At 40.2% G+C, this 132,152-nt stretch overlaps 4 protein-coding genes across 13 annotated transcripts; 2 read left to right on the plus strand and 2 right to left on the minus strand.

The window, feature by feature from the left end:
* Positions 1 to 2,921: 2,921 nt before the first annotated feature.
* On the plus strand, positions 2,922 to 21,759 carry prtgb (protogenin homolog b (Gallus gallus)). 2 transcript variants are annotated; one of them, XM_072673762.1, is made up of 19 exons: positions 2,922 to 3,058; positions 3,837 to 4,136; positions 7,720 to 7,864; positions 8,063 to 8,196; positions 8,350 to 8,646; positions 8,893 to 9,052; positions 9,377 to 9,624; positions 11,886 to 12,050; positions 12,472 to 12,786; positions 14,696 to 14,881; positions 16,701 to 16,796; positions 17,404 to 17,590; positions 17,835 to 17,962; positions 18,314 to 18,484; positions 18,704 to 18,886; positions 19,157 to 19,280; positions 19,363 to 19,501; positions 19,954 to 20,070; positions 20,537 to 21,759. In XM_072673762.1, the coding sequence occupies exons 1-19, from the start codon at positions 2,989 to 2,991 to the stop codon at positions 20,882 to 20,884; spliced, it is 3,513 nt and encodes a 1,170-aa protein (XP_072529863.1). In that variant the 5' UTR covers positions 2,922 to 2,988; the 3' UTR covers positions 20,885 to 21,759. The 2 variants fall into 2 exon arrangements, with proteins under 2 accessions (XP_072529863.1, XP_072529865.1); XM_072673764.1 differs by having other exon boundaries at positions 19,366 to 19,501.
* A 3,861-nt stretch (positions 21,760 to 25,620) lies between these two features.
* On the plus strand, positions 25,621 to 28,997 carry rsl24d1 (ribosomal L24 domain containing 1). The gene is made up of 6 exons (XM_072672214.1): positions 25,621 to 25,780; positions 26,635 to 26,748; positions 26,864 to 26,936; positions 27,036 to 27,099; positions 27,212 to 27,297; positions 28,419 to 28,997. Exons 1-6 carry the CDS (start codon positions 25,700 to 25,702, stop codon positions 28,484 to 28,486), a joined length of 486 nt encoding a protein of 161 aa, XP_072528315.1. The 5' UTR covers positions 25,621 to 25,699; the 3' UTR covers positions 28,487 to 28,997.
* Positions 28,998 to 29,062: 65 nt separating this feature from the next.
* On the minus strand, positions 29,063 to 32,775 carry plex9.1 (PML-like exon 9.1). Its single transcript, XM_072672213.1, has 3 exons — positions 32,487 to 32,775; positions 32,009 to 32,068; positions 29,063 to 30,598 (listed from the first exon to the last, which is right to left on the minus strand). Exons 1-3 carry the CDS (start codon positions 32,554 to 32,556, stop codon positions 30,078 to 30,080), a joined length of 651 nt encoding a protein of 216 aa, XP_072528314.1. The 5' UTR covers positions 32,557 to 32,775; the 3' UTR covers positions 29,063 to 30,077.
* Positions 32,776 to 33,858: 1,083 nt separating this feature from the next.
* On the minus strand, positions 33,859 to 120,051 carry myo9ab (myosin IXAb). Of its 9 annotated transcripts, none has more exons than XM_072672216.1 (45): positions 119,416 to 120,051; positions 95,197 to 96,118; positions 72,451 to 72,545; positions 72,231 to 72,293; positions 70,987 to 71,086; positions 68,880 to 68,933; positions 66,613 to 66,710; positions 66,081 to 66,207; positions 64,834 to 64,923; positions 61,552 to 61,668; positions 60,286 to 60,420; positions 55,262 to 55,383; positions 54,746 to 54,887; positions 53,757 to 53,952; positions 53,087 to 53,206; positions 52,460 to 52,541; positions 52,023 to 52,160; positions 51,894 to 51,933; positions 51,571 to 51,693; positions 51,253 to 51,333; positions 51,027 to 51,137; positions 50,776 to 50,898; positions 49,946 to 50,095; positions 48,569 to 48,879; positions 47,333 to 48,451; positions 47,043 to 47,130; positions 45,901 to 46,122; positions 44,822 to 44,919; positions 44,632 to 44,735; positions 44,268 to 44,494; positions 44,014 to 44,130; positions 43,701 to 43,889; positions 43,562 to 43,609; positions 43,249 to 43,360; positions 42,367 to 42,428; positions 41,943 to 42,135; positions 41,429 to 41,557; positions 41,236 to 41,341; positions 39,350 to 39,481; positions 39,142 to 39,265; positions 38,859 to 38,912; positions 38,156 to 38,173; positions 37,435 to 37,628; positions 37,136 to 37,278; positions 33,859 to 36,345 (listed from the first exon to the last, which is right to left on the minus strand). In XM_072672216.1, the coding sequence occupies exons 2-45, from the start codon at positions 96,040 to 96,042 to the stop codon at positions 35,939 to 35,941; spliced, it is 7,350 nt and encodes a 2,449-aa protein (XP_072528317.1). In that variant the 5' UTR covers positions 96,043 to 96,118; positions 119,416 to 120,051; the 3' UTR covers positions 33,859 to 35,938. The 9 variants fall into 9 exon arrangements, with proteins under 9 accessions (XP_072528317.1, XP_072528316.1, XP_072528323.1 ...); XM_072672215.1 differs by having other exon boundaries at positions 44,632 to 44,738; XM_072672222.1 differs by having other exon boundaries at positions 44,632 to 44,738; positions 119,692 to 119,773.
* Positions 120,052 to 132,152: the final 12,101 nt, after the last annotated feature.

A 132,152-nucleotide genomic window follows, 5' to 3' on the forward strand; every position in this document is an offset into this window, starting at 1 on the left:
GGGTGTTTGAGTGTGTCTTTGGTGATGGTCAGGGGGGTGGGTTCACTCCTTCAATACATGCTCACTGGATCGATAGCAGTGTTTATTGAGCAGCTGACGTGTGGCCATCAATATCTCCTCCTAATTACCCAAAGTTCAATGTTTTAGGCAGCTGCTTTTGCAGTGGGGGAGAGATTATGGGTGCACCTGAAATACACTTGGCCTATACCACTCATATTGGCCTTGAGCAGGCACAGTCATGTGCAGATGTTAGAACACCCCATGAAAATCATTGTCTATCTAATATGGATATATAATCTTCATTTAAACAGTTTTAAATGAGATATAAGTAAGATAACTAAATCAATATAACTTACAACTTTACAAAACATTTGTAAAATGTAGTTAATAGAAATATATTAGAATATATTTGTTTTTTGGAATATTAGAAAAGAAATAGAATTTTCTTGTGAGGAAAAACACCCTATACCCTAATAGCTGGTATTCCCCCCTTTACTTAGATGTTTCCTATGTTTCCTGTATTCCTTTAAGTACTTTCGCAGACTCAACTGCATCTACAACCTTCTTTCTGGAAGCATCAGAAAGCTCTTTGGATCTCACCATGGTGATCCCACTCACTTTACAAATCAAGAGCAAACCAAACTAAATGTCTGAGGTTTAAATAAGACCGGCTCTTCCAAAATCCCAGCTGATGCTGCACCTGATTCTATATGTAGGCATTTGAAGTCGTTATAAATGGTGTCCTTACGGCTTGACCATGACCATGGTTCTTGACCATACAGAATGTAGACTCTCTTGAGGGCCTGTTTGGCCTCTGTCATTACTCAGTTTTAATGGTCCAGTGGTCATTCTTTATCAGGTGCTTTTAAGCATTTTTGTGCAGAGAGCTGAGAATCAGGCTTTACCTGCCAAGTGAGTTAGCACATACACAGAATTTTAATTTTAATACCCAATTTAGTAATGAAAAAAAAAACCAAAACACATAGACTGAAATAGAGTAAAACCAGCAAAAATGGCGAGTTTTTGTGACAGTGGTGATATTTTTGAATGAAGTTCTCAATTTGTGTGCATTAGATTTAAGTGCATCTCTGCTCATCAGTCAAAATCTGATAGCTTGTCCAATCTGCATTGCCTACAAACGTAAAGAATTAAAATATGACTGTGATATATAGTTCTTGGAAATTCACTGGAAGGTTTTTGGGGGAAATAAAAGTTGTTACTTCATGGTTATGCTCGCTTAACTTAAGGTATTAAGTATCAAATTATTAATCTGCTTGTTAGGGCAATGGCTTGTTCACAGTCATGGTTAGTAAAGGCCAGGTGATGTCAATTTCCAAGTTTTATAAATACTCTGATTTGTGACACCATTTCACATTAATCAGCAGCCATAACCTTCTCTAGGCAGCTGCCTAGCACTGTAAAAATTGAAAACATTGATGCCGCACATAGAGCAAAGGCTATAAGAAGAGAGCAAAGTGTTTTACATATAGCCATAGGAATTGCATTAACAGGAATGGTGGATGTCAGGTGGATGTCAAAACCGAGGCAATTTTAATAGAGAGGTCTGTTTGTAGGATTTCTATAAGGCAAATCAAAATCACTACTTGATTGCAAAAGACCTTCAGGAAGATTGAGCAAACTCGAGAATGTGTTGAACCTGCACAAATACACTGTCTGTTCAAATGTTCAAATGGACACGGCTTCTAACAAATGCATTCTTCTTTAATTCCCATGAGTGAGCACTTTCATGGAAGAGTCATCAGAAAAAAAACTTTCTGGTATACTTACCAAAGTTTAGTAACAGACATTTTCTAAACTAGTCCTAGTGCATTCTGGAAGTTCTGTGGAACTTGTGCCGTGGGCACAATATCTCATCTTACTAAGTTGTGGCCACAACTTAGGATCACATTCCCATGCCTTACTAAGTTGTGACCATGACTTAATTATCTCGCTCCCACACCTTACTAAGTCATGGCTACAACTTAATTATCTCATTCCCACTTCTTACTAAGTTGTGGCCATGACTTAATTAGCTTGTTCCCAAGTCTTACTAAATTGTGGCCAAGACTTAGGATCTCATTGCTATGCCTTACTAAGTCATGACTTAACTATCTCATTCCCACACATTACTAAGTTGTAGCCATGACTTAACTATCTCATTCCCACACATTACTAAGTTGTAGCCATGACTTAACTATCTAGTTCCCACACATTACTAAGTTGTGGTCATGACTTAACTATCTCATTCCCACACATTACTAAGTTGTAGCCATGACTTAACTATCTCATTCCCACACATTACTAAGTTGTGGCCATGACTTAACTATCTCGTTCCCATGCATTACTAAACTGTGGCTTAATTATCTTGTTCCCACATCTTACTAAGGCATGGCCACAACATTTGACCTAAATCTTTGGAAGCCACTGTATGTTGATGAGACAAGCGCAGTTAGAAGAACCCAGGTTTGGTTGGTGATTCTCTGAACTCTAGAAAAACTCTAGAAAACTGTAGAAATGGTTCAGTTCCACCTGCAGCTCATCTGATTTACTTTAATGAAGAGTTGATTAGATAAACCAGGTGTTGGAAGGAAACTTGAAATACTGGCACTTCCTTGAGAAGACCTTTGGAAATTGGTAAGCTAATATACTCACAAACACGTGGACTGTTAGTGGGGAAGAGACAGAATTCCCCCAAAACAGAAATAATAATAATTAAATAATGAAATAATAAAGGACAGTGTTATAACTCTACACCTCCATTGTGCTGTATCACTCTTCTCCAGTAATTTGGGGTGATGGTGGGAGTCTTCACAGGGCTCGTGCTGAATGACGTCACGGCGCGCTAGGGGAGGGCGCGTGCGGCGTTTGCGCCGCTGTGGAGGAGTTGGCAGTGAGGGTCTTTCATTAGGAAAGTAGCCTCGGTCCGGACAGGATATGTCGCACTCAAGACTCCGCTTCTGACAGAGCATGGCAGGACTGTTAGGATAAATGTCGGCGCGGGGGTGGAAGAGGAGCCAGCGGCTGCTGGTCCTCTGTGTTTGTGCTCTGTTCTTCCCAGGTAGGAGAAATTCACTCCTCTGTTTTCCGTTTACTGCGTTTGTGAACGGCTGAAGGGGGGCGACCACAGGATGCCTCCTTCGAGTGGTCGAAAATGGAGTTTTGGGGGTGGTGGGGGGGCAGTAAAGGGGAAGGAAATAAACAAAACGCAATAACTGTAAAAGCCCATCATTGACTGGGTGAAAAATGGTGCCGTTTACCTGGAAACTGAAGCGTTTTGTGGAAAGCTGCACGTGCTTAAGGTGACAAGGCGGAGCTGCCTCTGCCTCTGGGCTCTGACCTCACCTTTTGGAAGCTTTCTCCTGTCATATATGACTCCTATCAACGATGAAACGAGGCATTTAACAACGATATCGTTGAATCTTAGTCAGAACATTCAGTTTTAGCTAAGTTTCAGTGGCGAAAGTCACTCAGAGGACGACGTCTGGCGCTGCTTTAAGCAGAGATCGCCGTGCAAGCCCCCACCGGAGTCACCCCCTTTTAACTGACCGTGGCTAAACGGATTTAATCTTTTATAGGCTTTTCTCAGCATGTCAAAACTGAGCCTGTGTTCAGAAAACAAATCTTCATCAGAGATACTGTGACTCTTCTGGAGCCACTCGCATGTCTGAAGCCTGTTTGGTGTTTCACACCCAATGAGCTATGAACCTGAGCTGTCTGTTAACAACCTGCTAGCTGCAGTGCCTCACAATGATAAAGTAGCTGATGGTTTATCCCACATATCTAACTGTTCTTCCTCATTTCTTCTTCTCTTTCTCCTCTTCTCTCCTCTTCTGCAGCTGTTTTGTGTTTTAGTGAGTTGTCTTTTGTGACTGAACCCAGTGACAAGATGGTATCTCACAGCAATCATGTAGTGATGGACTGCTTGGCCCAAGGAGAGCCACCGGTGGACGTCAGATGGCAGAAAAATGGGGCCAGACTCTTAGAGAGCGACCGTGTCCGTTTCTTGCCAAATGGATCACTGTCTCTGTCGTTTGTAAGGAGAGGAGGAGGACAATCTGACGAAGGCTTCTATCAGTGCCTCGCTCACAACAAATATGGAGCCATCCTAAGCCAAAGAGCACACCTAACAATCTCAAGTGAGTATGAGAGGAAGAGACTCATGGTCAAGGGAACCAAGCCTGTTTCAGTACACTCCTGCAGTTCATACAGAGTTATGTGTGAAGTTGACACTGTCAGTAATCTTTATACGCTCATATGCTCTCATTGAGCATTAAGAGAGCTGTGTGTGTGTGTGTGTAGGCCTCTGGCTTCTGCCACTGGATTAATGTGCAAACTGTTATTAGGCAGTAAAAATGTATATATTTATGTGTTTATGTCTAAAATGTGTAGATTTACCTAAAAACAGGCTTCAGCAGTACCTGGTTTTATTACTTTAAAGACATGTATGGTTTTATGTAATCAGTTTTAAAGGCTGTTAAATCCTTGCAGTGTTTACTAGCTTGTTTTAAAGGACACTTAAGGCAGAGTGGAGAGTCTATCTGGAGCATCATAAAGATTTAAGTTACCTGAGAAAGAATGAGGAAGAGAGGCAGGTCTGGTTCTAAAAGCCTCTTGTCCACACACACACACACACACTAAAGCTCCATGCATTTGCATGCAGTTGTGTTAGGTTTCGGCAGTGGCATTGTGGAGGCCACTGCCTCCCATGCTGTTGTTTTCTGGTTGGCTACACATAGGAATCTGTAAAAGGCCATTCTCTCTGGCCTTCTTTGTCCTTGTGGCCCTGGCCATCCCCTGAAAGAAAAGAGTGCTGCTCTAGGGACGTTTGTTTGGCCGCAGATCTGCGGACAGAGGACAGCTGTGCCTATTCAGCCTGGCCAGCAATGGCCTTGACAAAGAGACAGCTCAGCCTAATTCGGAGAATATTACACATAAACAGTGTTACATAAATAGCATAACAATGCTTTACATTAACCAAATATGTAGAGATTGCATATATGAACCATGGTATCAAGAGCAGTGTATTATTATATGTTGACTACGTAGTTAATAGTGTTATTGACTTATGGCCCTATCTAGTTTGTATTCATCAGAAACACATCACATGAAAGCCTGACGTGGTCAGTATTTGTTATTTTTGTTAAGTCAGTGTAGTGTTTTTTTTAGTTCTGCAGTTTTGTCCTATCGTTTATTAATTGGAGACTTGCACACATCCCCAAACTGAAGAAACACAAGAACATTTTCAAGCTTCCAAAAAGTCCAACTTCTGCCTGTTATCTTTTCTTCAAGTGATGTGTTTAGATGAAAATTGGATAAAACAACAAGCCAACAAACATCAGTATAGCATCCAAAGGGTTAAAAACTTTGTAACCCAGGCAACCTCATGCCGGTCTGGTGTTTGGGGGAGGGGGCTGGCCTACTGGTCAGCTCTATTCTCAGTCTGTGCAAGGGCCCATGGGAGAGGCCTAGAGGTCAGCAGGGTTGTGGGACTGGCTTTGTCCCACCTCAGGGTGATAGCCAGTGGGTTGCCACTGTGACCTGACTTGCCTGCTGTTTAGGTCCAGTCTGATTGATGCACTAGTTTTCTTCACAAAGTCCTTTCTTTATTGAGTCTGTCAGTGTTCTCAATAGTGTGGCTTGGTAAATTGTAGTGTTGTGGTAGTGAGGGGCATTTGTAGCTTCTACAGTTGTTTTTCACAAAGCTGGCTATCAGCTTCCCTTATATTTGGTGTCTTACAAAGGTCAACTGCAGCCATTAGTCCACTAACCCACACATAGACATTTTTACATGCTAAATTGGTAAACTCCACTGTGTCTTTACTTACCCACTAGACCTCCCATTGACTGACTCAAACATTTGGCTACACACATCAGTGACGAAGATTGTCTTCTTCTATGCAGAAGTTCAATCTGTGTAGTAATAGTGCAACATCATGTCAGCTATGGTTTAACATCTAGTAAGGAGATTTTCTGCTTTGCAGGAGGGACATTCTAAAAGTAAGACATTGCTAAATAACTAAAAATCAAGTTACCAATTTGAATAATAGTTAACACTTGCTTAAAATCACCATAGTACTGGCTTCTTGACTATTCTGAATGCATTCGATTAGGGGGTCTTGCAGTTTTGGCTGAAATTGAGTGGACAGACGGGCTCAGGTGACCCCTGGCCTGTGGCAGGAAACCTTTGTCCTGTTTGACCCAGGCATTGATCCTCCCTTTATGACCAAGCCAACCTCACAGGATTGGCCAGCGAGAAACACAGAGAAACCTACTTAAGGAGGCCTGATTTAAGGTTGGGGGCTTTCTCTCATTATATCAAGCCTCTGTTTAGATTTGGAGTCATTGATTTTTATTGTGGTCTCTACATCGTATGCACCAGCAAAATAAGCATTTTGAGATTTGGATCCTAAGAGAGCTAGTTTATAGAATTGGTATAAGAACGAGAGCCTGCGTTGGCAGACCTGACCACACAAGTTCACATTTTGTAGTTACAATATTGTACCTGTAGTGTAATTGCATCCTGTGAATTTAAGGAACATCATTTCAGTGTCAGCTTACGCCCTGCTTCTAAGACTACGTTAAATGTGGTCTTCTAACCCGGATTTCAAGATTAGGCTTTGGTTCTTTCATACGTTTTTTTCCAGCCTTTGAAGATTTTGAGATGAAACTACTGCATTCTTCTCAGTGTTAGCAACAACAGCTGTGTAACTAGAGTGGCTAATCCTGAGCAAGGATAAAATCTCTTTTAGCACAATACTGAGAGCTCTTGTGGCTGTAGAATAACAAAAATGATCCCCCCAAGAATTTACACATCAAAGAAATCTAATCAAGATGGTTACATGAGGAGATGGTGCTGTGCAGACGTTTGACTCATTGAACCTAGCATAGGTCAAGTTAATGACCAAGGTAAAGACCAAGGCTCATTTCTGTGTGGAGCCCCATATGGAGAGAACTACTGGGTTATTTGAATGTCACTTAGCTGTAGTTAAGCTGCGCACATAAATAACGACTCTTTTAATTCTCTGCCTTCCTCTAATGTGATTTACATGCTGGGCTTTTTACCAGGAGATGAACATCCATTGATTTCCTTTAACACCTTTTACTGAGAGAGAGAAAGAGAGAGGGAGGGAGAGAGAGAGAGACAGAGATATAATTAAATGAAACAGAAGCCATGCATTTTAGGTAAAATTAGGATCTTATGTAGCCAACAGTGTATAATGAAGTGTGTGTTTTTTTTTTTTTTGGAAGCTTTACAAAATCTTTCAGCAATATTGCTTTAGGCAATGGGATCTTGTTACCTAATGCTGCTTTTAGGATGAATTGACTTTGCTACTGAATGCTATAATTAATTTCAGACAATATTTTGAATGAATTGACTCTGCTTGGGAATAGGACAATTATTGATTAGCAGATGATCTATGAATGACCGTCATTCATTGCAATTGCATAATTGATCCATTGATCAGGGCAGCTACTGTGTCAGTTTCCATACTCTTGAGGACCTTTTTTGATGTACATATTTGTATATTATGTCTAGATATTCGAAAAACAATTTTGTGTCATACTGTTGGAGTTGCTTTAAAAATATTACCTCAGTATTAAGTCAACTTAATCATAATAAAGTGGTCTTTCTCTCTACTTCTCTCTTTCTCCCTCTCTCTCTCTCTCTCTCTCTCTCTCTCTCTCTCATTCTATATCTCTCTTTCTGTTTTTTTTCAGGTATCTCGTCTTTTGTGACCCAGCCCTCTTCTGTGTTAGTTAGAGAGGGCTCTGTTGCTAGGTTTGCCTGCAGCGTCAATGCAAGCCCACCAGCCATTATCACCTGGGAATTTAACCAAAGAGCTCTACCTCTGGAGACAGAGAGGTAAGCACATCCAGTTGTGCAGTAATTTGGGGTCTTTAATTTGATAGACCCAAATAGTTAGATCCAAATAACACATGAATTTTAGAGTCAAACATTATGCCTATTGATAGCCAAAATGCTTCGGTAGAGTTTCTGTGTATATTAATGGAGATAAGTAAAACATGTGTTTTGAATATATTTATGTTGATAAATTTCCAGAATCACAGTGTTACCAAATGGAGTATTGCAGATTCATGAGGTAAGATCAGAAGATGCAGGGGTGTACCGCTGTGTGGCCACCAACATTGCCAATCGACTAAAAAGCAGGGAAGCCACGCTTAATGTCAACTCAGGTAGGTGTGTGTGCGTGTCATATGTGTATGTGGTAATGGGTATATGTGTGTTTCAATATATGCGTCTGACTAGATATACTGATAAATAGAAAATGAGAATAGGGGCATGGGGTGGAAGAAGTAATTTCATTAAACCAGTTCTCTTGTCTTTAGCATCTGGAGCCAAACCCCTCATGAAGCCTCAGATCATTGCAGGGCCTCAAAACATCACTGTCAGCCTGCACCAAACTGTTGTTCTGGAGTGTGTAGCAGAAGGCAACCCTCGGCCCCTGGTGTCCTGGAGTAGGGCTGACTCCAAGCCCATCGATGTGTTTGGTGCCAGAGTGCTGGGGAATGGAAATCTAGTCATCTCCAATGTAAAAGCCCAACATAGTGGAATATACTTATGCAGAGCAACAACACCACGCACAAGGAACTACACCATCGCTGCTGCCAATCTCACTGTGCTTGGTAAGGAGATTAAGTTTTTTACCAATATCACTTCTTCCAGAGCAGATTGACAGGATTAATATGTACTGTTTTTTTAATCCAGCTGGATAATTGTGAGTTATGTAGGATATAGTAGAAACCCTGGAGATTACTGTACTTACAACTGTTCTTGTGTAGTACATAGTTGCTTGATTAATCAATGGTATTAGGCCAGGACACCACTGGGATTGTTAATCTCACATTGAGTCTGTATATGTTCTCTCACAGTGCCCCCATCTCTGGTGGAGAAGCCAGAGAGTCAGACACGACCCAGAGCGGGCACAGCTCGCTTCAGCTGCCAGGCAGAGGGTGTGCCCTCTCCCCGGATTACCTGGCTGAAGAATGGGGAAGCCATTCACTCTAATGGCAGGATTAAGATGTACAACAGGTAGATATCTTTCATTAAGGTGTAAAGGTCCACTACCAAGGCCACACAGAGTACCACTTATATAGGTATTTCTCTGCCAAAGTCGAAGTAGTAGGAATGAGTTTACATAAACATGCTGTAATAACTTTATGGGGCATTTTAAAGTTGGGTAGGCATTAGACATAGCCCAGCTTTAGACTCAAATCATTCAGATTTGCTTGAGATAAATTGGTAAAATAAACAGTGAGAACAATTTGAGAACATTGGATGATGGGAATCCAAAAAAATCCTCAAAAATACAAAAACAGTTCCTGTTGAAAAACCTTTCCTCTTCATCTCCTTTAGTAAACTGGTGATCAACCAGATCATTCCTGAAGATGATGCTATTTACCAGTGCCAGGCTGAGAACTCTCAGGGCTCGGTCTTGTCCATGGCAAGACTGATCGTGGTCATGTCTGAGGATCGACCCAGCGCACCCCGAAATGTCCACGCTGAGACCATCTCCAGCTCAGCCATCTTACTGGCCTGGGAGAGACCTCAATACAACGCAGATAAAGTCATTGCATACTCAGTGCACTACATGAAAGCAGAAGGTGAGTGTTAGAAAGGAAAGGTTGGAAGAAGCAGAACAACAGAGAGACTTCCATTAATATATAACTAAGCTTAAGTGTGGTCTTGATTCTAGAAATCTGACACTACATAAACATATATGTCCACCTTAGGTTCTCTGTGGAACTAAGAAAATGCACTGAAAAAATGATGCTGTAATTTAATTTAAATGATTTAAATGTGTCATTTCACTTCTACATGAATACACATCTTACATCAACAGAATCACTGCCTTTCACATGACTTTACTTCTTTTGGGAGATATTGTGATGTTGTAACACATTTCATTCATATGCAACCAACTGGATTCATGTAAACTGAATTGAGTTTCAGTTGAGTTTTCAATTGTTGAGTGGAATTGATTGATTCAAACCATGTTCTTGAGCTGTGGGTTTTAAAACCACTGGGCTGACAGCATCAAAGTCCTTGCTGCTGTTTCACCAGCTGCAGTTTCAGACAGTCCCCTCCTAAACTCCCAGCAGTCTCCAAAGCTTATTACACACTAAGGTGTGTGTATTATTTAGTAACTACAGGGCTTTCTGTATAAACTGGTGGGGCTATTCTTTGGTAGTAGAAATGTGTAACTTCTACTACCAAAGGCTTTTTAAAGGATGAACTCTGGGTATGATTGTTGTGTTTGGTAATTTTCATTAGATGCCTAGTGAGCATGGTTTCAGTTTGATCTGACAATATGGAAATAATACTAGTGTTGCAGTTAAATTGCTCAATATTTCAATATGTAGTACATTATACTTCAAATTTAGTGGTTAATCAATGAGGTGACCTCACTGGCCTGCATTACTTTGACCAAAAGAATTTACTTTCATTAGATTACATGAATTCCCTGATTTATTAAATGCCTACAGAATTGCTTTTTTGCAACTGTGATGGGTTAGGATGCTCACAGCATGTACAAATGATGTCAGTATTGGTTCAATATCATCAAATAATTAATAAACAATATGTTGTGCAGCCCTAATCTATTTTTTTGCTTCTACAGCCAGATGGTTGAAAGTTGGCCTGAATGACAAAGAAATACTAGAACTGTTTTCAAACACCACAGGGCAGGGGATAACTATAGTTTGCAAATCCTAGTGAGGTAAAACCTAGTGTTGTGCAGTGTTAGCCATCTGTTGTTGCCATACAACAACAAGGTCAGGGCAAGAGAAGGGGGCAGAGCAGCTATTGTCCACTCTCAGAGAAACAGCTCCAGTTACCCTTAAAGGCACAGGACACACATTCAGCTTTGAGGATGTGTCTTCATTCCACCCCCCAAAGCTTCATACAGGAGTAATTTTTAAGTGATGTCATCATGATCTTATTTGCTGCTAAAAACGATAAAATGATGTGTTCTTGAGCAACCACAGTGATATCCCTGATTTCCACATCAGCACAAAATATGTAGCTGATTCTTGCTGAAAACTGAATAATGTTATCATTGCCTAATGCATTGACCTAGCCTTACTCCAAAAATACAGTTCCAAATGGATCAGTCCTCACAATGTCTTTGCATGTCTGATAATAGGTATTCAGACTTTACCATATTGCTTTGTGCCATGTTGTAGTCTGCCTGTGTCCTGTGGTATTTTATCAGTTTTCTCTGGAGAGGCCCTGGAGGCAAGAATGAGGGGCATTTTAAGTGGAATGTACTTCTGTTCTGTATTAGCAAAAATGTTACAGAGGAAAAGGAAAGTGGGGCTTAAGGCCTTCAGCAAACAGAAGATTGCAGTTCATATTTCTATCAACACGTTTTTGAAACAGGAACTGCATTGAAGCACCTGATGTGTGATGAGACTGTCAGAGACACTTTTAGATTTAAATCAACTACATGTGAGACTGTTATATTTAAATATTATGTTGTGGTTACTGACTAATTTGACTATAGACTTTAAACTGGTTTAAAGACATCTGTCACTGTAGTTTTGCCTTTTGTACTTAAATGTGGTGAATTTCATGGTAAAAGTATATTTATGTAGTAACTATACTTGTGTGTAGTTTCTAAAAGTAAAGTTATGTAGCCTTCAAACATTTGTTTATGTTCAGCTGGTATTATTACTGACGTGACATGAAAAGGCCCATTGCTTATTTAATAGTGCAATAATTTTAGCTTTTATAAAGCATCATACTTAAAATACTAAACATCATTAAATACTGCTTGTACTGTTTGTTCCTTTGGCATTCCTTTGAAATTGCATATAACACAAATTGGACAGAGTAAAATTTATCTGAATGTTTGTAAACCCAGGTCTAAACAACGAGGAGTACCAGGCAGTGATTGGAAACGACACAACTAGCCACATTGTGGATGATCTGGAGCCAGCACGCAACTACTCATTTTATATAGTGGCCTACATGCCCATGGGAGCCAGCCGCATGTCTGAGCAAGTTACTCAACACACACTGGAGGATGGTACGTGCAACACATGGGACTATCAGTGTAAACCTTTCCGTACATGTGTAAAAAATGCATACGACAGAAATGTATTCCTGTATGTAGTGCTGAGATGTGAACAGTGCACAGTTTGTTTCCTTCACTAACATTTTTGTGACTCATAAAAGGCTTGCTGAGATATTGATCAGGTGAATCAGGTGTTAATACATAATAAATTGTTGGGTGCATTGTTGGGTCACTGGAGTATTTAACACAGTTTTAGTCTCAGTGTCCTAAAACATATATGGTTTAGCAGACGCGTTAAACAACTTACTTAAACAACCGTAGTCTGTAAACATATCTGTTATGTTAACTGATTACAGTATTAGCTGGATTTGATGTAAGCAACTGAAACAGTTCAGTCCCATCATCATAATTACACTCTTTTTTTCTTTCTCAGTGCCCCTTCGTACCCCTGAGCTCAGCCTTACCAGCCGCAGCCCTACTGACATCTTGGTGTCCTGGCAACCTCTTCCTGCCAAGCTGAGCCGTGGGCGTGTCTCTGCCTATCGCCTATCCTTCCGCACAGCCACTGATGAACAGGTGAGCTCTGTGGAGCTGCCTGGAGATGGGGAAAACTCCACACAGCACCTGCTCCAAGGCCTGCAGCCGGACACCATCTACCTGCTGCGCTTAGCCGTCTCCACACGTGTAGGCTGGAGCCAACCCTCAGCCTGGAGCTCACATCGTACACCCAAAACGTCCAGTGCCAGTGGTGAGAGCACAAAACTCATACATTGAATAAATATTAAGGCAGTTAATGAACAGTATTAACAGAAGTGTGAATGAAAAGAGTTAACCTAAGAGGCTAGTTGTCATCCATCTTACAAGACTCTGTTTAGCAAAACAGTAATTCTGTAAAAGCTGGATTTAACCCTGACTGTTTTAGCCTTCTAATGAAACAGGAGGTTCACTCTGAACCATCAATGAATTTATCAATATACTATCTGATAAGTTCATATGTATTAGGATTTGACACCACAAGGATTTTAGCATGCTAGCTTTTCTTTTTTGTTTAATTTGTATTCATTAATGTTAATCAGATACCTGCTTCATCAATAACTAGTTGAGTTAGAGAGGGTGAATAAATAAACTAGTCAGCTCAAAGCCTAACAGCTGCTTGCAGATCCACATTGTTGAGGCATTGCGTTTGTTGCTTAGTGACCTCTGACCTGGTCTGCCAGGAGCTGAGGTTAGGAGCTGAGGGCAGGCTCAGTCATGGGTCATAAAGGAAAGGGCCTCAGGCTGCACAACTATGGAGAAGAATAGGGCAGAGGCAGCGAGGCAGGGGCGACGTGTGGGGAAGGTAAAGGGGCCCCAACTGCATTTATTTATCTCCCTTTAGATGCTGTTTGGCCAACCAAAAACTCACTGTTGTATTTATTCAGTGAAACACGGAGCAGCAGTGATGTATTGTTGGCTTTGGTTGTGGTGTTCAGGCTGCGGTCATGAACATGTCTTGTTCTGCGAAGGGCCTTTGAATACGGGTGGGGGCAATATTATGGGACACATTAATGTCATATTTGCCATTCTATAGTTACAAGATCTCTATCTACAGAATACAGAACACAATACACACATGAATATGAACTAACTATTATATATGATAAATATTTGTAAAAAAAAGTCAAAGAAGTGTATTTTGTCTAGAGGACTGACCATTATTTTCCTGTTGGGCATGTCACTAAAAAACCCATGATGCTTAAATAATTGAAAGCGATTGAATTAATGCTTGAAGGCTTGAGATGCTTCACTGACTGGTATATTTTGTCGAAACTCTTTATTTATGTACCATTGACTGCTTTGCCTTTAGCATTGTCTCTTATAGACAAATTCCTATTGATTGACCTTTTGGAGACTGTGCTCACAGGAAACAAAATCTGGTCTAATCCTCATCCATTCAATGACGCAGAACCTGTACAGTTACTATACTGACAACAAACCTCTATTGATTACATACTACTATGCAAATGGCATTAGAAGCAGCTTCTAAGATTGATGACTGTGTTCATAAGCAAGTAAGTGGAATGAACAGAGAATTTCTGCATTATCTGCAAATCATTGCTTGGCTGTCCCATTCACTGAGAAATACTACATCAATGATTAAAGTATTTTTCTTTGCTATCCATAAAATGGTAACCTTACAGGAGAAGATGAAAAACATTCTTAAATAAACATTGAACGTAAGTTCATGTAAAGAGATTTTATTTATTTCTGTAAATAATTGACATATTAGCCTTACCCTTGAAATGAATAACCTGCATTTTAGCTGCATCATCCAAATGGGCCTCTAACCCATACTTGTTTTCTGTGAACATACTGACCCATGAGTGTTCATATGGCTGTTTTGATCAAGTTTTTAATGTAAAACAACAAGGCTTGATAATTTTGGTCAGGTCAGTTATTAACTTAATTGAATTACCAATGCATTTTAATATATTACAAGGCATCACAGTATTTAGCAATATAATCACAATACTACAATAATACTACACAATACTATATTACGTACTGTAATTATGTATACATTAATGAAGCTCCCCAATTGTTGTTTCATCTACATTTGAGAAATTGTCTGCTTACTTTACAGTCCTCTCGCTCTCTTTCACTATTTCCATTTACAGTGGCCCCTGCCCCTAATCTGGAGCTGGAGCCCTTCAATTGCACCTCCATTAATGTACGATGGCACCCTGTACCCAGTGATGCTGTGGTCCAGGGTTACAAACTCTTCTATCACCTTGATGGCCAATCAGAGGGCTCTACTATCCAGTTCCGCCCTCAGGACTACCAGCACACCATTGCAGGACTTGGTGAGTGGGACAGTTGCTTTAAGATAAGGCTTACTCCATATAGTAGTTATAACTTTTAGTGTTGGATAAAAGTGGCAAAAAGTTCTGATATGACAACAAATGTATAAGTGTGTGTTGGGTTTAATAATATACAACTTTAACTTCTGATGTGTGATAAGTCACAATTTAAATCAGTCTTATTTTAGATTAGTAGCACATCATTTGTGGTGTGTGAGGTTTAACATAATTCAGTTTGAACAATTTCAGATTATGGTTTTCCATTTTCTTTCTGATCAATACTTGGTCATTGGTTAGTTCTGCCTTATGTGTAATCCCTCTGATTGGTCTGCTCCTGGCTTTGTGTGTGTCACCCACTGCTTCTCAGTGTCAAAGGTTACAGCCCAGATGTCTCTTCCTTAGTTTTTCCCATCCTTGTCCCATGCTCTGTCAAGGCCCTCTCTTTTGTGGGTCCAGCGGGCGAGCCAGAAGCCTGTCAGGCCCAATCTCCCCCTCCCTCCCCAGCTGGACACTATGGCTCAAACAAAGGCCTTGGGAATTGACCTGAGCTGGGTGATCAGAGCACAGAACCTGGAGAAATTGGCTAAAAATTTAAATCCATGGACATTTTGGATCAACATACTTTCAGGAAAAAGAAATTAAAGAGTAGTTGCCCCATAAACTGTCAAGTAAATTCGTACTGAAAAAAAAACCCTCACTTTTTGGTCACCAGTCGATCTTCTTCAATTAAAGCTTGTTTATTTTTAAAATGCTGCTACTTAAGTAGTAGTCAGAGATGTTGTATTGTTTTCAGAAGCCATGGTGTTAAGTGTTTTTTTCTGTTGCTTTCATCATATTTGTGTCATGTGAAAGGCATGTTGTTTTTTTAGAGCAAGGCAGTTAGCCTAACTCGATCTGTATGTCCGTGAACATGACGTTTTATCTGAGGCCGACCTTTAGACCTCAGGTCATAAGCTCTGTGTCCCAGGAGACCGACCATCCCAGCAGCTGAAAAGTGCCTGTGACGGTGCCCCACGACCTCTTTCACCTCTGCCTCCAAAATCTCTCGAACCCCCCCAAACCCTCACACTACCCTCACCCAACCAGGCCAAATTACTCACCCATCAATAATTGGCAAAAGGATATTCTTTCTGGAATAAATTAAATATCTGATTAAAATGGTGTAGCATTTACTGTGTAAATATGTAAAAAGGATGGCGTATCTGATCTTTGTGTTAATACTACTACTACTAATAATAACTTGTTTTTTAAAACTTGTTCTAAGGTCTAAATGGTTGTCTGTGGTAATATCTTTGAATTGTTGAAAGGAAGAAACAATGAGAGCTGGACCCTATTTGGTTTATGCATTTAGATATATTAAATTAGCTGTTTCTTTGATATTCTTCAGAACAGAAATGCTTAAACTCAAAACAGCAACATTATAATCTGATTGAACCTAATGCAAATCTCATTTGTAGTGCTGGTTGCATGTGGAACAGCTCTACCCTCTGGTGGCTGTGTTTTATATTGTGAGACTGTCCTAGTATTGCATTGACTGCTAATTATTGTCACATTGACTGATGACCACTGTTGAGAATGGACATGAACAAAAGAACAGAGCTGACCAGTGCAGAAACAAAACAATGACTGTCAGTTCAATATGCACCATTTTATTTTGGTTAGACATTTATCTAGAAGCTTTCTTATGCAACATTCAGGCTTAGAAAGAGCAATAATCTGTTTTGGACCATTCCTTATCATTTCTGGTCTTATTGGTCTTATTAGTGAGCAGAAATAAATACAAAACTACAATGAAGATGTTTGTGTTTCTGTCATTGCCCAGATCCAAGAAGGAAGTACCATGTGAAGTTGTTGGCTTTCAGTACTCATGGCGATGGCTATCAGTCACATCAGATTGTCAGCACTCCTGGCTGCCCTTGTAAGTTCATTTGGAAAATATTAATTGTTGAATTCACAGTGTTTTATCATTTAAGAAAAACAGGACAGATTAAAACATGTTTGAGTACAGTGAGTACAAGAAACTAGGGGTGGGCATTATGGTAAAAATATTAGATCTTGACATTTAAAGCCATTTTTCTGATACACAGAGTGTATTGACGTAATTTGCCAGACATAATGCACCAGTAGCTATCCAGAGACTTCAATGTTCTTTAAGCACTGATGATATCCAGCTTAGAAAAAGCATATTGTATATCACAAAAACAACATTTCACAATATGCTAAAATATTGTCATATTTCTGACCTCCACAGCAAAGGTTTTTTCTTTCTACTATAACGGGAGCAAGGCTTATAACATACTAAAGCAAGGCTTATTACACACTAAGGCATATTATTTAGTAACTACAGGGTCTCTGTACACTTCTGGTGGGGCTATTATTTGGTAATAGAAGTTTACCGGAATACCTCTTTAAGGTGTTAAATCTGTTTTTGAGTTCTATGTCAGTATTTTTAAACCAAACAACTACAGAATTCTTTGTTTCTGGCAAACAAATAGCATCTAGGTTAATGTATCTTTCTTTTCCAGCTGCTCCCAATCGGAGGTTGGCCACACTGCCTGCTCCAGACCATGTCCATGGCCAGACTAACAGCTCTTCAGTAGTGAGGCTCAGCTGGGGCCGTCCTGCTTTCAGTTCAGGAAAGCCAGTCAGCTATTCAATACGCTATGGCCCTGTGGCTCCATACAATGCATCTGCTGTACGCTACCTCCAAACGTAAGTGTGCTGCAAGAAAAAAGGAAGTGCACTGAGAGCATTTTCTGTTGCATATTGCAACATCATGTTGACACATTAAATAACATGTTGCAATATATTATTTACTAATAATACCTTATATCAACCTTATACTATCTTATTAAACAATCCTGCTTGTGCCAGTAGAGCACACTAACATTGTGCATGTCCTATAAGGTGGTGATATTGTTTCTTGAGTCTAATGTTCAGTGGGGCTTCTTTGCAGGACTGAACAGACAGTGATGGTGCAGGGACTGAGGCCTAACACACGCTACGAGTTTGCTGTGCGTTTACACATGGATCAGATGTCCAGCCCCTGGAGTTCTCCCATATATCAGAGAACTCTCTTGGAAGGTGATTAAATGGACCACCCCATGTGCTTTCAACTCTGTTTTCACACCGTGAATCAGTGAAGCATCACATAATTAGTGTAGCAGAGTTTTGGTTCGTTTTTAAAGATGCATCATTCAAAATTGACGTCATGCAAAATTTAACTCAGCTGCTCATTATCGAAAGATAATCACACTCTTTCAGTGTTGTAATGTTAGAACTAAATTATACTATAATTACTATTCATGTTATTGCTGTTATACATTCATGCTTACATAAAAGGAAATATGCAACACTATTTAACAATTAAATATTAAAACATTGTTGCAAACATCATTTTATCATAAGTAAATATCACCATTTACTGCATTTCAGCTCCATCCTCTCCACCGCTGGCGGTGCGAGTTACTTTGATAGAGGAGGACACAGCTCTGGTGTCCTGGAGGCAGCCAGAGCAGCCAAACCTGGCTGTGACTCACTACACTATCCTCTATGCTTCTCAGAGAGCATGGATAGCAGGAGAGTGGCAGGTTCTACAAAGAGAAGGTATGTAGGAGAAACCTGAACTCAGTCTTGTGTTCAGTCTTGTGTTGTTCTTGCATGCTGGTCATTTTTGCCCACAGCGAGTGTCTTAGAAAAAAGAAGACCTTGTACATAAGCAGTAAAGTGCTGTGCCATCCAGAAATCAGAAGCTTTAATGATGTAGCTAATACATCTCTGAACTGTCACCAAACTCATAAACATATCACTGTTTTAAACCCTCAGCGAGCAATACCATGGCCCTGCTGGAAAAGCTGGAGTCAGGTAATGTCTACATGGTGAAGATCTCAGCCTCAAATCAAGCTGGGGATGGGCCTTTCTCCAACATGGTGGAACTTCCTGTGCTCAAAGGGAAAACCAACCAGGGCAAAAACCCTCGCCATACCTACAGCCAGACTGACACAACAGGTAACACTGCAATAATCTTAGTCTTTGTTGTGAGTGCATATTTAAAAAAACAAAAAAACAAAAAAAACATAAAATAAATATTATGCCACATGGAAAAAAGTTTCCTTAATGCAAAACATCTACATGAGTCACATAATTATATCTTAATCACATTATAATATATTTACAAAGCTTTGATAAATAGCACTAGATTTTATTCACTGTTGTAACACACCAGCGCTGTGGCATATGATATGTAATTTCAACTTCTGTGTTTATATCTTGTCCCAGCTTTTACAGATGGCCTGTATCACTTTGATGAGAAGTCTATGTCTGGTATTATCATTGGTGTGTGTATAGCTCTGGCCTGCATCGTTATCTGTGTCTTCATCCTGATCACTAAAAGCAAGGCAGGGTATGTACAACTGTTGATGTTTCATAGACATTCAGTGTAGAAAGTATATAGCCTCTATATATTCATGTTATGGTTCTCCCAGTAGGAAATCCTCATCTTCAAAGATGATTGGACGGGTGAATGGGGAGGTTATGCATAATGGTTTACCACAAGCCAGTCAACACCAGGCAGAGAATGCTGTTCTGGTACCAATGATGGGAAACCATTTCATTGACACCAAGGTAAGATTATGAGAAATTATCAGTCCATTTTAGAATTAGATTAAAAAAAAAAAAAAAATATATATATATATATATATATATATATATATATATATATATATATATATATATATATATATATATATAGTCATTCCAGAGCATATTTTACATGAAACAGAAAAAATGAAGTAGTCAGGTCCTGTCCAGGTCCAGGTCCTATACTCTCCAAGTTATAAAGTTTGCTAATTGTACCTTATGCCTGGACCACACTACAGGATAATCAGGCTGATTTTGAGACGGATTCGCCCTCCCAACAAACTATTATCCTGTGATGTGGTGTGTGTCCAATCTACTCACAGTCCAATCATGGACTGTCATGTGAAGGGTGTCAACATCAACATCAGTAGGGAGCTGTAGTGTTAGCCAGGCTTTGCTTTGGTTTGACATGGCATTCACAAAATATTTCTGTTCAGGGTGGGACAGCTTTGATGATAAACCGTGATGGACCCATCAGCAGCAGCAGTCACAACAAGACGAGGAAGTGGAACATTTTCCGAAGTGCAGAAATGTGCATCTCAAAAAAGAACCAGGTAAGGTTCAGGAACAAAGTGTGAATATATGTTTTAAATAAATTAATTCTTCTCAGTGATTTTATCCCTGTGTATATATATCTGCTCTTATCGAGAACTGTTCACAGCAGTTATGGAGTGAAAAACAGATAGTACACTCTCATTTTTTTAGTTTTAAAAATGCACTAAGTGCTAAATTGTTGCCCAATAATGGACTGGTAATAACAATAACATTTTCCCTTCTATCAACAAATAATATATCAGTGTATACACCAATCAGCTATAACATTACTTTCACTGACAGGTAACATGAAAAATATTGATTATCTTGTTCTTGAAAAATGTGGTGCTTCAGTTATGGCTAATTGGTGTATATCATGCACCCAAATGAAACAGTGGTTCTGGCAGTATTAGTAATTGTAATTGAACTAAAACTCAGTGAAAGTTTTGCTGCAGATTTTACAAACAGTACATCTCTGTTCTGCAGGTTGTGGAGCGAGGGTGTTTTTATGAGGTGGGCAAGACAGCGTTGCAGTATGAGGAGGAGCAGGCAGTGGCATCCCTTCAGCCTTCCTCCCTACAGATGTTCTATCAACCACTAGGGGAGTCTGAAAGCTCTCAGACCAGCGAGGGCAGCAGGGAAACAGGAGATTCTGGAAACTTCTCTCAAGACGAGGCAGAAACCAGCAGCCCTCATATCTGTCAGCATCGGTTTGTCTATGAAGACCAAAGTGGTCCCTCTGAAGACGTTGCTACAGAGAAACATGGTGGAACATCTCGGAGGGGACAGACATCAAGCTGTGTCATGAACATTTGTCCTCATGCTTCAACGTGACCTTACCATTACTAATTCTTGTCAGCCCCACTTCATCCTTACTGCACTTCTCGAATACACAAATCAGCCAGTGATGGAGGCTGAAAAGAGTCCTCAGCCTGTCGCTCTCTCAGGATATGCTCACCCTCGTGGAACAGTGGTGAGAGCTCTTTTTGCCAAAGACCAGGATATTCAGCAGGGGTTCGACAAAGATGTCCAAATAGCTTTACCAAACATGTTCTCTAACTTATGACGAACTGTTGGCTCAAGGGATTAAGCACACCCTCAAACCTTTCCTCATCCCTTGTAAGCTTTCTGAGACCCGCTCTAAAGGAGCAGAGGGGTCGCAAGGGTTCAGAAATGTACAGCTTTTGGATCTGAGCCTTCCTCAGGATCTACTTACAAAGAATGTACTTCCTACTAGTTTTGTTTTCCTCTGCTTGTACAGAGGAAACATGTCTCACCAAATGATGAATGTCTTTATCGAACGTTTTAATGTTCTGTCCCTAGTTTTCGCACTAGAGGGGACTGTTAAATCCTCTCTTGCTGTCTGCCTACCTCAGTTTGACCCTTTTTTTCCCCCTATGCTTCCTGACAGAGTTGGAGTTTTCTGCATTATTTATAAGCCATGTTTTGTACGTGCCACGTTTTACACTTTATTACTCTTTATTGTTCTTGTGGGTAGGTTAAGGTGCCTCAGGTTCTCAGAGAAAAGACTTTTACTTATTTTTAATGGAAGCTGCTTAACAGTAAACTTGCAGGAAGGTCCTCTAGCATGTTTTGGCAGTATTTTTCCTTCCCCTATTTTCATATTGATTGCTTTTTCAGTACTACCTCCCCTGAACAGCATTTTGTTGTGTAAATAATTAGGAAGAATGATTTACTACGTTTATAATGTAACAGCTTTTCAGTTTTGCTCATGGATCACGTGGTCCATTTCACGTTTCGTTCCATTTTGCTGAGAATTATTTGAGATGTTGTTGAGCTCAGTTTGAGACTTAAGTTATATATGTATCTTCAGTGGAGGACTTCAGTTTCAGTATGATTTGGTTATCCTTATTTCTTTATTTCTTGTCTCTTGATTTCTCGGGTGTTAAAGTGAGAACCAAATATTTAAATGCTCTGGTGTTTTCAGTGCATCAAACCTTGAAAGCTTTAAAACACAATGGCCTTATGGTGGAAGGGTCATTTTCGCAATATATAAATATATGAAAGATACCTGATCCAAAGAATGAATGAATGAATGCTACAGAGATGTGGAATGATGCCAAAAAAGTACTGTTACCTCCAAAGATATATATATAAATATATTTCTGTAAATTGTAAGTGCCGCCAAGAATGCCGTTCCAGCTTTAACTCACTGGTCTGGCCAGTCAGCTTTAGCGTTTATCTTTTGGGTAAGCGCAGCGATTTACTTTATGACCTTATGAACTTTTTGTAGATTGTAGTGAAACAGCAGTGGTGACAGATGCTATTATCCAAAGAGTTGTTTACTTCTTTAACTGGGTTGGAGACAAACCTGCTGAGTAAGATGCGTGGCAGTTTGTGATATATGCCTCCCTCATGTCCAAGAACCTGAGATTACAGTGAGATTACGTGTGAATGACAGATGACTGTGCAATTTTAGAATGATGTATGGAGTGTGATTGTGCCACAGTTGTACACAAATGTAGCATTTGCAGCAATGCCTTTGAGATATTCAGTGAGATATTCGGTTCATTTCAAAGGTTAGGATGATGTTCAATCAGGCAGTTTGGCGACAACCCTTTTGAGTGAGGTGCAGCAAAATCAGTTTTCTACGCCTTTTAAATAGACAAATAATCTATACCAAAGATTGTTATGGTCACCCTAGTATACTGAGTAGACTGTGTTTTAAACTTCTCAAAAAGTTGCATGTTGTTTTGACTACTGCACCACATCCATAACAGAGAATGTCATTTCTACACACACACACTCACATGCTGTGCTGCATTTAGCACACTATGCCAAATGGAAACCTCTCAGAATGTGAAGATAATGCTGAATAGATAGACTCAACAGGAAAACCGAATGTGTCGCAGGGGGAGGATGATTGTGTTGGGTTAATAGTGTATGTGTTAGAATGATTATTATTTGTCCTTTTGTAAGTTATATTTCTTGGTCACTCACAGCAAACATGCAGAACTAAGGGGAATACTGTAGGACTGAAGTTCAGAAAGTGTTTTTACCTCTGAGTGGTCAGATTTTATCATTGTCTTGCCGTTTTCTTCTTTACTCCGGACTGATGTAGCCTCATGCGTCTGTCAGGTATTTGAGTACAGTATTCATTTGCTCTATATTTCTGTGTTTATGTTAATTTTATAAATATGTTTGCTTCCCCCAAAGTGATCACAGCACTCTTTAAGAAAACAATGTGATAGGCTGTTTTTACCAGTTTTATACAAAGCCAAAGGTGGTCAGAACAATGCAGTTTAATAAAAAAATCTGAAACTTAATGAGAGTGTCTTGTTGTCAGTTTTACGTCTTTATTTCTGCTGCCAGCCGAGGGTAACCCTAACCACACTTTTTCAAACTGTTCAGGAAATTATTATTTGGTTAAAATATCATTTTTTTATATCAACAGTCGTCATACATACACTTGAGAATTGCTCATCTGTACTTTTTCTGTTCCTTCTCACTTTTTACTGGAACCCAATAATGTTTTACACAGTTCTCACAGTTCTCTCCTCTGTGGCTCCTTTAAGTAGAGGTCTAGGAAGTGCTGCTGGGGATCTTCTTTGGCGACTGCTGTTACAGGTGTTTGGTGACCTTCATTACATGAGAAACAGGAGAACTGCATGTCTGAAAGCACTGGTGTAAATCACCACACAGTCTCAAACAGCATTAATATCTTTTCATTTCATTCAAACAAATTAGTGAAAGTGAAACATTGGCATACGCTTAGTCACCAGGCCTCTTCTCAGTTCCCTGTTCTTAAGCACTTCACTGACGGTCAGTTTCCAGGACCACTGTCAGCTTGACATCTTTAGTTGTTGGACTATTTTGAATTTGTTTGATTGACATGATGACTCAAAATGGTCTTTAGGGCAAGTAATACAGTAATACAGGCATAGGACATCCTATATTAGATCTATTGTCCTTATCAGAGACTCACTACAGAATGATCAGACCGCCTACTGCACAGCCTTACGTTGTTCAAAACACAGTGCAGCTTCATGAGAGAAAACGTTACCAACTTAAGGGAGATATAAACATGATTCTGCATAAGATGTAAAGATGTTTGAAGCTGTTTTTAGGTTTCAGAGAAACTGACTTGTCAGAACTGCTCACAGTGGGCATGAATGTAGGTCACTCTGGACACACGTGTCAGCCAAGTGCCATCAATGAACAAATATCTGAAGTGTCTCTAAAAGCTACTTCACACACAGTTTAACATCAAAAGGTTTCGAACACCCTGCCTCATGACTGAGACATTGTTATTTGATAGTGTTGAGAAGGTTTTTTTTTTTTTTGCCTAAAATGTATTTTTAAAGTACACTAAATGGACTAAAGTATTGGGACACCTGCTCCTTTATTGTTTCTTCCAAAATCAATGTTATTAGAAAAGAGTTTATCCTGCTTTTGTTGGAGTAACTGCCTTAACTGTTCAGGGAAGGGTTTCTACTAGATGTTGGAGGAATACTGCTGTGAGGATTTGCTTCATTATTTGATTATTATTCAGGAGGATGATACAGTACCCATTTGTGTGTTATACCATCATGTCATTATCAACAGAGTTCAGAAAGTAATAATCAAGGACAGTTAGTTCTCATTCATCTTCTCATATGCCTCATTCAGAGCGAACAGAAAACTGTACAGTAACATTTTCAGCTTGTTTGTCGTTTATAATGTAAAGTGTGATTCACAGAACATGCTCTTACAGTAGCTCCCCCTTCGTTTGTCCACGAAATCTGGTGTAGAGTTCAGTTATCAGGTTTTCCTCCATTTGGGGAGGTTAAACCGCGGTTCTTTTTCTTGTAACCTCTGTTTTAATGGTCTGTTATTTTGAGAATTATAATATTGGTGTGAGATCTGGTCGCCCGGATCCAGCAAATATGCTCAAAGGACCTACCACCCACCTCCCACCCACTATCTGTCTCTGCACGTCTCGATTTTGCGAATTGATTAAATACTGCCATCTAGTGGCGAAATCTTGCTATTGCGACGTTTTAAGCTGGACAGGAAGAAGCCAGACTCGTAAGTGAGCGGTCAGGATGTTGGATGATCACCACTGCACTTCATGACGATCTCACCCCTGAAGTATTACATGAAGCACCGCCATCATACCAGAGAACCCAGTTCTCCCACTGCTCCATACCCCTCTAGCCCACGCCTGGCATTAGACATGGTGCCAATAGGTTCCCGTTTATCTGCTCCAGAGAGTCCTCTTCTATTGACAGCGCTTCTCCATAGGCACTAGACAGGCTGTGTGTGTGCATTTCCACATCTGTGTCAGCACTGGGTACAGCTTAAAGTAGCAGAGTGCATTCATTAGAGGGCTGTCCACAAACATTTGGACAAATGCCATTGTACATTAATGGCAGAGGCATATAGTGCTACAGGCCCAAAGATTCCCCACTAGAGCCTCTTATTTAGGACGGTCATGCGAACAGCAGCAGGGCCCAGGTCAGCGCTGCGGCTCTGTGGAGCTCTGTGGAGCGGAGCTGCAGTTTGTACTCCGGCTCTGCAGGTGGCGGTAGGAGGCAGCAGAGCTGCTGCAGACTGATCTCAGCAAACGCGTGTGTGGTGTTTCTTTTCAGAGGCCACGCTGAGCCTCACACACACACGGACTAATAACAGAGGGGCCGAACTGAGACAATGCGCGTTGAAAAGTGTTTCTTTTGCTCCGGGCCTGTCTACCCCGGCCACGGGATGATGTTTGTCAGAAACGACTGCAAGGTAATCTGTCTGTGAGGGGTCTGGATCGGTGGAGTTATAGATAGCTAGTGTGGCGACTGCTGCGCCATCGACCGTGGATAGCTAGCTAATGCTAGCTATAGCTAGCTAATGCTAGCTAATGCTAGCTAACTAGCTTAGCGGCGTTAGACACGCTAGCCTAGTGGGCTAATGTTGTGCTAACAGGAGACTAGTTAACAGACGCGTTGAGACATGGTCTTTAGGTCGTGGTGGATTTAGTGTGGGCATGTACTGTCTCACACGGGGACATGTTTGCTGTCGGTTTAATTAGATACAGGACGCGCCGAAGACTAGCTAGTGCTAGCTAGCATGATGAGACCCACCCTGAAGAAGGAGATGTGTCCGATCGAGAGCCGCACAGCTCGGCTCAGTTCTGGATAAAAACAAATGCAGAATGTTGAGTAAAGTGTTTAAGTTTTAGTTAATGAACTAGTTTAACTATTAGTTTAACAGTTATTCTTCAGTTCTGCTCGACTGGACACGTACAGAGCCCCTGAGGTACCCAGCTAGAAAAACATTTAGACACAGCCTGTTTCCTCAGTTTAATACATAACTCAGAGAGATGATTTATTAAATTAAAGGAACCGATTCTTCTTAAGTCGAGGGAACGATCTACGTCTTAACGTGTTAATTTTTCCGTCCTGATACTGAAGGGGCTCCGTAGGGGCTCATGTCCAGCTGACACCCCTGAAACGCTTTAGCAAGGCCTCTGATCACACTGGAGGTTTCTGTTGCTGTGTATGACGTTCGTTGACGCAACGAGGATGATGATGATGATTAATCACAAAAATATAATTTCACTGTATGTAATGGTATTTGTTTTCCTCCTCACACAGATATTTCGATTTTGCAAATCAAAATGTCACAGGAACTTCAAGAAGAAGCGAAATCCAAGAAAGACCAGATGGACCAAAGCCTTTAGAAAATCTGCTGGCAAGGAATTGACAGTGGTAAGTGGCTTTAGGTGTTTATTTAATGACCCCATCAGCTAACCCAGTACAAACGCTGTCGTGCAATGGTTATTTTGAAGACGTCTCCTGATAGTATTTTTATCCCTCATCACAGGATAACTCGCTAGAGTTTGAAAAACGCAGAAATATGCCAGTCAAATACAACAGGGAGCTGTGGAGCAAGACAGGTACTTACCCCATAGTGCTGTAAAATACTGCTGCACAACGCTGGTGACATTGAATAAAGGAGAACTGTGGTGATGTTTACTTTTGTCTTCCTTTATTAGTGGAAGCCATGAGGAAGGTAGAGACCATCAAACAGAAACGAAGTGCCCGGTTTATCATGAACAGGTGAGACCCTGCTCAGCTTTCGAGTTTTAAAAATGTTATTATGCATATGTTCAGTGGGGGGCTTTTAGAAGTCAGTGTTTCAGGATTGGTTTGTTTTTCTTTTGCTGTAAAGACTGAAAAAGGGCAAAGAGTTGGAGAAGGCAGAAGCCATCAACGAAGTCAAGAAAAACATCCACCTCATCAAAGCACCACATGCGGGTAAGTGCTGTCTACTGGCCTTTCAAGTGTATACGCAGCGATCTGTTGAAAAGACATGCCTGTGGTCTCCTGAGCTATTTATGTCCAAAAAGGACTTATTATGCTGCTTATCTAAACTATTTCACCCCCGTTGCAAATTAGATGAACAAATGTATGAATTTTTAGCTGTTTGTAATAAACCAAACCGTCCCAGTATTATTTTGTCCCTTAATGGCAAGATTTTCTATGGGGTTAAGGTCAGGCAGCCACTCCAGAATCTTTCAGGGCTACTTCTGATAATAAGTATTCGAAGTATGGTTGGGATCATTGTCCTGCTGTTCAGTTTCCTCGCAGCATGACGTTTTCTTCTAGGATTTCCAGATACTTTATTGAATCCAGCTTGCAATCCGCACACTCGTCCTATACGTTTCTGTATTGGCTGTCTCTGCCACCTGACTTGAACCACAAAGAAAATCCTGCTATTATGGCACTGAATAATTCTGTGACTGCAGCCGTCATTAAAAAAATAAAAAGCATTTTTGTTGTATTTAGCTCTTGTTTTATTAAGCACTTCGTATTTTAAGTTGGTATTGAAAAAAGCGCATTATTGATTGACATTCGCATTTTACTATAGCCACTAGTTTGCTCTTTGGTTCATCTTGGTTACTTAGCTATTAATAAATTAATAAAGTAAGTGGTTAAGAATGTAAAATAAATACCTCAGGAAAAGAAGTGCCTGCATTTATTGTAAGTGCTCAGCAGAAATTCACTGTGGTTCATCTGACACACCCTGAGGAAGTCAGTGGTTCTTTACTCAAACTGTCGTCAGTGAAACCTCAGAAAACATAAGCGGTTATGAAGAAAATTGATTGTTCCACATTTGAGTTGCAGAGTTACATAGAGTGTAATGGCATTTCTTAGTCTATTATTTTAATGAACAGTTTGGAGGAAGATGCGGAAAAGGTATTTTACAAAGAGGCTTTATTACAAAGCTGGTGTAAAGGGCGTCTTTTTTTTTCTTTTTTTTTTTTTTTAGCTGTGCAGCTTAAATAATCTATAATATGAGAAATGTGTGACTTTTTGGATGTGGTTTGCAGAAACATCTCAGCCATGTATTATTCCCCACATGTCTTGTCATTCAGGAGCTGCCAAAAAGCTGGAGGAGAAGATGGTGCAGAAATTGGCCGAAGACGTGGAAATGGATGAGTAAATGTCGCTTCTTGGCCCTGATAAACCTTAATCTAATGGGACTCTTAAACAAACAAGTAGTTTTCAAGTTATTAAAAGCACCGACCTCCAGAGACCTGACTCCTCGACCTGTAGCTGTCGAGTACGCTCTGAAAACAGCACTACCAGCCGCTACAGTGCGTTGCTGTGGATATCCGTTGGAAAGGGTGTGATTTTTTGACCTGGATCCAACTTCATTGTTCAGATTGTGTTTAATAAAGCACTGCAAAAGTGGTCCACGCGGAACGCAGTCGATATTCTGATTTTACTTTCCCCCATTTTTGGCTTGATGACTTCATTAGGTCTCATTCACTGTTCTCCACATACATTGACTAAAGTCTCTTTTTTTTAACAGTGGAATTATCTCTATAAGAAAGTTTCCGCGCCTGACTTCTGTTGTATTAGTCTGTATGATAACTGCAGCTTATGTCAATAACAGTATAATGACATTACCAGTATGTAATAAAATACCATTGTGTGGTAAACCTGTTAAATGTGTCTCGAGTTTATGCTAACCCTGTAAATCTTACATAAATACTGACTACTAAAATGACACCATTGTTATAAATGCAAATGATCCGCATAAGCTTTTGAAGTACTTAATCATTCAGTGTATTTTAATACAGCAGTTCTTTACATCTTTTTACACTGAATCCCTTTCAAAAGCGTTTTGTGTGAAAGTCAGCACATCCTGTCAGTCGTTTGTGACTTTAGTTGTTTGTGACTTTAAATATGTGGACATTCGAGAGAAAGTGCTCAGTTCCTCAATGAGCAAAGAGTCACACCTGAATGTAATGTGAACTGGAAATAAAGCTTTCACATTAATTGTCACACAAGTTTTGCAACAAAAAAATGAAAGATGAGCATTACACACACACTTGTTGCTGTTGTATTTTTATCTAGATTCAATCGTGTCACACATCTGCAGTACAGTAGGTTATGGTGCATTGAGTAGAACCTGTTTGATTGCATAGCTGCATAAACGGGACTGAGAACTGCTGAAATACTTCATTAAAAGATGCTGAAAGCTTTGGATTCAATAGTACTAAATGATCAATATTAATACTAGTCTGTGATTTGTACGTCTTCACTTACAAACTACTTTACACCCCAGCTTTAATCAACTGTTTACAAGAGATGGTGTTGCCAAGTGTGTTATATGTACCTTTTTGCCAATTATAACGTAATTGTAAGAAGTATTTGTGGTATAGATCAGGACGAGTAGCTTTTCCTGATAGCTTGATTGAATGTTGAGTTAATAAGCAACATCAATATCAGTCTTTTACCAGCTGAAACAGCATACTTGCACAAGTAATTTAAGACTTCAAGTAATAGAGATATGTGTGACTCCATATCTGTTCTGGTTCCCAGATGAGTCCCAATAAACCTAGGCTTATTATTCAGTTCTTAATTATCAGGTGAATTATTCAGTAGCATCAATTAACACTAGCATTGTCTAATGTAAAAAACTAGGGTACAAAGGAATGTTGTTACAAGAATGAAGAAGCAAATCTGCTAGTGGTCTTGAAGTGTAAGGGGTTAAAATGACAAACCACCTCACTCCTGTGTTATCACTACCAGTTAAACCTGTGCCTATTGACCAGCTCTCTGTTTGGGTTCCACACTCTGTACAGATCCTGCAGTGTTCTTACGTCCTCAGCAGCATTGTGAGCTCCATAGGTCGTCTGAAGGAAATTCTGCACCAGGTAGGCCTGAGAGTATTTCGGCAGCACAAACATCTCTCTGCTCAGAAGCAGTGTGTCCAAAAAACCAGACACCACGTCCATAAACTCATCTAGCAGGTAGAACTCCTCCAGGATTCGCTGCAGAATCGGGCAGTCAAACCGTTTACTATTGTGACCCACCAGGAGAGGTCTGTTGAAGGTCTTCAAGAACGAGACGAACGATCTTAGAGCCTCCTTTAACGGGACGGTATCCACTGGCTGCTTATTCAGGAAAAGTTTTGGGCCTTTGGTGGTCAGGCCGGTAACTTTTGAGGCGCCTACAGTAATATTGCAGCGAGGGAGCATGTAGACGTTAAAAAGCCTGTCTCCACTGATGGCTGAGATTTGGATTATGTCACATCCATAGATGTCTGGAGAGAAACAAAGATATATGTAAGATATGACCCTCAGTGACACAGTCAACATACACATCACCCTGCATCCCTAATCAATACTGTAATCAATCACCACAGATAAGTCGTTTTTCCATCATCAGCTTCATCCCATCCATTCAAAAGGGAATCTACTGAAGTGCTCAGTGTTGCTGCCACATTACCCCACTCAGCACTGAATGCTGCACCAATCATCTACGATCAATGTGGTCACCACACTTACAGCTCTGTCATACAATACTCTGATCACATGACTGAGCTCCTATTTTAGGATGGGGTTTCTAACATGTCTCTGGTCTGGCATCAGTTACTGAATAATGTACATGTGAAATCTGGCCACATAGTGTTTTGAAGAAGTCCCCAGGTCCAAGTCATACTTCTAGGACTGTATTGCATACAGTTTGGGCAATGACACTTTTGATAAATCTGTTTCTGCACAACACTGTGATTGATTCTGGATCCTGATATGATTGAAATGAAGACTTTGAGCTGACTTTGAGAAAGTAATTGGACAAACTAACAAAAAACACAAAGCAAGTCTGGAACCCATGGACATCACCAAATGCTGAATATACTGCTGAATTAAGATGCTTTTCCAGGCCTTCAGTTGCTGCTGGTTTTGCTCGGGTCTTTCTGCCTACAATTTCCTCTTCAGTAAGTGAAAAGCTGATTAATAGAATGGAGGTCAGGCTATTTGTGTAAAAAAAGCCACCAGGGTAGAGGTGGGCAATTCAATGGTGTAAATTGTATTGCTATTGTAATAGAGGCTTTACTGAGTGTATTGTGGAGTGTATTGTGTCAGTACATAAACAACACTGACCAACTGTGTTTCACTACCAGTGGATTCTGTCTGTCAGGATACTGTGATACACACCATGTTTGATGCCAATGGTTCTAAAGTTTCACAATGCAATATTCTGCCGTATCACCCACCCTTACGCCAGGCTATGAACTGTGATTCTATACGTGTAGGATCTAAACAGATCTTCACAATCTGTGTGGTCATACTTTCAATTTAGGATTAAGTTCCACCTCTCCAGGAAGAGCCAACACAGGCTGTAAAAGAGCTGATGTGACCATGTTTTTCCCTCCATAAATATTATCACACCACTATCATAGTTCAAACTGAAGCACTGGACCTGTTACCTGGACCTCCACTTCACTGCTGGGCTTGACTCTAACACAGGGTCACTGCATTACGCTCTCTTACAGTTGATTAAAATCTGATTGCAAAGTAAAGTGACGGAAATCTAGAAATGAACCGGTTCTAGATCAGTTCTAGAGTGAGAACCAGCTAAAATGTTATGCGTGTGTGAAAATCCAGGTCCAGGTCATGTTTAAAGTCACTTCTAAAACTGCTGAAAGGGAACAGCCGTACAGTTTACTTACCCAGTCCCGTAGTCTCCAGGTCAAAAAACACCACTTCCTCTTGGCCATGTCCAGCAACACCTGTAAAAAGACACGGGCTTATTAGCACTGTCTCCATGTTCCTCAACCTGAGCAGAAGAGCCAGATGTGGAGATCGAGCTGAAGAGCCTGCAGTTTTATAGCTCCGCTCTGGAGGCAGAACAGAGTCCCCCCCCCCCCCCCCCCAACTCCAGTCCTGAACTCACCTGTGCGCTTTCACTTTGGCTCTCACCTGAGTGTAATCATAAAGAGAGGCCAGGGGCTTCACCTGCTGAGTGAGGGGTGGAGTTACTGAGCGATAAGGCTCTGGGCACAGTGGTGTCCTGCCTGCATGTTAATCTCCAGCCTGTGAGTAGATCACAGATAACCGGGCAGAAAAAGGAAGAGGGAGGAGAGCAGAGAGAAGAGCAGAGAGAAGAGCAGAGAGAAGAGCAAGAGAAGAGCAGAAAGAAGAGCCTACCCCGCGGCTGTGCAGTGAAGAGTCGCTGAAGCAGGGTCAGAGGAGACCACATCCACTGGAGGAAACACATTCTAGCAGCAGCTCCAGACACACCGATCAGCTAAAGGACACCGTGACTGCTCGCGCTGCACTTTCCTCTGCTGTCTGTGAGTTTCGTTTTCGGCTGAGAATCGCTCATGTGACTCATGCTCCTCAGGCAGATGACGCATCCAGGAGAAATGCAGCTGCTGCGCCCTGCCTGACAGCCGAGAGAGAGAGAGAGAGAGAGAGAGAGAGACGGACACAGCAGCTCTGATCCTACCCGAACAGCTGAGAGACTGACCCAGCAGCGGTCACGAGGACAACGACAGACAACACAAACAGCCGCGCTCCAGCTCTTTCTGCTGCAGGACACACCACACCACACCACACCACCTGCCTACAGGAGCCACTAACGCGGTCTGTAGAGTCTGTGTGAAGGTGGCACCGCCACTGGGACTATGAGCCCATTACATAAAGCAAGCAGGACGAGTCACAGCTTGCAGCTATTCTTCTTAACACCCAGTTTAATAACTGCCACTAAATGTTCCTAAATGTAGATGGAAAAATAAAGATGGTTCTTTAATTGATGGCATAGAAGAACCACCGTTGGTTCCATGAAGTACCATGTACTGTTTTTCTTTCACACTTTTTTAGACCCGCAGCTTCAGTTATTCCCCCTCCGAACCGCATTACTGTCAGAATTAACCTCAGTTTTTTATAGACCCCAAAGCAGAACCCTGTGGGGCTCCACAAAATATGATGAACAATAACGCATACCTTATAGCAGCTTCTGCATTAGGATTAATTACAGAGTAACAAATCTGAAACGAGGGGCAGCGAATAACACTGATGATCTCTTTTTACAATGCCACCTGTCAAGTGGTGGGATATATCAGGCAGCAAATAAAAAGAAACAGTCAGTTCTAGCCCTAGAATGGAAAACTATTTTCCTGGGCTTATCTGAATTATTATGAATTATGTTCGGTACATGGAAGTTACACACTGTGAACCTTAAACACTGCTGTGTTGCCTCTGTTACGGCATAACCAAAACAAACCAAAAGCTGTAAAACGGCCCCCAAAATTGACATACACCAAGCCCTCTAGCTAAAGCCCTGGTGACAGCTAAGGAAGTGATAAAACACAAATGTGGTGTTAAAACTGGACATTACTGGACTTTTTCATTGTGATGAACTTACTTTTATATCATATAGTCTTGTAAATAAAACATGCAGTCCATTTTAATCATCAGTGCTGTTCTCCCGCATTCAAAGTGATGTAAATCACAATAAATAATTGTAACTTAAAACACATAAAAATATTACAATGAAAAACACAAGAAATGCTCAAGATTTAAGAGTCAGTCAATGTACACATGACTGGTGTTCATTTTTTAATAAGAGGATGTTCATTATAATCTTTTTACATCCATAAACAGATCTGTAATTAAAGAAATATTACACATTTGCACCACAGGCATCTGTGCTCATGAGAGCACACAAATAATAATAATAATAACAGTTCAGAAAACAAACAATGCACAAGCTGGTTCCTTCAGACTGTATCTAATCTGTCAAAACACAAAATGAATCATTCAACATTTAGCATCACAAACAGGATAATATATCCTTTAAACAGTGTTTTTTGACCTACACTCTTCCTACATATGGTTTTTAATTCTACAGATGTCAAATAAAGAAGTGAAGAATAGAGTGAAGCATGCCTTCCAGTGATCAATACATTCACGTATGAGAGATATAACACATGATTCACATGGATGCCGATATCTTTTCGTTCTTGTTTTTGTGCTCTGATGTTGGAACAGGCAGAGTCACGTAAACAGACCCAGCCTTTAGATGAAGAACCACAGAAACACTGAATAACTGAGTAACTGCGTTTTGGTGAAAGGTTCTGTTCTGACCTGTCTACTCACTAAAAAGCTGCTTGAAAAGGAAGCAAAGGTTAGCAGGTTAGCATACCATGTTCAAGACACAGAAGAATGTAGCTGCATGTCGCTGGACATATTACACCATAGTGGACGTTTATAAGATATACCGACTGTCAAGATTATGTGAGTTAATTTGTTTAACAGCACAATATATGGAGTGGACAACATCATTTGTACTCTTTTCTGGGGGGGGGGGTGTAAACACTGTTATTAAACGCATTACAGTATATACGCTGAACTGACTGCCATAAAGTGTGTTTGTATATAAGTAAATGATTACTCTGTATAAATGAGGTTGTGGCATATATTTCCATTGAATGCGTGTTAGATTACTGGGAAATAACTGCTCTTTTTTAAAGAGGACTTTGAGTGAAATTCTGCAGTACAGAAACAAGCAATGATTGCAGATGGCCTGAATGAAAATGGCTCATGGAACAAAAAGGAATATATATTTATGTATTTATTTTTAAAAAATAGCGCAATAGGCACAGCGCACTAAAACAATATATTAGAAACAGTATTTAAAACAATCACATAAGATAGTCCATTTAAGATGGAACAAATATTTCAAGTTCTGATTTGGTCACTCAGACACCAATGTACGGCAATATTTATAAAAAAAAAAGAGCCAAATGAAGAAGGCATGATGTCAACCAGACATTAAAATGTAAATATGGCTATGAATGGAAATAGCTACATCATGGCTGTTCTGCATGTGTGTCATACCTTTCTGTTGCCTGTCCCTTTTGTCCTCTACATATTTTATTCTCTAAAAATGTCTCAAACTGAAAAACCAAACTTTGCAAACACGCTCACAAGACACAACACTGATGCAAAGACACATAAAAAACATACATACCATTGTAGTTAGCAAAAAATTCCAGACAAATAAACGCTTTTCACATGAACCATCCAGCAGCACTGCATTTTTTATATACACTGTTTGTTTTCCCTCATAATACAATATTATTTTACATATTTAGCACATTAGCGATGCCTGAAACACTGACATCTCAGTACTGTGAAGAAAAAAAAAGTGGTAGCAAAGCACTGTGCAGTCTGTTGAAGTCGAGTGACTTCTAATTGGCTCAGTTTTGTAAACATGAGTATGGACAGCTAAAAGTTAAGCAGTGAGAAGAGGACCAATCCAGCAGGTCCTCTCTACAGCAGGGTGGATCATGTAGATCACGTTGGGGTTTGCTTTGGCAGGCTTACCTCCAGCATACCTCATGTTCTTTCTGATCACTCTGTCCTGCTCTTCTTCTACTATTCAAACTTTTATCCTTCCTTAAGAGTCAGTCCGACAGCTGCTGTCTAAAGGCCTCAGGCTTTCTCAACCTGTCTTACATCTTCATCCAGTCCTCTTCCTCCACATGTGCCTCTCTCTTTTCTGCTCTGATAAGACTAATTTGACCGAAGAGAGGCGTTGACCGTAACAAGGCTTAGAATACCAGCTTCAGCCTGTAGGTTGTGCCTTCTCTTTTTTACACCATAAACTCATTACTACCATACAGCACAAGAGGTTGCACTGACCCAAATTCAGTATCTCTCCGTCGGCCCCCTCCCTCCCCGGACTCACGGGGCTTGGGAGGGCAGCTTCGGTTCCCTCTGCTCCTCGGCCGTGTCTTCTCTGAGCTGGAAGCGCATCGAGTGGTCAGCACAGGCCTCTCAGATGACTCTTGCTCAGGGACTAGGGGGTGGTCGCCCCCTGAGGGCGAGGAGAAGAGAGGGCCAGAGGAAGAAGAGCGGAAGCGGTAGTGAGGAGTGGATGAGGTGGAGGAGAGAGAGGCCACAGCAGAGTCGACTGAGTCCAGAGACTCAGGCTGCCGGCGTAAAGCACGTCTGCTTTTGGAATCCGACTTCCTAGAGCGCATGGTGGAACAGTTTTTCTCTGCAAAGAAGATAGAGAGTTTCGTGAAGAAGATTTTGTCCAGCCTAATTACTCTGCTTCCTCCTAAAAGCTATTCATAAAATGTTAAAACAATATACAATATGATTTTTGCAATCTCCAAATCTCTTTCATAAATGCATAACTAGAAGAAGTCTTGAAATATGATGAGATACATATATGTTTTGTTGCTATGGCAATGGTCCTTTCTCTAAATCATTGAGAGTTTTTGCAGCTTTTTCTAAATACGAGCAAAAATCACAATGTAATGAATACGTACCCCCCCTGTCATTATTCAGCAACAAGCATACACAAGCTAACATCATTATGCCAGCCTTTTCAAAAGGCTGAAAATACACAATAACACCGAAAAAACAGTTCACCCTGAGTCACCTAAAACACTGTGTTTGTGGGGTTTGGGAAACATGTGGACGAAGCCTAAGAAAACTCCACTGTTAATAAAAAGAATATTTAGTGATTTAGTGAGTGCTTTTTCACAAAAAACAGCTTCAGAACAAGACAGTACCACCCCATGTAGTTTGATTTCACTGCCATCTAGTGTCCAGTGCATGTACATGTACAAGGAGGCATCTTTGATCCTGGAGGGTATTTCACCGAGTAGGAGTTCTCATTAAGCTGGATAACCTAAGCCTGAATCGAAAACTCAAATACAAATCTCGCTATTTTTTTTTCCTTAAACATGGTCAATTTTGGACTTAACTTAACTGATTAACTGAAACGTTCCAATTTGTAAAATAGTGGTTATAGTTTGTCATGGTTGTATGCGTTTTACCCCAAGCCTCGGACGTTGCTCCATCCTGCTCTGCCATTAAGTTCTCTGAACTGTCTGCAGTTCCTATGGAAGCTTCAGACTCCAGCATCTCATCATCAGATGCACGTGGCTCTAGTGCCAACATTTCATATGTCAGCTCCTCCCTACAAACATCACAGACAGAGACATATTACAAACAAGTACAATACAAGCAAAAATTGTGTAATATAGGATGTTTACACCGATGGGCAAAATCTGACTATTGACAGCAGACACAATGGGAAATATGGTAAAAGTGAGGGACACAGAAAGATACTAACTTCTCTTTCTGTAGGCTTTCTATTTGCTGAGTCAGCACTTTCTCCTCTTGCTGCATTGCTGCCTGTTGCTGATCACTTAGGCTGGACTCCACCCCCTCATCATCTGGACCCTCAGCTTCAGTGACTACAGGTGACCGTGGACTCATGGGTGGAGAAGGGGTGTGGTGACTGCCTCGACATAAACGCCCTTTACCCTGTCAGACAAAGACAGAAGAAAAACTCAAAGTCATTATATGTACCTACAAACAGGAAGAAAGCGATATGAATGCTAAATGTCTCCTGTGGGGGAAAATGCACACAAAGAACAGACTCCATCAATCAGAATGACACTTACCATTGTAGAATTTACAACATGGAATTGGAAATGGAATAACACAGGACAGACAGTGGGCTTGGGCGATAGTGAGACTACATTGTCGACTGCTTTGACCAACTATAATCTTTTCGTAAGAGTATGAAAAAAAATACAACAGTTCAGTAGTTACTAATAGCCATTAATTACACAGGTTTTGAAGTTCACGCCTAGCCACATAATTAGTCAGTTGCTTTTAACAGCGTCTATTGATCCATCAACTACCTGTTGACTGATAAAAAATACAATCTCGCCCAATCCTACTTTAGTTCACTGATGAGGATTATATTTGAGACAAACACGTACTCAGACTGACCTGCAGAGGGAATAACACTGATCAAAAACAAACCTACACACACAGAGCTTTACCTTTTTAACTGTGCTTGGCTGCACATTATTGAGGCGAGAAGCAAAAGCAAGAAAAGAAATAAGAAAACAAACAAAATAATTAGTACGACGATTAGGGCTGCATGCAAACTAGTCCTACTGGGAGCACTACAAAGCTGGATTCAATATTTAGTAAGCTGAGTGGCTCAACTTTAGGTCAGAAGCTGGATTTTAGACTGCTTTCTTTTGCTAGAAAGTCAAAACAAGAGCACTGTGTTTGACTAAATTAAAAATCAATAATTCTTTATTTCTGATGTTGGCCTTCATCAGAATGACTGGCACCAGTTTTTGCTTTGCAATGTGTTACATTTACATTCAGTGGTAGCTGTCTTTGTAATGCTTTCTTATGTATCCATGCCCTTCGGGATACCATAAACTGAATACATATTTAAACCTGCCGACTCATGAATCCAGCTTTGTATTTAACCTCACTACAGCAAGACAAGTTACGGGACAAGGACAGCTTGCTCTGCAGCATTACGCCTGATGGACAAAAGACAGTCATTAGACCAGATATCACTTCATTTTACAACAGTTAATCCACTCTTTTAAACCTTCCCATCTTCTACAGACCAGACAGGTGACGAGACGAGGAATGACTGACAGGATTGGCAACAATGCTGCACTGACGTTGACTACAACGACTACACAGGGTCTAGATATCGCAGTGTTCTTGCATACATACCGGGGTGGCAGTTCGGGTCATGCTCATAAACCTAACAGCAATTAGTACTGGTTTCTGGGGGAAGGTGAGGAAAGGGGTGGGAGAGGGGAAAGAAGGGTTAGTGTGGTGGATCCTTCTTTACACGTGTGGAAAGTGTGAAGATATGTGGAGTATTCAGTAAGATATCCATAACCTCCATAATCTGATTGTTGCACAATTCTGGATATGCGATATAACAACAGATGATTGGAGCAGATTCTTAGATCGACACTCTTACTCTAAGATTTTCAATTAATGTTCTTACCATAGACCTCCTGATGTGTGTGAGGCGGTTCTTGGCCTTGCTCTCTGCAAACTCCAGAGTGCTAATGTCCTTTAGTCTGGCTTTGTACTTATTCATCTGCTGACAAATGATCATCTCCACACAGCTAAAAATCAAATCAACATGTTAAACTGCATGTTCAACACAGAACAAACATACAAACACAGACATATGGTTATGGCTATCTTACGCCGTAGTCTTGCTAATGTCCTGCACGCTCTGCAGAGGGTCTATGCTGTCAGGACATCGCAAGATGCAGGGTGCAAACACAATGGCCAAAGCATTAGCAGACATCCGGTTAGTCTCCTCCTGTAGAGAGATCCTGAAAAATACACAAATACAACAAGCCATGAAATTATTTATGTCATAGTTACAGTGGGGAAAAAAGTATTTAGTCAGTCACCAATTGTGCAAGTTCTCCCACTTAAAAAAATGAGAGGCCTGTAATTGACATCACAGTTAGACCTCAACTATGAGAGACAAAATGAGAAAAAAAATCTGAAAATCACATTTGATTTGAATCACGTCTGATTTTTAAAGAATTTATTTGCAAATAATGGTGAAAAATAAGTATTTGGTCGCCTGCAAACAAGCAAGATTTCTGGCTGTCACAGACCTGTAACTTCTTCTTTAAGAGGCTTCTCTGTCCTGTCTGTTCTCATTACCTGTATTAATGACACCTGTTTGAACTCGTTAACAGTATAAAAGACACCTGCCCACAACCTCAAACAGTCGCACTCCAAACTCCACTATGGTGAAGACCAAAGAGCTGTCGAAGGACACCAGAAACAAAATTGTAGACCTGTAGGCAAGCAGCTTGGTGTGAAGAAATCTACTGTGGGAGCAATAATCAGAAAATGGAAGACCTACAAGACCACTGCTAATCTCCCTCGATCAGGGGCTCCATGCAAGATCTCAGCCTGTGGGGTCAAAATGATCAGAAGAACGGTAAGCAAAAATCCCAGAACCACACGGGGGGACCTAGTGAATGACCTGCAGAAAGCTGGGACCAACGTTACAAAGGCTACCGTCAGTAACACACTACGCTGCCAGGGACTCAGATCTTGCAGTGCCAGATGTGTTCCCCTGCTTAAGCCAGTACATATCCGGGCACGTCTGAAGTTTGATAGAGAGCATTTGGATGTTCCGGAAGAGTATTGGGAGAATGTCTTATGGTCAGATGAAACCAAAGTAGAACTGTTTGGTACAAACACAACACGTGTTTGGAGGAGAGTGAATGCTGAGTTACATCCAAAGAACACCATACCAACTGTGAAGCATGGGGTTGGCAACATCATGCTTTTGGGCTGTTTCTCTGCAAAGGGACTAGGACGACTGGTCCGTGTACATGAAAGAATAAATGTGGCCATGTATTGTGAGATTTTGAGTGCAAACCTCCTTCAGCAAGGGCATTGAAGATGAAACGTGGCTGGGTCTTTCAGCATGACAATGATCCCAAGCACATTGCCAGGGCAACAAAGGAGTGGCTTTGTAAGAAGCATTTCAAGGTCCTGGAGTGGCCTAGCCAGTCTCCAGATCTCAACCCCATAGAAAACCTTTGGAGGGAGTTGAAAGTCTGTGTTGCCCGCCGACAGCCCCAAAACACCACTGCTCTAGAGGAGATCTGCATGGAGGAATGGGCCAACATACCAGCAAAGGTGTGTGCCAATCTTGTGAAGACTTACAGACAATGTTTGACCTCTGTCATTGCCAACAAAGGATATATAACAAAGTATTGAGATGAACGTTTGTTATTGACCAAATACTTATTTTCCACCATTATGTGCAAATAAATTCTTTAAAAATCAGACAATGTGATTTTCTGATTTTTTTTTCTCATTTTGTCTCTCATAGTATGATGCCAGTTACAGGCCTCTCTCATCTTTTTAAGTAGGAGAACTTGCACAATTGGTGACTAAATACTTTTTTTCCCCCACTGTATGTTCTCCTGTCCTACCTAATCACCATCATTGCTTCTGTCATGAAATAAAAGACCTACACTAAAAGAACACTACCAGTAAAAAAAAACAACAACATATCCTTACTATCTTTGTAATGAGGATTTCTCTGTCTTACCGGACCAGGTGGAAGATGAGTCTCTCCAGGGTGCAGAGGTGAGTCCTGCTGAGCTGATCAATTACTGTGTACACACTTCTCACCACTTCTTTCTTGTCCTGCAAACCTGCACCAATCACAGAGGTATAAATATACAGGAAATATGATTTTGTGTGACATGGTTCTACGTTACAGAGAAACACAGTTACTGTACCTGTTGCCCTGAGGAACTCATCATAAAGTTCAAAAGTCATGAGAGGGTTGGGCAGGTCCCGCAGCCACTGCTTCAACACACTGGCAATAACATGGATGTTATAGTCATCCAGATTTACGGTGTTCGCATCTGAAATACAAGACAGGATAGCAGGATAACTACAAGGTACGTTTCTTTGGTGAATATTTTATATTCTGCATATATGCATTCCACTCAATTGCCATGCTGACATGGTGAAACTAGCTAGCTTGCCATGCTGAGTGTGAAACTAGACAGAGATAGAGCTAACCAAAAACTTTTGTTATTTTGACATTACAACATATCACTTATACATGAATTAGGGCTACACTAGAATGTACAAACTCTAAAATTAACACTCAACATTACATCAGCGTTTGATTTCCAAAGTATCACTTTTCAGAAAAGACAAAAAGCATCAAACTGCATTCCATGTTACTGTCTTTCTGTGACATGGAAATACGTTTTGGCGTTATGCAAAACATGTATGGCTTACCTGTATCCAACCCCATTTTTAGCTCTTTAATTTTATTGGTGGATCCAGATTTCCTGTAGATGCCCTCTGTGTAGAGACCATGCATCTCTATGTAGTTGATCAGCTTCTCCACCACCAGAGGTACAGCTCTCTCATCACTGGTTAACCGAGACAGCTCCACACCAAACTGCCTTGAAGACTGTTCTGGGTCAAACTGCGGGTCCATACACACATAAAGCAACAATTTATATCAGTTTATTACTTGTGTGAAAAACATCTTTATATATTTCACAAGAATACATATATTAACATATTAATATATTAACAATACACTGATCATTAAAGACAATTAAGTAGCAACTAATCCAACAAATTCTACAGTGCAGTTCTCCACACACTGCACTCACAGTACTTACATACTCGCACTGCTGCACAATATTCGTACCTTTTTGCTACATTTAGTGGTCATCCTCAAACAGCATTTCCTGTGACATGCATAGCGACACACTAGGATAGAAAACAAAGCAACAACATTGAAAACTGAACTGAGAACAAAGAGAGATAGAAGGAGAGAGACTGAAAAAGTACAGAAACTGAGTAGGGAAAAAACACTAGAAAGCAGACACATATGAAGCTCCTTACCAGGAGAGAGACATTAAAAAAGCTTTTTAGTGTTTTTTTTTTACTTTTACTTTGCCATTCTAGAAAATATAGAATAAGTTAAAATAAGTACAACAGAGGCTTAATTCTTAAAGGTTTATTAAGGTCACTAACAACCCTCTTAATAAATTCATTGTGTCTTCGCAAAACACTGAGATGAAGCGCAAAGGAATGGTGGCACATCAGCTGTTCCAGTTTGCAGACAGCCAAAAAGGATTGAGGAAGAAATGCATATTACACCAATCAGCCATAACACCACCTAACATTGCCTAATATTGTTTAGGCACCCCCCATGCCACCAAAACAGTTCTCACCTGTTGATGATCTGCATGATCTGCCCTTCTGTGCGGTTTATGAACATTACTGCATGTTTATTTGTTACTGATATAGGGTGGCAGCTAATTTGACTGTTCGAATCATTCCTAGTTCCTGACTAAATCTGCTGCTCGTGCACTGTGTTTCCATGTTATAATGAGTGTGTTCTAACTGAACTCCTGATCTGAGTCTTCTAAGATGCATTCCACTCCACAGGATCCTCCATAACCAATGAGGCTCCTCTGATAAAAACCAAAGTTATTTCCAGCTACTGGAATGCCATATGAATCCTGCCGTGCCAGCAAGAGACCTATGGCTGAATCTAATCCAATATAATAAAGGATAAACTCACATTTGCAGACGCATGCCCTGTCCATCATCCAAATGAGAGAAGAACAGTACTCGCAGTATGTGGGGATGCTGTATTGAGTAGATTTGAAAATGTGGCCCATGTGTTCCTCCACCTGCAGGGGGCAGTAAACATTCAGGAACACTAGAGAAAACCAGATAAATACTGTACACTGTGTTCAGCTTCCAGTCTATGATCATTTGCTTAGAATGGCTTAAATTAAGCTGGTTGAAAAGCATTGTTAAAGCTGATTAAGCTGACCTAAAAACACTGTTAGAGATAATCTATGAGCAGAGCAGCAACTGAAAAAACTCACAATATCTGTCTCCTTTTTCCTCCTCTTTTTGCGTTCTGGTTTAGGAGCCTAAAATAAAAAAAGTATTGAACAAACAGAAACAGAGATAATGACAAGACAGAAGATATTGAAGGATAAGCACATAGGCTACAAAGTTTACCTTGCCGATGGTGTTATCCATTGGCTTGTACTCGGTCATAAACTCATCCAGGAAGACTTTGAAGGTGTTGACCCACACCTTAACAGGCGACTCAGACCAGTCTCTCTGTTCCAGTCGCATGCTCTTCTCCAGAATGTGCTCAAAAAGTGCATACAGGTCCTTATACCTGATACTCCTACCATCATCCATCTGATATACAAGAGTAAACAAGAGGAGTCAGAGGCAGAAAGACTGCACCAAATCTATTTCAGAACAGATTTCTGAAAGCCTGATTTGGTTGAGAGCAGACTGTGGATAACAGTGAGAGGCTCACCGCTAGAGCAGTGGAGTAGGAGTTGAAGATATTGAGGCGGAACTCTTTAAGAGCCTTCTTAAAGACCACATCCACAGGAGTGTCCTTCTTACTGTCCTCTGTCTCTAGATCATTTATCTGTCAAAACAAAAATGTATATCACAGTGACTAAGGGAAACAAGTGTGTCACTGCACTTTTGTCTATAAAATGATGAAATGATAACACTATACTAAATAGAATTTACAATGCAATGCTTGGAGAAACTAGAAGCTACCTTTTTCATGAGGAAGTCGTTCATACTGCGGTAGTCTGCTGTGCAAGTGAGGATAACGAGAGAATCATTCTGCCATGGTGTAGGTTCTTGGGCCACGCTGCTGATCTTCACACTGCGCCTCCTCCTCATTGTCATCATCATCATCCTAACTTCTGGCTCCCGGTTCTCCTTACAGTCTCGACCACGGTCCCGTGCTCCACTTCGTTCGGGACTGCCAGGGGGGGAGTCTGTGAGGAGAAAGCAATATATAGCAACAGGAAACATGCAGAAATTGTGGGAGTGTGACTGAAACAGAGGGACACAAAGAGGCTGTGCAAAGCACAGTAAAAAAACTGCTGCATCTAAAGTTTTTCTCTGTTCTTACCATTGCCTGCCTTTGTCAGATCGCCATCTGCAGAGCGTCCCCTGGTGGACATCTTCTTATCACTGTGCTTTCCCTTTCCCCAAAAACGCATCTTACCCCTGACCCTGCTGAGATTAAACAAAAAGGTCTATGACTATCTATGGAGAAGACATGTAAATCTGAAAAAGGAGAGGAAGAAACAGTCTCTGACCTGTCTGTGTGTGATGAGGATTTCCTCAATGAGTCCACCTTTCCCAGATCTCCTGAAGACATGGTCTTCTGAAGACGCTTCTGTTCTTTCTGAGAAGGCTATTAAATGGCGAGAAGGGGAGAAACAAAGGGCAAGAGACTCAAGAAGTAGAACATGATATCATAAAAAAATATATTACAACTGTCCACACATAACTGTTGCCACAACTGCTGCCAAACACAATTAAAACGGACATACAGTGCATCTAATTAACATGTTGGAATGAGTGGGGGAGGGGTAGTTTGTAAAAGAAATGAGTGAGGGCAAGAGAGGAAAGTAATTCTGGCTTTTAGAAGTGGCAAATTAAGGTCCAGTAAGTAAACCCCAGGATCTTGTTCAAAAGCCCGGTCTTGCTAGTTCAAATGAAGCAGCAAAGCTTTCCAGGCAGCTGGGAAAGACTTATTTTCTGTACCCAAATTTGCCACCTTTCCTGAATTTGAAGGAGAATTAATAAAAACACCATGCATGTTATCACCTTCTGAAATATCTATCTACTCGGAGCACTGAAAAGGAGAATAGAGAGGTTAGGTTTTCTATCTAAAGAGTCCTTTCTTCTTCCAAAAAATGCCAGAAGTGTATAATCACTGGAAGAAGCTTGGTGTTAAAAAAGTCAGCTGTAGGTTAGCCATATCTCTATGTTAATAGATCAGAAACACCCCCTATAGAGCAAGTAACCAGAGCAGGGGGAACAACCTGGAGGAGGCTACAAGAGGGCAAAACCAACATTCTCCAAAAAACACAGCCAACCAACATGTGGCCAAATTTAGAATGATCTCCCCTGGAAGATCATTTTTCACAAGAACTGGATTCTAATAATAACACGATTCCACCATGTAGATGTTTCATTTGGCCAGCCAAGTTTGTTTTATTAACCTTATCGGCATGTGTTAGAGAATGCTGAGTCAATGGCTAAGACCCCTTTTGCATTAACCACAAATCCAGGCGTAGCACCCATTTGTTAGAGCCAGCGCCTGGAGGAGGTGCACTGGGTGAGGAATGGTTAGGAGGGAGATTGGGGTCACCACTGTGGCTGAGTTTACCATCTCGGAGTCGCTGTGGAAGGCCTGGTCTGCAGTGGGAGAGCCTGGGGGCTCTGGAAGGGGTAGTGTGTGTGAGAGAACTGTACTCGTACTCGTAGGCCTGTACTCGTAATCATCATCATCCTCGTCATCAGAATCAGCCTCAGTGCTACAGGCGCGGGTCAGGAAGTCGGAGCGAGTCCGAGCCATGCGGGCTTTCTTTGGGCGGCCACCTCTGGCCACCTGATCATTTAAAGTGATTCACCACATTAAATCCCAACCAAAACATTAGAAGATAAAGCTGCAGCCATTTAAAGCCTCTTAAAAATGTCCTCTTTCACAATGTAGGGTGCAGCGGGACACAAACTAAAGCAGGGTAAACACATATTCAAGCTTATTAACAAGCTCATATTCTCATTAAAACATAATAAAGTTTGACAATATTCAGATAGATATTTATAAAGATTCGCCAATTTTTGTATTATAAAAGTAACTTTTTATTATAAACGTTTTTAGACTACTTTGAGGAATGGACAACACACAGTGAGACATGGTCAGGGTAAACTGCAGCCTCCACATGGTTCTAACACAGTGTACAACTAAGGTTCCCCAGAGAAACAATAGGTGAAGTTCATAACATTTATTGGTCATTTTACCACAGTTTTAGTGGTTGTCACAACTTCAATTAATCTCAGTTGCAGTTGCAATTGCCTTATAGCGAAGAGAGTAGATTGCTTGTATAACAATGATCAATCTTGCTTTAGATTTAAAATTATTTACTAAAAACCAAGTGCTAGTTTGTGTCCCACTCTCCCCTAGTTGTAGTGTAGGTTGGACAGTAGAATTTGCTTTGATTATATTCTCATTCAGACAAAAAAGCATTATTCGGTGTATTCCCAGAACAGTCTTCTCCTTCAGGCCACTTCTTTGAGCCAGCCGTTGCATCCATGAGCTATATATATAACAACACTCAAAATCTCACACACTGTAGAATAAGCAGCTCGCATTTACACACAGAAATCATGATTTTTCACTTTTAACATTTCCAAAGACTCCCAGCTTGAAAAAGATGTGATAATCAAATCTTGTGTAGGAAAGGGGTCATAATCATGCAAATTCTACTAAGAGTAGGAAATAATATGTATAAAAATGATAGTCCTCACCTCTCTGCTCTTTAGTGATCTGAATCCTGATGTTCTTTCCCTTTGCAAGGCCAAAGAGCGCTCCTGATTGGCCAAGTCTTTATCAGACCTAAGGGGGCAAACAACAGACATTTGTAAGTAACTAAAAAATATATCACTGATGAATGATGCAGGATCTAAAATCCTGAATCTGACAAGCAAAAAAAAATGCTAGTACCTACAGCTTTTTCAAAAAGGTTATTACTGGAGTTTTATGTGATATTCAATAGTGTCATGTTTACAGACAAGTGAGTACATTCGTTCTCACTCACTTGGAGAAGGTCAGCCTGCTGCGTTTGGGAGAGAAGGCCAGGTTAGTGGCTTTTTCCTTCATGCTGATACTGATACTATGCGTGACTGCCTTCTTCTGAGCTTGCATTACATCCATGCCCTCCTCCTTTCTGGACTCTGAGGGGGCCTCCTGTGTTGCACTTCCTGACGGTAGGGTGGCTGTACCAGATGAGAGCCCAAGATTGAGCTGCAGATCCAGTGGAGCCTGAGATGGCTGGATGGTTGGCTGATTTAAGGGAGTCTGTCCAAAACTAATGTCTGAGTAAATGCTTTCCTGCTGGTCTAAGTTTGGCCTGCACTCTGCCTCTTGCTCTAGTTTCTCCAGGGCTTCCAAGCTGCTCGGGTCAATAGGACTCTCTTTCTGCATGCTGATTAGGACCACCATAGACTCCTTTCGGTCTCGAACAGCTTTGGACCGAGATGGTGTCTGTGGCTCGGGACTGACAGGACTACTACCCTCATCTGATATGTAGAACAAAGCCTTTGAGGTCCTCTGGCCTGGTTGAACTGGACTGGATGGTTCTAGCCTCTTGATAGGAGTTGTCTCTGATTCAGACACAATTTTCAGGTCACTCTTATTGTCCTCTATTGGAATGGACTGATCGACAAGAGATAGGTCAGGATGATGGTGGTCAGGTTTCTCCAGCTTTGCATCATCCACAATAAGGAGCTCAAAGCTGCCATGGCTGTCTAGGGAGCTCTGAGGAGAGGAATGGATGGGACCAGTCTTCAAGGGCTCTGTGTTTGTCGTGGAGGCCACTGGTTGGTCAGAGAGAGGAACATTATTTGACCGTACCTTTAGCAGCTCCAGACTAAATGTAGCTTGTTCCAGCTCTCGTTTTCTTCTGCTCTCACGCTTGGCCCGGCTCTTGAGAGTGCTGTCATCCAGATTTTTGGAATGTTCTGATGGCAGACTCTCAGTAAACTCCATTATCTGCTCTTCCTGAGATGTCTCTAAGCTTTGCTGTGAAGCTTCTAAGTGTAGGTCAGTTATCTGGGCAGAAGTACAGCTCTGGAAGTTGGGTACATTTTCTGATGCAGTATTCTGTTCTTCATTGTCATTGTTAGTGGTCTCCTGTTCTTCCCTCAAGCGCCTACACCTAAAGTAAGTAAGGATAAGTTTCAATATTTCAAAAATGACATAACTAACAGTTCAAGGAACCCATTTCAACAACCCAAACAACCAATTCCACAATCTAATTCCATAAGTCTGTTACCTCTGGCGAGCCTGGTGTCCCCTACAGGCAGCCTGCAGCATTATAATGGCTCTGCACAGCTGCAGATATCTCTGCCTCTGTCTGTGTGCTCTCCATGATGCCTGGATAAGGCTTGCAGCTCTCTGTCTTCGCTGCACACACCGCCTCCAGCCTCTTTGGAGCAGCAGGACTGCATCTCTCTGTAGGAGATACAGTTTTCTCTCCCTGTAGCCTCGCCAAGCTGCCTGCAGGCACACAGCTGCACCATACTGGAGCTCAGAGACATCAGCTCTCTTTCTACTGTGGCACAGCATACACTTACGCCACCAATGCTGTGCAAAGAAGGAGACAGAGAGAGTGTGATAGATAGGGTAGGTAGAAGAGGATCATATTTGTATCTGGGTGTGTTTATAAACAAAACTAATTTCCAACAGTAAGATAATTCCTGCTGTTTTGTCTCTGTGTACAGGGACATTTAATTATAATGAGACAATAAACATGAGGTGGAAGTGCAGAATGTCACATGTATAGTGGGTTTACATTTATAGAAACTACTGCTCTTTTTATATGTAGTGCTTATAGTCAATGTGTTGGAATACTTAAACAAAACAACAAAACAATGTACTGTCCAGATGTGCAATGAATATGTATGTGAGTGTAGGTGTGTACGTGTGTGCTTGTTTTTTTTCTTTACATGCTTCTGAATGTATTAATACTAAGCGTGTGAAAACTCTTTGTTTTATGAAGACAGGTCAGAACATATATGACAGCTCAACTAAAAATAAGTAAAAATAAGTAAACTCAAAATAATAAAATAATACACTGGAGACTTAACAAAACGCTCTCAGATCAAAACAGATCTCCGCACTGCTGAGATTTAGAGCCTAAATTGCTTCTGGCGGTACAACACGGAAAGGCTCAGAAGAACAGAAGAGAAATAGGCTCCATCTCTTTCTGTCTGACTGAATCAAACAAACCAATCATAGTACATTAATATCAATGTAAAACATCTTTGAGGTCCATTGCACATTTAAGTCACTATTTCTCAGAGAACCATTTCAACAACCATTTCAGGAGTCAAATCTCAGCACACACAGGAAAAATTATTAAGCCATGGGAAAGGAAGTTACAGTTCAGAAAGAGTGAAACTGCCACTGATCCTAGCTGCCAAAGCCATCATGTTTTAAGTGTGACTAGGGATGTACAATGCCATTATATTCATGTCATTATAGTCAGATATTTGCATTACAAAACAAACACAAAAACATCTGCATCTGGATATATGTTTATATAGCAAATTCACCAATAAATGTACCAACAGGTCTTTTGTGGGTCATCTCTGCTTTTTCTGGACAAAAAGAGTTTTTTTTAATACTGTAATACAGAACTCTTTTGTACCTGTATGATGCAAGCAGCTTGTCTCTGGTTGGTGAAGAGGCGTCTCTCCAGTAGGGCTCTGAATTTCCTCTGCAGAGCCACAATCCTCCTCAGCACCTCTTGATGAAGTAGGTCTTGCAGCCTCTGTCTCTGTACCTCCCTTAAAAAGACCTTGGGAGAGAAGAAAATAAAGAGAGGAATAGACAGATATGTTTCAAATATTAACTTAATAATTACTCTGAAAGAAAAAGATATGAATTATAATATATCAAGCAACATTATGTAGCATTTTTATCTTAAAACAATAGCTTCAGAATCACTGTGATGCTCCATTGGCTTGTAAAAGAGAGAACATCTCTACCTTGGCTACTTCGGGTTCGCCAGCCTGCTAACTGTATTATGTGACTCTGGTGAAGTGGGCAGGCCAGCGCTCGTAAGAACTGTGTAATGCTGTGAAACCTGAATCATATTTGTGTAAATCCAGTAATATTACTCTACTGCAATGGTCCACATACTTCTTTTTCAGTGACCATTATGTATCTCTCAGGTTGTCCAGAAATGCAAGAAAAGGGTGACTGTGAAGGGTGGTTTAAAGCACAAATTACATGTCCAGGGAGTTCAGGAACAAGAAATGCCAATTCTCACATAATGCTGCTTTCAGTGTTCAAAAACCCACATATACTCACTCATTATAACTAATATTTTTCTAGTTTTTAAAATTTTGATTCAAGAAAAAAAATAACAGAAATGTATATTGTATTAAAAAACAGCACATTATGATCTGAGAATGCATGTCTTCTTTGAGTAAATGCATGTCAGTCTAAAACAGCAGAAACAATAATAGGCAGTACCATGGTTTTGCCCACTTGATACCCATCTGGGTCAAGGTCAGCTCTCTTCAGGAACTCTTGAATGCCAGCCTGACTGTCACCTGTGCCATCTGGCAGCAGCACATGGAAATGATGAGCAAAGTCCTACAGAGACAGGCAAAGAAATATTCAGCACAGTCAGTATTTTGGAGAACCTGTATGCCAGAAAATAAATGTTCACCTACAGGATAATACTGTCATGCTTCTTTTGTCAGCATTTGTGTGTTTCATACCTGAAAGGTATATTTAACACTGTATCCTGACTGTCGTATTCTCACTGTCTCCAGCATACCAGTGTACCGCAGCTGCCTTAGTACCAGCGCATCATTAAAGCGTAGTGGAAGCTGAGAGACAGAGAAACAGAGGGAGTAAGAAAGAGACCGACAGATATGTGCATAATGTCTTCCAAATTGTTACCGTAAGACATTTAGTCATAAGCTTAATAAAATCCTGCAGTACCTTCTCTGCATTTGAGCGGATACACTTCACAAAATAGGGCTCCGACTGCCCCAGGGTTTCCATCAGTTTGGTGAGGGAGGCCTGCAGCACAAAAGAGAAAAATAAGCAACACTACAACATCATTTGCAGAGTGACATATTTTTACATTTAATCCAAAACCAGTTCCAAAACCAGACTGCAGAAACTCAACTTGAATTTAACTGCCTAGACCCTCTGGTACTAGAAATACAGAGTGCTGATGTGGGATTACTATATTACTCCCCATAATTCTAATGCATTATGCAGAGAGGGAAGTCAGGTTAATGTGTATGGCCTGACCTGAAACTGTGCACTTATGCTGGGAGGCTTCTTCTTCTTGTGCAGGTGGAGGAGTGATTTAGTAATGCGATCATGAAGTGTTAAGCTGCTCAGGTACTTCAGGGACTTCACATCTAGCAGATGCTGCATACACAGAGAATGACAGTAAATAAACTAACAAACAAATGGATCAGTGGACAATCTCTGGATCTGGATCATCTCAGAAAATCACTTGATTACTAAGACTTAGACTGACTTAGACTGGTGTTAAACAAAATGAAAACACACAACTGGGAAATACCTAATAATGTGGTTAGGTGTGAATGCGTGCGCTAAGACATTACCTTAGGAAGTGAATGCTTGGCCTTATAGTTCTTGTTCCGCCTATAAAGATCAAGGTTAGACATCAATCACTAGAAAAACACATACATAAAGTTATGGTCTTATATAGTAAAAGTCATATTGTGACTCACATCAGAATGCCCTGCGCTCTCTCCAGGAGCTTGCTACTCATGGCATTGACAAATATACCGTCCTCTTCATGGGAGGAGCCAGTGGTGGCCAGACGCCCTGGCCTTGAGCTACGACCGTTACAACCAGAGAACCCATCTCTGAGAATAGGGGAGAAAAGGACAAGAATAAGAGGCCACTGGTTTTCTGTGCATTTTCCAGTTAATGCCTTGTTCCTTGTTGTTGGGAGAACTTCAAACATGTATTTACTTTAAGCGCCCCATGTATCCATGGAGGTATTTCCCAGATATAAAACATAAAATCTAAGGTCAAGAGGAAAAATCATCCAACTGTGCAAAATAGTTTTTATCAAGCACTTAGTAGCAGTTAAATGTTGCATGTAATCGATTTATGTAAAAAGCTTATGGGACAATATAGAGAGCTCTGCATACTGACTTACCGGGTTGATTTTTCATTGATAGTGTTGGTGCCCTGTAAGTCTGAGAGAGGGCTGCGCGGATTCTTCCGTGTGATGCAAGAATCTGTTTCAACAGAACCATCAAGAGCATGTTAGTGCCTTCTCAACTGGTTTACCTACATTCCCTACTTCAGCTGTCACTTACAACAACAACTGCAGAAGTCGAGGTCAATTTTATTTATGTAGCCACCAACCAGTAGCCTACTTATGATAAGAATGTACACTAATGAATCGAAAGCCTGAAATTCAAACACACAGTCCTTCTGTCTGGAGGAAATAGTTTCAGACAGTGCATGACCCTAGTGTTTCAGGGGGTGATCTGCATTGTGTCCATTGCCACATGACATGTAAGTCATTTCCTGTGAAAAATTCCTGCCTAGATTCAACAGCAGACACACAGCAGAAATTTGTTCTTTCTAACGCTTTGAAGCCACTGGCCAAGGCAGCGATACACTGCAGGTTCTACAAAAAATGGGCGTGGTTCACAGACCCACAGACCCAGACCCAGTTCACAACAACAATTTATACCAATAGCATGTTGGCAGGTTAACAATAGTTTATAATTAAATCCAGTCAGTGGATATAACACTGTATAATGTGTAGTCTTACTGTATTTGTCATCTTTGCATCTCTGTAGGATTTCAAGGCTTCTCTGATGAACGGGGTGATGCAGGAAACTAAAGCTATCCACACTTTTAATAACTGTACATTGCACTGCAGAGTCAGAACCTAGCAAGAGGTAGGAAGGAGAACAAAAAGGAAAAGAGAGAATCAATCATTAATAACTACACATTAGACACAATATATGGCCAAACAAATTAAATGCACCTCCACATAATGATAGATTTGCACTTTTAGGCAACAGTAAGTACAGCATGGACTGTGTATTCCCTCTGAATCAGTAGAGCAGGTGACGCAGCACATCCATAATTATCTTGCTTTGCTGTTCTTTACATTTTTAAACAGTTCAGAACGTCCTTGCCGTCTCTGTAGCCATGAATAATGGAACAGAATCGCGTCATGGTTCATGCAGCGATGCTCACGTAATCATGAAGAGCATTTGGGAAGACTTGTTACATGAAAGAATTGGTCTTTACTAACGCCATGGGGGCTAGAGCTGCATAAGGGCTTCTATTTTTGCCAGTCAGCATTGAGTATGTGTTGTAGTTCTGAGCGTGAAAATGCAAATGCGTGCTGCAGGCCTCATTTTACTGATCAGTGTGCATCTGTAACTACATGAGGAGTGCCTGTGAGTGTGCCTGTGCCTGTATGGACTCACCACTCTTCTTCTCCCCGTGCCGTTTGCCAGCTCCTCTAAATGCCACCACTGCTCTGAAGTATGCTCTGAGCACAGCCCAGCGGAAGGTGGCCACAGGGTCGATACCCATCAGGCCACAGATAAAGGCGCTTTTACTGCTCTTCAGCAGAGCCACAATGTCCGGACGCATGTGATCCGTGTTCTTCTCCCTGAAGTCCTGCACAGGAAGAGAATGACACAATAGAAAGACAGAGATTAGATTACGAGTTCTCAAATCACTCTCATTTTCACCTCTGTAATTGCACACATAGTGTTGCTCTCTAAAGATAAAAGCATTTGCTTGGATGAAATGTGAATGTGAACATCACTGATGTAACAGTATCACACACATTTATAATAGACAGATTCTGTCGATAGAGGCTGAACTGGATTAAGAGCTGTGTTTTAAACCTCTTTGTGTCTTTATATACAACATCTGTGTGCACTGCTATTACTGCATGCTTATGACACATCTGGCACACACCTCTCCATCAATGACAGGCAAACAAATCAAACAAACAAAAATACAAAAACAGGAATATTAATTAGTGCCAACATAAAGATATTAGTCACAGAAGATGAGCTCTGTGTCTTTGGGTGTGTGTTAGTGTGTGAGAATGTGTATGCATTATGCAGATGTGCAGTAGGTGTTGCTAAGAAAGGGGGGTAGACCATGAATTAGACCCCTTCCTCTGCCAAACATGTGCTTCAAATAAAATCGCAGCTAGTGGTAAATCCAACCAATCAGATTAGGAGACAGAATTAGGTCAGTGGATGTGGTATGTGCATGTGTGTGTGTTCCTGTTTTCTCTGTTTCCAACATACATATGCAAGCACACACACAGGTCTTCACTAGCTGGACTCTCAAACAATGTTCAAATCATAAACTATCCCACTACGACAATCCAGTTAACAGTAGTTCTGATTAGGATTACAGTGTGCAAACAGCTCATGGATCTACACAGTCTTACCTTCACACTGTATTTGACCTTGCCAGCGTAGTGATGTATGATGAAGGCTGGCTCCATGACTGCAGGAAACTCAATGTAGCTGTTCCCCTCATGCTGCCTTTTAAACTTATCCAACAGGGTCTGGTTAGACGCCTGCGGGAAGCTACAGAGACAAGGAAGAATTTATCAATACACAATACAAATTTAGCAATTTGTTGCAGTTTATGGTGTATTTCGGTGCTGATCTGATATCATTTCTAGGTGTTCATGTTGATATGATTATGTAAGAAAAAAACTGAGCTAGGCATGTTGGGAGAATGGCTCCAATTTTGCTCTTCCCTCTACTGTCACTGCCTGCTCAGAACAGCATAGCTATTAGTTAATGCCTTTTGAAATACAGCCCCAACTCTCACCACACTGTCACAGCAGAGATAAGTGAGCTGTGCTGTAATGTGATGGCCCATATGTTACAGTTGCTCTTATATGGTTCTAACACAGCATCTAATCGTAAGCTTTATGAAAAAGGCTCAGGCCTACTTGCACTCCTCGTCCAGCAGGTGGAGCAGTGCTGTGGGCTTCTTGCTGATGAGGTTGATGCAGCTTGTGTTATCAATGTAGTCAATCATGTGCCAACTGATGCTTTCCGCACGATACTCTTCCTGTACACACAGAATGAAGCACAGCCTAAAGAAGACTTTAAAAGAAAACTCTTTAGGCTGAAAGGGATTCTAGTTGGCCACAGCCTCTGGATACATGAGGATGGTATGACTGACCACTTTCTTCGTCCACCAACATAGACTCTGCAACCATGTGGGTTTTCTATATTATATCCATTCACCCACTATAAGTTATATTCTTTTTTCCACAATAAAAACATTTCACAGCTATAATCCAGTCTTCTATTCACAATAGATTTAGATGATACCATTTTGCAGTTAATGTCTTTTTACGTGATTAATTTCTAAAATCATCCAGCGTGTATATATTGCCTTTAAAAAAAAAAAACAAATAATAAACAGGGCATGATCAGCATTTTGTAAACCATCTTGTAAAACATATTGACCTGCCCATGTAGTGACTCTTTTGCTTTGAAGTTATAAAAACCAAATATTTCTCTAAAACAATTCCCTCAAAGTAGCTGACAGAGTGTTTTTAAATTGTAGTATGCAAATATTAACCCAATTAGGAATAGGATAATAGGAATATGAATGTCACTTTCATTCATGTGGATTTTCATCAATAACAGGTAAGGATTTAGTTGCAGTTTAGTTGCACACAAGATTTGATAATTTAATTCCCCCTAGTAAAAGTCTTACACAACATATTCTCATTAAAACAGAGTGTAACATAATACATTAGTTGGATGAATAGAATGCAGGCCTTATGAGACGGCTAATGAAAGGGTTCTACCTCTAAAGCACAGGCTTCCCAATCCTGGTCCTGCAGTACCACCTTGCCCAGCATATTTTGCATTTTCCTGCTCTAACCACTTTAGCTCTGGAAAGGCTTGTATATTGGATGGATCAGAAGTGTTGGGGACAGGGCAAACACTGAAAAATGCAGGGCAGGGGATAACTACTGCCTTAGAAATAAACATAGTGTTCATTAGTGTGCCTTTAAGACTAAAACATGACCCCTGTTCTCATAAGATGCCCTATATTGTACAGGTAAAAGATATCCTGTTTAATTGATCTCCTCACTATACATGCCCCATTCAAACTGGTAAGGGGCAGTAGACTAACTATAGAACTATAACTATAACTAACTATTAACTATAGACTAACTAACTAACTAACTGACTAAATATAGAACTATAACTATAACTAACTACTAACTATAGACTAACTAACTAACTAACTAACTAACTAACTGACTAAATATAGAACTATAACTAACACGAACAGGACCTGTAGTTATTTGAGTGAATGAGCAGAACGTAGGCTGCTGTGAAACTCTGCAGGTGATTCTCCTCACAGTCTAGCAGCTCTGCAGCCCCTGCCAATAAGACTTGTGAGACTGCTAGTAAAATAAAGCAAGGTGATTACAGTGACAGACAGTACACTAAGGACTTTATTTTACCTTAACTTATGACCAAACTCGACAACAACTTAAAATGGTCAATTAACTCAGTCATTTACATATAACAAAAAATAATCTCTCACTGAATTTTTTTTTGCCACAAACCCTGTCTTAAGAGTTATTTAGAGGTATTTCAGTTGAAGAGTGAAAAGGCACTGCTCTCTGCTTCGAATTGTAACTCTTAGAGTGTCAGTCTATTGGTAATGCTCTGCAGTGGAGCGTGGAAAAAAGACCAAATTAAGGAGCGATTGGCACAGGGAGTGTAAACACTGGACTAAGGCCCTGCAGCCTGCGGCAGTGAGTTCTGTGTATTTGCTTTGGCGACTGCTCAAAGGGTACACACCGCCTTAGATAAGAGAGTGTGTGTATGTGTGTGAGTAAGAGAGAAAGAGAGAGAGAAAGAAAGAAATAGAGAGAAGGAGAAAAAAACACTTGACATATGACTATAGAAAAATGACTTCTCTGTGTCCTGTCCATTGAAATGTTGGTAAACACCTTGTTGCATTCTTTGAGATACTATGTAGACCAGCAGATCTATCAAAAGAACCATTATGACAACAGATTTACATATAACACATAGATACGTAGAACTGTGTAGACATGTGTGCACAGACATACTCATATCAACACAGAAAGCAGTGGTTACGAAGAGTGTTGGGACAAACCACCCACAAACTTTCGATCTGCTATTTCCCACAAAAGGGAGGTTGTTTGCAGGGGGAGTCTTGAGTAGAATCAACTGTCCCTGTATTACTATAACATATTTCCAATGAAGCAAATGTCAGAACTAACATAATTCATTAGTTGGGTAGATGGAAAACAGGCCCTATGAAAATGTGTCAGCTTAAAGGGGCCATATGCCACATTTGGCTTGTGTTTTCTCATGGGGGCCACTTACAACTTTTGAGTGTGTTTATGTACCAAAAACAGCTATTCATTTCCATGTGTCCATTTTCTCTTTATTCCTAAAGCACAGGCTTCCTAATCCTGGTCAAATCAGGAAGGTATGTTAATTAGACGGATCAAAAGTGTTGGGAACAGGTCAAACACTAAACTATGCAATGCAGGGGGCAAAAACAGACTGTTAATTAGTGTAAAATTAAGACATATGTATATGTAACCTCTGTTCTGTAGACCTGCCCTGTATTGTGCACATTCCAGAACTCCACCAGCATTGCATTGATACATAAATTCTGGTGCTGATATATAAAATAAATAAATATAGAATAAATACATAAACCTGAAGTGATTAAGCAAGTTTCAGCAGTGAGATACACTGAAGAAACTTTAGGTGAGTCTTGTTTTCCTTTTTTAGGTGCGGTGGAGGCAGAAGAAGCTAAGTCAAGCTCAGAGCACAGGGGAAATAGTGCCATTTGTGGCTGGCAATAAAGCATCAATGCTTAATGGCAGCACAGCTGGCAGAGTGAGTGATCCAATTTGACAGTTAAACCACACATGTCACCCAAACACCCACACACCCCCACACACAAACACACACACACACTACTTTTAGGCTACAGCTCACAGCACAATGGAACACTATAGTGTCTTCAGCTCTATTAAGAAGGATTTGTGTGTATAGGGTATTGCAGCAGTGATCTGATTCCCTCACTTGTTTATATTTCATTTAACCAATGACGCTAATGCTAATTAAGTAAACACTAGAGTAACGAAGAAAATGCAAAAACAGGCAATGATAGAAAACGTGTCACTGAAACAAAATGAATCTAATTACATTGTGTATATTAAAGCTGCATGGTGTGGAGGAAATGTCATTTTGTGATCATCTACACTAAATTTAGAGGACTGTCAAATGGTTCTTTGAACGATGCCATAGAAGAACCACTGTTGGTTACATAAAGAACCATCTGAGGAAGAGCTGTGGGTGTAAAGAACCTTCAAATGGGTACAAAACTGTGAAGGTTAATGATGAATGATGCCTTAACTGTCTCTTTAACCCTAGCAGCTAAATATTTTTCCTGATCCTTTTTTTCCCTGCTAATTTGTTACCCAATTTTTCTCCCCAGTTTTAGATGAGCCAACTACCCCACCCACTCACTAGGACTCCCACTATCACTTGCAATGCTTCGACACTAGTAGGGTGAGAACAAGCACGTCTGTTTTGATAGGTCACCCACTGCCACCAGTGAGGTGTTTTCTGTGTAGGAAAGCAAAATCTTGCGAACGCATCAAGGTTAAAAGCGCAAATGGTATCCATCCAAAGTATTTTCATATCCAGCACAAATGAGGAGTCAGAGCCATGATAAGAAATATTTTTGAACAAAATAATTTGTTTGTTAGATTGTAAAATATTAATTAGTAAAAATACTACTAAAATACTGATTAACAGTATGAGATGCAGTGTTAGTGTAAACCCTCTAGAAATGAAAACAATAAAGTGTGGTGGTGACCTAACACTTCAATTGTAAATCAAGGACTGGTCCTCCTGGAACATGAAGCATTCTGACTTCATCGTGGAAAAACACACATATGCAAAATGTATTAGGTGTGGCTTTATATTTAATGTGCCATATAAAGAAAGTAGAGGACTTTATGGATAGACCGCAGCATTTATTTGGACAAAGCAGCAGATTCTCCCACCAAATGAATGAAGGCAAAAGTCTATGTCTAATGTACATAAAAGTTTATAGAAGAACTTATGCAGTAATAAAGCTTGAACTTAATCAATTGGTTGAGGCCTGTTTGTTCATGGCAGAAAGCTTTGTAATACAGAGAACTGAAAATGAAAGCCATCAGATCTAGCTGATCCAATGAACTGCATGTAAATGCATAGTGCCATTGGGTGGGTGCAGACAAAAGTACTGTTTACAAACTAGCCAGCACGAAGACAGGAAGAGAAACAGGGAAAACCTAACAATGTCATACGTGGCATATAATGCTTAAGCCCTGAGTACCAGAGACAGAAGCATAATGAAGATAAAATTCAAACATTAGAATCGTGAGGACCAAAGGAAGTAACACTGATAAGACTGGCATGATGGCATTCAGGTCCTAAAATGTTATATGAGATATAAAAAAGGTAAAACATAGTTTTGTTGCTGATTTGAGTTGAACCCAGAGACTGACTCATTCTAAGCAAGTTAATGTCAGGGAAAATTCTAGTGTAAGGTTGTAGCTGAAGGTGTGACACTGGCATCTATAAGATGACCACAAACTAAACTTTTGTAATCCCTCTGGTCATAGCTTTGCCTCTGGCCTTCTGCAGCTATTACATTGTTTAGGTCTTGTTCACTTGCAGCAGTGGGCTGCCTTAGAGAGAGTTTATATAGCTGTTCCTAGAATAATGTAAAGATTTTGTTAGCAAAACCAGCACGACACAGCCAGTAAACTGTTCCACTGAATCTGCTGTCCACTTATACAGATCTCAGCCTTCCAGCCATGATGATCAGTAAAGAGACAGAGAGAGAGAGAGAGAGAGAGAGAGAGAGAGAGAGAGAGAGAGAGAGAAAGAGGCCACACACCTGCTCTAGTTTGAAAATGTGTTGGTTGAAGTAGTGCTGTAGTCTTTCATTAGCGAAGTTAATGCAGAACTGCTCGAAGCTGTTGTTCTCATAGTCCTCAAAGCCAAAGATGTCCAGCACCCCAATGGAGAGAATCTGAAAGAGAATCCAAACAGGAAGTATATTAATGCAGCATTTTGGCAGAATAAATAAAAAACATATGAATATGAACATAATGAACTCAAATTATAAAGCAGACATAAAATGCGTGTACACAATCAAGCAACTAATGTCTTACAATACTTTTCTACTGTAGTAGACCAGCTTCAAGATCCAATTACATAACCCTTAAATCTTACACTAATCTCGTTATGACCATAAATTTTACTTAATCAGATTTTTTTTCCAATTTTTTTTCAATTATATATATATATATATATATATATATATATATATATATATATATAATTACACATGTTGATATTGTTTTTAATGTTGGATTTATAATGTTTCTTTCAATTATTTTTTTCTTTGGAAAAATGCAAACAATTGAATGTAATTACTTAAAAATCTCAATAAAGCAGCTTTAGACTGAATGATGCCGTGCACATTTTCCACAAACCATGCCCACGCCTTCCCTTGTAAAAGGGAAATCACACAAGAGAAATCATAAGGCTGAACTCTGTAGTGTAAATAAAGAAACAAAAGCGGGCATGATGCCCTCCCCACAGACAGACAGACAAACAACCACCACAAACACCACCCTTACAGGGGAGGAGCAATGGTCTAATCCAGTGGATACCCACTGGGCATAACTTGCCAGCTGCCACAGCACACACACACACACACACACAAAAACACACACACACAAGCATCTGTCTAGGATGAGCTCAAAATTCCCTATCGTGTGAAACAAAGAACGAGAATGAATGAGAAGAAGAGGCATTCGAAAACTGAAGGTAAAGTTAGAATTATAATCATAGAAGGAATGTAAAACAATTAAATCAAGCATTATTTATATTTATCATATTCATGATAATTCAGTCTCTTTGGGCTGAGGCCATGATGCTAAAAATTTTCTGAACACTGAGCAAGGCTCTAGTTAGCTACAGTGTGTAGATATCTTGTCATGAAATTGGGCCTTTCTGCATCTTGGTACATCATACTGCCCATTATATGATTTTTTCCCTTTTACCCAGGTCAATCACAAAATCACAAAAAGGACTGTGTTAATAATCAATTATCAAAAATCTATTAAGAATTAAGATGAACAGAAAAGCTTTGTACCTTGGCAGAGTCTTCCAGGTCTTTGTTGTTAAGAAGAGCATGGTTAGTGCGGAAGACTATCCAGTCAAACAGAGCACCGTAGAGAGATTTAGCCATGGAATCTCTCACTGTCCCAGCCTAGAAGAACAAAGAGACAAAATTGTGTCAAAATGGTCCAATCAAAAGGCTGATTACTACAACATCTGGCGTGTGTATAGTGTGTGTTGAGGACATGTAACAGGATAGAAAAACACAACAAAAAAAGGTTTTGATCAAATACATGTAGCACGTTTGAGTTTTTTGCAATGAAAGTTCTGTATCCTGGGTGTGTATACACACATGGTTAAAATGTTTGTTATAGTAAATCGGTGAGGCAGTAAAAGATGAGCTGATATCCAAAAGGAATTAAGTTAAAGATGAAACAGCAAGATTACTGTCTCCATTTTTTACATTTTCAAAATAACAAAATGAAAACGATTCAAAGCAAAAGTTTGGTCTCGCATGCACTGCTTTTTGAGGTCTATCCACAAACAGGGTCTAAGGGCCTTCAGCTTGTGCTTTTTGATGTAGGTGGATTGTGGATTTTGAGGTGTGTTTAGGATCACTGTCCTGCTTTAGAATCCTCTTTTTATTCAGCTTCAGCCAAAAGCATGGCTGTCTCATGCAGGTGCTTAACTTTTGGAGAGCTTTTTTCTTTCTTTCAATTCTGCATCCCTTTCTCCAAACATACATTTGCTCAATGCAGCCAATACGTTTTACTTCTATCTTCATCAGTCAACAGGACTTGTTTCCAAAATGCTTGGGCTTGTATACATGTCCCTTGTAAAATGTCTGACAGTAAATTGTGTGTAAAGTTGTGGTGAGGATTTTTAGTGAGGAACGACAGATTTTCTATCAGTTAAGCACTGAAAATAATATTTAAAAATGTTTTAACCATAAATATTTGTTTATGGGACAGCTATGATAACTAACTAGTAACAGAGTAAATAAAGAATCAGAATTTTTATTGGGCCTAATATAGTGTAGGTAAAGAAAAACACTGATAGCATGGACAACCTACACTATAGAGAAATGATGGGTATAAAATCTATATATATTATCTGTAACAATATCTATTAGCTCTCCAATCTTTTTCTTAGGATGTCACAGCAGGAAATTTGAATTAAGGTGTCAAAAGCCATCACACATCTCAGAGTTTCCACAGAAAGGTCAGGTTTCCGTGATCTAAATCACACCTCCTCTCTGCTCTGATCCCAGGTAATGCTGGAACCACAGATGATGCAAGACAACAAAAGTACAGAAATAGTTCCTAGCAGTCATCACAGAAACACCATGACCACATACTTGGCCAGCTAGTGTATCAGAAAGCACTTCATAACATGTTAAAATACAGCAGTGTTTTAGCATATTGGAAAGTAGCATTTAAGTTCTTCTTTTTAAATTTTTATTGTAATTCTAACACAACGTCCCTAGGATCAGGGCCAGAATTAACATCTGAACAGAAGTTTTCTGATAGCAAGTCTGAGTAAAGCATGTCTGCTGTTACAAAGCCAGATTCCCCACTAGCAGTGGGTTTGATGCCAGAAGCTTTAAGTGCATCCAGACACACAAATCCCTTTTCAGACTGCTGATCGATCCATAAAATACAACCCGCCAAGCAAGTCACTTAATGATTCGCAAGAAGCTAAAGTAAAATACACCCTTCCTTTTTGCAGAAGATGAAAGGAGTGCTAAAATAATGTAAGTAAGCTAAAATAAGATATTGGACACCAGCAGCTGTGCCTGGTTAATCATGGTAAAATAGGAATGAGCAGTCAAACCCAGTAGATCACCAAATATAAAAAACCTAAAGGCAGTGACCAGACCAAGAGCTGAGAGGATTTTCAAAAGGCAGCAGAGATCATCAGCAAAGTGTATATAAGTTTGGTATAAGTATGGATATGTGAGATGATTGTAAAGAAAATTGATACTATAAAGATTAATACTATTGATAGTAGCATCAATAGTAAACCACCAATGGGAATTCTTTTTGGTCCAGGCATAGGCTTAATCTGGGTCTTGGACACTGGATCATGCAGTGTAATGCTCTGCTTCCCAGATGTTCAGAATTAAGACTCCCTAAAGCTCAAACAGGGGTAAAAACATGTCTTCCCTCCCTCCTGCATTATTGATTTCTCTCTTATTTTCAGCTGAACTCTGGAAGGGAGATCTACCACATCCACCCACCAACATTACATAAAACACAATTCTTATGATTCATTATTTAAAGCTTTTTTTAACATGTAAATCAAGAAATAAAAACACTTCAATCAAAAGTTAAGGGCTCTGGATGAACTCCATAAGGCCAAAATTGTTCCCATTCAAACACAATGTTGCATGAAGCAAAACACCTTACACTAGTAAATGCATCTGACAGTTTAGAAAACAATTCAGAAATCATTTACGCTGAGAAATAGACCACCGAAGAAGCAAGTACAAGCCTAACAGCGACTTACCTAAGGCTTTTATAAACACCTACAACATGGTCTGTGCAGCAGGCTGGTTAATTGTAATGGTGCAAGTTGCTGTGTAGAGCCGAACACAGTCAGGATCTCATTAAGAGCTGAATCACAGGAGTTGTTACTGTGCACTTGCGCACTGCACTGCAACCTCTATTCATACTGTAAATCATATGTGAGTTCACAGTGTGTGTGTGTATATGAGTGTATTTACACAGTATTCAAAGAAATATATTGACGCTGTCTGAACAAAATCTCATATCTCCAAAATAGTCTCTTTACAGGAGATACAAAAATGTCTTAAAATGTTCCCATTGCCACAGCTGTATAAATTCAAGTACTTAGCCACGCAGTCTGCCTTCACAAACATTAGTGAAACAGCTTTTACCAATGTGCTTTATTTTGCAATTTAAAAAAAGATCTGTCTTTATGTATATCTGTGCACTGACTGGGTGATAGGACTGCAGCATGAAGACCACTCTACAACAAACAATGGAAAAACCTATTTCACTCTGACCACCCCAAACAAGCTGGACCAGACAGCTGGCCAGGAGCCGGACACACTGTCCGGGGAGAAGTACTTTCAGACAAATGCAACTGTTGCCAAACTTTTATTTTCTGCAAGTTGAAGAGCTAAAATTCTTTCATTCTTTGCTCTTTGACCAGACAGTATAAACCAGTCCAAAAAATCTAGACAGTCCCAGAAGACTGGGTTAATAATGGTCTTTGTGTACATGGTCAAAAATGACAGACAAAGTATGTTATAGGGCAGAACTGACAGAGAAGGAAATCTTTGATTTTGTACCTCAGCCAGTTTATATGGCACTATAAGTCGCTCTCCCACTGTCACCGTCTTCCGTGTAGTCAGGGCTTCAAAGAGCATTTCTTCTTTCACCTGTTCAGAAAGGGAAAAAAAGGACAGTAAAAAACTTAATAAGCTCAACAAGAGAAATATGCTGGTTGATATCTCATTACTTCACTGTGTAGTTTGATTAGGCTTCACTTGGGATTGGTTTTCAGTATTCAAACGCTTTATTTTACTCTATGTATTTAATACGGCATAGGACAACTGACATGTGAATGGAAAAAATGTCTCCTCTCAGTAAGCAAGTTAACATTAATAAAATCATGGTGGCTCTTTAGCATATCATGAGGTGACAAAGGAAAAGTAATGGCAAGTATTTTTGTGGCCTAGAAAGCAGTCTATCATTCAGAAAGATCTGTGGGAAAATGGCTCAGTGAATATCTGCAGTCAGAATGGCAGTGGCATCTAAAATAGCTACTAAGAAAACTGGCTCGACTAGATGAGAGCAACATGCTGTTTGAGTTCCAATAATGTTCCATTTATCTGAAAGGGTACACGCATTTAGGCCATAAATACCACACTGGTATGAACTGTCTACAGTAAAACAAACTCAACAGATGCCAAAACGCATTAGCCATTCAGCTTGTGGTGAATTTAGAAATGATGTGCTGTGTTAGAAATGTCTCCAAAGCATATTAATATTCATTCTGCTCCATTATGTTAAATGAATCCATACATTTTATTGCCATGACATTGCAAAACCTTGTCTAAACAGAATTCTTTACTAAAATTACTGACTGTAACCAAAATATCAGCATCAATAAGCAGAGATTGCTTCAAACCTCCAAAACCAGCGCCAACTGTATTATAAAATTACATGTTGCATGTAAAGCAGTCATTGCCTGTAAATTCAACTCCCTAACAAAAAGCTGAGTAAACAGAACCATAAGGAATAAATAAAATGGACCCACTCTGGAAATGTGCTAGTGTGAACAGAGAGGTGTCTCTTGTGGAATATGTCTTTTATCATCTATGAGCTGAATTTCTTGCTAAATTGTCATTCCACATAATCTCAGTAAAATATAGTGAATATAGTTTTACTTTGACTCTTACAGATGCTGTTATGAGTAGACATTACAAATATGAAAAAAATAAATATTTATAGACTATTTTTATGATCTGATGATTATTAGCTGAGCTGTATTATAAGCACATCTAGAATTAAGGATCGCAAGGACATATTTTACCTCCAACAGCTCAGAAATGGTTGGAAGCACCTCAGGGTTGCAGATATCAATGGAGTCATCCCTGTATGTCTTCTTCTTGTAGCGTATATTCCCAAGAAGCAGAATGGCTGAGAGCAGAGACAGGATTCTGACAGAAACAGTAATGATTCAGTGATTAAACAAAGTGATGTGCATGCATATGAGTACATGCAAACAGCCATGATTTCTTTTTCTATGATCAAAATCACTAAATTTATAGTCAAAACAAATTTACTTAATATATAGTCTAACACAAAGGACACATTTTGTATTCTGCATGAGTATTTTAGAGCACATTTAAGATTTGTTTTCTGAATTTAACGTAATGTATTTAATGAGCCACTATTTTTTGCACACTCCCCATGAATGTTTGTGATTAGCATTCATTACAGTAAGCAAAGAAACAGCAATTATCAAAAACATATGTAATGTGACCGGGGTGCCCAGACTTTTACATACAATTATATGTGAATAATTATAAATACTTTTACAGAGTTAGTTTAATTGTGCCTACTGTTTACGGGTGGCTGGCAGGAAGCCCACCATCTCCATTGCCAGTTGAAGTCTTTCAAAATCGTGCTTCAGATCCTCCCCTTCTACAGTGAAACAGTCCTAAAAAGGCAAAAGATAGTATGACAGAATGTCACATGTGCACGTTTAGTAACTCCTATATTAATAAACTTTGCAGTGATAAATGTGTAGTACTTCTCTTTGTAAGGCATTTAAGCTGCTAAATCAACTTCAATAAATATCAGTTAAGTCTCTGAAAACAGATCCAGTATAGGGGACCAACATGTCTATTGTAGGGCTCAATAATTTCTGCAATGCCAAGAACATGGACCAAAAAGTGGAACTGAGACACAAAATGGATTCAGGTATAACCACAGAAACATCTGGGTGATATTATTCTATACTTTCTGAACATACTAAACATTTTGTCTATTGTTTACTATGTTTGTATTTTCTGTTTACAAATGCGAATTTTACAGAAATCCTGTTGTGCTTCTGTGTACATTACTATGTCCAGCCCATCTAATAAGTAAATAACACATCTGTAAAGGCACATGGCGAAGCTAGCTGACTGTGTGGATTAACTCTTATCAATAAGACAAGAACATGCAGTGATGCCTTTTATTCCCATACCAATTCATTTTCTATTGTTTGTGTTTACTGTATTTTTGTGTTACTGTATTTTTCTTAAAAGTTAACCTGAGAAAACTAATAATGGGAAAAAAATAAAACATTTAAAGGGACCTATTGTTGACAGCAGTGATAGCAGCTGTGTTACACGTTTCAGCCTCATTCAGGATGTATGAGCACATGCACTGCATGTTTTCTTGCCTTACAGAACCTATGAGTGTGTGCTCCTCAGGCATCTTGTTCTACTGCCCAGCTTATCATTATCACATACCAGGGCTCCAGCTAAACCCTTTGGTTCACAGCGTGGAGGTCCAGGAACCTCTTTACACCTCATCTAGACCCACTCATTTCCTTCTCTCATGGCTCGACAGATTGCCACAGAGGAAAGCGGCAGTTCTGTAAGTTTACATACACTCTTGTTCCAATTAAAACAGCACTTTACACTTAAAAGAACCAGAGAAAAGAGTTAAATGCTGACTTGCTGCTTTTCACGAGCCAACTGACAATATCTGATACATTGAAAAACACTAGAAAAACAAAGCCTGCGCTGCTGGCAAAAGGAGCAGAAGCCACTGGCGAAACACCAAACCCCTAACACTAGAGTATCAAAAAAGAACCAGTGAGGTTCCTGCTTGCTAGTTATGCGTGGTACACTCTGTTCTTTCATTTTCCAAATGGTATTTTCTCAAAGAATCTGCCAGAAGCTGAAATTAATCTCATACAGTGAGAAGCGGCTTTGGAGGTGAACCCATGAGAAAGACATGGCTTAATAAAGAATATAACCAACGCATGCAGTAAAACCTGGGGCAGACCAATATTACTTACAGTACTGTGCAGATGTTTTGGGCACCTAATTTATTTATTTCAGATCTCTCACAAACAGATACAAGTAAATATAAATACAGTAAAAATAACAATAATTTATCATATTGAAGAAAGTAGCTGATATCTTGTGAGCTAGTTTGATGAACAAAGCATGGTTCCAGATTGGACACCCACAACCAGAAACCTGGATTTGTTCAATTCCACCACCAGCTCAAATGACCTAACACCATTATTCACTCAACTTGCCAAACCAGGTGCTCACTACTGTGCTACTGTATTCTAATATTAGTGTTTTACTGAGCTAATAAATAGCTGCCCTGATAAGAAGCTTTTAATTCTCAAAGGTTTTTTACAGCTCCCTAAAACTTTTGCACAGTACCGTAACTCTCTCACACAGACATCCCATTTAAGTAATCAGTGAGTGCAAAGCTATGCTAAGACACCAGTGTCCAAGGTCCTACCAGATGCACCCATTCAGAGCGTGGCCATTAAAGCAATGGTGACACAAACCCCACGGCAGAAATAACACAACACTGAAGCAGCTGTTGCATTAGTAAATGTGCTGATGAGCAGAAAAGATGCCAGGAGCCACAAAGGACTGCACAGACGGCTGCACAGACAGAGGCAGACCAGTGAGCGCAGCCAGTGCCTGGCACATGACACACACAGGACTGAACAAAGCGAATGATAAAAACAGACATATGAGTGGGGGAGATGGGTAAGCTTGACGTTTGGTATAGCAAGGAATTCTTTTCACACTTACATACCTGACACACAAGGTATACGCACACACACACACGTTCAGACAATACTAACCAGCTCGCTCTCATAGTAATTTTCCCAGTGTAGTCTGTGGGCTTTCTTTGTCATCTGGAAGCAAGTTAGAAGGGGTTAGGGCTTATTCTCGCTCACACAAGTGCACACAAACACACACACATACAAACGTGCACTCTCAAACAGATGGCAATAAAACACATGTGGTTAGACATGACATGATGATGATGATGATGCAGAAATGACAAACAAACATACACGCTCACTGACAAATGTTCATACTGGAAAAGAAGCATGTTGAGACTCTTTACCTATTCATATTTATTTGACTTATTATAGAAATGCCCTAAAATGAACAGAATGAATTTAATGCAGATCTTTTAGTACAGTAGCACAGCATCAAGAAATATGAAATTCAATAAATACATCATCAAATATCAGTTGGAAATTTTGCTAAAATCGAAACATTAATCCGATTACATTTTTTAAGCAATGTGCTGATATGACCTTGTGCCAGATTTACAAATGCTTTCCAAAGTAAAAATGTATCTTCCTAAAGGCAATTCTCCAAAAAACAAATGATGACGTTCTCCAATATATTCTTATAAGAAAGACTTAATTATTTTCTTAAGCCACTCTTCACTGCTTGTTGTGTAACTGTTTGTAACTTAGCCTTGTATTTTGTTTTACAACTCATTTTTTTTTACACAAGACATGTTTTTAATGTTCTATGAATCTGTTGTTATAAATCATATAATGAACCAAGACGTAACTTAAATGCCCTGAGCAAAAGAAAACAAGAATGATTCAAAACTAAACTAAAAGGATTAAGACAAGAATATACTACAGTATAATAAAAAACAACAACAAAAGGACAAGTAAAAACGGAGTGGGAACAGGGTTTAATTAGTTGGTCAATATAAGGAGATGGAGAAGAAACCGCAGGCTGTGTAGTAAGTGAGTGGTGTTCTGAGTTTGTTTCTGTAAAGTAGCAACAAGCTGCTTGTTAAGGAACTAACTTAAAGGAACTTGTAATTTGTCACAAGGGATTGCTAACATTACAAAATGAATAACTGCTATGTTCCCGCCTCAATTTATTTATTTTTTATTTAATTTATTGTTACAAACTGTTGAATAAAAGCAGAACACACGAAGGAGTGTTACCATGAGATAAAACAAAAACACATTATTCCACACACTTCATGTTGTGTTATTCTGCTATAACATATATTTTTTAAGAATACCAATCATAATTAACTTTTTCTTTAATATAAGATAAGAATAAAATGCACATTCAAATTTCTTTTTTAAGACACTTTACTGAAACTGGCCCCTGATTAATATCATCCCTATTAATATCAGTTTCCTTTTTAGTTTATTATAAAATGTAAATAACAAATACGCTGTCTTTATGGCCCACTGAGATATAGGTTGATGCTTCTCGCCCACAGAATCAGTCAAATGCTCAAAGAGACCTAACTACTCTCGCACCAGTGAAGAGCCAGCGGCCATATTCAGATTGGACACACTGTTGTCAGCCTAGGCTGGCAGAGTGAACATGACAGGCCGGCATATCAATGCTGTCTTCAGTGAAACAGTAGAAGGAGAAGGAGCACTATGAACAGCTTAACAGCTTGGATGGTGGTAGTGGCGGTGGGAGTGGTGGCGGGGTTTCACAAGTACGTAGACGTCAGTCAATGTAGGGCGGCCATTTGAAAAGGCAGCACGCGACCAACTGTCTGCCCCGAATGACGTTGGTTCTGCCCCCGCTGTCGACGATGACTATCACCATGGCAACTGCAGCACCCGGCAACAGGGAGCGTCATCCAGTTCTTTGTGTGAGAGGGATTATGGGGTGTGTGCTATAGGGACAAACATCTGAGGGGGAAAATGGGCTGTTTTTCTCCCGTCTTTTTTAGGTACAAGCCAAAAAAGGAGTGTATAAAAGAACAAAGGAGTTTAATCTACTTTGGGTTTTGCATTACAGTGGTGCACGCATGGTGTATATACAGGTTTCTGTGTGTGAAGTTCTTGTCTAGGGGGAGTTAATTTATTGGAGAGCACTGTAATATTGCATTTCCAAGTGCATTAACAATTCATTCTGTTCCACATTCAGCTATACTGTCCTGCAGTTCAATGAGAGGCTCACCTGATTGAGATAATGGTATTCCTCTGGTCTGAGCAGGTGAAAGGCTTTTCTCTCCTCGTCACTTGCTCCCGCCAAAAGGTAATAAAACACATGGTAGTTCCTATTGCGAGAGAGAGAAAGAGAGAGGAAAAAGAATGGGCAGAAATGTACAAATGGATATAATCATAAAATAGGATATGCACAGAAGCAATTCACAGTGAATTGGAGCACATATGCACTGTCACTGTTATATTAAAGCTAGAGCCAAATTATTAAAGATGCATAATTATTATCATGAACATGCTAATGTGATAGATAATAAGTATCCAGCTTTAACATTAACCAAACAGAATCCACACTTCAGGATGAAACTTGTGTAAGTTCTGATTCAGCAAGAGAATTCCCCCAACTCATTAATCCAGCAAACATTCAAATATTCATTACATACATTACATAAATTTTTATATACTTGGTAAAAGTTCTCTATGGTTCTCTTTATTCTATTTATAAAACAATATTGTTTTTGCTTAGTAAAACAATATTTGATATATACTTTAGTTAAACATGCTTATTTGTAGGGAAAGAAGCTGCCGTTAACCTACAATGATAGGCTTTAAGTTTGTTCCTTTTGGAAATAATGTCAATTCAGTTTGGACAAAATGGTCTAAAAGTTTAATTATACCATTATATACATTTTTGCCCATACTGCCTACCACTAATAGGGACCCTTTAATAATGGTAAATGAATAACAAACTATTTTTTTTATTATTATAGTGTATATTCTGGGAAGCACATAAAACAAATGAATGAATTGTACTTGAAGATCATTAACTGCATTAACTGCTACATATAAACTCTTTCTGCAAGTCAGCACAAACAAACAAACTCTGGGACTGATGTAAACAAGCCTTGCATGTTTGATTTCAGATCACAACAAAAATTCAAGATCATCCTTTAATGGGGAATAGCAAAGAATTGCTGTTTTAATAGATACCATGTCCTCATTTGGAGTATCATACAAATCCATGCACTCATGTGGATTTGGCTGCTGTGGGTGATCATAACTCCTTTCAGTTTCATGAGTCTGGTAGCATTTGATAAACATGAGACAAACAGCTCAAAGACTATTAAAGATTGTCTATGTTAGACAAGAGATGAAGAGAGTGTGTGTTTGAATGTTGATAAACAATAACAGATAATAAAAAGCACACATATCTCGCTCAGCATTTATTTTTTTTTACATAAAAGCATACAGAAGTCTCACCTCTCATTGTGCTCCTGGTAGACCAGTCTAGATTTCTCCAGTAGATACTTCTCGACATAAGCCCTGAAACACAGCAATTCTGATGTATTTAAACACTCTTTTTTTGTTTTTTGTTTTAAAAAAAAATGGTAAATGTGAATAACATTGGTGAATGAGCGGTGTAACGAGGACGGTATGAGGAGAGTAAAGAGATTATGACAAATATTGGATGCTGTCTTACCCTCTTACTGTGCCACTCTCTTGGTAGTTGACTTGGATGAACTTCCCGAAACGACTAGAGTTGTTGTTGTGGGCCGTTTTGGCATTCCCAAAAGCCTGAGGATGAAAAGTGAATAGGTATTTACAAAGACATAAAGAATGTTGGGAACTCTTTAATGGACATGGTAAGTGTGGCTGTGGAGAGGAAATCCTTTCAGAGAGGAATGTATACTCCACACAGAGAGCATACCAATATGAGAATAAGCCTTCAGTCAAGATATCCATAAAAAAGTACAATTAATTATAAAAATAGCTCCAGTGCAAAAAGTACAGGGCATCCAGGAATTCACAAGGGAAAGCACATAACCACATGGCCAGAGACACACACTCTCTCTCTCACACACAAACAGTATTTTATTATGGATGTTCTAGCTCATTTTACAAGACATTAAGAAAGGACAACAAAGATGTTGATGAAGAAATGATAGAATTAACACCTACTACAACAAATAGAGCCAGCACCGTGCCCACTCAGCCAGGAAAAACACACACTGGCTCCTTAGATGCGTAGTGTTCTGTATGCCCTGTCTTTTGGAAGGAAAAAATTCTCAAACCAACTTGGTTATTCTTTTTCTGTCCAGCCAGTGAGCTGCTCCACTCAGCTTCAGTAAGCCTATTTCAATTAACACTTTATGGTGCGGAACCATGGGTCCCTTGTACAGCTGAGGCCTGCTATAACACTCAGATCACTACTTCTCTATTTATTCATGTAGAGGCAAACATTTGCCTGCTTTTGGAGACATTCATTTGCCTTCTGGAGACATAAAAAGCTGACGAGAACTTTAATAAGCAGTCAAATCAGAAAGGGCCTATCTAATATTATATTTAAATCCCACCCCCTTCAAAAAAATCCTCTTTCATACTCTTCTCTGCAAGATTTACCTGGCTGCTTTTGTGCATATCGTTTAAAAGAACCACAAGAGGGTTAAAAGTCAAACATGGGGGTGAAAACATGTGGTAGAGGTAAATTTTGTGCACAGAACCTCACACAAGTTGATTAATAGTAGGGAATGTCTGAGTGTGATGGACCTGAACAGGGCTGTGAATTCTCCAGAACCTTCCAAAGGAGGCTGCTGGGACCCATCAGAATAGATTACAGAGTACAAGGTCAACAGCACCCCACTGCACAACACAGTACTGTACCATTGTTTAATGGTTTCCGGTATGTTAAACTGTCCACCTGGGACTAAAGAGGCCAGACATAGTCTAAAGGAGAGGATAACGCCCCCCCTTCACCAAATGTTGAACTCCAGGTACTAGGTGAAATTAGAGAAGCAAGATTGGAGCCTTAACAGGACGGTTCCCCAACAACCTAATAACGTCCTAGTATACATTAGGTTGCCAGTTTATTATGTATCTACTATATTTAATTAGGTATACATACCACAAGTTTTTAGGTTTGTAGGGTTAGGGTTAAGGTTGCAATTATTGACCGTGGCCCATCTGTTGCTCAAATTATCAGCATTCCTTTAACGTGGAACATCAACACAAACTACTCACCATAAGACCAGCATTGATGTTTGGCCAGTGGACCAATCTCAGCACAGCGGTGGCAACAACATTTTAATGCATGCTAGTGTGTTTGAGTGTGTAGTGCTGGCAGCAGTGCACACAGCAATGTGAATTTTTTCCATGACTTTTCTCATAAATGTCTTGCATTAGTCATCCTCTAGCCTTTCTGAGGTCCGTTTCTGATCAGTGGATCACTGTTGTTTTTGGGTGGTGGACTATTCCCAAGCCGCAAGCCACAATGAGGTGTTAAAAAATTCCAGAAATGCTACTGTGCCCGATACACTGGAAATTCAGTCCATATTCTACAGTGTTACAGAGTAGAGCTTACTATGTATCAAATGTTTTGCAATGTTATTCAAGTTAATGTGACGGCACATTTAGTGCCTATCCATAGCTTTAGAGCAGATACAGTAGATGCCTGGTCTGCCTCCATTAGTATGTGATAAATCCTGTCTGTAGTCGGCTCAGGCTGACCAGCTGATCCATGGGCCGGCGGGCATTTTACACACTGTCACTCGCTGTTAACATGTACACTAATGTAGAAAAGCACAATTTCACACCCTCATGGTCAGACAAAGCAAGCGCTGGTCTAAAGCTGGCTCAAGCAGGGTTTAGTGACAGCTCAGAGCAGCAGAGAGGATGGACACTGACTGGTTAATTAACATGGTGCATCTTTCTGGATGAGAGGTCAGGTCTCTGTGAGTCTCTCATGCTTTTTTGGCCTTTCTCTGCCTCTTCCTCTCTCTAACTCTCTTCCTATTGATTCCATGTCTGTCTGTATCATGAAGGAATTTCTTGTGTGAAGCTGCTTTTCCAGAGCAGTCAGCCACTACAACAGAAGTTCATATTTAGCGGCAGAGGGGATAATGCTAATCACGTTAGCCGCCTAATTTAACAACAACAACAGCTCTACATCATAGATTAGCTGCCTATTTAAAAAGATGAATGTTAGACCCCATGCTTCTGAAATCACTGAAACATGTCAGCTTTTTGAAGGTCCAAGAAAAAAAGACATTTCAAACTTCTACTCCTAACATCTAACCTGAAAGCAGTAAAGGACACCTTCTAGACAAACAGATATTACTAGAACATGTGAGGACGACGACTCGAGCCACAAGCACAGCAAAAAATAGGTCAGAGAGACAGAGAGTGAGTCACTCATTGACCCTGGCAGTCCAGAAATGATGGGCTGAGACTAATTCCAGCACTGGGCCGTAAGTTATTCGAAGGAGCAGAAATATGCATAGCAGGCCGTGCAGGCAGAGTCATTCTCTCCCAGCGGGCAAGAGACATTGGCGGAGTGTGAGGAGCTCAAGGACGTTTGGAGGAAGAGGGTGCTAGAAGCACTTGAGCAATGGCATGCATGAAAAAAGGATATTGGCGATGGAACAATGGATTAAAAACAGAGGTAAATAAACTGGTTCAGGAATAAGGAGAAGGGGACAAGAGGTTTTGAGAATATGGTGCTATGCTTAGTTTTTAATAGAGGAACCTCAAAAATGACTCAGAGATCTTTGCTAATTCTGTAGTGATGTTTCTTTAATGTGGTTTTCTGTCTCCAAACACAGAATTCTTTTAGCTAGACTTGCAGCAGCAGAGAAGAAACTGAATGGCATGCAAAAGTTTGGGCACCCTTGCTTGATGTTTTTGTTACAGTAAACAGTTAAGTATAACTGTTAAGTATAAAATCACTTGATCTCCAAAATGCATGAAGTCAAAGATTAAACATTCTTTTAAACATGTTAAGCAAGTGTAGTGAATTATTTTAATTATGTGAAAAAGTAAAGGGTGGCAAAAGTTTGAGCAAACCAAGAAAGATTTGCGGACTGTAGACTTTCACACAGGCATTAATATCTTTTGTTTCTTTTAAAACTGTAAAAGATGGAAATAAAAAAGTAAGCTTGGCTAAAATATTAAAGTTATGTACCATCATTAATCGCATGCCTTTTGAAAATCAGGTTATATATCGCCTAACTATTTATAGTAACAGATATCTTTACTGGGGTGCTCAAACTTTTTGAATGTCACTGTCCATAGTTGGTGACTCCCTAATCCATTATTATCAATTATGAGAAAGTACTGACTACTAGTCAGTATTTTCTACTAGTATATGGAAATAAAATACTAGACTACTAGTATATGGAAATAAACAAGAATCCTAAGTACCCTAGCCGAGCATTACTCTTGAGGCTTCTACCCATAAAACCTAACAAAGAGGTTCAATCCTAAAATACCACACATGGTCATGGATATTATTATAGTCCAACAGAGTGTCAGGCATTCAGAATAAGTGTAGAGTGAGTAAGATGTGGTTTGGTGTCATGGTGTGCTCAAACAGGTGCATGTGTAGGGCAAGTAGCAGCAGGCAGCAGGTTTGTGGAGCACAGCTCCTTACTTCTGCAGCCTAGATTGGCCAGATGCCCACACCACACTTTTGGGCTATGATACGGCGAGGATTAAAAAACAACCTACAGCACTAAGGTGCGTGCACACACACACATACACACACACACACACACACACACACACATACACACACACAAACCCTGTGGCAACTTTACTTTTATCTTAGCTGTGAATGTGCATGAGTGTCTTTGATCTTGGCTAGAGTAACAGCATTTATTAGTTGTGCAGTCTCTAATAGCAAACTGCAAATACTTAATCAGAATCAGAATCAGAAATACTTTATTGATCCCAGGAGGATCCATTTGTATAAGAATAAATGGGAGTATCCCTACAATATCTAAACCCCCAAACACCCTGCTTACAATAGTTTTCGGTCGCCTACATGTATCACCCATTAGAAATATTTGTGTTCATTTTGGCATTATTTTAAGTTTCTTTCTCCATTACTTTAGATTTTTAGTTTTTGATAAGGGGTAAAATACCACACAGCACTGCTGACTATTACGCTGAAGTTTTTGTTTAAACCTACAGTGTACTTTATGTAAACCTTTATTTACCGTTTTGTCAAAATTAAATAAAAAATGTAAAAGATTTTAATTTATCTTTTTGGAGGACAAAATAATCGTTAAAACAAGCAATACAAAAATAGCCATTAGTATTAGTCCCAGTGTGTTGCTGCAAAGTAGTTAGTTGTGTGGCCCAGAACTGAACTGGACAATTTAGTAGCCTCCTATCTTACATAAGCCTGTGTTTACTTGGAGGGGAGGTCAAGAGGAAGGAACTGATGCAATACTGAGGCCTCTTTCTCGCTCACGTTCTTGGGAGCTGCCCACAGTAACACATCTCAGATTACACCACTGTCTAAAATGCTTTAGGATTCATTTTTACCATAATTTAAACAAACAGCTTCCACAGAGTGATTGAGGAAACTTGTTGGCTTGTGATTGTGAGACTGTAAGGAGCAAAATGTCTCAGAACACTCCTTAAGCAGCCTTTCTCGCCGCATTCCTCCGGTCAACAATAGTTTTAGTGTTTCCTGATCAAGTACAGAGAGAGAGAGTGAGACAGACAGAGCGTGCCCAGGACACACACTCTTGCTTCAGTAGCTCACTACAAAGGCCAGAGATGAGTGCAGGCTTTTCTTCTCCTCTTCATTTCTTTCCTTAAAAGGGACACACAAATGGCTAAGCTGAAGTTGAGATGCTTGGCTGTGGGAGCAGGGGAGACAGTTGCCAAGCGGGGTGTTCTGAAGGTGTGCAGAGTTACGTAATAAAAAAAAATCTGGCTAAGCAGCAGGGCGCCTGATACAATGGCTGGCCAGTGCGGTGCGCTGCTCAGAAGCTCAGGGTTTGCAAGGATCAAACGTCTTAGACAGCTGATCTGGTATCAGCTTTCTTTAGGTTTTTAATGAGACTGATTATATGGATGATAAATCTGATCCCAGATCAGCGCGCTCTTACTCTGAGATGCCTGTATGTATTAAAACAGACCTCACTTACTAAGGCTAGAGTAAATACCATTCAACTTCTCCGAAAGTTTCCATGTAGAGCTTTTTGGAACACTATACCATGTAGAAATGACTGCAATATGTCTTGCAATATACACTATAAAAAAAGTTGTAGCAATAACCATAACCCTAACCCTAATTGGTTAATCAGAGGCACATTGAATGATGGCCTGCATTGTTGTTGACCAAAGTGAGTTATGTATGGTGGGTCCTTTGAATGCACTGACACATGTAAGCAGCCACAGAAACACCTGTGTTTATACAGGATCATCAAGGCACACAATAAAACCTTCACTGGTTTGTTAAACACTAATCCGTCAATTGCATCTTACTTCACTTTATTACATTTTGAACAAACTTGTAAAGCAAGTAGAGACAATATAGAAATTGATACACAGAGGACACTATGCTTGTATTTTGTCTGGTTTGCTTGCTCCTTTGCTCTTGTTTGTTTTTGTTGTAGCTTCCTTTGCTACCTCTGAACCTTTGAAGTACTGCCTGTTACTTCTGTTCTAAGTTGTATACATTTTGAAGGGACAAACAGGGCAGAAACAGTTGTCTGCATGTCATGAATTTGCTTGGGATTTCAGTAACACCTTGCAGGATCATTTTTCTGCGTGCATACATCACATTGGTTAATCAGCAGCCTCGCACTTAGCTCTCAGTTGCCTTCCTGTAGCCAGAATGAAGGGAAGTCACAGGAATGTCCAGGAAGTCACATGTTTACCGCCAGACACTGACCGGAACTAATAGCTGGTTGAAAGCACCTGTGCAACTAAGTTCTCCACCAGTATTACCACATATACAAGCATAGACCGGCTGCAAAACTACAAATCTTGCCTGTTAATAAATACAAGAATAAATACATAATTTAAAGCTTGGAAATGTTTTAAAGTGACTTCATGTGTGGCCTGTCACTTGTGCACTATGAGAGGCCTTGGAAGAGGAAACACTGCCTCCAGAAGTATGTCCACTCTTGTAATAAATGCATATATATAAAGCAGACATCAGTATAATTTGGTGGCATATAGATGAAGTCCACTGAAATGCCCAAAAAAGTCAGGCCACCCGGTAAAATGTAGTTAGACACAACAGGAAGGCTGAGATAAGGCTTTAAAAGGGCCCAGCAGCTCTGGTGATGAGAGACTAGAGTAAAACTAGGAAAACAACAAAGCTGTTTTTCAGTAAAGATGAATTACAGGCTGCATTGGAAAAATGGCTCATGGACAAGGGCTTCTAGACCATGACAAAAAATTGTCACAAACAAGTCATAAAATGACCATCAAACTTTCATTGAAGAAAATTTAAGAATAGAAGGGGAAAATAGATAAACAACAACAAATCACCATACAAATATTTTACCTGTAGCTGAGCAAACTAGTTTACTGCAAACCTTCATGGGGGTCCAGCACACATGCAGTGGCATGCAAAAGCTTTTTACTGTGAATAGGTAAGTGAGAGGAGGGTAAACTGATCATCAATAGGCATGAAGTTAAAAAAAGAACAATATTGTAAAAAAAGGAGCACTATGCAAGGGATTTGAGCTCTCAGATAACCAGATTTACCTGACTGGTAACCTGAAGTCTGATTTACCTGAAGTCTGACTGCAAATGCGAATGCATCAGTAAGATGTTTAACTTCATGCCATTTGGAAATCAGGTAATATTTTACACTCTTTTAAACTGTTCACAGTGACATAAATGTTGACTATGGGTGCATGCCACTGTATCACACGGAAAAACTGTACTCCATGTAGATTTAAAACCCCCAAATCTAAAGTACTACTAGGACAAGAATGCAGTATGCACACATGCTTATAACAAATGGCCGTTCCATGGAAGATCACGCTGACTTCTTTCCTTTCTCATCGTTCTAATAAACTCCACTGTTACCAGCAGTACTTTCACCCACACATGCAAACATCTGGTTCACATTGAACTCAGGAAGGCTTCACAGTAAAATGTTCGGATTTTGACGGCTTTTCAACATCTCCCACTCGCCTGTCAACGGGGGCTGAAGTAAATGAGAAACACACACAACTGCATATGCAAACACACAAAACACAGCAGCCGTAACACTGCAGCCTACATGATGTCCAGACCTGTGTTTAAGTTCACCTGATGAAAAGCCAATTACTAAAGCAGCTCTGACAGCCACTGCGGCTCTGGGGCCGGAGGGAGCTGGATGTGTGGTTGAAGTTTGTAAGCATTATCTGGTGAGTTAGCATTAGCACACAGAGTCAGGTGATGGCTAAGATGCGGGAAGGGCAGAGTGTTACAGAAGTGCTGAGCTTGCTGCTCTCAATCTGAAACTCAAGGAGCTCTCAGAGACCTGAGGCACCCAGCCAACACACATTCACACACACACACACACACACACACAAACAGATGTGCATGCACACGCACAGTAACGCACGCCCTGTGGAGAGAACAGTCAAAGTCAATGTATCACAGACACACACATGCACACTCCATTGAGCAATTTAGGTACATTATTTGTCCAAAAGTAATCAGTAAATTCGGCTACTTTACAGTGAACCCAATGCTGACACAGACATTCAACTGCACACACAAAGCTGAGAAGCTTTGCTGATAGATGTTGGCTATTGAATGATGCAGCTTCAACCAATACCTTTGGAATGAGCTGGAGTGACATTTGTGATCCAGAACTATCCTGATGTTGCCTCACTGGTGCCTCACTGATGCTCTTCTGGCAGAATGCAATCAAGTACTCACAACAATGTTCCAACATCTAGCCTTCTCTGAAGAGCAGAAGCTGTTACTGAAGCAAAACGTGGGGACAAACTGTTTCTTTGTGATTTCAGAAGAAACATAGAAACACTGCAGTGTCTTTCAGTATTTGACAGATATTCAATATCCAGCCGACTGGTTTCCATCCCCGATCCCGGAGAACGCCTTGTCTTGCCTTTTTTTCTTCTTCCTTAACATACCCACTTCAACAATTAAGAAAAGCTTAATTGGCTGATTAGTTGGATCAAGTCTGTTAGGTACAGGGTAAACACCGAGACAAGTTGGCCAGTGGAAACTCCTGGATCAGGGTTGGGAACCACAATGCTAGCCTGTAAAATAAAGTGTTCTGGATTTCTCAGCCACATAGTTCTTACTTGGTTAATCTTCCAAATTGCTCATTTAAACTCTAGCAGACTCATGGCTTTTATATATCTATTACATGCAAGTCTGGAAGGGCTGCCGATTGCTATGAGTTAGGAAGCTACTATGGAATAGGAACAGCTTTTTGCAAGTGGTCTGTCTGTTAGACAGACATGCACACATACAAACTGAACACTGAATGATGTACTGACCATATTTGATCTGCACTGCTACACTATAATTCCACCACGAGAAAAAATACATCATGATGGTCTATGTATGTCTTAACACTGAAGAAAAAAAATAGCCACACTGTGCCCTTTGCACCACACACACACACACCCTCACACAAGCACTTACTGCCAAGCAGAGAGCTGTGGGAGAAGGAATGATTTGATGAACTGAAGAATTTATGAACTGCTGACAGATTTCTAGGTGATACTCAAGTGAAGCACTGAAAGCTAGGGAAGAGTATGGGTGGGGTGTGAACTAGGCCATGTGAGTGTGTGTGTGTGCGCGCTCATGCAGAGACTGCTGGCAGCACGTGAAGCAGATTCACACCAGGCAAGAGAACAAATCAGCATCTAATTACAACAGCTAGTGCTGCAGTACAATGCCAGGCAATGCAACACCACCACACCAGGACAAAAGCCTCATGATGGTTTGGTGAGCGCTTATGTCCTAGACCCTAACACCTGCTCAGGCACACATGGGTGTTACTGCTCAATCCAGACATGTACGTCAGTTTTATGTTAATGTAACAAATACATCAGTATTCTAAAAAATGTTACAGATTCATTGTAGATATGGCCTGACTGGTGTAAGGCTATGATAACTGTGATACCAGAAAACCACCCTGTACAACTGTGAAAAGCACAGAAAAGCATATGCACAACATATCCAAGGGCAAAAGAAAGACCACTAGAAGACAGGGGAAGTATATAAATAATATGGTTTTGCAGGTCCATGCATTGTTTGTATGTTGTGTTTTTTTCAAACATTGTAACATAAAAAAGACATTGTTCATTTTATTTGAATACAGATATCTGCTGGTGTGAGACTCATGTGAGGTCCTCCCTTTCAGAACTAGGTACATTAGAGACACTTGTGTGAAGTGATTTTATTAAAATCTATGTTATCAGTGAAGTATAAGCTGCTATTCACAGCATCAGAGTGAGAAAGAGAAACCTCTCTAACAGAAACTGAGAAATCTCTCTGAAACTTTCCTCCCATAAATGAACTATGTTTGTTCTGGAGCATATTTGTCACTCAGTGGCCAGCCAATGGAGAACTGGACCTAAACATTTCAGGCCAAACTGACTGATTCCCCTTTCAGACAACAGCCCAGCAATCCCACAGGCCTGATCAGTTCCAGACCTAAAGTTTGAGATCAGTGAGTTTAGAACCTAGCTGGATCGTAAAGACACACACATAGCATTTATAAGCCAATTATTAAAGTGCAATCAATGCCTACAGACCTTAGATCATTATGGTGCCAGTCGAGTGCGATACATGGTCATAAATGTGATGTTTAAATACCCATAAAGTTTCTAAAAGGAGGAAAGGAATAGCATTACATAATAAAGAAGAGGGGGGAAAGCTGAGTTTAGATTTAAACCAGAGAATTCCAAAGGCTCATTTTGACCAAAGTTATGGCTTCCTCTTTTTGCTTCGACCCCACAGGGAAAGTAGCTTCAATTCCGCACTAGAGGAATTACTAGAGGAAGCAATAAAACTAGCCAAACGACAGTGAGGTCTCATTGAAAGGTTTAGAGAGAGAATGGGAGTCGAAGTCTTAAACAGCCAGCTTTCTGTCTGACAGTGTTCGGACACACAGACGCTGCAGACTAACCTCTTCCTCTATGCAAAGAGCTTAGCTTTGGGCTCTCATGTTATTAAGTCCCATTACAGCCTCAGATGGCATCTTTAAGTGCTGCCAACATGCACGTGTGTGTGTGTGGTCTGCTGCAGATGCCAGGGAGGGGTTTGAGGCCGAAGATGACATACAATCAGGGCCATTTATGAGCACATCTAAAATTCTGATCTAATTTACTGTATTTTGCTGCTGAAAGCGGATCTCTTTCTCTCCAGTTCCCTTGTGGCATTGCTCACAGTACAGAGAGAGATGAAAGAGAGAGGGAGAGAACTACATAAAGGAAAAAAAGAAACAAAAAGAAAAAAAGAGGGAGGTAAAAAAGACCCCATACTTGCACACATGCACACAGCCTGTGGAAAGAACAGTGTCTGTGTCTATGTTCCTTCATTAGTTCCCTCTTCTCTCTCTCTCTCGCCCTCACATTTCATGCTACATTACCACGCTATGTGCTATCCTCACTACTGTGGAGGATGGTGGCTTAGGGCTGTAAGCTACTGAAGATCTGGAACTACAGAGCTGCACACTCATACGAGTTCATGTGAGCTAAAGGCAAGATCATAACTTAGGGGGAAAAAGGCACTAAATCAAACGTGTTCGGTCTCGTCAATGTGCAACCATGGAGTAGAGGCTTCACCTGTAGTGAGCAAACAAACAGGAATGGCACATCTTGACAGCTCAGATCAGATTGTGTGGGGAAATCAGCCTTAAAACGACCCTGATGGTCTTGCTAAGTGAGTTGGTGGTAGAGCAGCCAAGGGTAAAGTGCACACAAATATCACAGACGGGAGACAAATGGGTTTTCTGATATGTGCGAAAGTCTGTTTTCTCCTGATGAAACATTGATAAGACACCTTAGAATGTGGTTTCACACATGGAGTCTTTCCCTTCAACTGTCCCAAGTTTCTTACCACCCCACTCAATGTATGAGTGGTATTTAAGGGCCACTCATACAACCAGCTATATGTACTTAAAGAGGGATGATCTTAAAGAGGTGATGATTTTTTCTAAATTTCTGCTTATGTCAATGGTTGAGATGCAAACAGAAATCATACAGAGTGGTCTCATGTGAAAAAACGTATAGAGTGGTGATAGGAACCAAATGTTGTGATCCCTACAAGACAAATATAGCCTTTTTATTCAATGTCCAAAACCACCATGAATCTACATCTGTCTTGTGTATGTACTGATAATAGTAAAATAATGATACATTAGAAATAAATAGTAGCTAGACTACTGTGCCTTAGGACAGCTTGCAGGTACCTCATGGTCATTATTAGATTTTAGGCCTTCATCAGACATTTTATTGGAAACCATTTATAACTCACTATATGCTGCATGCTTTTAAAGGGTGTCTGGCTCACCACTTCTGATTTACCACATCTGGTTCACCTCTGTTAACAATTCTTGAATCTCTATTTCACATCAAACTACTCCAAATGACTTTGGTTTGATGATAAACAAATTAGTGAAATTCCCCATAAAGGCAGTATTGGTGTTGAACCGTGACATGTTCTAAATGACAGCATATCTGTTTTACCCAACAGGTGTTGGACCTGCATAGATGACACATGCTCAAAAGCTGACTTGCTACTACAGAATGGTGTATGGTGAGCAATGTCAAAACAAAGGATTGTTTAGCAACCCACTGTGCACTACCTGGGCCTTCATGGCTAATGTAAAATAAGGGCGAAAAAAACAGTCGAAAAATGCACAATCCAATTTTTTCCTTTAAAGTAATCAGAGTAGCTGCCACTGTCCATATCAGCAAGACAAAAAACTAAATCCTATTGTTGAATCAGTTTGATATGTGAGACACGAGCAAAATAAAAGTAAGCTGAGTTTTCCGAGCATGACTATAAAGATAGAGTAGTCCATAAAATAAAGCCATCAGCAGCATATAACTTTATTTATCCTTCTTCTGTGAGAAAGCCCTGCACAGATCTCAATGTAGCCCACACAAACTGCAAGGCCAACACATTAGAGAGCTCACACACTCTTTCCATCTATCTGTGCGTCTTTGCCAAATGCCAAATGATGAAGGTAAATAGAGCTACGGTAAACAGAGATAGCTAGATGGTTAGTGACAGAGAATGTCCAAAAAACTCTCTGCCTTGTATACTGGTGCAAACACAATGTCTGTCCTGTCCATAATCATAGTTGATATATACTTATTCACCCAAAAGGTCACTGTGATCAGAAACAAAAACCGAGACTCCGTATCCTACAAGTGTTTTCCCTGCTGAATCAAAACCCCTTGAACTCAGGAAGAGCCTGTTAATTAGATCATTAGTTGGATCAGATGTGTTAGAGCAAGAACAAGTGTGTGTTAAAAATCTCACTTTACTTAAATGCCTTCAATGAACATTCTCTCTCTCACACACACACACAGACACACAATTATCATGCTCCATTATGATCTTAACGGCAAAAGGCTTCTGCGCTAAGAGAATGGACTAGATGTAACATGTTTGTTTAATAAGTGTCTGGGACTGTTGCAAGACTCTGTGTACTTTAACGTAATTACTCAACACTGCCAGAATAACAGCATACCTGGGGGTGCACAGAGTGACTTAATCACAACCTATGTGAAGTAGTTCAGCATGACGGTCTTTTGATCATCAGTGTAACATTCTAACTTGTCACTCTGGGGAAGGTCACGTGGAGGCTGAAGGATTTCAGCACAAATCTTCAAATGTTAATTAAACAGAGTTCAAACTGCATTTGCCACATTTGTTTATTGGGGAAGCTTTTGCATTAAATAGGAGGAGAATACCAACAGGGACAGCAGGCCCATATCTCCTACACTTTAACACATACATTTAAGCATAGTTTTCATAAGCATAGCATCCAAAGCTGCCATCGGCTGAATGAATGTGAAAGAATGTTGCACTCCTGAGCTCAGGTGACTGACAGTGTCAATTCTTCAGGTGTAAAGAAGTGATTCCTAGTAAAGAGATACTTACTGTAGACACTTTCCGTAGAACACCATGTACACATGACTAGGTGTGTTTTCTTGGTTTCTTAAAGGCCAGAGCACCCCAACCGGACAAACATGAACAAACACAAATGTTTATTTGGTGTGCCATGGCTGTTTGTGTTTGTTTTGCCTGTCCGTAATTGTTGGGTTGGATTGGGCACGTTCAATCCATGTTTGGGCAGTTGGCTATGACTTAGCCCTGGCATTTCCACACACAGCAGCAGCAGTATCCACAGAACCTAAACTTGCACTTCCTGGTTACCATAGCAACCAGTTCACCAATTCCACTGTTTTGCTAGGCAAAGACATTGAAAATGGCATTGTTTCGGATGGTGGAAAGAGAGACAATCTTGAGTTTATGTCAGATTGTTTGGTCGGTGTGTTCTGGCCTGTAGAGTGAGAGAGAGTCATAAGAGAGGGAGATGCAGAGAGGAGGAGAGGTGGGTGTATATAATACAGAGAGCAGATGTCACAGTGGAGCAGAAAGAGGACAATGTAGGCGAGCAGGGATTACCCAGCATGGTGGCCAGGAAACTCAGCAGTAGGCTAGGACGATTAGTTCATATGTAGACAAAAGATAATCGTTTGTAGACACTAAACCATGCCAAATTCAGTTACCAAGTACTACGTGAGCATCACAGAGTATAACCCTATTCGCTACATTTTCTCAGATGGTCATATAATTGCCATTTAATTATCAACTGGGCTAGATTTGCCTATTTGGAACCAAAATATTCATTGATTTAAAGATTTCTATGCATTTTCCAGTAAATTTCCTGTGGTGTGTGGAATGTACAATGTAAAGGCTCTTTCAAAGAACACTGCATTTTACTGGCCACAGTAGAAACCTCCTAAAGGTTACTGGAACACCGGAGGGTCTGATGCTAACACGTGTTGACAGGCTCTTATGCAGAGGTGAGCACCCACACACACATACACACACAGACCTGGACCCACTTCCACAGCTTTTCTCTCTCTAGACCGATGCCTCACTCAAACATGCACACACCTACCAACCCCCCACACACACACACAGACATCACAGTCAGCTATTACAATTTATAACCCTCAGAACAGCCAGCCCTTGTCATAAATGGACTCTCTATTTATTTATCTTTGAACACAGAGTCTCAAACTCCAGGCTTTTCATCTACAGCTGTGGCTAACAGCGCCCCACCCCCTCTCCTCCAGAAGGTTCAGAGTCTCAAGCTCATTCTGCCAGTGGAGGTGCTTGAAATGCTGAGCTATTCAGAGCATTAAGGAACGGCCTCTGATGACCTGCTTTAAAGAATGAAGGTAGAAATGGGGCACTGCTTATGTACATGCCTGTCATACAAATGCTCACAATTCTCAAGCTTTTACCACATGAGAACACATCTACAAACAGCAGTTGACAAATCAGATCACTGTGTACGCCCACATACACACACCTGAAGCTATCCATCTGAGCTCCAAGACACAGCCCTGTCCCTGAGGGCTCGGTTAACAGAGTGACATCTGGCTGACAAGCCCCATAGAGCCCCAGAGAGCCCCTACACAGCGTGGAAAAAAGGAAAAGGAGGGTGTGATGTGGATGATGTGTTTCCCCCCCCTTTTTATATATAGTTTTAGGCATATGCGTACATCTACACTAATTGTGTAGTCAACTCTAAATAAAAGCTTCTGGTAATGTATGTTCTGCATGACACAATGTATGTCAATCTGATACTATACTGGTCTGTTGTGATATTTGATCTATGTGATAAAACGGCAGAGGAAAATTTTGTTTGCATCTTAAAGGCAAAGTGTGAACGCGATTAAACACATAAATGCATCCAATGCTTTATTGTTCTAGGTTTAGAGGTTCTAGTGTATTAATGAACTTTATTATTTGTGCAAGCTCTGCGAAAACTTACAGATACAGACAGGACGAAGCAGTACCAGTGGAAATCATTGGGGCCATGTAGCCAAATAGGTCACTTGAGACAAGACCACTGCCATGTGGACATGATGAAGAGAAAACTGTGAGAAAAGAAACTTATGGTGTAAACATTTTACACTATTTACACCGCAGCCTCTTTATACCAATGTATTTGTTGTAGTAAATACATATCATTACCCCCTTCACCGCCGCCATGTTTCAACAATCCCTTTAATAGATGTATTGTTTAACATAAATGCCAACGTAAAGGACACATTGAAGTATGTGGGCAGTAACGGTTACAACTGACATAATGTACGTAAGTGAAGGGAGTATAAATGAGCTTTAAAGCTGAAATGCACTAAAATGTCAAAGGATTTGGTAATGTTGAGACCTTTTGTTTTAGTTTTCTGAGACAGTATTTGCCACGATTGTTCAACAGTAACACTGAAGAGCAGCACTCTAGATATCAAAAAATGTGTTGCTATGTGAATCAGGCCTTGTGACCGCTGCTTTGTCTGTGCCAGTTTCAGCAGAAAGGCAGCTCAAAAGCAATGTGCAACAATGCAAAAGCAGGGAAAGCGAGTAGATAGGCAACTAGTTTGACCATTTCTCCAGATAGCTACCACCACATCAATGTAACATGTACAGTAAATGTAAAATAAATGTAAATGTAAACAAAACATAATTACAATGTTCATGTTTTCCAGTGTTAAAAACAAAGTTATGCTATACTATACTATGCTATGCTACATGACATCTATGTGAGGCTCTGCAGTGCCATAATCCAGATCAGAGCAGAGCAGATCTCATCAAATCATTCATAAGCCCACCAAAGGAACTTCACTTCACTAAATAAATGCATTATATGGCACATGTAACAGAAAATATATGATAGGTTTGATGTGAGCAGTGTCACCTCACCAAAATTAAACAGTTCTAAAAATATGAACAATTGAATGAACAATACCATGCAATTACTAGGTAAATGATGCTCCTACCTATCCTTGTATGGTGATATTTCACACAATAAAAACTAGGTTGTTTTATTGTGACAGACAACAACCCATAAAATGAGATTAAAATGCTAAAATAAAGGATTTCTAATCAATTAAACAAGCACATCGTATCATGATAATACATGACCCACCAAGCAGTCTTATCAAAAACTATTAACTAGCCTTTAAATTATTCACATAAGACTAAGCCTCCTATGACGTGTGACTGTGGCTGTCTAGAACAGTGGTTTTCAAGTCCAGTCCAGTCCTTTAACTGAAGCAATGCTAAACAGTGGGCCCACAGGACTATAGTTGAACACCACAAAAAATTACAATGTTACAAACCACCCATATCAATATAAGATCTATGTCTCTGCATGAATCCACTACAATATTCGAGTTTTACTGGAATCAAATCAGTCTGCTCACACAGTAAGCTCTCTAAAACGCTCTTTCTTTTGCTCCTGGCTTGAGGTTACAGCCTGGAGAGCACTGGCCCACATTTTAGATCACAGAGTGCTACGTCCACCTTCAGCCAGCTGTACAGAGTACAGAAAATGAAGGCCAGGTCATTCAAGTCAAGCTTCTCCTCATAAAATTCATCACTGCTGATAAATTCTGAAGTCACATTGTTTGGCAAAAATGTTTTAATATGACAACCTGAACAAATAAAACAAACCAATACACAAAACACAGATTTGGCCTGTTGCTCTCAATTGTAAGAAGGCAAGAACAAGAATGCCAGGTCATAAAACCACCAAACCACTAGATAATAAAAGGGGTATTAGTTTAAAATGAATCACCTGGCAAAGACAGAAGTCCTAGATAAACCTCCTCTGTAATTCCTGTAAGGCACCTAATAGAGTATTCCACTCAGCTCTATAATACCCTCCACAGAAAGAGATATTTGACTGGTCCAGCAGCTAAGCTGAGATCAGATTACACATTAGAGTTATTACTGCCACCAAGCCCTGAATTAGAGGACTTTTATAGAAACTAATGATTACTGGAATTAAATCAGGCCTAAATTGCCAGTTAGATGATACAGCATGGATGATGTAATGTTGACGGTAGCAGAACTGTTGCACTGTGTGTACTTGTGCATGAGGGTGTGACAGTATTTATATAGACATTTTTAAAGCAATAGATGTGTGACAGTAAAAAAAAAAAGACCGAGCACGACAGTGAAAGACAATAGGGACGAACAGGCAGAATAACACAGAGGAATAGAATAAGAAAAAAGACCAGAAAGACACAGATAACTAAGACCTGGACAGCACTGGTCATAATAAATATGATGACACATGATGACAGTAATCTGAAGTGATCTACTAGAGTGAGAGAAAGCGAGAGAGTGAGACAGTGAGGGAGAGAACATCAGGACGATTGAACCACGGGCACATTGTTCTCTAAGGAGTGAAATGTCAGCGAATTTAAACCTCCACTGAGAAGCGCAAGAGTCAGGTCAGGCCAACATCAAACGCTGTGAGAGCCTGTGTGTGTGTGTGTGTGTGTGTGTGTGTGTGTGTGCAAATGTTTGCATGTGTTCATGTGTGTAGTGCAGGGCAGTAGATAAACAGGGCATTATTTGATCTCTTTTAATATGCCCAATAAAAAACAGTTCTTACATTTCTGACCAAATAAGTGCATTACGCTTCTTCATTCACTCAAGAAATGATTTCATTCAGATATCAAAATTTCTATCCCCCACAGATATCACACACATTCTTTAAGCACAAACAAATCTACAAGGCCCTTTTACATACATTAGCAAGAAATGAAGGAAAACTCTAGAGCACCAGTACTATAGTAACAAGCATAGAGGTTATTCAAGACGCCTGTCGTTTTGAAATGACGTAGTGCTGGAATACTGACCTTTATGTTCCTGTTTTGTCCTGCAAGGTAACCTACCCATTAAAAAGTACTCAATGAAATCACATTGGTGTCCAAGCATAGACCTTTCAGTTGATTCTAGATGGATAAAGTCCGGTCTGGTAATGTCCCGTATAAATAATTCATATATCTGTGTTGACACATACAGCTCCTCCAGGTAATGTTGGGAAAAACCTCTGGGCTACCGTGCTTGTCTGAAAGGGGGCTACCCAGAACTTTTAAAGTCTTGGCGACTGGGAATGAGCCTATGTGTGAACAGAGCAGGTAATTTTATGTATAATAGTCATGCCATACCTCATGCCCACGCTACACAGGCACTGCCCCTTGCCTAAACCACGCAGAACATTTCCTGTAGTGAGAACACGTCAGACACTAAACATCTCTGACTGTACAAGATGTGTATGGGAAACTGCGGATATGTCCGGACATGATTTTCCAGACATTTTCCAGAGTTCAAATTTGAAAACGGCCTTAATCTGGTACAGGGCTGCAACAACGAATCGATATTCTCGCTAGTATCAATACTAAAAAAGCAAGAATACAATACAGAAATACTTCAATACTTTTAATATAACTTAAAAAGGTTTGTTGTAAAAGTGTGTAAACGCCAGGCCGGTGTGACAGCATGACTGTTCTGCATGAGCATCTATAGAGAACCCCTACAACAGAAACACAATGAATCCCCAGCCTGAGGAGGAACTGCTAAAACCGCTGTTAGATTATATAAAAATAGCGTGTAAGCTTATCAGCTCTGTTTTAGTTTGGTTGGCTGAAGGAAGGAGCTGCATTTGGTCTAAACTGCACAGCTAAAAACTGCTTACCTGGGCTGCTAGTGCTAACTGAAACTGTTTTTTCTGACTTTTGATCTCCTGACCAATGTCACAAGGTTTTAATGTCACTTAAAACTGGGCTTTTGAAAGCTGCTCTTCAGGGTGGAGATTTTTAAGACTCATTTTCATGTGGATGTTGCTGTTTCTGAAAAAGCTGTTGTTGTTTGCCATGAGCTGCTTTAGGATTTTGCATGCCAAATGTGGCTCATGACCAGGTTTTTCTGTGCTTTGCAATGTCAGATTTGGTTTCATAATGCCACCAACCACAAAGAATATTGAATGTATCATTGTTTTATCATTAAAGGTAAAATAGTATAAATAGAAGACATCTTGTAGAATCAGGTGACCTCCAAAACAGTACAAGAGTGTAAAGCAAGAGTTGTATTTGTTAATTTCAGATTTTCAGTAGAGTAGCTTTTTTAGGAGCGATGCCAATCAGTTGCTATGCCCTTGATAATGGTCTTTTTTATATATTTCAAATATTTTCAAATATGATTTGAAAAAACTTAGCAACAAAAATATATTTTTGGAGGAGAAACAAGCCTGAAGCCCTTCCTCACAAATTTAACATCCCATAAATTCTATCTCTACCTTGTTAACCTGTCTACAAAGAAGCCTTCACAATCTCCACCACCTTTTAACCCTGTCATCTATAATTTTTGGCTCCACTTATCAGAGGTGTGAACTAGCTTTCTACCACAAAGCAGAAGACACCCAAAGGTCTCTGGGTTCTCCCCCCTTTCTTACAGTCTTCTCCCAAATTATCATAAACTGAAGGAATGGTCTAACTAGCAACTAGTCAAACTAGCAAAATGTTGTTGTTGTTTTTTAATGAAAATATTAGTGTGTAGTTGCAGCCTAGTCTGGCTATATTGTCTGTGATATGTAAAGCCCATCATCCTTAGTCAATTTTGAATGTGTAACAATTATACAGAGCTGCATTGCTCCCAGGGAGCAGCAGTGAAAGATGTGCTGTAAGCAATGTGAAAATTACCACTCAATAGAAATTTTAATTATTAAGTCACTGAAATTATTATATTTTGTTTTCTAACTTTTGAGATTTGGTTTCAGTACACTGATCCACTATTTGTGCTGTCAAGGTTTCAACATGCTGTAATAAAAAAAAATAAGCTAATATTGCCGTCTGAAGCAGCTATGTGAAATAGTTGATTAAAGCAGGCTGGGTTGGTCAGTGTTGTACACTGTATAGTAAGGATCAATGTGCTTTTAGATTAAAGAAAATTTATCAAACTTGGTCCCCATGATCTCCATGGTATACAACATCTTATCACAAATGTGTCAGCATTTTATATATCATGAATAATTTAAACCTTTAGGTCTTGTGAGTTTTGTGAATACTACTAGAGAATACCAACACCAACATAACAAAAGAGTGTTCAAGTTATGAACATGAAGCTATACTGTATGTCTATGCAGGAAGCAAAGCCAGTCTTCACTGCAAACAGCTGAAAGACTGAAAATGTAAAAAGTGGTTGGTTACTAACAATAACAATCTAAAATTAGTCATTATTCATTTTTCTCACACTTGTGAGAAGATTTGAAGGAGCACTAAATCAAGACCGACCCATGTCTTTCTTTGTCCTACAGGTCAGACAGCACTGACAGAAAGATCATTACCACAGTAGACCATATGTAACTAATGAATTCTAAATATGTCACTGTTAGAAACTAGAAAAAATGCCCACTTGATAACAAGCTGACCTCATAGTCACGAGTGTGTGGTTCTCGCACTGCAACTGAGCTTGTTGTTTCTGTCTGTCTGTCCCTGGTTCTAAATTATATGGTTTTAGAGCATCATCAGCATTCCTTCTTCCACGTACTACAAGATCAGACATCAGAACTAGTGCTTCATCAACTACTGTTCTGTACGACTGATCTGTGAGACTGTTTAAAACTTTTAAGGGGATGGGTTTGGGGGTGACAGTGGACAGACCATGCATGTCATGCAGTTGCGCTGAGAATCTTGAGATCCTTTCAGAATCTTCTCTGTGCCTGACACAGAACCAGTGACATCATTTGGTCAATTTTTTCACTTTAACCCCTTAAAGCAGGCTTATTACATACTATGGTGTATTATTCAGTTACTACAGGGACTTCTGTACAAACTGGTTGGGCTATTCTGTGGTAATGGATGTTTGTAATAATAATAATTCATCTGCTCTGTCACTCCAAGACGGGGTGGAATTCCTCTCTTGCAGCTCTTGTTCTCCATGCTGCCTAGCCTGATCTCTCCAGGTCTGTGAGGAAAACATGGCTGGCCATGGCCAACCACTGGCCAGCCAGCCTACTGAATACCTCCCGCTAGTGGCAAACCTCAAGCTCTAATTACTGCGCCTGTCTGGTATGTCTTAAATAATTTGCTGTTATCCACATACACCTGCATAAACAGGCTTAAGAGCTTATGGAATGAAATCACACAAAAAGAATGAAAGGAATTGCGTTGTGCACCATACAGACACATTGTTGTCATAGATGTCAGCAGTTATATGCTTTGATTAGTGCACCACAGGTTCTCAGGCAAAAAGATCTCTCGATAGATTTATCTTAGGACATGCACTTTGGCGTCACTGACAGCTCACAAGTGACAATATCTGTGGCATTTGTGAGAAACAAGAGCACATATGTAACATAACAAGGCCTGTGACCGTGTAATTCCATAACACTGACACACGCAACTAAGAACCCTTCATACTAGCAACAGATATTCTCAGCCAATGAGGCAAACACGGAGCCTGTGTAAACAGCCAATCATGTCTTGCCAAAATAGAGACTATCTGAGAATCAGGCTGCTTTTGGTTTGTTTGTTTTTTTCCTTCCCCAAAAACAGTGGGTTGTAGCTGTCTACAATCTCAGAGCAGCTGGATCTGAGGGTGTTTCCATTGGCCCACAGGCCATCATTAGCTGCCTCTGAAGACAGCTGTGAGTGAGCAGTGTGTTTGGAGCTTAGTATATGTACTTATATGGCCAAATCATGCTTAAGAGTCAGTAGTATGACAAAGCACCATAATCACAACAAAGCTGATAAATCTCTTTTATTGGGACTCTCGGGACATGACTGGCTGCCCTGATCTGTAAAGCCTGGAGAATGAGGCCCAAGATGAGGAGTGAAAACAACACAAAGATTCTGACTGACCAATCCACTTGAGCCAACTTTCAAGACTGTTACTCTACAGCATTGGACACGCTGATGTCTGGACATGGATTACTTTTCAATTGTGTAAATGATATCCACACACTGTATATCATTCACCAGTCCTAGTCTTCATTTACATTTAGTATTAATATGTCCACTAGCAGTAGCGGTATAACAATACACTCAGCCCACTACTAAATTTGTGATATTGGATTCACAATTCAAAATCTGAATAAAAAAAACAAAACAAAACATGACACCTCTGGTTATTTACTAATAAGAGGAGTGTGGTGCATGAATGTACTTCATGATACTAATGTCTAAACAATGTTTTATGTATACTTAATAGAATCCCTGTTGTCTATAATGCATTGATACATCCCCACAACGCACCCTGCCACCTTCTTGCAGTACAATATGTTTCAATGCATTGTTACACCCTTATCTAGCATTTTGCTTCACTCCATCCATCAGTTTGTTTGTCTCTTTAGATCAACTCACAGCTAGGCATTCGTCCAGCCAATCATTCATCCATTCAGTCTTACCTCTAGTACTGGTCCAGCCCCAAGAATGATCTGCTCCACACCACTGGCAAAGCCCTTTTGGCTGAGTGCAGTAAGGTGATGGATCAAGAAGTTGGTGCTCTGGGTCTTTCCTGATCCGCTCTCTCCAGATATCACAATACACTGATTCCTCCGTCTCTGCAGCATGGCATGGTATGCCACATCAGCCACAGCATAAATGTGCGGCTCCAGCTTTCCCAGCTGGTGGTTGTCGTACATTTTGACATATTTGGGATTATAGATTGGCAGGAACCTGAAGGGGTTGACAACTATTAGAATCCCACCCACATAAGTGTAGATCTTCTCTTGCCTGAAACGTCCGCGAAGGTTTTCGAGTAATGTTCGTTCGTTCAGGTCTGGCAGGGTACAGAGGTCTGCAGCATGCTGCCCGGCTGGGGGCTGTGGGAGGAGGCCACGCTCCACAAGCCGTCTCCTCTCCTCCGTCACACGCAGCCACATCTGCAGGCTGCCATAGTGGATGGAACCATCCAGGTTCTTCTCGCGCAAGAGGAAGCGGTAATCCTCGCCGCTGAGCCGGTTCTCCAAAGCCATTCGTGGCCACAGCATCATGCGCTGCACAGGGCAATCGCCCGGGTTCAGGATCCATTCCTCCCCACCAAACTCCTTCACTTCTGCAAGGACATAGAGTCGGGCGCGGTCCAGCCGCAAGCGCTCAATCACCTGTTCAATAACCTCGGCAGCAGAGGTGACCTTGCGGGCCGAGACCGGGCAGTAAATGGTGCCTTCGGACAGGACGCCCGGATAAATGTGCAGGGTAAACTCAGTGTCCTCAAAACGGCGACGCCCTCCAGCGTCATGGCAACTCATGATGGAGCAGCAGCTCCCATCAGCACTGGCTGTACCTCCGACACACGGCTCAAGGGTTGGACTCAAGACATTCCAGCTGCAGACAGAAAAAGAGACAGAGAGAAAGAGAGACAGATAGAGAGAGAGAGAGCATGAGTGGGAGAGAGAGAGAGAGAGAGAGAGAGAGAGAGAAAGAGACGTTAGAGTGTATCTAAAATAAGAGCCTGTAAATGACCATAAATACACATGAAAGCGGACACAAGTCAGACCAGCCGCCCAAACCACAGTGCCCTCGGCTCATGCATCCTGTGACATCACAAACCACCCTATCTGTCATTCAAAACAAACAGTTTGAGATGATGAACTGCTAATTAGGAGCAACTCATACTTGGGAAAGAGCTGAACAGGGATCGAGGGAGACAAACCAAAACAGACACATACACCACAAGTTGAGGCCTGTGGGCTGAGCTCTCTAAGCCAATGCAGCAGACATACACACTGGATCTAACCATTCTACTGCCAAGTTCACCAGCTGCCATAGTCTGCACAGAAGTCTCTTTTAGCAGGGCTATGCTTTACTTCAGATACTTCCTGTTAGTGTTAAGCCTCAAGATCACCATTCATAAACTGAAAACCAGTGAATACAACACAACAGCCGGGTCAGGCTTATCCTGACAATAGTCATATTCACACAAACACAATAATTATACAACACACCATAATTATTGCCAGTGAGCTCAAATTATACAGTAATCTGAGCCCTTAACAGTTGAAACTTGGAAAAGAACCATCAATACAGTATGTAATTCTGAGATCATCTGGCAGGTTTACAACAAGCAAACAACACTGTAACAAATTACAGTGAAACCCATCTTAATATCAGTTTGTGTGCATACATACAGCAGAGCCAACATTCCACTCCTTTTAGAGGCTGCAGCAGAAGTCAGGCAGAGTGCCACAGACACAGATACGACAGTACCTATTTCTCATGCAGGACACGCAAACCATGACTCTGAGGCTGGCTCTCTACTCTACGTAAATTAAACATTGATAAAACTGCAGCTGAGACTGTTGCTCCAACTTTGACTTTGCAGACTGTCACTATCTGCACAAAACTGATACAAAACTGACCTCACACTAGGAATACCTGGAGACAAGAACCTGGCAATACGATTCAATACATTGTGAGTAGGGTTGCAGCGGTATACTGGTTTTAGGTGTACCATGGTATGAAAATTGCTAGTTAAAAAATGCAAAAAAAATAAATAAAAAAAATTTCTTGCAAATTTCAGAGTTCTTAAAACCAAACAATGAATTGATTAATGGAGAAAATAATCAGCAGATTAAATTATAATGAAAATAATCCTTCTAGAAATACAATAGTTTAAAGGAGCCTGCAATAATAAAAATATTTTAAATATAGTAATAGTTTATCATCCAAAAAACTGTTTTCATTACATTCATTATATAAAGGATTCTGTATACAAATAATAAAAAGAAGAAAAAGAAAAACAAGAGGAAGACTTGGGAAATACTGTATTAAGATAGAGTAAAACTGTGATATTTTCTGAGACGGTTATCATATCACTTTCTTTATCTATATTATAGTATATATATTTTGAAAAAACATATGAATACGGAAGTGTCAGCTAAAAGCCATAAATACAAATGTAAACCATGCTAGGACATGACAGAACTGAATGGTCTATTGGCCAGAACTGCATTTTCTATGAAAACTGAAGGTACTAGACAAAACTGTTCTTCTCAACTTTTTACCTCAGACGTATTTTCTATGCTTCTATTTACATTATCCTGTTTAAGTGCCTCTCCTGTTAACTGGCTTAGGTCCAGCTCTCCAAGGTATAGAAACCAGACAGAAAGAAACCAGACAGACACAGACAAACAAATCCACCCTGCTCAATTGTCTTTGTGCCTGCTGGAGCACAGGTCCCTTCCTGTGCCCCAAATTCTATATCACAGGAGAGGAATGGCTTGTGTCAGTGCTCCTTATGTTATCTGCATGGCCTAACTGAAGACTAAGAGAGGATCAAAATAGTAGCTCTTCATAAACATACCAAAATAGTCTCTTCATAACCCAAGCTCTGCCAAAACTATCAGTGGCAGTGTCATGTCAACTGGCTCATTTGAAATGTAATAAAAAATGATAGATAAAACAAGATTGCACAGGAACATTAAATAGCCATGGATGACAGAAGCAAAAAAGAATGAGGATATTAGGTAGACAGTGGCATTACAACTAGCCTAGAGGCTTTTTGTCACTCTGTCACGCTGTTTATATCTATAAGTCACTTTGTAAGTGTGTCTGTTTTTCGCTTACTCTGACAGACCAATTCCCTTCATGTTTCTTGCTTCCTGACGAGCATTCTTGTCACAAGACTGCTTACAAGCTGCAATATTCCAGAGGGGCATCCCACAGTTCAGAACTAATCAGACTTGTGCTTCATTCAGACAGGATGAGGAAAATCTGATTATATTCCCAGAAAGTGGACACTAAGGAGTCACCCTGTCCATCTTTCAACCAGTCATGCATTCCCATTGTAAACAAGCAAGAAAAAGGGCTGAGCTCACTTTTCCAAGAAATACAATAGATGGTTTGCAACTATTAATCTCCTATACTGCTACTAACGCCATGCTGGAGAGTGACAGAACGGGGTAGTCAGCACTCTAACAGTTAGCAGGAACCGAGCAGGAAGGACTAATATTGGGAAGTTAGTGGGAAAGAGTCCTTCCGCTTTCAAAAAGCGAAATACGTTAAAACAGACTTATTAATACATACTGTGCCATACACAAAAAGTGAGGGGTCGGATAATTTTCTAAACTCCTTTGAAGGCTTTTCTAAGACATTGCAGACCTCTGCCCTTTGAACCAATAATGATGACTGACAGGAAATGACGAGGTATAGCATGCAGCATGTAGGAACAGTGTACATGGAATTTATTTTAAAAAATCCTAAAAAGTTTCAAAGAATTGCTGAAAAAACCTTCACATGAAAAAGCATATTAGTAGTAGTTGACTCTAGTTGGCCCTTGTCAGAGCTATTTTGGCAGAATGAGAATGAATTGGCACTGGTAGTCAGTTGATGAAAGGCAATCATCAGTCAGCCTTCAATTGTAAGTTTTCTGGGTGTGTTAGCATGGTTTATCAGACCAGAGGTGGTATCTGGAAGCCAGCGTTATCAAGAATCCTTTAAGGACACATAGTCCTCCAGCTCACTAGTGATGTGCACAAGTGCACTTGAGTAATCGGTTAAACCGTGTTACCGGAATTGTCAGTATTTGAAGTCACAATTTTATGTTTTATATTTTACTCCACAGAGCCACTTGGAACAAACAATCAGCTTGTCTTTAGTTAACACAGCACTGGAACTTCAATAAAGCACACATGCATTAACACACTAGTCCAACCCTACAGAAGATAAGCACTACCACCAAGCCTGTGAACAGTGACAGTGACCACACATTAAGGCTCATAAACTGAGTCTCAGATCACGTTTTAAAAGTACCTCAGCCAACAAACACAGGACAGCTGGTCAGGATGGGTGGAGGCGGGTGTTTTTGTTGGTTTGTTTGGTTACAAATGAGGTCACACAATCAAGAGCATGTAACAGCACTACAAATTCTTGAAGTCTTCTGTTGAAACAAGTATCAAAGCCACTGATGACAGAACATAAACAGGCTCCAGAAGGACACAGGCTTTGTTCATTGGAAAAAAATAGTTTCACCTCAAAGCTAAAAGGCCATTAAAATCATCAAGGGGTAAAAGCTCCATTTCCACAGTCGGTCTTAAGCCAGCATATAACAGTTGTAATCACTGTCCCACAGACATTTTCAAGCAATGGTGAGACTCATGTCAGTGTGTCACTGTGCTTTATGCTAATGATTCATCAAGGTGAGAAAATTCACCTTATTCACTATAGAGCTGCGTGTTAACAAGTAATGGTACACTGATAAGTGGATGAAAGATACTCTGGTTCATCTTGTTATTGATTTTCTAATTTTGCACTTTAGACCTAATAGAAAGGTCAAGGTCTCATTCCACATTTTAGTTACTTGCTTATTAAATGGGCTGACTCATCATGAGGTATTCTAGGTTATGTTTCATCTCATGAGGAATGAGGAACAGTAATGCTCAGCAGCAGAAACAAAGAAACTATGAGTTTAACTGATCAAGAATCACACGCATGCTTACTTAATGAATGTTACCATCATGTTAATGTCATGTTTGCAATTCTGGTAATGACCTCTCAAAACGGTGGCACACTCTTCAAAACCCGTTTGGTCAGTGTTCATTAAGCACTGACGATATCCATTATATGCTTATAAACCCCCACCCCTACTGTCACCAGAGTAGATGGTATGCATATTTGTCATATTGGGCAAAGCAGAATGGTTCAGGATGAAGAATTTGGGGTTTCTGTCAATATATAAAATCACAATATAAAATAAGCACTGCTGAATGCAGTGTACACTGAGCATTTCTATGATGTTGCATTAGTGATGTTGCATCAGATTTTGCACCTTACATGACCCAGAGGAAGTGCGTAATAGCCTTCACCATCCCTGCTTGATTAGAATCATGTTTAACAGAGAGATCAGGTTTTATACATCAAATGGAATGCAACAGCAGCTCTTTATAGATGAAGAGTAGAAGAGTGCCTTTTTGCCCTTAGCATTAAAGGATTATTTATTTATTACAGCTTCTACAACAAAAAGGCTTTCTTTGTTGTTGCTGACCAAAAGGAAGTGGTGTAAAAGTGCACATGACTGCATTGTATCTAGAAAGATTACACTTGTGTAAGATCAAGCCAGTTGGTCAAGTCCAGCTGAAAGGGTGAGGATGATACAACAGACATATGTGGGATTATGTTAAGGTCCACTGAAAACATGATGACTTAACATTCTCCTCATGCATAATTTGCCACTGTCCTCATCAATGGTAATCTTTGGTATGGTGGCTTCAGAAAGCTTTGGTGTTTAGAATAAATGTATGTCTCTAACAAGATAAACACAAAAGCGAAATGAGTACACTTCATGTACATCACACCTAATCACATACATTCACCATGGCTTAAAACACATCAGTAATGCAACTCTGTAAACATACACCCACTGTTTATAACACATACATAATACATTAATAATAACATGGCAAATCACAGTGTGATCTACTGAATCTCTCCTTTCTGTAATTTCAACAGATGGTCTCTGAATTGTGTTCTCGCCCCTCCAACAGCAATAAACACTCAGTCCCAGCATTCCACTGGCTCGCTCTGTGAGCTGTGTGTCAGAGGGTCTTCCCTCTGAGTTGCCATCTCCAGCAGCTGCTTTTCTTGACACAGAAAAATGTATCCCTACAATTTGTTTGGAACTAGCAGGCTTTTTTTCAAATGAAAGTTTTAGCCTTATTAGGATGTCAGAACAGCCTGGATAGCCTCACGTTGATCCCAACTGGAACAGAAATGTCTGTCACTCTTTCTTTTCAAAAACAGAATCACACTAAACTTTCAAGACCAAGCCATCTTGTTATCTGGCTATTAATCAGCTATTAGGCAAAGTTCAAAGTACACCGACTTACCCCTTGACCTGGAGGGTAACTACAGGCATGGATAAGAACTGCAACCAGTCTAAAATGCTCCAGAATTGGAAGAGAAAAAAAACAATTATCCGTGAAGGGAGCTTTGGTGAAGAAGGTATTCTGTTCTGAAGAAAAGGCTATGAAACTCCAACTTATCAGCTGAAGACTAACAGAGAGTGGCTGTAGCTTGACTGGATGGGGCCACTGGCTTCCTCTGCTCCAATGTACTGAAAGCTCTCAGCTCCAGCTTTCATCAGCTTTGAGAAACTGCACCCGGAGCAGCTAGACATTCCAGAACTCGAGAAAGACGCAAATGCGCAAATACCACAGAGCTCTTGTTTGGCTGTCAGCAGTCAGTATGATCCAGGGTCTAGTCTCGTCGCCAGAGGAAGCGTGACATCTTGGGTTTTGGGATCCAAACGAAGGAAGCCAAAAGACGGTCTGTCCAAAGATCCCACCATCACACAGCAGTTCACTGACACTGAGAGATGCTTATTCCTGTGTCATGCCATGCTGAAAAATGTCCAGTACTCTCCTTCTAAGTCCACAAGAAGAGCACAGAAAATCATTATAGGGAACGGTCATGCACAAGCTTCTAAGGTTTTCTGAACAACTCCCTCTCTTCTTCTGCCCCTCATCCTGTCCCTTAAAAATATAGCCCTTTAAACACTGGATGCAGATGCAGCAAGAGGCAAACGGAGGTTTGTGTATGTGGTCTGGCAGCTGGGACAGAGAGAGGGGGTGGAGAAAAGGGGGGGGGGATTGGGGGCTGTTGTTTCCTGAAATGTGATCACAGCTACAGAGAAAGAGAGAGCAGAAGAGAGGTCTATAGGAGCAGAGAGAAAGAGAGAGAGAGAGAGAGAGAGAGAGAGAGAGAGAGAGGCAGATGGGGCCAGCACAGCAAATGCAACAAGGGACAAAGAGCCAGAAAGACAAAGACAATTCGGACAGAAAAAAACATGCGGGAAGAACATGAATGGAACACTCTCTCCATATATTCCAGCCGAGAAACAATCAGACAATCCTACAGAACATGTTTTCATTTACCCAACATTTTCAGAGAAAGAAGATCAAGAGTGGGAGAGGAGCTCAAAGTATCAAGATTTTTAGTATCATGTAACATAAAAATTAATGGAGGCTATCTGGCAGCTCCCCACCACAAGGAACCAGTGGATCAATAAGTGCAGGACGTTGTGAGATCATCAATCAGCACTTACAGGAAAACCAGACGGTCAGACAGTCAGTCACAGGGAAAACCATTTTCAATCCACGGATGAGCTTGACTGCGGCTAGAACTAAATAGCACCTTGGCAGATTGTGACTGTCATCAGAGAGAGACTAGCTTACAGCCTTCAAGATCTTCAAGAATGATGTCAGCAGTCAAACGAATTGTAAGATCCTGAAACCGGAAGTCATTTAATACACCATTTCATTAGCAGAATCTTATGCTGATGTTAATGTAATCTTGAATCAATCAATCTTCAAATTATCTACATGTATTCTGATAATGTCAACAGTTACAGTATCTCAGGGCCTGTTTACACCTGACATTAACATGTGTTGTTAGTGATCAGATCACGTTCGGATTTCACTTGTCCAAAAGAAAAGCCAAGTGTAAACAGAATGTGTTTTCTGTGACTGGAATCAGTCAGACAAGCGAAAATATGTCTGTCTGGAAAAATGCTAATACGAGTCATAATTACAGTGGATCATGGTTTCTCTATCTCTCTGTGGTTTATATAGTCCATCACATTTTCTGATAGAGCTGTTACGGGAATGCAAGAGCCATCTATTGTTCCACAGCGTTTTAGAACCCCCACATTCCTCTGAATTGTTTACAGTCTCCCGGAGCAGGACAATTTTGCTGATAAACCGATGAGAAGCAAAACGGACACAATGTACGCGTTTGTGTGTCTCGTGTGGTCACGCTGGGGATGAATTTTAATGTCAAGTGTAAAGAGAATCAGGTCATAGTAGATCCACTTTCTATCTAGATACAAAATGCATGTTAATGTCAGGTGCAAACAGGCCTTCAGAGTGTCAGTCATTTCATATTAAGAGTGCTAATCTACAATTAAATTTAAACAAATTACAGTATTTATTTTAAAAGCTGTCTCCACATCAGAGATCTGAAATATGTGACATGGTGAATCAGATTATCATTTCAATTGCTGACATATTTTTATATATAATTTTTTTCAATGTACATTTCATTACACTGAACTTATTCTGTAGTAATATCCCATTAGGAATGTGATACATTAACAGCAATTTCATATTGCAAAGCCAATCTCTGAGACAGTGGAGAAGACAGAGAGTGAAAAGGCTATGTTACATATTTTCAGTTCTTTGGCTGCCAACAGTAACACCAGTATAGCAGGAGTAAGAATACCATAATCCTCAACTGAGAGTGGAGTTTAAACACCACATAATCTAACCTGTATATTCAAACACCAGTTCATTTCTACACCCTGCAAATGTGTCTTGTACAATTATCACAGTTTCACACACAGTCTATCATACAACTAGTTACAGATGGCAAGTTTCTGGATCCAAATCAGCCACTTGAAAGCATGACGTTTTCTGATTCTGACAGCAGAGGCATCTCCATGTTCATCAAAGTTTAACTAATGAACAGTTTGCATGGTGGCACAGCAGGTAGTGTGGGCTGCACAGCTCCAGGGGACTGCAGCTGTGGGTTTGATTGTCACTTCGGTCACTGTCTGTAAGGGGGTTTGGTGTGTTCTCTCCATGTCCATATGGCTTTCCTCAGAGTACTCTTGATTCCTTCCACCCGGTTGGTGGACTGTCTATGCTAAATTGCCCCTAGATGAGAATGTGTGTGTGTGTTCCCCTGTAAAGGACTGACACATTGTGAAGGGAATATTCCCACCCTGACACGATCAAGGTATAACAACAGACTGCTTCACTGAAACGTCAGTTCACAGACATAGCATCAAGATTTTTCAGCAATAAGCAAAGACCCCTAGTCTACGGATCAGTCAGTAAGATTCGTTACATTAATGGCTATTAAAAACAGACAAGCAGCACATGTACAGGTGGGGGGAAAAAAGCTTTATAGTCTGGTGCGGAGGAGTTTGCTATAACAACACATATCTAGTCTAACAGCTCCACATACATAAAGCTTGTAAAAGGTTTCTGAAGACCAAGTCATTTGAGGAGATCAAAGCAGAGAAAATCTAGCTCTAATAACAGGTCTGAGCTCACACGGTTTAGAAACAAATGCTAGAACCAGCAGAGCAGAACTAAGCACTGCGAAACGCGAAGTTATGACTGGGGGAAAATGGGCTCTTAATAAATAGTGCGGGTCCATTTGGGGTTTGGAGGGCTTCTGGCCTAAAGGAGAAAAGAATGCTGGAGATGGTGAGGATGTCATGAAGGGAGTCATGGGAAACTCACGCAGAACTCTTTTCATACAGTCGATAAGATAGAAGTCTGACTTCCCAAAACAAGAGACATCCTTGTTGGAATTCAGTTCTACCAATACTGTCATTCATTTTGGATTACTTGGTCACCTAAACCACATTTGTAAATATCATGGCAGCACTGGGTTTCGTCTGCAATACAGAAGTGGTCAGGGGCCACGGCTGCTTATTCATACAGTTCACACATAAGTATTCACCTGACATTTAGGTGTGAGAAGTGGTTACAACAAGGAGCAGGAACTGAGAAAAGTGACACATACTGTTTTCCAATGTGAATTACTCTTTACACAACTCTGCACAGAAAACTTCAGAGCAGATCAATTTAACCTAGAAACAGAACCTAGAAATAGGGGCACAATGTGAGATAAAATAGATGAACTGTACATCAAGAACATGTCTTAAAGTCATGCCTTTTTAAAGGCATAATCAAGCTGAAATTCCTAAAAATGCAAGTGGACAGCCAACAGATAAAATGTCCAGATGCGTTAAGTGTATGTTTATTATGTTCATGGTACCATCAAGCCTAAAGGCAGTCTATTCCACTTAAAGCCTACACTAAAATCCAAAGTGACATGTGAGCACTCAGGCAAGCCTATGCAGCTTTTTTGTCCGGATCAAAGCTGCTCTTGTGAGGTTGAGACTAAAAGGAAAAAGGAAGAAGGTACAGTCTATGTAAAGTCAACGATAAAACCTCTCCTCTTGTCTCAACGCCACAGCACAGCTGCCTTTAATCATTTGCACTCTTAGGATGACTCCAGTAACAATGCAAGTAGAAGTGACTGCTCACCTTGGACGTTAAGAGTTTCCCCGTGGTCAGCATAGATTAGGCCAGCGTTTAACAGTAAAAGTCCAACTCCAAATGCTGGAAGACGCTCCCAAGGCCATGTCACTACGGAAGTGCTTTAAATGCAACAGCAATTTTATTGTCCTGTACTTCCCAAACGATAAATTATTCCTCCTCAAAGAACTGTGGCTAGCAAAATACTTAAGTGTAAGCAATGTCACATGTCTAATGTCTAAGACTCTGCATGAGGATGAAACTTGTATATGGTGGAAGTAAGAAGAATGCAACCCAACCAGATTTCCAAACATTCCAACATTCTACAGTCCTGTACGCAGCATGACATCACCTGAAGAAAAATGTCTTGAACTTGAGCAAATACACCACCTCCACTGTGTGCCACTATTGTGGTTGGTGGGTGTGCTAATGTATGCACTTACTGCTTCAAGTCATGTCGAGTCAACTAGGCTCTGACTAGTAACTGTTGGTTTTAAATGTTTCAAAGGTGACATATTTTATCCATTTTCAAGTTAAAAGTTAAAAGTTTCCTGTGTCCTTTAATAAAATGCCTGTAACATGTTTACAGGCTCAATGTACCACCAGATTCAAGTACCACAGCAAACAGTGTCTCTTTCTTTAAAGGATAAGGAGCTCCCTCACCATTTTCCATAAATTCTCTTCTCAGCTACACAACTCCAGACTAGACTTTACTTGAAGTTTATTCAAAATTTAGTTAACACTTACTTCACCTTGAGTTCACATCTCTCTCACAATCTCTCTCTGTCTCGAATACACAAATCCGCAACCAGGTGGTATAATTCTAAATAAATGGCTTGAGATGCAGGAAGCCAAGCCAAACTGAACAGCACAACAACTTTTTTTTTATTTGTCTCTTTTAAGCATAGTCAGAAAACTTATAATAGCTCTACATTTACAACATATTTAAATAAACCTAAAATCTTTAGGGACAACATGAAAAAAAAACAAAGGCCTTAATAGTTTGGCCTGTGATGATCCTTTGAGCAACAACTCATGACTTAGACTTCAAAACTAATAGCTAAATCTGTAATTGACTAAGTAAGCCTCACACCCTACCTACACAGGATCCTTCCAAGAACATGAACAGTGGCCCTTACAGAGTGGGAAAAGTGACTCAAGTACAACAGTCATTCAGTACAATCATCGCTGCTACTCTCATTTCTGCTAATGCTTAGAAATAACAATATATACTGACGCCTTTGGAGAGTGCTCATTTGATTTCACAATAATCCCCCTCAAAGCCCTCTGGCAACAGGCTGCTGTAGCTATTAGACCCTTTCCACACATGGTCAGCATCTTCTATCATAAGAACAAAAGAACAAGACTGTATGAGCCAGCACATAATGATACATTTATAATACAGTACAACAGAATATCATCTATCATAGTTAAGAAACTACTCCTAAAATTTTGCTACATAGTCTGATTCTGTGTTTCACACAATGGTGCTATTCTAACTCCTTTTACAACCATTATAATATATTTTTCAACCATACTGTATACTGTGGTATAGACTTCATAATGTGATACTTGTGTTATGGTATCCCATCTCATTAAGCGGCCTATTCTGAGACAAAGCTGAGGGGTCGTATATCCAAGAATATGAAACCAGAGCGCTGAGTTTAAAGCAAACCATCCATCACAGTCCCACATGAGCCATTCTGCTGCCTCATCCTCCCTGGAGTCAAGGCTGAGGCCTGGGTGCCCAAAGACTCTCAGAGCAGGGGTGTTAATTCAGGATCAGGTTTCCGGCACCTCTGCTCATCTCCAGTCATTCAGATCTTTAAAGCAGACCCTGATCTGGGAACCGCAACCATGTAAACCCCCTGCTTTGTGAACAGATGAGACAAAACAACTCAGAATACTGCGGTGGTGCTCTTCCATGTACTGATGCTTGTGTGCCATTCGCAGAGGCTAAACCTGTTATTACAGAGTATAAACATCATCAGGCAGAAACTGCCAGAGAGACAAACAAATGTTATTCTACCAATCTTTCCTTCCAATTCCAAAAACAAAGAAAGGACGAGTGCTGTGAGCAGGTTAGATCAACTGTGGCCTAATTTCATAATACAGATCTAGTGCTGGAATGACAGACAGAAGGATCACTTGAATATGAACAAGATAGATTTGGCACACTCAACGCATCTGTGTGCAAATCCTGATCCTCAGAGTCAAACACATATGACAGTCAAATATCACCCCCATTGTGGTGGTGAAGCACTGCTGGGGAGCATATGCAGGAAGAATGTGCTTGCTGTGTTGAATGAGCACATTGTTCAAGATTGAGTAACAACAGATTGCAGACCTTAGTTGTAGCCCTATATTCCTCTTCTCTCTTTCTCTCGCGCAGCAGAGGATGATCTCTTACACTGTTTGGAGAAGGAGATGGTTTGGCGTAGCCACAAAGTAAACGCATAATGTGAGCTATGTTTAAAAGTCCCTAAACTCTGTGAGCTGGAAGGGAAGAGAGAACGTGTTTGTGTGTGTAGCATAATGCATTGGCCAGTACAAAAAAAACACACAAAGGTTTTTTAGACACACATCATATATTTAATTTGAAAAAAAAAAAAACACAACACATATTTTAAGCAAGCAAGCATGAAAGAGTTGCATTCAGTAGTGACTTTCCAATTCTATTACATGCTGCTATTTCCTTTCTTATTCTACATTTGGTCTTAAAAGATGACAAGCATGTACAGCGTCTGTGAGCACACTGTGAGATTTAGGCTTAAGGCAAAGCCATTTCATTTTCCCCACTTTGCAGTGCCCTCCACTGCCCTCAGTGTCACTCAGTTAAGTCTTGCTGTGATCAGCAAGCGCACACAAACATGCCTTGCCGCTTCCGTCCAATCTTTTAAGATTATATTCTGCCATGGAGGCATTTTAATCCACAGGGATTATATTCTATCAACTACTCATGAAAAAAGCTGATGATTGTGGCCCTTCCTGCCTTACAATTTCTGAAGATGTCCTTTCCCAAAACTATTACTTGTCAAGAACACTAAACAACAATGAAACAGGGAATGGTCAGCAGCCTTCTGATGACTCCAACACCTCTAAAATTGTCAAAACCAACTCACAACACCCACAGACTCATAACATCAGCCTTCATACAATATGAAGTAAACTGCTGGAACGCGTTTTTATTATAAAGCTATAAGCGTTGACTGAGAGGCAGCGGCATGAGACAGAATAAGAGCAAGAGAATGCTATGGATGAATGATCGAGAAATGAAGAGACAGGAGGAGAGGAGGAGGGGTGGAAGCATAACGCCTTGGAGGCGATCAGTGTCCCCGATTACACACACTCCATTTAGCCCTTAAGGACACAGCCATTAGGGTTAACACACACACATACAGGCACACACATTTGTGCCATTAGGGCAAGCGGCTGTGTTCCACAGAGACTTGCCTCAGGGCAAAATGTTCCAACAAAATGGGCGGAGACTGCAGTCATGGTCATAAATTATTATCATATTGACACGAATGTCCATGTGTGATCTGATTTACTCAGTTCTTTATTTCAGTGGCAGAGGAAAGCAAATGGCAACACAAAGCATCAAAATCCAATACACTGCAGTGTTCTGCAGTGGTTCTGCAAGCTGTTACAAAAATCCTTTTAACAGTCCCCTTCAACATAAAGTTTAAATAAATAATGATGATCAAACAGCACACACAGTTTCACATTTAGACTTCATTGTACTTTGGTTTTTTTGTGTCTTCATTTCTCTTTTTATGTACTCCTAACTATCTGGATAGTGTCTGGATATGCTCTGACCGGATTCTGTTTACACATCAACACATACATCGTTCCCTTCTTACTTCCTGTAAACAACGGTTTCTGATCCTGTCTAGCTCTGTGAGACAGGGTCAAAGAACCGTGGTGGTTCTACAATGTTGAGGAATAATTAATAGTTCTCACATTCCTGTAACAGTTCTATCAGAAAATGTGATGGGCTGTTCAAACCCCTTTGGAACAAACTCTGTACTGTTGTCATCTACAAACCCACACAGCACAAGGGAGATATAGAGATAAATGCGGACAACAAAGGTGGTTTAAGTGATCTGATCGTTACCCGATAACAATGCATCTTGAGGGTGTTTACACCTGGCTTTTTATGCAGCACATGTTAATGCCAGGTGTAAGCAGGCACAAAGGCACCCTACCCTACATTAGTAACACTGACACTCTAAGACACATTCACAGTGCTTGTAAGTTAGGGCCCAGGCACACAGGGGCCCTAAGTGTGTGCAGATAAACTTTCATCAGTGCACCGTTGTCTCCCATCTCCTGTGCAAGTCTGCACAAACACCATACAGACCATAGCTGTCACAGCTGTCAGACACACACTTAATGTGCCTGCACTAAAGAAAAAAATTCTCTGTTAAACCGCAACATGCAGCCTAAAGAATATACTCTATTATTAGAATGTTTCAGATGTTTTCAGATGCTAAAGCTGGAAAGTAGAAAGTGAAAGTAAGTTAGCTTGGTGCTGGGTGGGCAAAAAGTCTTTATAAAGATAAGGCTTGTTTATTAAACAGTGAAATAAAACATGCAGTTGGACAATGTTCAAAAGTAAACTATATGGACAAAAGTACTGGGACACCTGTACTTATTCAAGGGTATTAAAAAGAGTTTATCCTGCTTTTGTTGGGGTAACTGTCTCTACTGTCCAACAAAGGCTTTCTACTAGATTTTGGAGCATTGCTGTGAGGATTTGATTGCACCCAGTGACAAGAGTGTTAGTAAGGGATCATTCAATATCCTGACAGCCCCATATCTCATCCCAAATCCCCAACACATCCCACAAGAATTGGATAGAGCACCATCATTCCAGAGAACACAGTTCCACTGCTCCACAGCTCAATGCTGGATGGCTTTATACCCATCTTGCCCACACCTGGCATTAGGCATGATGCCAATAGGTTAATGTTTATCCGCTCCAAAGAGTCTGTTTTATCAGCAATAGTTCTCTACAGGGACTTGACAAGCTGTGTGTGTGTGTTTTCATCTCTGTCAGCAATGGGTGCAAATGTATTTCTTTCAACCGTATTGCTATTTGCACTGGTAAACTGAGGTTATCCATGTTGTGTGCACTCTTGTGAGTGCTGTTTTTCTTTTGTTTGTCTTTTGTTTCTCTGCTTGTGCACCAGTCTAATCCTCTCATGAACAACTGCTAATGCTCAATTAGCCAAAACAGCGCTGTCAAAGACCAAGGGTATGGACACACTGCACAGACTATGATCAGTCACCAGCGCTCCCCAAAAACAACTGTTGCCATCCTCCTGCTCACAGAAAGCTTAGTGTGTCAGGGGCTTTAAACTCCATTGTGAAGCTTTCTTTTCCCACTGCATTTCCCATTTTGTAAATAACACACATTTACTAACAAACTTTTTACTCCAGCAACTGAGCAATTTCAGCATGGATGCAGATTGTTATTCCATTTTCTTCCTGTTTGCAATACTGTGGGAGGGCTGGGTGATTTTTTTTTTAGTTTATTTTGTTAGATAAGTCCTTCTTTGTTATTTTAGCCAGGTCTTCCCTAGGGATGTAGTTCCTCCGTTCTTAAGAAATATCAAACACATGAAAGAAAATACAATTGTACATGCATATTTACTTCTGGGTTGTACAGCTTTGGTTTGACAGAGAACAGTACAAAGGCCCCAATTCTTTGTCAGCTCAAGTAAGCTCAATACCTTTTGTTCACTTCAGAAATCACAACAAAATCCACAACAGTGATGAGGTAATTATATCAGAATCAGACTATGTGACACACACTTAAAACTCATCTTATTATCTCAGCGACATCACCATGGCTCTCTATTTCATATAAGAAGGGCACTCAGTTTCCAATCTAATACAGATACCAGGGCCATACACACATGCAAGCACACAGACCATAAACACTAAAGCTATCCATGTGTCACCATCATCTGAAATCCACTTACATCATCACGCTTGTCCACAAGCTTTTCTCCAAGGCTCCAATCAACTGTCAGCCTGATGCAGCCGTGCAGCGTTAAATCTACCAGCCCGGTGCTATGACTGGCTGAATATGACAGCATGCACACATTCACACACAAACAAAGCAGGGCAAAATATTTGACACTCCAGAGGTCCATGACCTTGGCTATGCTTTCAGAGACTGTATGAAATAATACCACCTCTGTGTCTCATATCTCTGAATAACCAAATCATCTGCTGCACTCCAGCACAATGGCACTTTCTCCTTCCCTTCTTTGCACTTCAGATTACAGTCAAATATTCCTCTCTATCTCTTCACCTATTCAAACTCATCACAACAGTGGTGAGTTTATTTGCACAGGCAAGAGCTGGGATGACTGCCATCACTTCATTCCTTTTTAAATAAAGTATGTAAAGCGGACATTTTTTTTACCTTTTTTTATTTTACCACACAGTAGAAATGAGCAGAAGAAAAAAAAACTTCTACAGACTTAAAGAATGTAGTCATTTGACTATTTTAATGAATTATATAAAAAAAAAAATCAAAACAAGACTACAAGCAGAAGTTCTTTTTCTGCAAGCAGCTCCTGCAGTTGTTCATTATAGTGTACAGTACAGAGCTTTTCAGTATAGTCCTCATGGACCAAAAGGCGTTATCACTTTGCTGCAATAACAGTAATATAACTGCAATGCATGTTGCATGTTTACTTGACCATCAAGCATGATCCCCAAACCATGGTGAAGCACTCCTGCTCTTTTCCAAGGCCACTACGCTATAGGAAAACAGGTGTTCCATGTCCCAACACATCTGCAGGCCAGTAAAGAAGAGAGACAGATCTTCAAAAGAGCTCCTTCCCCATTATACACAAGCGGTGCAACAATTCATTGCAGCACCTCTTAATGATATGCTTGGTCTCAGTGCAGAGGTAGTGCATGTGTACATATGAATGATAGGGGGATGGGGAGAAAGAGCAAGAGAGAGAGAAAGAGAGAGAGAGAGAGAGAGAGAGAGAGAGAGAGAGAGATGGGTGGTGTACACAACATAATGAAGCATGTGTTAAAAGATTATAACAGCTATGTCACACATTTCCACTGCTCTGTTCAGCTGCAGGTATGACTGGTATATTTGAACAGATCAGAGAGAGAGAGAAAGAGAGAGAGAGACTGAAATAGGAGGCATACAGGCTTTGATGCATCTGCTTCTGATCTATAGAAAGTAAGACTCTCTATCTCTCTTCATTTGCATTTCAATTGTGCCGTCATCTTCGGGAGGACCTTTAAAAAGAACAAGGTGAGGTAAAACAAGACACATCAAGCTACAGAGAAATTTAGCAACTAGTGTCTGAATCAACTTTGCTGGAAAGGTACACTTTTGAAACAGCTTAGAGGCCCACTGTTACAGCTGACTAACACACAAGCAGTACACACACACACACTATTCAAGGTCAATACCCTCCTTCTATTCAGAGCTATAATCCTGCAGCAGAAAGAACAGTAAGTCACAAGCTGCATTTAACACAAAAAGGGAAACCCCAGGAAAAAAAGGTGATTGATATGTCAAAGAGAAAATTGATATGTCAAAAAGACAAATGGTGAAACATTGACATAAATGAACTTCTGAATGAGCACTATGCGACAACCAAACAACAGAACTCTGAAAAACAGAGTAATAATGTAATCTTGTTATATTGAGGTCTCTGTACCTGAAAGATGATGGAGGTGCTCTGACTTCGATCAGCATGATGACTTGGTCAGAGCGAAACACAGACTATTGATAAAATCATAAAGTCTGGTGAACACTAGACCAAAGGAAACCTCTTTTACTGAGATCACTGTTCTATATTGCATATGTCAAAGGTTGACTAATTGTGCAGTACAACTAAAGGCCTATCTCAATCATTATAAAATTGTAATAAGCAGCGTGATGTGAAAAATAGTATTTTTTTGCTCCTGGGTGGGAAATCAAATTAATTTTTACAGCCCTGTGGTAAATACAAACCAAGCTTTAAGCATCCCGTCATAGAATACATGCATTTGACAAGCGGAGAGGTACAGAACCAGCACTGAAAGTGAAAAAAGCATGTGAACTGACTTGGTTGGGTAAAAGTACATGATCTGATACATATGACTCGGGTTACGCAGCGTTACACAATTCTTGCGAGAGGTCTCATGCAGCTCACTAAAGTTACATAGTGCAGTAGCAACCGGAGAGTCCGAAGTGGTAATTATAGAGATGCTATTCTCTCTATTACAGGTCAATTGAAAGACTTGCAGTTGAAACTATGGTATAAACGTAGCAAACAAAAATCCATATTTGTTAGTCTGGACCACACCCTGAGGTGAAACAGGAGTTTCTTAACGTCCACACATATTCGCATATTTGGCTCTATCGTGTTTCAGTATTAGGTAAAGAACATAAAACTGCATTGTAACCTACATTACCCTGCGAAAAAAAACTCTTTTCTGAAAAAATCATTTTTGCCATTGCAAATCACTCTTAGACCCGAAGTGCCATAATGACCATAACACCGACCACAGAATGACGCATGACTTCTGTGGTCTATGACAAACAACAGCTAAAATTCAGGATTGTGATGGCCTGTCATACATGCCATATTGTAAACTATATTTTCTTAGTACTACAGATTTAACACACAACACATTATGTCCTGTGAGGATTGTCCTTTGTTTCCCACGTCACCACCCAATTTTTTAGATAGCAATATCCACATCCACACACATCCCGTTTTTGCATCCCCAGACCACCCCCACCCCCATAACACACCTACTTCAGGGAATCTAGCGTGATCAGTCAGTTAAACAGCAAGTCTAAACACTGCAACCATGCCAGAAACACGTCTGTGCTAGCACAGTCACACTGCAGCTGAACTGAACAGACAACCAAAATTGTGTTTAGTACAACAAACATAATCGCATGTTTTAGACTTCAGTGACAGCGCAGAATGGCAGGGCTTGTCTGGTCGACAGGCCACAGCTATGACCAGTCCTGAGTGTGTTGAAGGGAGGAGAGCAGAAGGGGCAGGGCAGGTCGAACAGCACTGCAGTAGTGGAGCAAAAGAGACAGCAACTCCACCCTGTCTGTCCCACTGTCGCTGTAATCACCCTCTCTGTCCAGGGTTTGTGTGTGTGTGTATGTGTGAGAACATGTGTACGTGTGTGTAATAAGATAGACTTAAAAGTCTATACAAAACTAATCAGAATCAAACTGCAACACCTGAACAAAATAAACCTATCTTATGATATTCCAACTAAATGAATTAGGCTTATCCTAATGCAAATCATACCAACATCTTTACCAAACCACTGCAAAGCACTGCATCATCAGCAGACACAAAACAACTATGGCTTGCCAAAGAAATAAATGGTGCCAGCACTGACGCAAAAATTAAACCGACAGCTCTTAATGGCTGAATGCATCAAAATCCAGTCACAATGACTATGGCTTTTCAGCACATTTTCACATATGTGGAGTATTCTCAACATGTTTATTAGAAAAATTAATGAAAGTATGGAGGAGGGAGAGAGTGGAGGAGACAAAGAGTAGAGAGAGAGAGGAAGAGAGAGAGAGAGAGAGAAAGAGAGAAAAAAACAAGCATTCAAATCTGTCACACTGAGGGTGAGAAGGAGAACAGAAAAAAGATCAGCAGACATACAGACCCATATTCAGACAGTCAGACACACACACCTGTGTGTCAATGATTCATTGTTTTAACAGCAAATTCGGTCTTAATCATTACTCATATAAGTTTGATGCAATACTGTAATTATAGGTTACATCTGATCTGGTGGCTAAACACAGATTTAGTAAATGAATCATTTAGGGATATTCTGATCCAGTTTTTTTTACCTCAATCCAATCTAAATAATGTTGAGTATCAGCCGATCTAGTGATCCAATATTAATTTTACCATTGAAAACACAGAGACATTATTAAGTAAGATATCTCGTCAGTTAAGTTACTTCATTTTCAGCATGTGCATAATTTGTAAAGTGACATGTTTACATTTTTAAGGTTACTTTTAAAAGTGACTATTTTATAGTGTGTTTAATAATGACTAAAGTGCAATAGAATCATGCTCACATACACCATGCATGTTTAAAACACTGTAGGGTTGAAATTTGTGGAACTAATTTTGCAAAAAAAAAGAAGACATTTACCACACAGAATCTGAAACATCTAATCTGGAAACCTCATAATAAAAAAAATGAATGATCAGAAATAATAATAAAAAAAAATCCACAGAGGGGGAGATTCTGAAAGTATTTTTATACAGCACTAGAAACTTTCTTTATTTTAGGGATTAACAGGGAAATATTTAAACTCATATTATTATTCAGGTATTTGAAATGTAAATAGTGGTCTCAGAGAGGACAAATCACAGGTTTTTAAACCAGAACCACAATCAACAGCACAGTGACTCAAACTTCTATGTGGGAGCAAACCAGCATCCTCAGAGACATTACTGTACATTGGTGCAGTACATCTCTAATGTCCACAGAAATCCTAGAAAAGCAAATTGCTTTATAATACATACCTATTTTCTCTTTGTGTGAAGCTTTAATTACAGAGAAAAGTGGATCATTGATCCAAAAGCAGACACTTGTGCGGTTTACAATCACTTTCCAATGTGTAAATTAAGCGAAAATAGCTGTTAGATGGACAGTAATGCACTCCACTGACAGCTTTTCAGCAATAGACTCTCATTCAAAACAGCTGTGTTAAAGAGTGAACAGCTCAGCTCAGCTGATGAAGACAGTGGGAAAGGATTTACTCCTTACTTCTCAGAAAGAACCACCCTGTTTTTGAGAAATTATTGGTTAAATCAGCAACCCCGAAAGACACGTTGCTAATTTGGAGTATTCTTCCACCAAACAGCTCACAATCTTTTTTATCAAGAGAGCATTTATCCTGCTGATGCTGCCCTGCTGTACTTTAACTGTCAACTCAACAAACAACTCCATCAATCATGTAGAACTGAGAGGTTTGAACGTGAACCTGCATGGATTTCTGTGCCGCGACAATGCTAGCGAAGGAGGTCAAGGTAACACTGACCTAAATTCAAACCTCTGCATAACACCTTTATCTGCATGCGTTGAGTCAAATATCACAAGAAAATAATAACGATATATAATATATATAATACGATGTATAATAACGATAACTGATACTGATGTCAGCACAATATCAGTGAGAGACCAGCCAACATCAGTTCAGAGGAAAGCATCAATACTTAACAAAGGTGCCAAATTCTGTCTCCTTAGTCCTTCTCTATAGACGATAGAATGATATCAATTGATAAGGGTGAAAAACAGTATTTTAGTCTTTGTTTTACTTAAAATCACAAAGATTCATAACTTTCAGAGTCAACATCTTAAAGGTGCTAAATTTTAATTCAATATGCTTCTAAAAAAATTCTTTAAAAAATTCTAAAAAAAAAAGCAACTGTTTCCTCATGGTTTGCTAGTTCTCTTGTCGGTTTGTGTGCTGGGCATACGTCCAGTGTTTGTACTGTTCATAATGTTTTGTCCCGTTTGGGAATGTTTGTGAGACATAATCACAACTGGTTTGCTTAGCAGCAGCACTTGTAGTAATTATTTGCTAAACCACAACCTAGTTAATGCTAACCTAGCTAAAGCCAGTTAATTGCCATGACATTGTTCTCTCCGGTAGCCGGCATGCTGATACTGCAGTAGCGTGCTACCACCGCAGTAGCAATGTTGAATGAGTCCAGTGGACTCACATTGCGATAGTGATGGTGGATGAGGCCGCTTGCCGGTGTGTTTTGGATGGTGTGTTTGCTGTCTTTCAGTCCGCCAGCCCACTACTGTTACCTTGGCAATGCGCTTGCATAAATTTAGGGAGGGAGCTTCTGAAGGAGCACTGAAAGAAGGGGTGTGTTTGTTTGGCTGTTGGGTTCAAATATCAACAGTCAATCTCCAGTATTACGTACGGCACCTTAAAGCAAAGTGCTTCAATTAAAAACAGCTCATTTTTAAGATTAATAGTATTTATTGTATTAAATATCAGATATCATACTGGTATATGTCAAAACTCAAGATATTGATATTAGTAATAGAAAAGAAAAGGCGATATTGTGCCAGCTCTACCTCTATCTATGCTTTGCTGCTAAGCTTACACCACTGTAATGAATACAACAGCTTTTAGTGAAGCAGCTTTTAGTGACTGCCTTACATTTTATCTTGCAGAATTCAGTACAGTATCAGTACCAGTACAGTCGCAAGAAACTTCTTTTGTGCATGGAGAGAGTGTAAGAGAGAGGGGACATAGCAAGGAGAAAGATCAGGGGGTGGGTTTCAGAGAATCACCAAAACAGATCTTTCCCCTGAGACGCATTTTGTCATGGAAGTGTCAGGGTTGAGGTCGGCTATACTTCAAATTCAGGCGGTCATGAGGATTAACAGAGACTGAAATTCAGACTGTATTTTCAATCACTCGATTTCCTGAATTCATTTCATATCCTGCAGCAGTGGATACTGAAGCTGACCTTATCCCTGGTGATCTTTCTGCAGAGGTAGCCAGGGTGTGTGTGTGTGTCTGTCTGTGTGTGTGTTCATCCACAATTATAACACAGCTGCGTGACCATGCACACAGAGAGCGCATTAATATTGAGTGTGGACGGCTCAGGGTCCTTCATGAAACAATGCGCATGACTAGTCTGTCTCCAAAGTCAACTGAGGTGAGGAGGTGTTGCTGTGCTTGGAGGGACACTGACGTTCTGCTGCAAAAAAGACATGGCAGCCTTTTTTTATGTTGCTCTATGAAGAAATGTTACAAACAGTCGTTTTACGGATCTGCTGGTGATACAGTCAGCTTGGCTTCTTCTACACATGTACAAATGCCCTGTGTGGTACTTGTGCTGCTTATAATAAGGCAGCTACCACCGTTTTTAAGTCTGTCATGTTACCACGCTGCTCATATCCCATCCCATCTCTCTCTCTCTCTCTTTCTCTCTTGTAATATGGCACTGAATAGTCCACATTGGCTTTAATAGGCATGTACTGGTTTTGTATTACGAGGACGTGCAGTTCCTGCCCCTCTCTGCATCTTTCACACAGCAACCCACGTCACAGCTCAGTGAAAGCAGCTCAGCAGCTCAGTGTGTCTCCGTGCAGAGACATACAGTGAGGTCAGGCGATGGCAGTTACAGCACGGTGCTGTTTCGCTTAAACCGTCTGCGTGTGAAATGCTCGTATCTGAGCGTCATTTCTGAGCAAAGCGAGCCTAGTATGCGTCACACGGCCCAGAGACAGGGGCAGTGGAGCTTGTTGAGTGTGACTGTCATACTGATGCTTGGACCTCGTCTGCAATACCCGGGCAGCACTGTTCATCCCCCCACTCAGAGGCAGCAATACCGAGACAAAACACCAGCAGCCTCTCAGTCGTCGTAGCCAACGCTAGACTCGCAGAAATGCCGTTCAGAGTCAGACTGCGTTTTCCCTCAAACCACCGCAGTGCTGTCACCAGAACCAGGCGCCTCCAGTCCGGCTCGGTTTCACCGAAAACAAAAGGGAAAAGGCTACACAAACCTGGTTCGGCACGTCCACGTCCTTCCTCTGGTAACGACAAGAAAACAGCCAAGCTTCCAGTCAGAACTCGACCGTTAGCGGCTTCCCGTCTCGGCGAGGGGAGAAAGAAACGAGGCGCCTTTTCGAGCTGACAGAAAACAGACCACCTCAGAGACAAACTTCCCACTTCCAGTGACCAAACCGCCGCAGCTCGTATTTCTGTTCCTCCTTTTTTTCCTCCCCTTTCAGCTTTTCGCGGAACACGACGCCGACTGTAGCGCCTCCATGTCGTCTTACCTTCGTTGAACTGGCGGTTGGGTCCGAATCCTTCGCGCGCCCACTACTCTCTCTCTCTCTCTCTCTCCCGCACTGTGTATGTCTCTCTCTCACTCGCTCGCTCTCTCGCCCTCTGGCTCTCGCGCAGCGTCGGTTTAAAACGTCGTTTTCAAATCCGTGAGAGGGTGAAGCACGAGGCAGCTGCCGTTGACCGTTGGTGGCCTCTTGTCAACGGCGTTCCTGAAGAGGCTAGCTAGTGTCACGGAGGTCCAGTCGGCCTCGTCCTGTGTTCCCGACTGCGATGCTGAGGTAGACCTACGCTTTCCCCCCTACCATAATAATAAGCGGACGGTGACGTGCTCGCGCATTGCACGTACCGGAATAACACACACACACACAGACAGAGGGGCACACACTTACACACACACACACACACACTACTCTGTGGGGTGGGAGGCGCGTAGAGCCTTGAAGAGGGGTCGGTGATGGAGCGGCCAGATAAACACGAGGGGAAATGGGCTCTGTTCATGCCTGAAGTAACTTAAAACAGCGACTGCAGAGTGATAGACCACATTCCGCCATCTGGGCCATATTACACTAGCTATGTGATGTCACGTTGAGGACAGTAACAGCCCTGCCAAGGGAAAGTGTGTTAAAGGCCTGGTCTGCTTATCATGCTTACCTATCATGCCACAATGTAATTTGTCACAAGCATTTGGGGATATGTACCGTTTAATGGATTTAGGGATTTTTAGGTGAATGTAACATTTCCGAGTCACTGTACAAAATGTTGCTTTTCATATGAAAATTATAACTGTAACTGCGTAACTGTCATTCATGACAATTATGCAAAGTCTTATCACATAAGCTGTAAGCATCCTGCAGATGTCCAGGGAGAAACATTTGCACACATTCGATGAAAAGCCCTTGTATGTGACGTCCCCACCAGCCAAACATGTTGGTACACAAAGCCCCCCTGTGGCACCAGGAGTTGGAATTCCATGACCTGATGTGAAGCCTGCACACAGCCCAATCCAAGCAAACAGACTTGAGCTTTGCAAGGAATCCCTTCATGTGTTCGGTCCATATGCGCCAGGAAACCTCCCGTTTTCAGGACAAAGTGGTCTTCCAAAAAAATCATTACATTCATCTTCCTTTGAGCTCATACCAGTTATAATGTTAAGAGTGTTTAAAAACAAGGTTCATCCAAAATCCACTATGAAGCACTGAATAAATGATAAATGTGCAATATTTTAATGTGGAATATTTCTCTGAAAATGATGACATTTGGAATGGGAACATCTTGGGCAACATTTACAATAAATTAATAAATTATTAAATCTAAATATCGTTATCTTATCTTATACTGTAACAATAGTGACTGTGTAACACCAACACAGAACTGTAACAGTAGTGACTCTGTGTAACACCCACACAGGACTGTAACAGTAGTGACTCTGTAACACCAACACAGAACTGTAACAATAGTGACTGTGTAACACCAACACAGAACTGTAACAGCAGTGACTCTGTGTAACACCAACACAGGACTGTAACAGTAGTAACTCTGTGTAACACCCACACAGGACTGTAACAGTAGTGACTCTGTAACACCAACACAGAACTGTAACAGCAGTGACTGTGTAACACCAACACAGGACTGTAACAGTAGTAACTCTGTGTAACACCCACACAGGACTGTAACAGTAGTGACTCTGTAACACCAACACAGAACTGTAACAGCAGTGACTCTGTGTAACACCAACACAGGACTGTAACAGCAGTGACTGTGTAACAGCAACACAGGACTGTAACAGCAGTGACTCTGTGTAACACCCACACTGGACTGTAACAGCAGTGACTGTGTAACAGCAACACAGGACTGTAACAGCAGGGACTCTAACACCAACACTGGACTGTAACAGTAGTGACTGTGTAACACCAACACAGAATTGTACCAGCAGTGACTCTGTAATACCAAAACAAAACTGTAACTGTAGTGACTAGTGATGTTAAGTTACCTGAAGACTAACTAAATATATCAAACCCCAACTTAGTATCAAATAAAACAAAAGTCACTGTCCAATAAGATAACTGATGAAGAGTATCAAGTTTATGTACAGTGTCTAGCTCCCAGCACTATGGTTCCCTGGTTCACAGATTTATTTTCCTGGCATGATGCCATCCTCTTGGTGATAGGTGTCCTCCACACTGGGCTTCGATATTTCACCAGCCCTGCAGCCCCATTAGCATTTATAGCACCAATAAAACACTTCAGAGTAGGGTGAATGAATTCAGCACTCCACCACATACAACCCTGGGCATTTGCAAAGTGGCAGGCCATTAAACGAAGAAGAAGAAAATTAGAGCAGATCTATCAAACAACATGTATTAACAAAAACAGATGAGGAAAGGACTATTATTTGCTTACATTGGGGCTCATGAGTCACTATATCCATCCCACAGTTGAGAGGAAAAGGAGGGTAGCAAGTTGCTAAGCTGTCTCACAGGCTTCTAAGTACAAGGTGTGAACAAACAACTAGTGGCCAGTATGTCCTCTGGGAGGGTGGCAGTTGTGCCATTTCAGAGTGAGAGTGACAGATACCAGTACTAGCCCACTAGCTCACAATTGTGCAGGGGTTGCAGCATTAAAAATTATGTCTTATTCTACACATAGATAACTAGCTAAATTTACATGGTTACATTTACTCAAGAAATACAGGATGAATTTGTACTTTGCATATATCACATCACAAGTTCACTCACTTTCAGCAAGATTGTCAAGAAATGGGCACTGTTAGTACTCTAATAGCTTTTGATGCTTTTGTGGCTGTGTCTGAAACGTAAAAAAGCTGAAACAAGATTTTGAGGAACAAGGCACCCAATCATGTCTGAATCAAACTGTAGTAATACAGCCTTTTCCAGCCCTGTCGATACGTTGGAAACATCAGGACATATTGTTGCCTATGTGATTTGGTTACAGAGACCCTCATCACTACACTGCTTTCAGGGACAGCATGGACAGTGAAGTGTCTAGTCAGTTTTTACCCTTATCCAAATTCTTTTTATCCCTTAGAATAAAACAGGCTGAATTTGGTACAGTGCCTTTAAGACTGATATGTGATATCCATTCTGACTGGCCGATCTGTGCCTCATTCTAAGAGCAGTTTAGGCTAAAAAACACTTCTTATCTTGAACATGAATGGGAGAGCTAAACTGAATGTATATTCTAACAATTCATGGTCTCACAAACAAAAAAGCATTTTTGCAGATGACCTAAATCATGTGTGTCAGCTTTAGCTTTAGCTTAAACTTTGGTTTTATAATTAAATGTTAATACTTTTACATCTACTTTAATACATTTACTAGCAATCTGCTTTATGCAGTTACATTTCAATTAAGATGATCATTTTGTTATTATTTTTTTTTGGGCTGAATGTGCTAAGAGGTTCCACTGCAGTACGTAATGTACATTTTTACCAGTCACGTTGATACTGCTTTTATTAAAAATAACAGAAACATTTGTAAAGAAATGGGACAATTGTATTCTGGCTTGACACTTTTATTTGAGTTTGATGTTTAGGCTACTCTACAGAACCCTGATCATGCACATACAGCTGTTTCAGCACAAACCAGCAGTGTGAGTTAAAAAAGGGAGACAGAACATGATGAAACACTTTAAAACACCACTTTTCCTCCATTCCTTCAGTGATTTACTGTTCAGCTACCTCATAACTATGCACTGCTCCTCTGAGACACAGATCTCTACAGAGTTTTTAAAAAAAGCAGGTGATCTTGACTTTGTTTTATTACTGCTCACTGTCGGTGTCTGCCCTGTGACACCACTTTCCAAATTATGAGGAAAGAAAAGAACTGTCCTGTCAGGAACAACATGAATTTCCCCTCATCTCTCCCTACCCAGCAGCAAATTGTTTGCCTTTGAAGCACATTTGTTTTGCTGATGAAAACACTGCAGACATTTGCCTATGTGATCTGTATTATTTACAACTTGAATTGCATGCATCTATTCATAAAATTGCTTGCTGTCAGAGTGGCTCAGGTTAGATTCTGTTTATTTCTATCTTTCAGGAGGGTTCAGCGAAAGGCTGACCTGCAAATCACTGTTAAGTTTTTTAATTTGAAAGGACAGAAATACAAATGATGAATCAAAGATTGATAATTCAGCTGGTGGCTGCTTTAAATAGAGTTAACAGGACATGCACATGATAGACATGACAGAAGTCAAACAAACTTAACAATGAAACACTTTGTTGGTGCCAGATGAACTCTAGAGTTCCCATTTAGAAAGGTGCAATGAAGGAAAAAAAAACATCCAGTGAACAGCAGTTCTGCAAAGGGAAATGCCTTGTTGATGAAGGAGGTCAACAGAAAATAGCCAGAATGGTTCGAGCTGATAGAAAGGCTCCTAAATGCGTAGAGCAGAAAAGCATTTGAGAATGCAGAGCACTACCAACCTTGAGGCAGATGAGCTACCATAGCAAAATATCAAGTTGTGTTCCACATCTGTCAGCCAAGAACAGAAAGCTGTGGCTGCAGTAGGCACAGGCTCTCCAAAAACTGGACAGTTGAAGACTAGAAAAATGTAGTTAAGTAGTAAGTGTGTACTTAAGTAATAAGTTAAGTAGTTAGTAATAAATCTCAATTTCAGCTGAGACACACAGATGACAGGGTCAGAATTTGTTGCCAACAGCATAAATCTATGGACCCAACCTGCCTTGTGTCAACAGTCCAGGCTGATTAATACCAAGCCACCCTCAATTGAATGCCTCAGACTATTTAAATATTGTTGCTGACCATGTACATTCCTTCATAGTCACAATTTACCCATCTTCCAACCACTAGTTCACAAAGGACAATCTCAAACTGGGTTCATGAACATGACAATGACTTCATTGAGTCCAATAGAACACCTCTGGGGTGTGATCACAGTGTAAAAGTTGTCCCGGAAAATCTGCAGGATGTGTGTGACCTAATCATGCCAACAGAGATTAAATTTATATATGCCCTTTTGAATTTGAAAGGTGAAATATGCTGAAATGTGTTTTGAATTAAGTAGCTTTATGGCCTGGAAATGGAACACAGTGTCATTCACAATCTGACATCTCTCCTCTACCAGCAATAAACTTTTATGTTCATCTAGGAACAGCTTCCTGTCCTAAATGTCAGCCCTAATCATGTGAGAAATCGAATAGCAACAGGTCAGTATGCATTTTTGAGCATTTTGGGAAAGAATTATACATCAACATACACCATTGCAGAACTACGAAAGGAAAGAAAGACCTGCTTAAGAGTTGTTGGAGGTTGTTTCATGTTAATGAACATTTCTTAACTTTATTACACACTTTCAGCAGCTCAGAAATATCTTGAGTTTGCCCTCTAGTTGCCTTAAGGCCCGTAACTATGGCTGGAGATTTAGAGAAGGGGGGTGTTAGCAGTGTCAGTAATGGAAACCACATTTCTTACCACATGCTGTAAAGTCTGAACTCTTTGGGCTTTGGGCTATCTGCAAAAACTGTCTGAGAATCTGGGTAAACAATTAGTCGAATTTAAGAATTTTCTAATGTTTCAAAGCACATTTCATTCCTTCATATTGTTTTTGCCAAAACAAATCATGAAGGGCTTCTGGCTATGTCTTTGTGTTTTGTTCTGATCCAATGTGACTACAAGGACACTTTTAATAAAACTACTGATCAAATGACTCCAGATCAGATCAAACCTTAGAGAGCAGCATTTACTGGATTCGCCACTGCACTTTTGCTGAGGTGAATCAAACATTACTCTCAGCCAACAACACAGTTGAGCCTCAAGCTGTTATTATTGCTAGTTCCACTATCAATCTTGAGAAGTGTAGTCAGAGGATATTAAGCAGCTCAGTTTCAGAGAAAAAAAGTCACAGCCTCTTTAGCTTGATCCATACTAGAACTCAAAGCTCAGGGTTTGTGTCGGCAGAGAGGAAGTCGGAAGTTGAGCTACAGTTACACTCATCCAATGCTATCAACAGTTATGTACAGGTTATGAAATCCGGACGGTTGTGTGTCCAGGCGTATTTTTAGAGTGTCTGACTCAAGTAGAGTTGATGTAGTTTAGTAGGTAACAGCACTGCCTTCCCTCTGGCAGATTAAAATTCCATTCTTTGGCTGGGCAAGCAACACCACACTACACCAATAAGACCCCTTTAGGCAAGACTCCTACCCCTATTACCAACTACTTGTATATATGATTCAAATGTAAGTCACTCTGGAAGAACATCAGCCAAATGCTATAAATGTAAATGAAAAAGTTTAGGGGGGTATCTATGAAAAATGTAACAACAATCTCTTCTGTTATGCATTTATTTGTTTTTTCATTTGATTCGTTTCCATTAGTTTAGGTATGGTATGTAAATTATATTTCATAGGTCTTTCCAGTCATATAGTCATAAGATTGCTATTTATCTTTCTGTTTAATGCAGTTTTACTAGATACCCCTATTTTGTTGTTGGAACAGGTGCACATTTCTTTTTTGTACCCATTATCAATGTGTACCCAAGGCAACTCTTGCTGGTTGAAACTGGAGTTGACATAGGACTACAGATATAGACTATTTAGTATCATTTGATATTGGCCAATTCTTATGCCACAGATGACTGCTTAAAATGATTTGTATCATTGTATGATTCCAAAACTTTATCCAAAGAAGATGAAGCTGTATAAAGCTAAAGAGTATATTTCACTGCAGAATTACAATTCTTTTTAATTAATAAGAAAAACCTCTTGAGAGCATTTTAGAGAAAATAAATCTGTGCAATAAATATCATTTAATGATTGTTTACACTTTCACTTTTGATCCTCTAGTTTGAACATCTTGGCTGAAGCATCTATCACCACAAAGCTGTTGGGTATATGTTTGATTCATTAGATATAGTTTAGATTTTGAGTTAGTGGGCTAAACTGGTAGAGTGTACTCTGACTGCAGTGAGTGTGGCCTTTTATACTGCTAGCATCCGTGTGTAGCCTTTTTAGCCACTTGCAGTAAGCACTGTGCCTATAGAAGCATATATTTGTGAAAACACTGTGTTGCATAAACTGGCAGAGGTTTGGAATAAAGACCACCACACAGACGGAATCTAAACCCAGCCTTTGGCCAGTAAACACACATGGCCGGAATGGTGGGCAGCCTTTGCCGTAGCACCTGGGGAACAGAGTGCGTTAAGGGCCCAGCGGCAGCAGCAGCTCAGAGAACCCTATCATCAATAACCCATTACTCTAACCACTGAGCTTCCCCTAAACATGTTCTGCCCGTCTGGAAATCAAACCCCAGTCGCCTGTGTGACAGGCGGAGATCCTGACCACTATATTAACATGGAAAAATGAAAAGTTGTGCAATTTAAAGATGACTGGACTGGATGTTTATTTACACATTATTGAGTACTTCTCATCCTAGCGGACAAAGCTTGGGCCACATCTCTCTCATTCTCACATGGTTTACTTTTTAGGACTTTATAAATATACTGCGTTAAATGTAAAAACTAGGCCACAGAGCTTCTCTCTGCAGATGAAGACCAGAGGCCTTGAATAGATATCCTCCGGCCATGTTCACAGAAGGCAAGAGCAGCTAAGGTGATCACATTCATGACAGATGGGCACATTTATTTGACTGGAATGAGGTGGCAAGGGAAGTCCAGTCCACTCACAAGCCTCATTTTGTTCTACTTTACTGAGAAATATCATGTACTGATGGACCACAAATCCACACCAGTGTTATTTCAGACTGCTATGGGTTCCCTTGAGTCATTACGCTGGCACGGCAGAAACTCCAAAAACTCAAGTTTCACTGAGCGGATTCTTGCTGATATATTTTATAAGACTTGATGGAATCCAGATTCAATGGAAGTTAATTCGTAAAACACTAGGTTTCTGACCTTCAGTGTTATTTTTTATACCAGATGTACAAACATGAAAAAACTAATTCCTAGAAATGTTATGCATGATTTGGCTTTTTGCAAATTTGCTGTGTGATTCTTTCCTGAGAAGGCAGCATTGAGAAAATTGCTCTAGTCTCTGTAGGCACAATGTAATGAGTCTACGTAGTATGAAATCTTGTCCAAACTCTGGATTTTTTGTTTCCAGAGAAGCAAAGCAATGGGCCTCTGCACAGTTTTTATGAGTAAAGAGGATGTCTGTAGTAATTATCAGCCCCCCCAAAAAAACAACACAAAACTACTAGATTTAGCTAAACTGGGTCATTAACAGTTTCTCTATCCTGCTTTCTAGTTAGCTTAGCTATACTAGGCCCAGATTTTGTGATGCAAAAACATACACAAATAGCTACAATTACAGTTACAATGTTATCCAGATAGAACGCCAGTAGAGTAGCATTCCAAAAGCTACCAACCTCCAGCCAGGGTACTGCAGAAGCCTGTTGGAGATCACAAAAGATGAGTATAATGAAGCATGCCTCAAATCCAAAAAGACAATAATGGTGGATCTACTCCACCAATCATCAAAGAAGATCCTGACCACGACCACCATCACTCACATGCATTGCTGAAGAGACCCAGAAAGAAAGAGCTCTCTGGCCATAGTCACGGAACCGCCTACAGTAGTTTGCTCACAAGAAGCAATAAAAAAAACACACCAACAGTTCCTGTACCTGGAAAATCTTGCCTAGTGGACCTGTGACTCTGCCTTTTGTAACTGCATATGACCTAATTCTGACAGAGATAAAAAGGTCCATGAAGTGTGGCACTGAAGCTTTTCAAACATCTGCTGAGACTCACACAGTGATTCATGCTTCAAATACCATGGACAGTAAGACCAAATGACTGTGGGTTCGGGATTATGAAAAAGATGAAAATGTCCTCCTCCTCTGCAGGCTTACAAAAAATTCCATGGTTTGCAGATATGAGTACTGGAGGAACATTTCCATGAAAGCATAGCAATTCCACCATGAAGAATACAGAATCAGACCTTGATGAGCAACAATGGAAGAAAAAGAGGGAATAGGGTGTAATGGATCACTCTAACATGAAAAGTGACATGATTAATATCTTGAAAACCACATTCTTTTTTTTTTTTTTCATGCAACCAATATCTGGATTGTATCCTGATAAGTTTTTCGCCACCTGCATATATACTTAGTAGTCAATCTGATTGCGATTTGGGTTGGAATTTGCAAATTATCTCATTGCATGGCAATTATTTCAGTAGTACTGGGGTTTTGGTTGATGAATGCATCTTGGTTAGGGTGAATCTTAGTGCCTGAGACGGACAGGTGCCTCAAAAAATGAGAAATTGTGAATTTTGGCAGAATTGTGGGTCCAGTGTAATATCTTTTCATGGGGCCCAAATCCCTGGCAGCGCCCCGGTACTAATGAAAGTCATCGTAACTTTCTTGGGGACAAACAAGCCAGTAAGGCTAATTCGTACATGAAAATATCATGTTATTTGTATTAAATAAATAATATATTAATACACAACTGGTGTTTATCCCACCTGTACTGCACCTGAGGAAAATCAAACCAGTCCACTGATTTAGATAATTAGAGGCTTCACCTTGCTTCTCCAAAGCGATCCTTGAACAACTGGGAGGTCAAACACGCTTTTAAAATGAAATGTTCCTACAACATGGAGGCCATACACAATTTGAATTGAAAAAGGGTTTCTAAATTCTAAACATTTCATTAGAAGAGAATGATTACATTATGTGAAGAACAGCCTATGGACTGTTATTGTGAGTTATTATAAACTTCTACTACCAAAAAATAGCACCGCCAGTTTAATAAGCATTAAACCACCTTAGTGTGTAATAAGCATTGCTGTGTTAAGGGGTTAAACTTAAAAAAAAAAGTTCTTCCCACTCACATACATATCACTAACAAATTAAACAGACACTTAAAAATCCAATCCAAGGTCCTGTAGGAGTGTGGTTTTTTATGTTACTGTAAAATGCATTCATTATATCTGCTGACCAAGAGGGCACTTGTACAGTCTGTGGACAAAAGGGCCACCTGGGGTTTAAATGTGCACATGCCTGCAGAATAGGACATGAAGATAGCAGGGTTAATCTGATGAAGCAGAAGCAGCACTGCAGCCAAAAACCTGTTTTGTGTTAACCAGGTGATGCATTGGAATGGTCTTATTCCGAGCATTTGGTGGTTTTGAGTCCCAAAAAAGCCATTTGATGTGACCTGCATAATGTGTTTTTATAGTCTGTTTGTACAGTACGCCTGTTGCACTGTCTAAAGTCAACTGAAAGCCATTTATTGCATACACAATGTATTTTAGAGTACACAGTGCACTCAATGTTTTATCATTGGTATAGAATTGCTTATTGGACGGGCCTAAACTACAGCTGGATGTGTCTAGGTTCATTTACAGTTTTCTAACACTGTATGTATAAGGAATGAGTCACCAAACAAGTTATATTTACACAATGTTCTTCCTACCACAAACATAGTCAGCCAGCCAAGGCATGTTTGGCATCTGAAATTTGCCAACTCAGTTTTGCAGATGATACAGGCCATTACTGGCTAACAAGTTATGGAAGCCTGTCAAATCAGAATGTGTTTGACAGACAAGAAAAGGTTTAATTTTTAGGTTAAGCATTCCTTTCAGATCAATTTCACTACTACGGTCTTAATAAGGCGGTGTTATAAATATTGCAATGTTAGGACATACAATGTGACACTTGTGACAGGCAATAAAAAGGTCTTGAGAAGATGTACAGAAAATACATACATGCTACTTTGGAAAACTGAATGCCAAGTATTATAGTTGCAATGCTTGCCCCCAACATGTGTGTATATATGCATAAACACACCCCCCCAGCCCACTGCAATGTTTCATCTTATTACATTCATTTATCATAAGGACAGACTCTACACACTGTCCATTGTCAAGCCTGCCATTATGGCCATTTAAAAACAACAGTAGTGTATATTTAAATGGTTCAGTTACAGACCAGTAGACAGTCTTCTTCCTGACCAAAAGAATGGGCTGTTATTCCTTGTTTGCCTTGGCAATGTGCTGTGCATGTTTAAGAGAGTAAAGAACATGCAGATTGGAAACAGTGATATGGAAATTCAGTATAACTGAATGGCATGAGCAGGAATCAAATTGGTGAGGTTTTTCATTTTAGCCAAAGGTCAATAAGATTCCAATTACACCTCAAGCCATAGCCTACAGCACCCCCTACTGGAAATAGGAAAAGCCTTTTACTCCTATGTATGAATTATTACCTCCTAAAAACCTTACCTTCCCAAAAAATAAAACTAAGAATGCTTTGAAAACTCTGTACTATCTGCTTCTTAACAGAATATTTTTATATTCTTAATTATGCATATATGTGTATACTCTAGTCCAAATCTTGCATCCCACCAGCCAAAAAAAATATTGTTGTACTTAATAGCATGTACAGTCCTGTAAAAACAATATGTGAGAAAGTGAGAAAATTAATTATCTGAGCCATAAGCTCATAAATATACATAAAATACAAAAACAATGCATGTATTTGTTTAATTTTCAGATATGAGTGTAACCATATTCAATGCCCCCTTTGAGAAAGGCCAGTATTTGCAGTTGCTATTGAATCTCTAGATTATCTGCTCAAGCCTTCATCAAATGTTGTGTTTTTACAGGTTAAAACACACTGCCTGCTGACTGTTTTTAACCCATTTCAGGGATGCCTACTATGTTTGCACAGTACTGTATTTCATATAAAAACACAGGGAAAAAACTCAAATATTCAAAACAGCAGAAACAGGATTTTTTTAGAACTGCCACAGATTCTAATGTAAGATGCAGACTCTCTCTTCATTGTATAAATAAGCTTTTCATAAATAAGACCCAGCTTAGGCCTGGACTTTATTTTCAGTGAACATTCACCACTGCCACTTCAATTTATATATGTATAATAAATGTATATCTAAAAATATAAGGTAAACATAAACCTACCTGCTGGCACCATGCCTAATGGCAGGAGTGGGCTAAAGGGTTGTAAAGCCTCTCAGCATTGAGAACTATGTTCTCTGGAATGATGGAGCTCCATACAATACATTTGGGATGAGTTGGGGAATGAGGTTTAGTGGAAATTATCTGTCATCCTGAACTCACTAACTGAAATCAATCAAAATCTCACAGCAGTGCGCCAAAATTTGTAGAAAGCCTTTCCTGGACAGTAGAGACATTTACTCTAACAAAAGCTCCTAAAAAAAACAACAAACAAACAAACAAAAAAAACTCAGGTGTCCCAATTCTTTTGGCCACATATATATATTTGTATATATATTTATTTTGCGAATATATATTTTTTCCTTTGTTTTTTGTTGGTATTCTCTGGTCTTCTGTTCCCTGTGTGCAGTTTATATGTTGTGATCCCTAAAAGGAATACAAATGTCAGGGGTCTCCTTATTAGACTGCATTGTGTAATTCTTTGTGATTTTCTCCTATATGTAAATCAAGTTAAGTATCTGAGTATAAATG

Source organism: Salminus brasiliensis, chromosome 2 (genome assembly GCF_030463535.1).
Source record: "Salminus brasiliensis chromosome 2, fSalBra1.hap2, whole genome shotgun sequence".
Lineage (NCBI taxonomy): Eukaryota > Metazoa > Chordata > Actinopteri > Characiformes > Bryconidae > Salminus > Salminus brasiliensis.

What these genes read in the sequence shown, in the direction of transcription:
- myo9ab (XM_072672215.1), bottom strand. Translation starts at nt 96,042, where the DNA reads ATGAGTTGCCATGACGCTGGAGGGCGTCGCCGTTTTGAGGACACTGAG. An exon ending in CCTACTCCACTGCTCTAGCG is followed by an intron (nt 43,890 to 44,013) that starts GTGAGCCTCTCA and finishes CTTGTATATCAG; the next exon opens with ATGGATGATGGTAGGAGTAT. An exon ending in AGCAACGTCCGAGGCTTGGG is followed by an intron (nt 36,346 to 37,135) that starts GTAAAACGCATA and finishes TCTTCTTTGCAG; the next exon opens with AGAAAAACTGTTCCACCATG.
- plex9.1 (XM_072672213.1), bottom strand. Translation starts at nt 32,556, where the DNA reads ATGTGTTTCCTCCAGTGGATGTGGTCTCCTCTGACCCTGCTTCAGCGA. An exon ending in CTTCACTGCACAGCCGCGGG is followed by an intron (nt 32,069 to 32,486) that starts GTAGGCTCTTCT and finishes GTCTTTTTACAG; the next exon opens with GTGTTGCTGGACATGGCCAA. An exon ending in CCTGGAGACTACGGGACTGG is followed by an intron (nt 30,599 to 32,008) that starts GTAAGTAAACTG and finishes GTTTCTCTCCAG; the next exon opens with ACATCTATGGATGTGACATA.
- rsl24d1 (XM_072672214.1), top strand. Translation starts at nt 25,700, where the DNA reads ATGCGCGTTGAAAAGTGTTTCTTTTGCTCCGGGCCTGTCTACCCCGGC. An exon ending in CTGGCAAGGAATTGACAGTG is followed by an intron (nt 26,749 to 26,863) that starts GTAAGTGGCTTT and finishes CCCTCATCACAG; the next exon opens with GATAACTCGCTAGAGTTTGA. An exon ending in GCCCGGTTTATCATGAACAG is followed by an intron (nt 27,100 to 27,211) that starts GTGAGACCCTGC and finishes TTTGCTGTAAAG; the next exon opens with ACTGAAAAAGGGCAAAGAGT.
- prtgb (XM_072673762.1), top strand. Translation starts at nt 2,989, where the DNA reads ATGTCGGCGCGGGGGTGGAAGAGGAGCCAGCGGCTGCTGGTCCTCTGT. An exon ending in TGCCAATCTCACTGTGCTTG is followed by an intron (nt 8,647 to 8,892) that starts GTAAGGAGATTA and finishes GTTCTCTCACAG; the next exon opens with TGCCCCCATCTCTGGTGGAG. An exon ending in GCTGTACGCTACCTCCAAAC is followed by an intron (nt 17,591 to 17,834) that starts GTAAGTGTGCTG and finishes GCTTCTTTGCAG; the next exon opens with GACTGAACAGACAGTGATGG.